Below are 123898 nucleotides of genomic sequence, written 5' to 3'. Positions count from 1 at the left end.
GACCACCTTGTTATTGTTCTTATTGCTGTCATAGAGAAATTGAGAGAGGACAGGAAGACAGAGAGGCGGAAAGAAAGACAGACCTGCCTCACTGCTTGTGAAGCAACCCCTCTGCTGGTGGTGAGTCGGGGGCTTGAGCCCGGGTCCTTAGCTGGTCCTTGCGCTTCACTCCATGTGCATTTAACCTGCTGCGCTACCGCCCACCCCTACATTTTATTTTTTAAATTTTATTATTTATTGGACAGATACGAAAGAAATTTAGAGGGGAGGAGGAGATAGAGATGGAGACAGAGAGACACCTGCAGCCCTGCTCTACCACCTGTGATGCTTCGCCCAGCAGATAGGACTTAAACCTGGGTTCTTGCTCATGTTAACATGTGTGCTCAATCAGGTGTGCCACTGCCTAGTCCCTAGAGTTTATTTTTTTATTTTTATTTTTTTTTTCCTCCAGGGTTATTGCTGGGCTCGGTGCCTGCACCATGAATCCACCGCTCCTGGAGGCCATTTTTCCCCCTTTTTGTTGCCCTAGTTGTTGCAGCCTCGTTGCGGTTATTATTGCCATTGTTGACGTTGCTTTGTTGTTGGATAGGACAGAGGGAAATGGAGAGAGGAGGGGAAGACAGAGAGAGAGGGGAGAGAAAGATAGACACCTGCAGACCTGCTTCACCGCCCGTGAAGCGACTCCCCTGCAGGTGGGGAGCCGGGGGCTCGAACCGGGATTCTTAGCCGGTCCCTGCGCTTTGCGCCACGTGCGCTTAACCCACTGCGCCACCGCCCGACTCCCCCTAGAGTTTATTTTTACAAAGAGAATTCCCTTATCCCCTTAGGAAAAATTTCTACAGTGAGCACAAAAGTACTTCATAGATGTACATTTTTTAAAAAGATTTTATTTATTATTATTTTTTTTATCCAGAGTACTGCTCAACTCTGGTCTATGGTGGTGCAGGGGATTTAACCTGGGACTTTGGTGCCTCAGGAATGAGAGTCCCTTGCATAACCTTTATGTCATCCATCCCTGCCGTATTCATTTCATTTTAATGGGAGAGATAGATAGACAGAGACACCACAGCGTTGCTCAGTTCTGGTTTATAGTGGTGCTGGGAATTGAACCTGGGACTTCAAAACCTCAGGCACGAGTCTTTTGAATACCTATTATGGTGCCTCCCAGCCCTAGATGTACACTCAATGAATATCTACCGGATTAATAAACGTATGAGAGTATAACTTGACCACCATAAAGTTATTATTATTATTTTTTTAACTAGAGCACTGCTCAGCTCTGCCTTATGATGGTGGTGGGGATTGAACCTGGGACTCTGGAGCCTCAGGGAAAACATTTTTTTAAAGATAGAAACACACAGTCTGAGAGGTAGAGAGTAGAGCAGCGAACCGACATTTCCTTCCATTCAGTGGGGGCTGTGTTTAAACTTGGGCTGTGAACATGGCAAAGCAGCACACTAACCAGTTGACTATTTCACTAGCCCCTGAAAGTTAAATCTTTAATCTGTACTTTTAAATAAATTTTATTCAATGATGAAACTGTTCTGTACCTTTCGTTTGACAAATCAGTAATCTATGCTTGGGAGTCCAACACTTTATCCGTTGCACCACTGACCCGGTGGATTATGAAGCATTGGAAAAGTGGTTAGTGTGACTAAAGAATTAAATTTAATTGCTCTTTAAATTAAATTAATTTTATTTTTCTTTTATGTTTATTTATTTGTTGGATAGAGAGAGAAACTGAGAGGGAAGGGGGAGACAGAGACACCTGGAGCATTGCTTTCAGGGTAAACCCCTCTGCAGGTGGGGTTTATACGTTTAACTTTAAATAACCACGTGTGGCCAGTGGAGTGCATCACAGCGCAGTCCTGGTTGTAATACAGGCGAAAGTCTCTGTCTGTATAGCATATCATAATGGTTATGCAAAGAGGCTCTCATGCCTGAGGCTCCAAAGTACCAGGTTCAATACCCTGCAACACTATAAGGCAGAGCTGAGCAGTGCTCTATTAAAAAAAAAAAAAAAAAAAGGTTTCCAGTGTCTTGTTTAAAAATGGTAATTTAAAATGAATGGCTTTAAAATGACTAAATTCTGGGCTGGTGAACGCTTCCTACAGCAATAAATATTTGTACACAGTGGCAAACTATAATTAGCAAATCAGTCACTTAACACTAATAAAACTTGCATCCTGGCATCCTGATAGACACCCATCCCAACTTCACAAGGCGAATAATTCAAAGGCGGGTTAAGTCCGCCTGAGTCAGGTGTGCCGGCAGTAGTTTGAGGTCCCGATCTGCATCATGGACTATGTAGTTCAACATTCCAATGACCGTCACTAAAGTGAATGGTTCTTAGGACAAGACTTCCGGTATTTCGTTGTCTTCTGGGAATTGTAGTCAATAAATGCCTTTTGGACGTAACTCTAGTGGCCTAGGAACTACAATTCCCAGTAGGCTCGGAGATGCCCCCGGAGGTAGTTGTCCCTGAGCCGGAGATTGCCTCAGCAGATGTGAAGTGTGAGCTTTAACCATCGTTGGAGGCCTGACTACCCAGAGGAGGGAGGGTTAGACGTTGTAATCACGACTCTGAAGGGGATCGCTTAGGTCACGGTAGTGGGTTTGCAAAATCGGTTGGGCGGCGCCATGGCGGTAAGTTTTGGCGGGAATAAAGTCTAATTGAGAGGCTCTAGAGCCCCCTGTTTTTGCAAGAATGTTACGGCTTGCCATATGGCAGCCGTTGTCCTGAAGGGAAAGAAGCCTTTGCTAAAGTAGAAAAGTGTGTGTGTGTGTGTGTGTGTGTGTGTGTGTGTGTGTGTGTGTGTTTTCTTGTCTTTTGCTAACTGATGAGCCAGGAACTATCTGTATTAACAGATAGGTTAATGTGATTTGTCAACTTTCTCTGAAATTTCTAAAACCGATTTGGAGTGAAAGGTATGTCCCATTGATTCCTCCTTTCAGTTAAAAACTGTCACCCTTTAAAGCAGACAAAAACCTCTCTTTCCAGGGTGTTTGACGAATATGTGGGTAATTAATGGAAAACTACTGTAAAATACTATGTGAGATACCGGAACGTGCCGTGGGAGCAAGCAGAGCAGGAAGGGATGACGACAAAATGTGGGGTGGGGGTAGTGTTGTTGTTTCAAGGAGGGTGATGGGTGATCGAGGGCGGGGGAGACAGCATCATGATTATGGAAGAGACTCCAAAGCTCTTGGTTTACTTCCTTTTAAAGATTTTTAAAAATATTATCTTTATTTACTTATTTATTAGATAGAGACAACCAGAAATCGAGAGGGGAGGAAGATAGAGAGGGAGAGAGACACCTGCAGCCCTGCTTCACCACTCATGAAGCTTTCCCCCTGCAGGTGGGGACCAGGGGGAACCTGGATCCTTGTGCACCGTAACATGTGCTCTCAACCAGGTGCGCCACCACCTGGCCCCTTTCAGGTTTATTTCCTAACCTCCACCATAAGCCAGTGCTCTGGTTAGGGGAAAAAGTTTAAAAAAAAAGTGGAAACAAAAACGAGACTGCTGAGAAGGTGGCATTGTGAAATAAAGTTTAGGGAGCTGGCCATACAACTTAATGGATGAAGAGCTATCCAGGCAGAGGCAACACTGTGAGAGGAAAGCGAGGAGTGGTGGGTATATGTAACAAACACAGTCATCCAGGGGAGATGGTGTGAAGGTTGCGGTAGGGTGGGGGTTGTATGTGTAGGAAGGTTGATCATAGGTGGGTGTAGGTCACAGAAGACCTTGCAGGTTGCTGATTGAAGAGTGGTTTCAAGAAGGAATGGGGGAAGGGAAAGGAAATCTATTTTTAGTTCATAGAATCTTTTTTTTTTTAAGACTTATTTACTATAAATGAGAGAGAAAAACATCACAAGACACAGAGATACTAGAGCATCTTCAGTATATGCGCTGCTGGGGGTCAAACTGGGAACCACAGGCAAACAAGTCCAGTGCTCTCTACTGGGTGAGCCATTTCCCCAGGCTCTCAGATCATAGAAATTTTTTTTTTTGATATTTATTCATTTTCCCTTTTGTTGCCCTTGTTGTATAACATTGTTGTGGTTATTGATGTCTTTGTTGTTGGATAGGACAGAGAGAAATGGAGAAAGGAGGGGAAGACAGAGAGAGGGAAAGAAAGATAGACACCTGCAGACTGCCTGTGAAGCGACTCCCCTGTAGGTGGGGAGCTGGGGACTTGAACCAGGATCCTTACACTGGTCCTTGTGCTTTGCACCACGTGTGCTTAACCCGCTGCGCCATCGCTCGACTCCCATAGAATTTTTTAAAAAATATTTTATTTATTTATTTATTTATTTATTTACTAATGAGAAATATAGGAGGAGAGAGAAAGAGCCAGACATCATTCTGGTACATGTGCTGCTGGGGACTGAACTTAGGACCTTATGCTAGAGAGTCCGATGCTTTATCTACTGCGCAACCTCCCGGACCACAGATCATAGAATTTTATACCAGAAAATAAGATTCTAAAAGCTATAATTAAGTTTTTTAATTCATGTATGATTCACTGGTGCTATTTTCACACCTGTCTGTCATATGTGATTGCTGGGTTTCTTTCATTCTAGCTTCCATACATCTAATATCTAACCATTCTTTTTTATGCTGTTAGAAACTGGGAATGGGGGCCAGGAGGTGGCGCACCTTGTTAAGTGCTCATATCACAGTGTGCAAGGACCCGGGTTCGAGCCACTGGTCCCTACCGGTAGGGGGAAAGCTTCACGAATGGTGAAGCAGGGCTGCAGGTGTCTCTCTGTCTCTTGACCTCTCTATCTCCCCATCCCTCTCAATTTCTCTCTGTTTCTAATAATAAATAAATAAAAATATTAAAAAAATAAACTGCAAATGAAGCTGTAGGTCATTTATTTACTTAAGAATTAGAGTTGTCATGAAACTCTTTCACTGTCATCTGAGTACTGTTTAAGAGGTAATGAGATTGTTGCGAGGTACACCCAAAATGAAGAGGTTTACTTGCCACTTTGTTTCTTCATATATATTTCTTTTGTTATTAGTTTTTCCCCATTTTTGTTGCCCTTGTTATTGCAATTATTGTTGTTGCATGGGACAGAGAGAAATTGAGAGAGGAGGGGAAGGCAGAGTAGGAGAGAAAGACAGACACTTGCAAACCTATTTCACTGCTTGTGAAGTGACCCACCGGCAGGTGGGGAGCCGGGGGCTCGAACCCAGATCCTTATTATACCGTACCTTGCTTGTGCACTTAACCCAGTGGGCTACCTCCTGGACCCCCTTGCCACTTTGTTTCATTTGAATTTCATCTTGACAGTTTGTTAACCATTTTGGAGATAAATTCTTCATTCATTTCTTTGAGGAAAGTCCAGACAGATGATTGGGGTCCAGCCTTTACCCACAGAGCCTTTAGGTCGCACTGCTCCACTTCTTCTTCTAGCGTTTGCCCTTCTTCCGTAGCCAGTCAACAGTGTCAGGTTGAGCCTGATGTAAAGTTTCAAGACCTCCTTTGAATCTGGAGAGGTGGCAGTCGTTGACTATGTGGGTCATAGTCTGTCTGGAGCCGCAGGGCAGTTCGGGTCGTCTCTGGCTCCCCAACGATGGAACATAGCGGCGCACCGGCCATGGCCTGTTCGATAGTGATTGAGGAGGACCCAATCATAACGTGCTAGGTCAAAGCCGGGTTGACGCTTGCAGGGGTCTGTGATGAGGTGTTTGTTCTTTACCTCAGCTGACTGCCAACTCTGTTTCCAAGAGTCTGGAACAGAGAAGTTCAGTGTAGGCGTAGGGGACCAGATTGGGTGACGAGACATCAAGCGTTGGACAGGGTGGGCGAAGATATCCTCGTATATTGGCAGGTCCGGTCGAGCGTAGACGTGGGAAATGAACTTAGATGATGCCGCATCCCGATGAATATCTGGCAGGGCGATGTTGCTAAGAACTGGCAGCCATGGAACTGGGGTGGAATGGATGGTTCCAGAAATACTGCTCCACTGATACTCTTCTAAGGATTCATATATATATATGATATTTATTCATATATATATGATATTTATTAATTTTCCCTTTTGTTGCCCTCGTTTTTTCTTTATTGTTGTTATTTTTAAAAATATTTATTTATTTTCCTTTTTGTTGCCCTTGTTGTTTTTACTGTTGTAGTTATTATTTTTGTTGATGTCATCGTTGTTGGATAGGACAGTGAGAAATGGAGAGAGGAGGGTAAGACAGAGATGGGGAGAGAAGGACAGACACCTGCAGACCTGCCTCACGGCGGGTGAAGCGACTCCCGGGCAGGTGGGGAGCGGGAGGCTGGAACTGAGATCCTTGCGCGGGTCCTTGCGCTTTGCGCCACATGTGCTTAACCCGCTGCGCTAACACCCGACTCCGGATTCATATATATTAACTAAATAGGAATGTTTGATATTGTAGTGTCTAATGATAAAAAAAAAAAAGGTACTACTAGTGGCTGGGTATGGCTGACCTGGTAGAGTGCACACTTGGTCATGCATGAAGACTTGGGAACACATGGGAGCATCTGGGTGGGGGAGACTTCATCATCAGTGGAGTGGTGCTGTATTCTCTCTCTCTGTCTCTCCTCCTATGTCTAGAAAAGGAAGGGGGAGGCTGTGTCTGCAGAGAGGGGAGAATTACACAGCCACCGGATCCTAGCTATAACCCTGGTGGCAAATAAATGAGTAAATTAAGTTTTTAAAAAATGCATCTCAGTGTGTGTGCATATATTTTAATAAGCATTCACGTGTCCCCTTGAGGTTTGCAGTGGACAGGTTGTGCTAGCTGTAATTTTTAATTTGGCTCATTTAAATTTTAAAATAACCATAAAAATTGATCTTTCAGTTAATAACAATTTTGAATGAACCCAGTTGTGGTTTTTTTTTGCCTCCAGCATTATCACTGGGGCTCCATGCCTGCACTAGGAATCCACTGCTCCTGGAGGCTATTTTTTTCCTTTTGTTGCCCTTGTTATTGCTGTCATTGTTGTTGGATAAAACAGAGAGAAATTGAGCGGGAAGGAGGAGATAGAGAAGGGGAGACAAAGATAGACACCTGCAGATTGCTTCACCGCTTGTGATGCGACCCCCCTGCAGGTGGGGAGCTGGGGACTTGAACCGGGATTCTTAGGCTGGTCCTTGAGCTTCAAACCATGTGCGCTTAACCTACTGCGCTACTGCCCAGCCTCCATGGTGTTTTAAAATTTTTTTTTTATTTTTGTAAATTAAAAAATTTTTTTTTTTATTATCTTTATTTATCGGATAGAGACAGCCAGAAATTGAGAGGGAAAGGAGTGATAGAGAGGGAAAGAGACAAGAGACACCTGCAACACTGCTTCACCATTTGCAAAGATTTACCCCCCTGTAGGTGGTGACCGGGGGCTTGGACCTGGATCCTTGCGCTTGGTAACGTGAACTCGACTAGGTATGCCACCACCCAGCCCCTTTTGTAAACTTTTTAAGGGTAAAACTGCTTTAAAAACAAAACTGAATGGGGCTGGGCATACCTGCTAGAGCCTACACATTACAGTGTGCAAAGACCCAAGTTCAAGCCCCAGACCCCGACCTGTAGGAAGGAAGCTTCACAAGTAGTGAAATAGTGCTGCAGGTGTTTTCTCTCTTTCTTCCATCCCTCTCAATTTCTCTCTTTCTATCCAAAATTAATAAGTAAAAAAAAAAAGAGCAAAAACAAGCCTGCTGAAGAATGGAGTGGGTTATGCTGTCTTTTTTTTGTCCAATAGGAGCGAAAAGGAACAGCCAAAGTGGACTTTTTGAAGAAGATTGAGAAAGAAATCCAACAGAAATGGGATAAGGAGAAAGTGTTTGAGGTGAATGCATCTGATTTTGAGAAGCAAGCTAGGTGAGTAATATACTTGTTTCTAAAATCATTCACTTTATAGAACAGAAATGTCCTATGGATAAGATTAAGGAAGATTGTGTTCACAAAAATAGGCTAGGCAAGAAAGTGATGTCCATTTTCTCCCTTTCTTTAATATTTTATTTTAATGAGATAGATACAGAGAAAAGATACAGAGAGCAAGACCAGAGCACTGTTCAGCTCTGGGTTATGGTGGTGCTGGTGATTGAACCTGGGACTTCAGAGTCACAGGCTTCTGTAAGTTTTTCGAAGTCCCCCCCCTTCAATTTTTAGTGTGTTTGTGTGTGTGTGTGTCTATGCTTTAAAATATTTTAATGAAAGTGATATAGAGTGAGATCAGAGCATTGCTCAGCTTTGGCTTATGGTGGTGATAAGGATTGGATCTGGGACATTAGAGCCTCAGGTTTTGCATAACTATTATGCTGTTTTTCCAGCCCTTGACTGGACTGTTCTGAGCATTAGTGGGAGTTTAAAAGAGTCTGGTGCTTTACAAGTGCCCAGTAGACATCAGCTAGTGCCATTATATCTTTTTTCTTTTCCTTTTTTTGATTGCCAGAGGGTTATTGATGAACTCAGTGTTGACACTATGAATCCACTGCTCCTAGCAGCTGTTTCTTCCTTTCCTTTTCTTTCTCTATTTCTTTCTCCCTTCCTTCCTTCCTTCTTTCCTCCTTCCCTCCCTCCCTTTCTTTCCTTCTCTTTCTTTCTTTCTTTCTCTCTTCCTTTTAACTTTTTCTTTCTATAGGATAAAGAGAAATTGAGAGAGGAGGAGGAGATAGAGAAAGAGAGATACCTCTAGCACTGATTCACTGTTCATGAAGCCTCTTCCCACTGTAACCACTATGCTACCTCTCCAGCCTATGATTTCCATTTTCTGTCTAGCACATTAGGATATTCTAAGCTCAGGATGTAGCTCAGTACATTAGAGCACAGGATTTGGATTTTTTTTTTTTCCCGCCAGGGTTATTGCTGGGACTCGTTGCCTGCACTATGAATCCACTACTCCTGGAGGCTTATTTTTTCCCTTTTGTTGCCCTTGTTGTTTATTATTATTGTTGTTATTATTATTACTGTTGTTATTGCTATGATTGTTGTTGGATAGGACAGAGAGAAATCAAGAGAGGAGGGGAAGATAGAGAGGGGGAGAGAAAGATAGATACCTGCAGACCTGCTTCACTGCTTATGAAACAGCCCCCCTGCAGGTAGGGAGCTGGGCCTCGAACCAGGATCCCAATGCTGGTCCTTGAGCTTTGTGCCATGTGCACTTAACCTGCTATGCTACCGCCCAACCCCCAAGAGGTTCTTTTTTTTTTAAGCTTAACATCATTCTTATTTTTTTCCTTTTTTAAGTTTTTTTTTTTTAATCTTTATTTACTGACTTGATACAGCCAGAAATGGAGAGGGTAGGTGGAGATAGAGAGGGAGAAAGAGAGAGAGACCAGCAACACTGCTTGACCACTCACAAAGCTTTCCCCCTGCAGGTGGGGACCAGAGCTCGAGCCTGGGTGCTTGCACATTGTAACATGCGCTTAACCAGCTGCACCACCACTTGGACTCTTTCCCTTTTTTAAAAAATTTCTTTATTGGGGGGTTAATAGTTTACAGTCAGCAGTAAAATACAGTAGTATACATGCGTAACATTTCCCAGTTTTCCACATGACAGTTCAACCCCCAGGTCCTCCTCTGCCATCACGTTCGAGGATCTAATTCCCGCCCACCCCCCAGAGTCCTTTACTTTGGTGTAATACACCAATCCACTTATTTATTTATTTATTTATTATTTTGGGGGGGGGACAACACATAAGAGTTTCAAGTTAAACTTTCAATACTTATATATTCATATTGAGCACAGGAACCTGTGAAACCTGAACCCCTGTGAATCTGAATTTGCAGCCCATGGTCACAGCTAGGAACATTCTAGACTGCACTTATTTCAGGACCAGTCTTTCTCGAGTGGCATAGTAGGTTGACCCAACCTTCTTCAGAGTGTGGGGCAGTCCCTACCATTGCTGTTCTACATTGAGGGCAAGGTCCTGTAGAGGCCCACAAGAGGACTTTGATGTTCCTGATGGAAGTGACCAGTACTGGTGGAGAGAGGGATCTGTTAGAGCTTTAGGCCCATTCTATTTATGTGGGAATCTAAGGATTCCTTGACTAGAGTCCCAGATGATGGGATGGCCTGGTATTGACCAAAAAGACCATCATTAAAGTGTGCCAGTCTCTTGCTCTTATCCAGCTTTTGTAGTTCTTATTTTATCTGATGAGGTTAGACTTAAAATGATTGAGGGAAGTGAAGTGGGTCTAGGAGAGGAGAGCATCTAGTCCTAAGTAGTAAATATTTGATTAGGTAATTTATAGTGTCTTCTTTAGGTCTTTCTACTTGCTTGCTGAAATTATTGAGTGTAAGTATTCAGTTCAGACTATTGAGCATTTTTCTTTGAGGTATATATTTTCCCTAAATTTCTGAACATGTGCGCGTGTACCCTGTTCCTTAGGCCGTGATCTATATCTAGGTTTTGTAACTATGTTAGGAAATGCACCATTTGAAAGGGAACTAGGGAGTACCATGTGTTAGGAAAGGTCTCACCCGATTATTAGAGTGGGAGGGTTGACATCTCAGGCTTGGCGTCTCTGGATACAGTCCAAAGTGAAACATGGCGTGGTAGCACTGGTTGAATTGCATTAGTTTAGTTGAGGTTAATACCTCTATATTGTTAAAGGAAATTAATGTTTTCTTTTCTTTTACATGGTTGTTTTACAGCAAGGACAAGTACTTCGTAACCTTCCCATATCCATATATGAATGGGCGTCTTCATTTGGGACACACCTTTTCTTTATCCAAATGTGAGGTAAAGTTTCTTCAGAGCTTAACACAGTGGTTTAGTGGGTTCTGTACTAAATACTGTTTTGAATAATTAACATGTACAGAATTTTTCTTATAAAAGAGAGAGAGAGAGAGAGATACTTGCAGCACTGTATCATGACTCCCCTGAAAGTGGGGACCAGGGCCTCAAACCTGGGTTCTTGCTCATGGTGACTGCTACACTCAATTGCGTGTACCACTGTCCAACACGAGAAATTATTTTCTCTTTTTAATATATACATATATTTTTAATTTTTATTTATTTATTTCCTTTTTTGTTGCCCTTGTTGTTTTTATTGTTGTTGTTATTGATGTTGTTGTCGTTGGATAGGACAGAGAGAAATGGAGAGAGGAGGGGAAGACAGAGAGGGGGAGAGAAAGACAGACACACCTGCAGACCTGCTTCACCGCTTGTAAAGCGACTCCCCTGTAGGTGGGGAGCCAGGGGCTCGAACCGGGATCCTCACGCAGGTCCTTGCGCTTTGTGCCACGTGTGCTTAACATGCTATGCTACCGCCTGACTCCCAAATTATTTTCTTTTAAGGAAACTTAGAATTCCTTAATCATAAGTGCACTTATGAATTTATTTTTCTCTTTCCTTCTCTCTTTCATTCTTTCTTCTCTCTCTCTCTCTCTCTCTACCAAAGCACTGCTCAGCTCTGGTTTATGTTGGTGCAGGGGATTGAATCTGGGAATTTGGAACCTCAGGCACAAAAAGTGTCTTTGTATAACTATTATGCTATCTATCCCTGCCCCCCTTAATAATTTTTATATTTAGTTTCCACATATTTGTGTATGTGTGCAGAAGTCTAATGGGTATATGGATACTGGTACGTATTAACTGGACAAATAAAAACAAAAGAGTGGCTTAGAATTTTAGAATGATTCTAAAATCTCTCTCTTTCTCTCTCTCTTTTTTCCAGAGCATTGTTCAGCTCTGGTTTATGATGGTGCAGGGGATTAAACCTGGGACTTTGGAGCCTCAGGCATGAGAGTCTCTTTGCACGACCATTATGCTACCTACTCCCGTACTTTAAAATCTCTTCTAAAGATGTCAAGAAGAAATCTGAATAGACTTTTTTTTTTCTGTGAAAAGTCAGCATTTTGTGTTCATTTATCATTTCAATTTGTAATTTAAATTTAATTTTGTTTCCTTAGTTTGCAGTAGGTTACCAAAGATTGAAAGGAAAAAAATGCCTGTTTCCTTTTGGTCTACACTGTACTGGGATGCCTATTAAGGTAAGATTGCTTTTGAAATTAGTTTCTACTTTTTAGCTTACAGCAAACTGTAAGATCCACTTCAACAACTTGAAAAAGAATTTTCTTTTTCATAAAAAAAAGAAAGAAAAGAAAAGAAAATGATTTATTTATGTATTAATGAGAAAGAAGAAGAAGGAGGAGTGGTTTGGCATATGTGATGCAGGGAATGGATTTCAGAACTTCATGCTTGAGGGTCCAACACCTTATCCACTGCACCACTTCCCAATGGCTGCTTGAAACAGAATTTTGAGATACTGTTAACTTATGTTAAAGTGTTTTTTGAAATGAGTTAATTTAAAAAATTGAAGTTTTAATAAAGGGCACATTATTTTATTTATTTATTGGATAAAGATAGAGAAAGAGGAACTAGGAAGTTAAGGAGAGGAGAGACACTTGTAGCACTACTTCACCATCCTTGAAAATCTTTCCTGCAGGTGGAGATAGGGGAATTGAACCTGGGTCATTCATTGCACACACGGTAACATGTGCACACTAAACCAGATGTGCTACCACCTGGCCTCTTAAGGGTCACATTTTCTTTTTTTCTTTTTTTTTTTTTTTAAAACTGTAACCTGAGAAGTAAATGAATAGAGTGTTTTCTATCCAGTCATCTTCACTAGCCTCTGTTTCAATGCCCCAAAGTTTAATTAACAGAACAGGGAAGAGGGTCACATTTTTTTTTACCAGAGCACTGCTCAGCTCTGGCTATGGTGGTACGAGGGATTGAACCTGGGACTTAGGAGACTGAGGCATGAGAATCTGTTTGCATGACCATTATGCTGTCTCCCCCACCTGTGGGTCACATATTTTAAAAACTTTTTTTTTTTTTTGCCTCCAGGGTTATCAGGTGCCGGCACTATGAATCCATTGCGCCTGTGGCCATTTTTTTCTATTTGTTTTTTAGTAGTTATTTATTTCATTTTGTTGCCCTTATTGCTTTATTGTTGTTGTTGATATTGTCATTGTTGGATAGGACAGAGAGAAATGGAGAGAGGAGGGGAAGACAGACAGAGAGAGAAAGATAGACACCTGCAGTCCTGCTTCACCACCTGTGAAGCGACTCCCTTGCAGGTGGGAAGCCAGGGGCTCAAACTGGCATCCTTATGCCTGTCCTTCCGCTTGGCGCCATGTGCGCTTAACCTGCTGTGCTACTGCTCAACTCCCTATTTTTTTTTTTTTTTATTTTAAACAGGATAGGATAGAGAGAAATTGAGAGAGGAGGGAAAGATATAGAGGGGGAGAGAAACATACCTGCAGACTCATTGCTTCACTGCTTGTGAAGCGACTCCCCCCCCCCCCCCCCCCCCCCCCCCGTAGGTGGGAAGGCGGGGCCTCCAATTGGGATCCTTGAGCAGGTCTTTGCACTTAGCACTATGTGCATTTAACCTGGTGCACTACCAGCCCCCCATCCTTTAAAGATTTATTTTATGAGCTTGAGGCAGCAAGACCAAGTAAAAAGCACAGTATTTTGTTCATTTGTGATATATATGGGAATGTTGGCATATAGCAATAAACAGATTATATTTTGATCATTTTTGTAAGAATCATGTTGGAGGCCTGGAAAGAGAATACAATGCTTATGCAGAGTAACTCTTCCATGCCTGAGGTTCTGAGGTATCAGATTCAGTCACCAGCATCACAAGCCAGAGCTGAGTAATGCTCTGGTAGAAAAAGAAACAAAAACAAAACTAATAATAATACTAAAAAGTAAATAAGACCTATCATATTAAAAATAATTCTCAATGAAGAAGATGCCTATAAATAAGTTGAAAGGTTTCTCTGAGTGTAATAGTCTTAGGAATACTACCTCCTAGGTGGGGGAGATGGCATAATGGTTATGCAAAAAGACTCATGCCTTTGATTCTGAAGTCTCAGGTTCAGTCCCCTGAACCATCATAAGTCAGAGCTGAGTAGTGCTGTGGTTAGAAAGAAAAAAAAGAAAGAATATTACCTCCTATTACTTATTTTTTAAAAAAATATTTTATTTATTTATTAGAAAGGTAGGAGGAGAGAAAAGAACCTGACATTTCTCTGGTGCATGAGCTGCCAGGGATTGAACTCAGGACCTCATGATTGAGAGTTCAGTGCTTTATCCACTGCGCCACCTCCCAGGCTACACATCCTATTACTTTTTATTTTCCAACTTTTTCTTTTGAGAAAAATATCAGACCAACAGAGTATACAATTGAATACCCATAATATTTACTACAATTGCCTTTGTTCAACAAACTTGTAATACTGCATTTTTTTAATGATTTATTTATTCTTTTGTTGCCCTTGTTGTTTTATTGTTGTTGTTGATGTCATCATTGTTGGATAGGACAGAGAGAAATGGAGAGGGGAGGGGAAGACAGGGGAAGAGAAAGACACCTGCAGATCTGCTTCAATGCTTGTGAAGCGACTTCCTTGCAGGTTGGGAGCCGGGAGTTCGAACCAGGATCCTTAAGCTGGCCCTTGCGCTTTGCACCACGTGTACTTAACCGCTGCGCTACCACCCAACTCCCAATACTGTATATGTATTTTTTAACCCTTTAAAAATACTTCAGTTTTATATTGACCTGGATGAGATAAGGACAGAGAGAATCAGAGTATCACTAGCACATGCAATGCTAAAGATTGAATCATAATTTTAAGTCCAAACTTCTAGCCACAGTGCCACCTCCCAGACGACATTTTTTTTTTAGTGAAAAAAATCTTTTTAAAATTTTTAAAATTATTTATTTATTTATTGGATAGAGACAGTCAGAAATCAAGAACAAAGGGAGGGATTGAGAGGGTGAGAGACTGAGACACCTGCAACACTGCTTCACCACTCACAAAGCTTTCACCCTGCAGGTGGAGACTGGGGGCTCGAACCTAGGTCCTTGTGCACTGTAATATGCGTGCTCAAGCAGGTGCGCCACCACCTGGCCCCATTCAGTGAATTTTCAATGAAACTGAAAGTAAAAGACTGGCTTCATGGCATGTCATCCCTAGCATATATTTTGTGAAACAAAAGCATTCTTCTAAATCACTGTAGTTTTCTCATCCTCTACAAATTTGACATTGATGTAATACTCTGTATCTAATCTATAGTTATATGTTACTAGTTTCTGATGCTCAGGAGGTGGTGCAGTGGATAAGGTGTTGAATTTTTTAAAAAAATATTTATTTCCTTTAGTTGCCCTTGTTTTATTGTTGTAGTTATTATTGATGTAGTTGTTGTTGGATAGGACAGAGAGAAATGGAGAGGGGAGGGGAAGACAGAGAGGGGGAGAGAAAGATAGACACCTGTAAACCTGTTTCACTGCTTGTGAAGCGGCTCCTCTGCAGGTGAGGAGCCGGGGCTCGAACCGGGATCCTTACACCAGTCCTTGTGCTTCATGCCACATGTGCTTAACCTGCTGTGCTAACGCCAGACTCCCCAAACTTTTTTTTTAAATCTATTTTTTCTTTATTAATGAGAAAGATAGTAGGAGAGAAAGAACCAGACATCACTCTAGTACATGTGCTGCTGGGGATTGAACTCAGGACCTCATGCTGGAGAGTCCAATGCCTTATCCACTGCACCACCTCCTGGACCACTAGGGTTTTTGTTTGTTTGGCTGTATATATATATATATGTATATGTATATGTATATGTATATGTATATACGTATACGTATACGTATACGTATACGTATATACGTATATATATATATATATACAGCCAAACAAACAAAAACCCTAGTATATATATTATATTTATGAGAGCACTGCTCAATTCTGGCTTGTGGTGGTGCTGTGGATTGAACCTGGGGGCTTTTTCCATAGCCATTGTACTATCTCCTCAGCCCCGACAGTAATCTTTACAATGGAAATTTCTTTTAATATTATTCTTTTAAAAAATTTTGATCTAGGGAGTTGGGCGGTAGCGCAGCGGGTTAAGCGCACATGGCACAAAGTGCAAGGACCGGCAGAAGGATCCCGGTTCAAACCCCTGGCTCCCTACCTGCAGGGGAGTCAATTCACAGGCGGTGAAGCAGGTGTCTTGCCTTTCTCTCCCCCTCTCTGTCTTCCCCCCCTCTTTTCATTTCTCTCTGTCCAACAACAATGACATCAATAACAACAATAAGAACTACAACAACAACAACACACACACAAAAAAACAAGGACAACAAAAGGAAATAAATAAATAAAAGAATCATGAAAAGAATTATGGTCTATACTCACATGGGGGGAGAAATGATATGGGGGAGATGACCAGCAGGTTTTGAATTCCAACTCCATCAGGACCTGGGGAGAGAAGAAGAAAAAGGGAGGGACATTTGGATATAGTAATAGGTGTTTGTGTGACTTGGAAAGGAAGAGAAGATGGAACAACAGGAAAAAAAAAAAAGGGCAAATATATACAAATATAGACAGACAGTTGAAGAAATAATAGCCCATATCTGCAACCTTAGAGCTGCTGTAGCTTACAATTGGAGGGAATGGGGATACAGAACTCTGGTAGTGGGAACAATATGGAGTTATACCCTTGTTATCCTGTAATTTTGTAAATCAATATTAAATCACTAATAAAATTAAAAATGTTCTTTTTAAATACTTTAATGAGAGATATATAGAGAGAAAGATACCAAGAGATAGTGGGTACAGTGTGTAAGATTACCCTGCAATCTTACAATCTTGTAACTCACTATTAATCACAAACAAAAAATGGAGAGGAAAGGGGGCCAGGCAAGCGCAGCAGGTTAAGCAAAGACCGGCATAGGATCTCAGCTCAAGCCTGCAGCTCCCACCTGCAGGGGGGTTGCTTCAGAAGTGGTGAAGCAGGTCTTCAGGTGTCTATCTTTCTCGCCCCCTCCTGTCTTCTCCTCCTTTCTCAATTTCTCTCTGTCCTATCCAACAACAATGACAGCAGCAACAACAATAATATTAACAACAACCATGATAAACAATAAGGACAACAAAAGGAAAAAATTGGAGAGGAAAAACAAAAAGATACCAAGAGAGAGACCAGATCACTGCTTAACTCTTTCTTATCATGGTGCTTGGGAGTGAATCTGAGAGCTGGGAGCCTTAGGTATGAAAGTCTTTGCTATCTCCAGACTGTTATTTAATTTTAGGGTGTATGGTTCACATCATTTGAGTTTTTATAATGACCTATATATGTAAATGTACCACAAAAAATTTAGTCAATCTTAATTGACTGTTGAAGCAACATACTCATTATTTACACCTTGAATTTTGTATTTCACTGTCTCTTTTATTTTATTTATTAAAGGCATGTGCTGATAAATTGAAAAGAGAAATAGAACTATATGGTTGTCCCCCTGATTTTCCTGATGAAGAAGAGGAAGAGGAAGAAGTCAATGTTAAAACAGAAGATTTAATAATTAAGGATAAAGCTAAAGGAAAAAAGGTTTGGTGATTCATCATATTTATCTTTTATTAATTTTTTATTAATCCTTTTTTTAAAAAAAATTTGTTTTATTTATTTTGGAGAAGTTTTAGAGGGTAGGGGGGAGAGAGAGGGAAAGAGAGATATAAAGAAATAATGCTTTACTGCCCATGAAGTTTCCCTTCTGTAGGTGGGGAATGGGGGCTTGAACCTGGATACTTGCACATTGTGATGTGTATACTCAACCAGGTGTGCCACCACCCAGCCCCCATCACATTTATCTTGGTTGAAGTTTTATGTATTTATTAAATTAAATTAAATTAATGAATTTATTTTTTGCCTCCAGGTTTATTGCTGGGGCTCAGTGCCTGCACCATGAATCCATTGCTCCTGGAGACCATTTTTGTTGCCCTTGTTGTTTACCATTGTTATTATTATTGTTTTTATTGATGTCTTTGTTGGATAGGATAGAGAAATGGAGAGAGGAGGGGAAGACAGAGAGGGGGGAGAGAAAGTCAACTGCAAACCTGCTTCACCGCCTGTGAAGTGACTCCCCTGCAGGTAGGGAGCAGGGGTTCGAACTGGGATTCTTAGGCCAGTCCTTGCGCTTTGTGCTATGTGCGCTTAGCCCACCGCACTGCTGCCTGAAACCCCCCCCCCCTTTTTAAAAAAGAATTTATTTATTCAAGAGAAAGATAGGAGAGAGAGGAGAGAGAGAAAGAACCAGACATCACTCTGGTACATATACTGCTGGGGATTGAACTTGGGACCTCATGGTTGAGAATCCAATGCATTATTAACTGCACCACCTCCTGGACCACTCTTATGGACCTTTTAAAAATAATTTAAAATTTCATTTTATGAGATGTGTACATGTGTGTGCACACACCATATTCTACTCTGCTTTAGCACATGCAGTTCAAATGATAAAAGCCAGGTCCTCACGTATGCAAGTTCTTAGCTCTGTCTTCTCAGCTATCTACCAGGTCACATATGGTTTGTTTTTTACTGGTTATTTTCAGAGTAAAGCTGTTGCTAAGTCTGGATCATCTAAATACCAGTGGGGCATTATGAAATCCCTTGGTCTGTCTGATGAAGAGATTGCCAAGTTTTCTGAAGCAGAACATTGGCTTGACTATTTCCCACCACTGGCTATCCAGGATCTGAAAAGAATGGGCTTGAAGGTATACCTATGATCTCAATATTTTAAGCAAATGTAAAGGATGCATCTCTTTCTCTACATAAACATATGATCAAATGAGAGTTGGACCACCTCTAATAGGGTAATGTATTCCATCTATGAATTGGTACTCTTATTGCCAGATTAGATTTTGAACTGCTTTGTGATCAGGGAAACATAATATTTGTTGTATTAGAGCATATGTTGATATATTAACAATTAGTGCAAAGAAAAATTCTGTTCAGGGAGTCAGGCTATAGTGCAGCGAGTTAAGCGCAGGTGGCGCAAAGCACAAAGATCAGTGTAAAGAACCCAGTTTGAGCCCTGGCTCCCCACCTGCAGGGGAGTCGCTTCACAAGTGGTGAAGCAGGTCTGCAGGAGTCTCTCTTTCTCTTCCCCTCTCTGTCTTCTTCTCCTCTCTCCATTTCTCTCTGTCCTGTCCAACAATGACGACATCAATAACAACAATAATAGCTACAACAATAAAAACAACAAGGGCAACAAAAGGGAATAAATAAAATAAATATTTAAAAAAAAAGAAATTCTGTTCAAAGAATATGGCAAAGCCAAAGGTTAACCTTGACAAATTAATTAATTTAATTAATTTACTTTTACCAGAACACAGCTCAGCTGTGACTTATGGTGGTCCTGGGACCGTTGGTATCTCAGGCGTAAAAGTCTTATTTGCATAACCTTTATGCTATCTTTCCAACCCCAAAGGTTAACTTGAATACTTAGGACTACATAAGAGAATTATTTCAGTATTTCTTACATTTCCTATGTTTTTTTTGTTTTTGTGATTTAGATTTGTTTAATGAGCTAGAGAGAGAGAGACTAGAGCACTGCAACATCACATGTGGAGCTTGTGTTTGAACATGGGCCTCAGACATGCAAGGGATATATATACTCTTCTTGCTAAACCATCTTTCCACTTGCTTTGTGTTTCAGTACATTAAATGAGTTTTTTATTTTGTTAATTTATTTTTAACTTAATTTTATTTAAAAAATTTTAATCTTTATTTTTTAAAGATTTAATTTATTTATTAATGAGAAAGATGGGAGGGGAGAGGAAGAACCAGACACCACTCTGGTACATGTGCTGTTAGGGGTTGAACTTGGGACCTCATGTTTGAGAGTCCAATGCTTTATTCACGGCACCATCTCCCAGACCACCAATCTTTATGTATTTATTGGTTAGAGACAGCCAAAAATCAAGAGGGAGGGTGAGGTAGAGAAACAGACACTTGAAGCACTGCTTCACCACTCACAAAGCTTTCCCTATGCAGGTGGGGGCTTGAACCCAGGTTTTTGCACATTGTAGCATGCATGCTCAACCAGGTGAGCACCACCCAGCACCTTTTAATTTTATTTTTAAACATGTATTTATGTATTTTATTTTTATTGCTACCAGGGCTATTGCTGGTGTTCAGTGCTACACTGTAGCTCTACTGTTCCTGGTAGACATTGCTCTTTTTTTTTTTTTAAATTATATAGGATAGAACAGAATTGAGAAAGGAGAGGGAGACAGAGATAGAGAAAGGGAGAGAGAGAGAGGCAGACAGAAATACCTGCAGACTTGCTTCATTGCTCATGAAGGTTCTCCCCTCCAGGTGGGGAGTTGCGACTCAAACCCCAGTCCTTGCACATAGTAACTGGGTGTGCCACTACCTGGCCCCCTTTAAGTTTGTCTTTTAACATGGAATTGAAGAATGAATACAAGATCTTGTGTATGTGTGATACTGCTGATACCGCTGTGATAACTCCCTGGTCTGGTATTTTAGTCTTTATTTTTCTGAGAGAGGAAGAGACAGAAAATGAGACCACAACACCCCCTACTGTCCATGGAACTCACTTGGTGCTGTTTGTGGTGCTCCCATGTTGTATAGGGACTTAGAACTCACACACAGCAAGATATATGTTCTTCCAGGTAAGCTATCTCTTTGCCTTTCAATATGTGTCTTAAAAACATACATTAAGCACCAGGTAATACTTTATGATGTATTATGTGTGTGTTTAATTGGCAGAGCTTGAACATTTTTTCTTTTAGTATTTGATAAATGCAAGTAGCCGGAAAATAAAAAGACAGGTAAATAATTGCTACATGGAAATTCTTGTTCATTAAGATTACTCAGTTCTCAAAAATTGCCTTTTCCTTTCTTTTTCTATAGGTTGACTGGCGTCGTTCCTTTATTACCACTGATGTTAATCCTTACTATGATTCATTTGTTAGGTGGCAGTTTTTAACATTAAGAGAAAGAAACAAAATCAAATTTGGGAAGCGGTGAGTCAGTATAACAAGGCAAAAATCATGTTATTTCTACACTGTGATTTAGTGCCCATAGCCTACACTTCCTGATTAACCTTTCTCTCTCTCTCTTTTTTCTTCCTTTCTTTTCTTTTCTTTTTTTTTAAAGATTTTATTTATTTATGAGAAAGATAGGAGGAGGGAGAGAGAGAAAGAAGCAGACATCACTCTGGTATATGTGCTGCCAGTGATCAAACTCAGGACCTCATGCCTGAGAGTCCAATGCTTTAACCACTGCGCCACCTCCCGGACCACTACCTTTTCTCTTTTTATATTTTTTCCTCTTGTTTTCTTTTGTGCCGTTTTTTTCACCTTTCTTGTCTTGCCAGTGTCTTTTTTCCCCCTTCATATTTCTTTTTTCTTTGGTTTGATTTGAAAGGAAAGAGAGAAATGGGGGGGGGCATTACCTTAATTTTTATAGATGTTTAGTGTCTGACAAAACCAGGGAGAATAGGGGCAGTTAACTTTCTTTTTTTTTACCAGAGCACTGATCAGCTCTGGTTTATGGTGGTGCAGGGGATTGAACCTGGGACTTTGGAGCCTCAGGCATGAGTCTCTTTGCATAACCATTATGCTATCTACCCCTGCCCTCTTTTTTTCTTTTTTTTGCTTCCAGGGTTATTGCTGGGACTCAGTGCCTGCACCATGAATCCACTGCTCTTGGAGGCCATTTTTTTCCCATTTTTTTGCTCCTGTTGTTGTAGCCTTGTGGTTATCATTGTTGTTGATGTTGTTCGTTGTTGGATAGGACAGAGAGAAACGGAGAGAAGAGGGGAAGACAGAGAGGGCGAGAGAAAGATAGACACCTGCAGACCTGCTTCACTGCCTGTGAAGCAACTTCCCTGCAGGTGGGGAACCCGGGGCTCGAACCGGGATCCTTACTCCGGTCCTTGCGCTTTGCGCCACGTGTGCTTAACCCGCTGTGCTACCGCCTGACCCCCAATTTACTTGCATTTAATTTTTTTGAGAAATTATTTTTCTTGATTATACTGACTAATTGTATGTATTAATTTGTTAGGGTATTCATTGATGTAATTTATTAAATGGATTAATTTCATTTTTGAAGCTTGTGTTTCATGAATGAATTTATTTCATGATCTTTTGCTCCATATCACAAAGCCACGTTCAGTGCAGATTTTTTAGTAGTTTTGTCTTTAATGAGGGCAGAAAGTTTTCATTACATAACTATGCTGGTACAGTGGGGAAGGTTTTAGTACTGTGGTATTTTTCTCTTTCTTTATCTCTGCTTCTCTGTTGGGAAAAGAAGTAGACCAGGCTGGGGAGACAGCATAATAGTTACGCAAAATCTTTCAAGCGTGAGGCTCTGAGGTCCCAGGTTCAATCCCCAGCCCCACCATAAGTCAGAACTGAGCAGTGTTCTTGTGTAAAATTGTAAAATTAAAAAAAAAAAAAGTTGACCCAGAGCAGTGACAGTAAAGTCCTGATAATGACAAACAAAAAACCCAATAGAATGACCTATTAAAGCATAAATTATAGGCATAGACATTTGCTTAGATGTTTTAATTAGAAATATATATATGGCTGGGGAGAAAACATAATGGCTATGCAAGAGACTTGCCTGAGGCTCCCCAAGGTCCCATGTTCAATCCCCAGCACCACCATAAGCCAGAGCTGAGCAGTGCTCTGATCTCTCTCTCTCTGTATCATATATATACATGATATGATATAAACAGTGTATGATATTTGTATATGTCAGGCCGGTGGTACATCTGCTTGAGTGCACATTACAGTGTGTAAGGACCTGGGTTCAAGTCTGCATTCTCTACCTGCATGGGGGAAGATTTAGGAGCAGTGAAATAGTACTGTAGATATCTTTCTCCTCTCTTATCTCCCTTTCCTCTCTTAACTTCTGTTTCTATCTAAAGTAAATAAATAAGATTAATTAAAGGAAAAAAGTATTTGCAAAGAGTCAATGCCATTTTATTAGGAGCAACACTAGCAAATATGTCAGTAAAATCTGTATATTTTATTATTTGTCATTTATGATTTACTTTTTAGGTATACCATTTATTCTCCAAAAGATGGGCAGCCTTGTATGGATCACGACAGACAAACTGGCGAGGTAATTATTTGTGATACAGAGTAGCTATGATGGTAGTTCTTAATATGGCCGTAAAGTTTCAGAAATAGTTTCAGAAGTCTAAAAATAACCTTATTCCACAGGTCTAAGTGGTGGCATATCTGGTACAATACACATGCTAATATGCCCAAGGACCCTGGTTCAAAGCTTGGGCCCCCACCTATATGGAGGAAGCTTCATGAGCAGTGAAGCTGCAGGTGTCTCTTTTCTCTCTCCCTCTCTTATCTCCCCTTCCCTCTCAATTTTTGTACATATCTGCAACTGATAAAAGGAAAAAAAATACACAGTATAAAAGAAAACTTAATTAAAATTTGTTATTCCAGTACTCATGTATATAGTTAAGTTACTCTCTGGTAACATGAAAGAAGCAGGCAGAATGTGCCTGTGTCTTATCTAGGACCTCTCTCCTCCAAGTGTAGGCTAGTTAGTACTAGGCTACCTGCATCAGCTTGTGATAAAAAAGCATATTCCTGAGCTACACCCCCAAACTGCTGAATCTGAAGCTTAGTGATGGGATTCAGCAATCTGTCCTCTAACAAGCCCTCATTATGATTCATGTGTATGCCAATACTTGAGAGGCACTGCCTTCTCTAAAGTACTAAGTGGGAAAGTAATATATGTGGCTGACTGAAGCAGTCAGTGTGTTTATGCCAACTTTAATAATGTTCTTACTTATTTCCAGAGTACTTTTTTCCCCCCCTGTTTCTTGTCCAGCCTTCACTGTCCTGGGATGACTTATTTTTTTTTCCCCAGATAGAAAGAGATAGAGAAAGAAAAGAGTGACTATAGTACGCAAACTTCCTCTAATGTGGAGGCACTAGGCTCCAACATTTCCCAAGTACTTCTAGCTATGCCCGGCATCACTTCACTCTATACTCCTGGTGGGCACATTAGTAACATTCTTCGTTATGATACTTAAGTAGAACAAGGATACATATTTTGCCTAAAACCTTGGCATACAGGTGTCTAAAATGATAAGAGGATTTTACTTTTTGGTCACCAGGGTTATTCTGGGGCTTGGTGCCTGAAGGATGAATCCAATACTACCAGTATTCCTTTCACCTGCCTTCCCCTTCCTTCCCCTTTATCTCCTTTTCCCTACATCCCTATACCCAAACTCTACAATTCCCCCTCCCCTCCTCCCTACAATTCTCCTCGTCTCTTATTTCCCCCCTACTTTTCCCTTCCTCTCCCTTCTATTCTTTCCTCTTCCTTCCCTTCCTCTCTCCCTTCCTTTACTTTTTTGGATAGAGGCAGAGAGAAATTAAGAGGGGAGTGGGAGATAGAAAAGTCAAGAAACAGACACCTGCAGCACTGCTGCCCCCTATAAGTGGGGACTGGAAGCTTGAACTTAGATGCTTTACTGTAATGTGTGTGCTCAACACCAGGTGTGCCACCATGTCTTTCTGTCTTTCCCTTCCTCTCCTTCCCTTCTCCCTTCCTCTCTTCCTTTCTCTCTCTCTCTTTTTCTCTTCTTTCTTTCTTAGACAAAGAGAAGTAGAGGGGCGGGGGGAGAGAGTGAGAGAGAAAGTGAAACATCTGCAGCATTCCACTATTCCACTGTTCATGAGTCTTCTCTCAGGTTGAGGCCCAGAATCCGCAAACATGGTAACATATTTACTTGACTGGCTATAGCACTACCTGACCCTGATACCAGGATCTTAAAAGCCTTTCTGTGTGCATTGTCCTTTGCTACTGTATTTGAAAACATCTGTAGTCTAGCCATTGCTCTTCAAAATTAACCTGTTAGACTGTAACTTGCCTGGTAGATAGATGTTTAAATTTCTTAATGATTTTTTAATGTAGTTTATTATTAAGGTTTTTGTTTGCTTGCTTATTTATTTACTTATGAGAGAGAACCAGAGTATCACTCTAGCAATTGTGATGCCAGGGACCAAGTTTAGAACCTACTGCTTTGAGTGTCTCACACCTTAGCCACTGTGCCACTTCCCAGGCAGCTAAGGTTTTTTTGTTTGTTTGTTTACTTATTTATTTATAGAGGAGAGAGAGAGAGAGAAAACCTGAACATTACCCTGACTTGTGATGTTGGGGATCAAACTCAAGACTTAATTGTTGGGAGTTCGACTCTAGACATTTTTCTTCCCTATTTTCTTATGTGTTCTAAGGACAGTCCTGTATGAAGATAGAACAGAGCTATTTTATAAATGAGAAAACAAAGGCTCAGGTAGTTTGTGACTCTTGGGCCAAATCATTAGTAAGGACCCAAGCTAGTTTAGAATACACGTCATCTGACTGGTGGTCCTGTGGTCCTGTGTATGTCTGTAATTATCATTCTGTAGGATTGGTGTTCATTATATCTTTTTTTTTTTTTTTTTTATAAATGTGTTCTGCCACTAAGTTTCTTTTCTTTCTTTTTTTAAATGTATTTATTTTTCCTTTTGTTGCCCTTGTTTTTTGTTATTGATGCCATCGTCATTGTTGTATATGACAGAGAGAAATTGAGAGAGGAGGGGAAGACAAGGGGAGAGAAAGATAGACACCTGCAGACCTGCTTCACTGCCTGTGAAGTGAAGTGACTGCCCTGCAGGTAGGGAGCCGGGGGCTTGAACTGGGATCCATATGCTGGTCCTTGTGCTTTGCGCCATGTGTGCTTTACCTGCTGCGCTGTTGCCCAATTCTCTCTTTCTTTCTTTTTTTTTTTTTAAGAATTTTTTTATTCACGAGGAAGATAGGAAGAGACAGAGAAAGAACCAGATATCACTCTGGTACATGTGCTGCCGGGAGTTGAACTCAGGACCTAATGCTTGAGAATCCAGTGCTTTATCTACTGCACCACCTCCCGGACCACTCCCACTAAATTTCTTTATTTTATTTTATTTATCAGTGAGAGGGATAGGAAGAAAGAACCAGACATCACTCTGGTACATGTGCTGCTGGGGATCGAACTCAGGACCTCATGCTTGAGAGTCCAGTGCTTTATCCACTGCGCTACCTCCTGGACCATGTGTTCATTATATCTTTAAACTCCTTGGTTGCTCTAATCACTGGCTTATGGTGGGATTGAATTTGGGACTTTGGAGTCTCAGTCATGCTAGTCTCTTTGCATAACCATTATGCTATCTGCCCCTGCCCCTCTAAGTCTTTTTTTTTTTTTCTTTTATTTTGGTCTGCTGTCTTCCAAGAGTTTATATCAAATTATACCATTAGCTCCTTAGTGAAATCTGTTTTCCCTTTACCAGTTCTCTGCTTATGGGGTGGGGGAGTAGTCACCCAGGTCACTCCTTACACATTAGACTTCCATGTGGACATGGCAGTCTCTTCATTGGAAAAAGGATCCTGGTAGGGACCAGGTGGTGGTGTACTTGGTTGCGTACACATGTTAGTATGTGTAAGAACCAGAGTTCAAGCCCCTGTTCCCTACCTGCAGGAAGAAAGCTTCACAAACAGTGAAGCTGTACTGCAAATGTCTTTCTCTCTTCCCTTCTGCCTCCCCCTCTCCTCTCAGTTTTCCTCTGTCTCTATCCATAAGTAAGTAAATAAATAAAGAACTCTTGAGTATGCAAGAATCCTCTTAGACATTTGATTCAGACCTTTTACATAATTAGTAGTTTTGATCTGAGGTGTTTTTTTTTTTTTTCCTCTCAATTTTTTTCAGGGTGTTGGACCTCAGGAATATACTTTAGTCAAGTTGAAAATACTTGAGCCATACCCGTCCAAATTAAGGTAGGCTTGCCTATGAGTTAATTGCTTCACTTTTTCTGTACCAGTGAATAATAGACTCCACAATGTTCTTTTACATAAATACATTTTTTTTTTTCTTAGTGGCCTGAAAGGAAAAAATGTCTTCTTGGTTGCTGCTACTCTTAGACCTGAGACCATGTTTGGACAAACAAACTGTTGGGTCCGCCCTGACATGAAGTACATAGGGTTTGAGACAGCGAATGGTGACATATTTGTCTGTACACAAAGAGCTGCCAGGAACATGTCATACCAGGGCTTTACCAAAGACAATGGAGTGGTGCCTGTTGTTAAGGAACTAATGGGAGAGGTAAGCTGACTATATATGTATTTATTCCTTTTGTTTTCCTTGTTGTTTTGTTGTTGTAGTTATTATTGTGGTTGTTGGTGTTGGATAGGACAGAGAGAAATGGAAAGAGAAGGGGAAGACAGAGAGGGGGAGAGAAAGATAAAACACCTGCAGACCTGCTTCACCGCCTGTGAAGGGACTCCCCTGCAGTTGGGGATCCTGGGGCTCAAACCAGTATCCTTACTCTGGTCCTTGCACTTTGCGCCACCTGCACTTAACCCGCTGCGCTACCGCCTGACTCCCCCCTGACTTTATATTTTAGGGTATACATTTAGAGGAGGAAAATGGTTGAATGAAGTTTGAGAAAAAGAAATAGAAAAAACAAACTTATCTTACCTTTTTTTTTTTTTTTTAACCACCAGAGCAGTGCTATGCTGGGGGATTGAACCTGGCACCTTTTGTGCTTCAGGCATGAAAGGCTTTTTACATAGCCATTGAGCTGTCTTCTCAGTCCATAAAACAAAAATAATTTTTAATTGAGCTGTACATGAAGTCAAATGTATAAATCATGATATCATATTTTGGTGCATTTTCATATGCATATACACTCATGCAAATACCACCTAAATCAAGACATAGAACAACTTAATTTTAAACATCTTATTTATATATGAAGATGGAAGGAGAGAGGGAGAGGGAGAGGAAGAGAGAAAGAGAGAAAGAAAGAACCAAACATCACTCTGGTACATGTGCTGCTGGGGATTGAACTCAGAACCTCAGGCTTGAGAATCCAACACTTTATCCACAGCACCACTGCCCGGACCTCAAGATAAAGCTCAACTTCAGCACCTTGGGAGGCTTTTCCATGTCTGTTTTGCATTCAGTACTGAACCCTTTCTTGCAAAGGGAACCTCTGTTCTGATTTCAGTCACTAAAAATGAGTTGCTGCTATTGGCCTTTACCTTGCGCTTTGTGCCATTTATGCTTAACCTGCTATGCTACCGCCCAGCTCCCTGTTGGCCTTTACCTAATGGGATTATACAGTCACACAATGTCTTGTGTCTGGGTTCTTTTGCTCAACATTCTATTTGTGAGATTTATATATGTCATATAAAGGAGTAATTGTTCTTTTCTAACCTAGTCACTAGATTTTCAACTCTTATGTTTCAGTTTAGTTAGCCCTTGGTTGAAAACAGACAGTCCTTCCCAAGAAATTTAATAACTTAATTAGATATTTTATTACTTTTTTAATATAATTGCCTGTGTTCCTGGTATGGAACTATACCTGTCTTTCTGAAAGTAAGTCTTGGTTAACATTAACTCAGTCTGGACTTAAAAAAAAGTTATTTAGGTAGTCGGGTGGTAGCACAGCAGGTTAAGCACACATGGCACAAAGCCCAAGGACCAGCATAAGGATCCCAGTTCGAGCCCCTGGCTCCCCACCTGCAGGGAAGTCGCTTCACAGGCGGTGAAGCAGGTCTGCAGGTGTCTATCTTTTCTCTCCCCCTCTTGGTCTTCCCCTCCTCTTTCCATTTCTCTCTGTCCTATCTAACAATGATGGCATCTATAATAACTACAACAACAATAAGAAACAACAAGGGCAACAAAAGGGTAAATAAATATATTATTTAAAAAAAAGTTATTTAAGTGGTCTGGGAGGTGGCACAGTGGATAAATCATTAGACTCTCAAGCATGAAGCCCTGAGTTCAATCCCCGGCAGCACATATATCAGAATGATGTCTGGTTCTTTCTCTCTCCTATCTTTCTCATGAATAAATAAATAAATAGAATCTTAAAAAACATTATTTAAGAGAAAAAAAGAGAAACAGAAAGGGGGGAAAACACCATACCACTGTGTAGCTTCTCCCAGTCATGGTGCTCTCTTGTGATACTGGCACATGAATGCTGCTAGAGCCTTCCACACTGATAAAGCCCAAAGGGTGAACTCTCTCTCAGTTCTCAGTTTCTCTTGTTCTTCTTCTTCTTCTTTTTTTTTTTTTTAATATTTATTTATTTCCTTTTTGTTGCTCTTTTTATTGTTGTTATTGTTGTTGGATAGAACAGAGAGAAATGGAGAGAGGAGGGAAAGAGAGAGGGAGAGAGAAAGACACCTACAGGCCTGCTTCACCACCTGTGAAGCGACCCCCCTGCAGGTGGGAAGTCAGGGGTTTGAGCCGGGGTCCTTATGCTGGTCCTTGTGCTTTGAGCTGCACGTGCTTAACCCACTGCACTACTGCCCGATTCCCTTGTTCTTATTTTTTATAATTATATTTTAGCTCTTTAAAAATATGAATGTCAAAATTTATTTTAATTATCTTTACTTATTTATTGGATAGAGACAGCCAGAAATCAAGACGGATGGGTGTGATAGAGAGGGACAGAGACACCTGTAGCACTGCTTCACCATTCGCAAAGCTTTCTTCCTGCAGGTTTTGAACCCCGGTCCTTGTGCACTGTAATTTGTGCTCACCAAGTGAGCCATCACCCAGCCCAACTTCTTTTTTTTTTTTTTTGCTACCTAGATTGTTGGAGCTTGGTGCTAGCACTATGAATCCACTGCTCCCCGTGGCCCCCCCCCCGATTTTTAATAGATAGGGCAAAGAGAATTTGAGAGAGGTTGGGGAGATAGAGAATGGGAGAGAAAGATACCTACAGACCTACTTCCCACCTCATGAAGTGCCCCCCCTGCAGGTGGGGATTAAAATCTATATACAGTATTCTATCTTGCTGATAATCATAATAAGTACCTTTTCTGTGATTTACAGGATTAGTTGTTTCCGGTTTTATTAGTGTAATTAGCATAGCATTGGACAGCTTTCTCAAAAGGAAAAGTTTATTTGCCATTGAGGAAAATTTCTAGGATTAGATGGTGTGAACATTTGTGTGGATCTCCCTATGAATGCCTGTGCTTTTCTTCTAAGAATACAATGTCTTAGCAATGTGTACTACTCTCACAACTTTATCAGCTTTGGTGATAGTATCTTTTTACAATTATTTTCAGTCTAGTAGGTTTGACATAATTCCTATTTTATTTATCTTTTTAGTTAATATATTTTTTATTACTGCCTGCTTGGGGCTTAAAATATTAACATTGTTTTTAATTTTAATGGTTAAAGTAAGTCTCTCCACCTTTTTTCACTGATCTTTTTCTTGCATAGGAAATTCTTGGTACATCACTCTCTGCACCTTTAACATCTTATAAGGTCATCTATGTTCTGCCAATGCTTACCATTAAGGAGGATAAAGGTAAAGAATTTCTTTATTTCTAAGAATTCTCCAGTGTCTAGCACATTGGGGCTGTACTGATCCACTCCACGCTTTCTTTTACAAGGCACTGGTGTGGTCACAAGTGTTCCTTCAGACTCCCCTGATGATCTTGCTGCCCTCAGAGATTTGAAGAAAAAGCCAGTGAGTATCTGAGCTTCATGTTCTTATTTTCTCTTTATTGACACATTAGTTATATATTGCTGAACTAACTATGGAGTTGGGCTAAAAAGCTATGAATTGAACTGCTCTATCTTAACTGTTTCTTGATTGTTTTTCTTTGATTTTTTTTTTTTTTTTTTTTTTACCAGAGCACTGCTCAGCTCTGGCCTATGGTGGTGTAGGGGATTGAACCTGGAATTTTGGAGCTTCATGCATAAGTTTCTTTGCATACCCATCCCCAATTAGAATTTTTAATGTGATATTTTATATGTATTTCATAGAATCTTTTTATTTTTCAAAGGCTTATTTGTTAATGAGGAAAAATAGCACCATTGGCATATGAGGTATTAGGGATCATGTTTGGGACCTGGTGCTTATAAGTTTGAGATTTTTCTGTACCACCTTCCTAAACCCTGTCCCCACCTCCACCAAGGTTATAGTTGGGGCTTTGTACCTACATAATGAATCCATAGCTCCTAGTGGCCATTTTTTCTTTTAAATTTTTTTCCATTCTCTCCTTTTATTTGATAGGATGGAGAGAAATTAAGAGGGAAGTGGGAGACAGCGAGGAAGAGAAAGAGAAACTTGTAGCCTTGTTTCACCACTTAGAAAGCTTCTTTCCTGCAGCCTGAGACCGGGTCCTTGTTCATAGTCACTGCCAGGCCCCAAAGCTAATTTTTTTTTTTTTTTTTTTTTGCATTGCTTGGGCTTCACTGCTGTGGGCTATTTTTTTCCTTTTTCCTTTTTTTTTTTTTTTTTTTTTTTTTTAAGATAGATTTAGACAGAGAGGTAGGGAGAGACATTATGGCACCAACACTTCTGTAAGTGCTATAGTCACTGGGGTTGTGTGCATGGCAAAGTTGAGCCATCTTGTTGACCCCTTTTTTTTTTTTTATTTCCATTTTTTTATTTGGTAGGACAGAGAGAAATTAGGATGGGGGAAACAGAAGGAGGAGAGAAGGATAAATACTTGTAGACCTGCTTCTCTGCTTTTGAAGCTTCCCCCCTTCAGGTGGGGAGTGGGGACTCAAAACTCTGGTCTTGCCCTTGGTCATGTGTGCACTCATCTGAGTATGCCACCACCTGGCCCTCTATCACTATTTAAAAAATATATATATTTTTAAAAGTTTAAAAAATTTTATTTATTTATTCCCTTTTGTTGCCCTTGTTTTATTGTTGTAGTTATTATTGTTGTCATCATTGTTGGATAGGACAGAGAGAAATGGAGAGAGGAAGGGAAGACAGAGAGGGGGAGAGAAAGATAGATTTGCTTCACCACTTGTGAAGCGACTCCCCTGCAGATGGGGAGGTGGGGGCTTGAGCCAGGGTCCTTATGCCTGTCCTTAAGCTTTGCACCATGTGCACTTAACCCGCTGTTCTACCGCCTGACTCCTATTTTTTTTTTTTAAAGCAGCTTTAGGTTAACAGTAAAATGACACTAGGAGTTTTACATATACACTAAACCCCCCCCCCCCAATGCATAAGACTATTCCCGACATATTTCATTATCAGCTTGATTCATCAGAATGGCATTTTTTTTTTTTAATCAATGATGAACCTACAGTAACACATTACAGTCACCCAAAGGGTTCACCCTCGACATGGGTTTGGAAAATGTGTGAAGACACATAATCTGGCATTATAGTGTTATGAAGAATAGTTTCACTGCCTTAAAATCCTCTGTCTTCTTCCTGTTCATCTCTCTTCTCTGCTATTGCTGGCAGTTACTTATCTCTGTAGTTTTACCTTTTTCAAAATGTCATAGTTGGAATCAAACTGTATATATATATATATATATATATAGCCTTATCAGATTGACTTCTTTGACATAGGATTCATCTTTTTATTTTTTTATCATAGCTTGATAGCTCATATCTTTCTATTACTGAATACTTGGCAGTATAGATATTCCACAGTTTATCTTTTCATCTACTGAAATACAAACTGGTTACTAACAGTTGTTGGCTCTTTCTTTTGATTTATTTATTACCAGAGAGAAAGAGAGATAGAGATAAATAGCTAGATATATATAGAGAGAGTGAAGAGAGAACCAGAGTATCACCCTGGAATATGTGACTCCAGGGATTGAACGTTGAACTTCCTTGCAGGTCCTGTGTTCTGGCCACTGCAGAACTCCCCAGGATGCCACTTTTCTTGTTTGGTTGATATATTAGTGTGAGGTTTTGTTTTTTTTTTTACCCTTTAAACTATTTATTTATTAGTTACCATTTATTTATTACTTGAGAGGACAGAGGAATTGAGAGGGTAATGGGAGATAGAGAAGGAAAGAGACACCTGTAGCATTGCTTCATGACTTTTGAAGCTTTCCTCCTATAGTTGGAGGTCTGGGGAATTCAATATGCCGCTGACTGGTTACCCCCCCTTTTTTTTCCTTCCAATTTTTAATCTCTATATGATTACAGTTTGACAATCCTTTGCAAGAGACTTCTGTTATTCACATTTTCATTGCAAACAAGAATATGAAAAATGTGACCATGTGTTTGTGAAATATTTCTTTTGACAGTACAGTTTTGTTACTTTAAGATATGCTCTAAAAAACAAAAAAAGACATTCTCTAGAACTTAAATTATTAAATTTTTAAAGTGGATAAGTCCCTCCTTGAAATACTTGGTACAATTAATTAACCTGTATGGAGAGGAGAAAAGAATAATCAGAAGTCTGGAGGTTGCCTCTGTCAATACCATATCATTAGTTCTGACTTGCAATTTTCTTTGTAGGCCTTGCGAACAAAGTATGGGATTAGAGATGACATGGTCTTGCCATTTGAGCCGGTGAGTACATTGATGGTTCACAATATTCACAGTCATTAATTAATTAATTAATTTATTTTTACCAGAGCACTATTCAGCTCTGGCTTATGGTGGTATGGGGGATTGAACCTGGGACTTTGGAGCCTCAGGCATGAGAGTCTGTTTGCATAACCATTATGCTATCTACCCTCGGCCCTCATTTCTTTGAGCAAAGACAGTGCTAATATTTTCCCTGTAACAAAATGAAGTGATTGGAGAAGTATGAAAACTAGAGGGGTTAGCTGAAGATATGCTAATTTAATTTGATGTATGCTGTGCAGACAAAAGAGACTAACAGTAAACATTATCTTGGCACCTGCAGTTTTGGAAGAGCTAACTTGTTAGCATCACCATATTTAAAGAAGTTTATTTTTGCTAGTTTGGGCACATTCTAGGGCTCTTTTACATTTTTTCTCTAAATAGTGTATTTTAATGAAAGAGGTAGAGAGACAGACAGACAAGAACACTGCTCAGCTCTGATTTAATGTAGTACAGTGTGACCTTGAAGCCTCAGACATGGAAGCCTTTTGCATAATCACTATACTATTTCCCGACCATTAAATTCCAGGTTTCTTTTTAAAAAAAAAAATTTTTTTTTTTAAATTCCAGGATTCTTAAAGACAAGATTTTGCTATCTTACTTAAGAGTGTTTCTGTATATAGATGCCTATATAAGAAAAATCTTGGGAGTCGGATGGTAGCACAGCGGGTTAAGTGCAGGTGGCACAAAGTGCAAGGACTAGTGTAAGGATCCCGGTTCGAGCCCCTGGCTCCCCACCTGCAGGGGAGTCGCTTCAAAAGTGGTGAAGCAGGTCTGCAGGTGTCTATCTTTCTCCCCCCCTCTTTGTCTTCCTCTCCTCTCTCCATTTCTCTCTGTCCTATCCAACAACAACATCAATAACAACAATAATAATAACTACAACAATAAAAAAACAAGAGCAACGAAAGGGAATAAATAAATAAATATTTATTGAAAAATCTATACTTTCAAATATCTGTGATGAAGAATCTAGAAAACTTACTATAAACCAAAAACACTGCCATTTTTTTTTTGGTCTGCTTACATCATTTTTCTAGTTTTAACATTAAGTTTTCTGTTGATTATGTGTCAGTACAGGGTGGTGAGCTGGGAAAATGTGTATATTATAAGGGAGGGACAGTGTGGGGCTTGATGTGCAGAATTTATGTGTTTTCTTGTGAAGCGGAGGAAGACAGATTAACATCTGATTGTTAGTCCATTCTGTGATTGCCCAATATGTGGCACTACTAAAATGAAAGCTGATAGACAGCAGAGGCAAAAGGACTAATTCCTATATGGCTGTTTTTGTGCTCATTCCTTGTCAATAAGTTTGGGTGTTGATGTTCTTTACAGGTGCCAGTCATTGAAGTCCCAGATTTTGGAAATCTCTCTGCTGTAACCATTTGTGATGAGTTGAAAATTCAGAGCCAGAATGACCGAGAGAAGCTTGCAGAAGCAAAGGAAAAGTTATATCTAAAAGGGTTTTATGATGGTGTGAGTCATATTTTTTATTGTTTATTTGATTTACTCTGTAATCATCTTAATGATTCAGAAAAATATAGAGACTTCAGTATAGTTTTGGCTGTATACTGAGATTAATATGAGGTGATCTTCTGTTTCCTATATCCTTTTTAAACATCTGTTTTTTACACTTTTGTGTAAAAATATATTTGTAAATATTGCAGTTTGTGTCCTCTATGAATGTGAAGGAATGAATTTCAAAGATAAATTTTAAGTTCATATTACACAGTAAACTCAGGTTTACTGCATTTATAATACCTGCTCCTTTCTTTTGGTCTTTTAATTAGTGAGCTCATTAGCTTAGTGCTGTAGTCTTTCACTCACATACAACAAAAAAGGGAAAAACCTGGAATAAACAATTTTTTGGGAATAAACAATATTAATTCAATTTATTAATCACAAACTTCTGGAATTTTCTTTTTTTCCATAACTATGCATATGTTAATATGACCTGTTACCATTTCCAGGGAAGAAAACTAAGATAGAGAAAGCAAGAATCTAACCAAATTGTTAGTAACTACAGCCTGTAATAAAATTTAAGGACATAAATGAGAATGCTCTTTATTTTTATTACTCTGGATAATTAAGAATTGGCTATATGTTTATTTCACTGGCCTGCCCATATTGGTTGATAAAAAACGAGATTCATATATAATGCTAACATACTAACTTATTTAAATGTCAAAGTAACTTTTTTTAATGAGAGCAATAACTTAAAAAATTTTATTACCTTTATTTTTTGGATAGAGACAGCCAGAAATCAAGAGGGGAGAGGATGATAGAGAGGAAGAGAAACAGAGACACCTGCAGCCCTGCTTCACCAATTGTGAAGCTTTCCACCTGTAGGTGGGGACTAGGGGCTTGAACCCAGTTGTTGTGCCTTATAACATGTGCACTCAACCAGATGTGCCACCGCCTGGCTCCTTAAAGTAACTTTCTGATGGGGGTATTTTTATTCCATTTCATAGATATGGAAGTTGAGGCACTAAGAAATTAAAAAAAAAAAATCAGCTAATATCAATCAGATATCCACTCAGCAACAGCATTGGCATTTACACTAGCCAACTTGGCTCTAGAATTTATGTTCTTAACTATTGCACCATAATAATCAAGAAGTTTAATTTCCTAATGATGAGCTAAATAATCATGAATCCTGTTAGTATTTTAGGAAATTAAAAGTCAAAAGAAGAAAAAGTACTTTTTAAAATTAAGACAGAAGCTATTTGAAAGAAATGCAGGAATTAGATCTAAGTCAGAACATCAGCTGGGAAGGGATTGTGGTTTAGCTCTGTGACAATAATGGGCAAACTACTCCTCTGTCCTAGAATTAAATTTCTCCACTAAGTAAAAGGCAAAAATTAAAAAACACTAGACCTTCCTATAAGAGACATATTTATTACATGGCTAAACAAAAGAAAATGCTTCGCAGTAGCAGGTGGAGTTGAAAAGACAAGCCTAAGGGCAGAGGTAGGTTGCTAATGGTTATGAAAACAGAATCATGCTTGTGGCGCAAATATCCCAGGTTCAGTCCCCTGCATCACCATAAGCCCGAGCTGGGCAGTGCTCTGGTTAAAAAAAAAAAATCTAGTTGTCCAACTTCTTTAAAAATAACTGTGCTTATAAAGACAGTGAAGTTCATACTGGAAATAGGTTGGTGGAATTTAAATTTTGTTAAGGGAAAAATTTCAAATGAATCTCAAAGCAAATGTTAATTGTTTTACATGTGTTTTTTCCTCTATTTCTTATCCTCATAGATAATGCTGGCAGATGAATTTAAAGGACAGAAGGTTCAAGACGTGAAAAAGACTATTCAGAAGAAGATGATTGACTCTGTATGTCATAAACTGCCCCCTGGTAGGGTGTTTTGGGAGAATAGAAGTAGACTAGGGTAGACTTTTTTTTTTTATAATTTATTTCTTTATTGGGGAATTAATGTTTTACATTCAACAGTAAATACAATAGTTTGTACATGCATAACATTCCCCAGATTCCCATTTAACAATACAAACCACACTATGTCATTCATCATCTTTCATGGACCTGTATTCTCCCCACCCACCCACCCACCCCAGAGTCTTTTACTTTGGTGCGATATGCCAATTCCATTTCAGGTTCTACTTGTGTTTTCTTTTCTGATCTTGTTTTTCAACTTCTGCCTGAGAGTGAGATCATCCCATATTCATCCTTCTGTTTCTGACTTATTTCACTCAACATGATTTTTTCAAGGTCCATCCAAGATCGGCTGAAAACGGTGAAGTCACCATTTTTTACAGCTGAGTAGTATTCCACTGTGTATATATACCACAACTTGCTCAGCCACTCATCTGTTGTTGGACAACTGGGTTGCTGCCAGGTTTTGGCTATTACAAATTGTGCTGCCAAAAACATATGTGTACACAGATCTTTTTGGATGGATGTGTTGGGTTCCTTAGGATATATCCCCAGGAGGGGAATTGCAGGGTCATAGGGTAGGTCCATTTCTAGCCTTCTGAGAGTTCTCCAGACTGTTCTCCACAGAGGTTGGACCAATTTACATTGCCACCAGCAGTGCAGGAGGGTTCCTTTGACCCCCATACCCTCTCCAGCATTTGCTGCTGTTACCTTTTCTGATGTATGACATTCTCACAGGAGTGAAGTGATATCTCATTGTTGTCTTGATTTGCATTTCTCTGACAATCAGAGACTTGGAGCATTTTTTCATGTGTTTCTCGGCCTTTTGGGTCTCTTCTGTGGTGAATATTCTGTCCAAGTCCTTCCCCCATTTTTGGATGGGGTTATTTGTTGTCTTGTTGTTGAGTCTGGCAAGCTCTTTATATATGTTGGTTATTAAACTCTTATCTGATGTATGGCATGTAAAGATCTTCTCCCATTCTGTGAGGGGTCTCTTGGTTTGGGTAGTGGTTTCTTTTGCTGTGCAGAAGCTTTTTAATTTGATGTAGTCCCATAGGTTTATACTTGCCTTAGTCTTCCTTGTAATTGGATTCGTTTCATTGAAAATGTCTTTAAAATTTATGCGGAAAAAAGTTCTGCCAATATTTTCCTCTAAGTATCTGATAGTTTCTGGTCTAACATCCAAGTCCTTGATCCACTTGGAATTTACTTTTGTATTTGGCGAAATACAGTGATTCAGTTTCATTCTTCTGCATGTTTCAACCCAGTGTTTCCAACACCATTTGTTGAAGAGACTCTGCTTTCCCCATGTAATAGTCTGGGCCCCTTTGTCAAAGATTAGATGTCCATAGGTGTGGGGCCTCATTTCTGGGCTCTCAATTCTATTCCACTGGTCAGTGTGTCTGTTCATGTTCCAGTACCAAGCAGTTTTGATGACAATGGCCCTATAATACAGTTTGAGATCTGGGAGTGTGATGCCTCCGGTTCTGTTCTTTTTTCTCAAGATTGTTTTGGCAATTCTAGGTCTTTTCTGGTTCCAGATAAACATTTGTAGCATTTGTTCTATTCTCCTAAAAAGTGTGCTTGGGATCTTGATGGGGATAGCATTAAATTTGTAGATGGCTTTGGGTAATATATTCATTTTGATGATGTTAATTCTTCCAACCCATGAACATGGAATATCTTTCCACTTCTTTGTGTCTTTTTCAATTTCTTTGAGTAGTGACTCATAATTTTCAGTATACAAGTCTTTCACTTCTTTGATTAGGTTTACTCCTAGATATTTTATTGTTTTTGTTGCTATAGTAAAAGGAATTGATTTTGGATTTCAATTTCTTCTAACTTAGTGTTTGCATAGAGGAATGCCACTGACTTTTGAATGTTAATTTTGTAGCCTGACACCTTACTGTATTGCCTGATGATTTCCAAAAGCTTCTTGCTGGATTCCTTAGGTTTTTCCATGTATACTATCATGTCATCTGCAAATAAGGAGAGTTTGACTTCTTCTCTTCCAATCTGTATGCCTTTAATTCCTTGCTCCTGCCTGATTGCTATGGCAAGAACTTCCAACACTATGTTGAATAGTAATGGTGATAGTGGGCAGCCCTGTCTCGTACCTGATCTGAGTGGAAATGCTTCCAGTTTTTCACCATTGAGTATGATGTTGGCTGTAGGTTTGCTATATATAGACTCCACTATCTTCAGGAATTTTCCATCTATTCCCATTTTTTGTAGTGTTTTGATCATAAAGGGATGTTGTATTTTGTCAAAGGCTTTCTCTGCATCTATTGATATGACCATGTGGTTTTTGGTCTTGCTTTTGTTGATGTGGTGGATCACATTGATTGATTTACGTATATTAAACCAACCTTGCATGCCTGGGATAAACCCCACTTGGTCATGATGAACAATCTTTTTGATATACAATGAACAATCTTTTTGATATCCGGTTGGCTAGAATTTTGTTCAATATTTTTGCATCTATGTTCATCAGAGATATTGGTCTGTAGTTTTCTTTTTTGGTTGTATCCCTGTCTGCTGTTGGTATCAGGGTGATGTTGGCTTCATAGAAGCTGTCAGGGAGTATTCCAGTGTCTTCAATCTTCTGGAAGACTTTTAAAAATAGAGGTATTAGTTCTTCTTTGAAGGTTTTGTAGAATTCATTTGTAAAACCATCTGGTCCAGGACTTTTATTTTTGGGGAGATTTTTGATAACTGTTTCAATTTCCTTAGCTGTGATGGGCCTGTTCATGTTATCCACTTCCTCTTTACTTAGTTTTGGAAGTTGGTAGGTATCTAGGAAATGGTCCATTTCTTCCAGGTTCTCTAGCTTGGTGGCATATAGTTGTACATAGATGCCTTGCATGATATGTTGAATTTCTGCGGTGTCTGTGGTAATAGCTCCTCTTTCATTTACTATCCGATTTATTTGGGTCTTCTCCCTTTTTTGTTTTGTGAGTCTGGCTAAAGGTTTGTCGATTTTGTTTACTCTTTTGAAGAACCAACATTTACTTTCGTTGATCTTTTGTATGGTTTTCCTATTCTCAATGTTATTTATTTCTGCCCTAACTTTAGTCATTTCTGTCCTTCTGGTTGCTTTAGGGTTCCTTTGTTCTTCTTCTTCTAGGTCTTTAAGATGTGCAATCAGGCTGTTTATTTGTGCTTTTTCTTGTTTCCTAATGTGTGCTTCTATAGCTATGAACTTCCCTCTTAGGACTGCTTTAGCTGTGTCCCAAATATTTTGATAGCTTGTGTCTTCATTTTCATTGAACTCTTGAAACATTTTGATTTCTTCCTTGATTTCCTCTTTGACCCAGAAGTTGTTTAGAAGTGTACTGTTGAGCTTCCACATTTTGGGACTTTTACTAATCTTTTGTTGATTGTTAAGTGTTAGTTTAATTCCACTGTGGTCTGAGAAGATGCATGGGATGATTTCAGTGCTCTTGAATTGGCTGATGCTGTCTTTGTGGCCTAACATATGGTCTATCCTTGAGAATGACCCATGTGGATTTGAGTAAAATGTGTATTCCAGTTTCTTGGGATGAATGACTCTGAAAATGTCCAATAGTTCTAGTTTATCTATCTCTTCATTTAGCTCCCTTATGTCTTTACTGATTTTCTTCCTGCATGATCTGTCAAGTTGAGATAGTGGGGTGTTGAAGTCCCCTACTATGATTGTGTTACTGTTAATATATTGCTGTAGCTCTTTCAGTAGAAGTTTGATGTATTTAGATGGCTTCTCATTGGGTGCATAGATATTAATAATTGTTAAGTCCTCTTGATTGACTGATCCTCTGAGCATTAAGTAGTGTCCATTCCTATCTTTTCTAATCTTATCTATTTTAAAGTCTATCATGTCAGATATGAGAATAGCTGTTCCTGCCCTTTTTTGTGGCCATTGGCTTGTATGATAGTTTTCCATCCTTTCACTTTAAGTCTGTGTTTGTCTTGTTGAGTTAGGTGAGTTTCCTGTAGACAACATATTGTTGGGTTGTGTTTTCTGATCCATCTTCCTACTCTGTGTCTTTTAATAGGTGAATTCAGGCCATTTATTGATATCAAAGATTGAAGATATTTTAACGCCATTCTTGAAGAGTTTTAGAGTGTTTTGATATATGTCCTGTTTGTGGTGGTCTGGTTGTTTATAGGAGACCTTTCAGAACTTCTTTCAGGGCAGGCTTGGTGATGGTTGCTTCCTTCAACTGTTGCTTGTCTGAGAAGGTTTTGATGTTTCCATCTAGTCTGAATGACAGTCTAACAGGATATAGTATTCTTGGTTGAAAGCCTTTCTCATTGAGCACTCGATAGATATCTTGCCATTCTCTTCTGGCCTGTAGTGTTTGTATGGAGAAGTCTGCTGCTAATCTTATGGGTTTTCCTTTGTAGGTGACTCTTTGTTTTTCTCTTGCAGCCTTGAGGATCCTTTCTTTATCCTTATTCCTTTCCATTCTAAGTATGACATGTCTTGGTGTCTTTAGGTCTGGGTTAATTCTGTTTGGGACCCTCTGGGCTTCTTGAATCTTTATGTCTTTGGTGTTGTCTAGACTAGAGAAATTTTCAGCTATTATGGCCTGGAGAATGCTTTCTTCCTCTCCTTCTCTCTCTTCCTCTGGTAAGCCAATAATGCGTATATTGTTTCTTTTGAAGTCATCCCATAGGACTCTGTTGTTGTTTTCAGCATCTCTTAATCTCTTTTTGAGATCTCTTACTTCTTTTTTAGTTGTATCTAATTCATCCTCAATCTTGCTAATTCTGTCTTCAGCCTCATAGATTCTATTCTCTCTGCCCTCTACTGCTTTCTGGAGTTCATCTATTTTGTTGCCCTGCTCTGATACTGTTTTAGCTTGTTCAGCTAGTTGCCTTCTTAGCTCAGCGATTTCAGCTTTCAGCTCTCTAATAACCATGAGATAATTAGAATTTTCTTCCATATTCTCATTTGTTCTTCCTGCATTTTTGATTACAATTTTTTCAAATTCTTTACTCACTCCTGTTATTATTTCCTTAGCTAATGTTTGGATGTTGAACTCGTTGTCTTGTGCTTCACCCTCTGGAGGACTTTTAGCTGGACTCTTGTCCTGGTTCGAGTCTCCAATATTTTTTCTTGTTGTTTTAACCATTTTATATATTATGTTATGATTTCCCTTTATCAGTACTTTTCAAATTATTGTCTGGATTGACTTGTGTCTAAATAATTTAATTAAAGGTTTTACCGTGGTGGAAGTTAACAGTTTTTTCAATTGCTGAGTTGGAGCTCAGTGATGTAAAAAGCCTCTTTTTTTTTTCCCTGTAGGCTATGGGAGCCTGAGGGCTTTTAAACTATCAATAGGCTTCTTAGCTTAATCACTGACTCCTGACCAAGAGATAAAGCAGGGTGTGGCAGAGATAATCCAGTGGTTATGCAAAGAGACTTTCACAGCCCCTCAGCTATGCCACCGAGGTATAGGTCTTCTCCTGAGTTTCCTGGTTAGATCTCTGTCCCCTGGTGTCCCTCCCTGTTGCTGCTCCAGATTCTGAGGGTAGTAGCAATGGAGACTCAGAGTTGCACTTGGTGAATCTCTGGGGAGTCCTTTCCTCCCTTTAGCTGTCCCCTTGTTGTGGAGCAGACTGGAGGTGGTGTCTCCACTGATAAACTGTTGAACTATTAGCAGTCACTTAATTTCTCCTTAGGCCCCTCTCTCCTCTCTGTCACCAGCCACATGTGTTTGTACTCACGGGTGATTTACTGGGTTCCTGTGGTCATTCTAGTCCTGTCTTGTTTCGGTCTGGGTGGTCTCCTTTGGTATTCCTGCAGGGGCAAAGCTTTGCAAGTGGTGAAGCAGTATTGCAGATTCTATTTCTCCCTTCCCTCTCAATTTCAGGCTGTCTCTATCTAAAATGGCTCCTGCAGCAGCCAAAATACAAACAGCTATTATTTGGTCTAGGATACTTTTTAATGGAGTATTTTTATTATCCTTGAGTGAGGAATCGAGGTTGACTTGACATAATATTTGATGTTTTTGCACAAGGATGGGCGTAAGGATCCCAGGTCGAGCCCCCAGCTCCCCACCTGCAGGGGAGTCGCTTCACAGGCAGTGAAGCAGGTCTGCAGGTGTCTTTCTCTCCCCCTCTCTGTCTTCCCCTCCTCTCTCCATTTCTCTCTGTGCTATCTAACAATAACGACATCTATAACAACAATAATAAGTACAACAACAGTGAAAAAACAAGGGTAACAAGGGAAAATAAATAAATATAAAAAACATTAAAAATATTTGATATGTTTTTATTTATATTCATTTAGAAAGACGCATTCATTTACATGGAACCAGAGAAACAAGTCATGTCCAGGTCTGCAGATGAATGTGTTGTTGCCCTGTGTGACCAATGGTTAGTCTTTTTTAGCAAGAAGACTTTTTTTCAAATCACTTTGCCTCTTTTTTTTTTTAACTCATTTAAAATCAAAATTGTCATTCTCAGGTACTTGGATTATGGAGAAGACAACTGGAAAAAACAAACCTCTCAGTCCTTGAAGATCCTAGAAACGTAAGAAGGGAGAAAGTGAGGAGGGGAGATTTAGGGGATATGAATGTGGAGAAAACAAACAAGAATGAGAAGAGAGACATCATATCTTTTACTCTCCTCAGATTCTGTGAGGAGACCAGGAGAAATTTTGAAGCTACTTTAGGTTGGCTACAAGAGCATGCTTGCTCAAGAACATATGGTTTAGGTAAGCAAATCTCAAATTTCTTTCTGACGAGCTTCTCAAATTGTACCAAAATAAATGCTTTTGTCATGTCCCCCCTGCTCCTACCTTTTTTAGTGGAAGGAGCCAGGCATGCTCCTATATGTGTGATTTCATTTCTCACATGTCCAACCCCCCTGCCCCCCCCACCATTTTTTTTTTCTTTTTTTTTAAGATTCATTTGTTTCATGAGATAGAAGCCATAGCAACACTCTTGCATATATGGTGCCTGTGAATCAAATTCAGAGCTTTATGCTTAAAAGTTGAGAGCTCTACCAATGTGCCACCTCCAGGGCCATTCAAGGCCAACTTTTTCATTCAAATAGAGAAGGTGAGACATTATAGTACTAGAATATTCCCCAGTGCTGTGGCAGGGCTCAAACCTGGGCTGCATGCATAGCAAGACAATTGCCCTACCTGGTGAGCAAATTCAGGCCTCCTCTTTTAGTGTGTTTTATTTTGACTTGGAAGTGAAGTCTTGCTTAAATATTTATTTATTCCCTTTTGTTGCCCTTGTTTTATTGTTGTAGTTATTATTGTTGTAGTTGTTGGATAAGACAGAGAGAAATGGAGAGAGAAGGGGAAGATAGAGAGGGGAAAGAAAGATAGATACCTGCAGACTTGCTTCACCACTTGTGAAGCAACTCCCCTGCAGGTGGGGAGCTGGGGGCTCGAATCAGGAGCCTTATGCCAGTCCTTGCGCTTTGCGCCACATGCACTTAACCCGCTGTGCTACCGCCTGACTCCCCAGTTATTTTTTTTAATTTTTATTTATAAAATGAAAATATTGACAGGACTGTAGGATAAGAGGAGTACATTTCCACACTCCCAGAACTCCGTATCCAATCTCCTCCCTTGATAGTCTCCCTATTCTTTATCCCTCTGGAGGTATGGACCCACGATCATTCTGGGATGCAGAAGGTGGAAGGTCTGGCTTCTATAATTGCTTCTGCACTGAACATGGGCATTGGCAGGTCGATCCATACTCCCCGCCTGTCTCTCTCTATCCCTAGTGGGGCACAGGTCTGGGAAGATGGGGCTCCACGTGGGGTCATCTGCCCAGGGAAGTCAGGTTGGCATAATGGTAGCATCTGGAACCTGGTGGCTAAAAAAGAGTTAATATATAAAGCAGAACAAATTATTTATTATTAAAAATTGTTTTAAAGTATTTATTCCCTTTTGTTGCCCTTGTTGTTTTTTATTGTTGTATTTATTGTTGTCACCATTGTTGGGTAGGACAGAGAGAAATGGAGAGAGGAGGATAAGACAGAGGAGGAGAGAAAGATTGACACCTGCAGACCTGCTTCTCTACTTATGTAGCGACTCCCCTGCAGGTGGGGAGCTAGGGGCTTAAACCGAGATCCTTACTCCAGTCCTTTTGTTTCACACCACGTGTGCTTATCCCACCGCGCTACTGCCCGACTCCCTAGAGCAAAACAAATTATTGACTAATCATGAACCTAAAGGCTGGAATATTACAGGTGAAGATTTGGGGTCTCCGTTTTGGAAAAAGCTAGTAGTTCTATTTCAGGTATATTCCAAGGGGCTCATGACTTTACTAGTTTTTGGCTGCACCTGACATCTAATATGCAGGTGGACCCAAGTTATTGTCTGGGAAGATGGTGTCATAGTTGGAAAAAGGATTAGAAAGCTGGATCAGGGAAGGGAGTAGTTCCCAAATATGGGAAAAGTATATAAATATTGTTAATTGTAACCCCATCGATTTGATCTGGGGTCCATAGTCAGCTTAGGAGCCTATGTAACCTCTGCATTCCTGTAGGTCTGTGCTCACATTCTGTGGTGACGGCTAGGAATATTCCAGGCTGCACTAATTTCAGGACTCATCTTCCTCTGGTAGTAGATGGAGTATGTTGTTCAGCTTCCCTTCAGAGAATGGAACATTCCCTACCATTGTTGATCTACATTGAGGGCAAGGTCTTATAGGGGCCAACAAAGATGACCAGTGGCAGTGGAGATGACCAGTGGCATTGGAGACAGGGATCTGTTAGAGGTCTAGATCCATTATGTCTGTGTGGGAGTCCTAGAACTCCCTGACTAGGGCACCAGGTGACGGGGTGGCCTGGTAATGACTAAAGAGTCCTCATTAAAGTATGCTAGTCTCTTGCTCTTATTCAGCTTTTGTAGTTCTTACTTTGTCTGACAAGGTTAGCTTTGAAGTGATTGAGAGACATATAAATAGGAGGTAGGTGAGGAGGATATCTAGGTCTAAGTAGAAACTGTTTCATTAGCTACTTTAAGGTGTCTTTTTAGGTCTTCGTACTTGCTTGCTTAATTTATTGACTCACTGCAAGCTATTGTGCACTTTTGTTTTGAGGTGTATATTTTCCCCTAACTTACGGATACATGTTCATATACCCTATCTCATAGGTCCTGGTCTATAGCTACAGTTATTTTTGAAGATGTGGATTTTATAAATGAAATGTCTCAGGGTTCCTCATGTATTAATTTTATTTTTAATTTTGCAGGCACTCGTCTACCTTGGGATGAGCAGTGGTTGATTGAATCACTCTCTGATTCCACTATCTACATGGCATTTTATACAGTTGCACACCTTTTACAGGGGGGCCACTTACGTGGACAGGCAGAGTCTCCTTTGGGCATCAGGTTGGTAAATGATTAAAGAGAAGAAATTGTTTTTTGTTGGCGATGGTTGTGATTAATACATTTAGAAACACTTACTTTGCTTTTACAGTGGGGATGTAGTGTAATGGATAAAACAGTGAACTCACATGCCTGACATCCTGAGTTTGATTCCAGGCATTGAATGTGCCAAAGTAATGCTCTGGTTCTTTCTTTCTAATAGATTAATTTTTTAAAGATTTATTTTATGTGTCAATGAGGGACAAAGTGGGGGTGGGGAGAGGGAGAAGATAAGCAGAACTGTATCATCATTTTGGTCAGTGCAGTACTAGGAATCAAATTCAGAACCCATGCTTGTGAATTCTGCTCTGTCCCCTCTGCACAACTAACCACTCACCACAAGAAATGTGATTGAGATTTTTAATATAATTTAATTTTTTATAGAGACAGAAATTGAGAGGGTAGCGTGGTAGAGAGGGAGATAGAGAGAAGCACCTACAGCACTGATTCACAGCTCATGAAGCTTTCCACCTACAGGGTGGGGCTGGGCACTTGACCTCATGTGTCAGTGACAAGTGCACTCTACCTAGTGTACCACTGCCAGAACTTGAGATGTGATCTTTTGATTTATGTATTGAATATTCCTTTTATTAGCATCTAGTTTTCATTTAGCAGAATTTTGTCATGATTTTACTTTTTTTTGTTGTACTAAGGAGAAGTAATGTTTTTTCCTTTATTACTAATCTATTCTTCACTCTTCTGTGAATTGACTTTGTTATGTTTCTACTTTAGTAAGAGATTCCTGGACTAGGGAGGTGGCTCAGTGTTGGAATACATACACCATGTGTGTGCTGCTTTGGGTTCAATCCCTAGCACTGTTGTTCTTTACTCCCTTCATTATTTCTTTCTCCTCCTCTACCTCCTCCTCCTCCCCTTCTTTTACAAAGATTTCTTTCCTAGTTCATATATAGGCTAAAATATTGGCTCTTTTGAAGAAACTATATGTGTATTTTGCAGTTGTTTGTCTGTCTTAATGCAGACCCCAACAGATGACCACGGAAGTTTGGGATTATATTTTCTTCAAGAAGGCTCCATTTCCAAAGACTCAGATTCCAAAGGAAAAGCTAGACCAGTTAAAACAAGAATTTGAGTTCTGGTATCCTGTGGATCTCCGAGTCTCTGGCAAGGATCTTGTGCCAAATCACCTTTCGTATTATCTTTATAATCACGTGGCTATGTGGCCAGAACAGAGGTGAGTGCTAAGAAAGATTTCTTATCAGTGTGTCTTGTGATCTCGTGTACATAAGAAGTTACTGTGTAGGATGTAGTAGATTTGCTGAGTACCTTCTCCACCTCCCCGAATCTTTTTTTTTGACCAGAGCACCTCTGAGCTCTGGCTACTGCTGGTGTGGGGGATCTAACCTGGCACCTCTTTCATGCAAACCCTATGCACCACCACTGTATCTCCCTGTAAACATCCCCACACCCACCTCCCATTTTAAAATTTAAAAAATATTATTTTACTTGAGAGCGAGAAGTCAAAGTACTCAGGTACTTGCTATCCTGGGATCAAATGGGGAGCCCCAGATGTGGAAGTCTCTCTCATGTTTTACCAGTTGTGCTATTTCCCTTGCTGCCTTAAATTCTTTTTCATTTTTATTTATTTATTAAAATATTTTTATTGGGGGTTAGGCAGTAGTGCAGCAGGTTAAGCACACATGGCAAAAAGCACAAGGACATAAAGATCCCGGTTTGAGCCCCTGGCTCCCCACCTTCAAGGGGGTTGCTTCACAGGCGGTGAAGCAGGTCTGCAGGTGTCTATCTTTCTCTCTCCCTCTCTGCCCTTTCTTTCTCAATTTCTCTCTGTCCTATCCAACAGCGGTAATAATAACTACAACAATGATAAAACAACCAGGGCAACAAAAGGGAAAAAATAGCCTCCGGGAGCAATGGATTCGTGGTGGAGGCACTGAGCCCCAGCAGTAACCATGAGGGCAAAAATAAAAAAGAAAAGAAAAAAAATTATTTATTTATTTATTACTGTATAGAGACAGAGAGAAATTGAGAGGAGAAGAGGAGATAGAGAGGGAGAGAGACAGAGAGACACTTGCAGGCCTGCTTCATCACTCATGAATCTTTCCCCTTGCAGGTAGGAGCCAGGACCTCGAACCTAGGTTCTTGTATAGTGTGAGTGTGCACTTAACTAGGTGTACCACTGCCTAGCCCCTCCTACATCTTTTTTTTTAAATTTTTATTTTTTATATTTAGTTTCCCTTTTGTTGCCCTTGTTGTTTTTCATTGTTGCTGTAGTTATTATTATTGTTGATGTTGTCATTGTTAGATAGGACACAGAGAGAAATGGAGAGAGGAGGGGAAGACAGAGAGGTGGGGAGAAAGACAGACACCTGCAGACCTGCTTCACTGCCTGTGAAGCGACTCCCCTGCAGGTGTGGAATTGGGGCTTCAAACCGGGTTCCTTACGCCAGTCCGTGTGCTTTGCCCACTGCACTACCGCACCGACTCCCCTCTTAAATGCTTTTTGATATTAAGTGTCCAGTAAAGCCAAACAAACACAAAAAAGTCATGACAAAAAGTCATTTCCATTGTGTCCAGAAATCCTCCTACCTACTTTTGCCACCAAACCTTATCATGTTTCAGGGTTATCAGTGGTTTATAAGTGATTCTTTTGAGGTCTAACATGATTTAAGACTGAATCTAGAACATTAGGATGAGGTGGAAACAACCCTTGAGAGCTTAGAGTCCCAAAGTTATAACACCTGTTGGTAGCGATGCTCTGAGTACAGTCTGGATCTGAGGCATTTTGCATACACTGTATGTGTGCAAGAGTAATCTTTCTACCTTCTTCCCTCTTGACCTAGACATACATTTGTATTGTTCCCTCCATTTCCACAAGTAGCTAAAGAAAAAAAAAATTCTTCCACCTGCTCAAATTGTGTTTTATAAAACTTAATTTCATATAACTTTTCATATTTAGTATACAGTTGCCTTTGCTTAAGACTCAGAGGGAAAAAATTGAAGTAGAGGAATAAAATAAGTGCAGCGTGGGTCTCACCTAATTATTTCCTCTCAATTGTGTAGAATATATATTTTTGAGAAATTGAGTATTCCATAAGTACTTGTGAGTAACATGGTTGAGCTCATGCTTTTGCCTAAAGTTTATTAGGTTTTAAAAAATTGCTTATAAACAGTGACAGCAAGTTTTTTTTTTTTGAGAGAGAGGGATAGAGACCAAGACCCCATTGCTACAAATTATTTTATTTTATTGGGGGAATTAATGATTTATAGTTGACAGTAAAATACAATAGTTTACACATGTATAACATTTCCACATAACAATACAACTCCCGCTAGGTCCTCATGTTCCAGGACCTGAATCCTTCCCCTGACTCCGGAGTCTTTGGTGCAATAATACACCAGCTCCAGTCCAAGTTCTGCTTATTGTTTTCCCTTCTGATCTAGAGCTACGAATTTTTATGTGAGGCACTGTTCTAATTACTTTTAGTAACTCATCTAATTTTCTTTTTTTTTAGGGATTTTATTTATTTATCAATGAGAAGGATAGGAGGAGAGAGAGAAAGTACCAAACATCACTGTGGTACATGTGCTGCCAGGGATTGAACTTGGGACCTTCTACTTGAGAGTCTAGTGCTTTATGCACTGCACCATCTCCCAGACCACGTAGCTCATCTAACTTTTAAATTAATTAACTAATTAATTTGTAGGATAGAAATCAAGAGGGAAGGGGAATTTAGAGGGAAAGAGGGATATCTAAAGCACTGCTTCGGTACTTGCAAAGCTACAGCTTGCAGGTGGGGATTTGAACTCAGGCCCTAGTGTATTATATAACAGATGCACTAAACTAAGTACTCCACCACCCGGCCCCTTATTTAATTTTCATTCAACTTTTTGAGGAAGGTCTGTAGTAATAATCTTGTTTTTCAGATAAAGAATCTTGCTAAGACAAGCTCAAATAAGTTATACAGAGTTACCCAGCAGTGACAGAATCAGGATGTAAACCCTGACTCCAGAATTCTTACTCTAAACCACTATGCTCCTTATGACTTAGTTTCTGGAATGGATAGTTTGTGTATAGTTTGAAGGTTCAAACATTTCATAAAGGTCAAAGTGAGCTTTCACCCTTGCCTTTATACTACTCTACATTCCAAAGCCCATTACTGCTAACTGCTTTCATTTGACTATTTCTGGAAGATCTATTATGTATATACCAACATCAGATATCTGTACTTAACTGTTTCTGTCTTTATACATTTACCTGTAAAGTGACAAATGGCCTAAAGCTGTGAGAGCAAATGGACATCTTCTCCTCAACTCTGAGAAGGTAAGGCGCATTACCTCTTTCAATAATTTTAAAGTTCTCCAGATTGACTTCCATAATTAGGGAATTTCATTAAGAAGAAATGCCATGAGAAGATTATGAAAAGCAAAATGTTTCCTTAGATGTGCTGCTCTGAGATAGAGTACAATATGAACAATTATTGTGAGGCATTCAACTCATATCTGAAAGATTTGAAAACAAAAATGCCTATCCAAGAAGATCTGTGCACACCAGTTTTTTTTTTTTTTTTTTTTTTAAAGAATTTATTTACTTATGAGAAAGAAAGGAGAAGAGAGAGAAAGAACCAGACATCAATCTGGTCCATGTGCTGTTGGGGATTGAACTCGGGACCTTATGCTTGAGAACCTAATGCTTTATCCACTTCTCTACCTCCCAGACCACCACCAATGCTTTTTTATAAGAATTTTTTTTTTGTTACCTTTATTTATTTATTACATAGAGACAGAAATTGAGAGGGGAAGGGAGATAGGAAGATAAGACAGACACATACTATACTTCTTCACCACTCACAAAGCTTTCCCCCTGCAGGTGGGGACTGGGAGCTTGAATCTAGGTCCTTGCGCATTGTAACCTGCGCTCAATCAGGTGCACCACTGCCTACCCTCCACATCAGTGTTCACAGCACAGTCTAGTTGGAAATAACCCAGGTGTCCAACAACTGATGAAAGCTAGGGAAGTCGTGGTACAAATACACAATACACAATGCACTATGCAGATGTTAAAAATGATGAACTCATCTCATTTACAATAGTATAAAGAACTCAAAGCCATCATGTTGAGTAAGAGAAGCCAGAAAACAAAAGACCGATACCAAGTGATCTCACTTACAGGTTGAACTTAAGAACAAAGAACAGTAAAGGAAAATATAAGGTGAAACTTGGACTGGATGTGTTGTATTGCACCAAAGCAGAGGACTCTAGGGAAGGAGGGTAAGGGACAGGGTGAAGTCAAGAGGAGATGAGATGAGAGGCTGTGCCTATGCAATAAAGACTGTACTATAAACCATTCATCCCTCAATTAAAAAAACACAAACTCTTCTTTATAGGCACCTGATATGTTCCAGTGTCAGAGTAGAGTCATTCCATGTGTATGTCAAAACCACTTCCCAGTGTCAATGTAGGCTAAAGGAGAAAGCAGTAAATTAAACAGCAGATTGGAGTTCCTGTCCTAGGTCTGACAACGACTTTGAGTGACCCAGACACAAGTCATTGTATTGAGGCTTCAGTTTTCATCTCTGTAAGATTAGTTTCAAATATCTTTTACTTTCCAAGTTTTATTTATTTTTTTGTCTTCATCATGGCAACTTACTTAATTTGATTTAACTGTTTTACTTTATTTTACTAACATGCTCTCACTAATGCCAGCTAATTGCCTTTCTATTTTTAGATGTCAAAATCTACAGGCAACTTCCTCACTCTGACCCAAGCTATTGAAAAATATTCAGCTGATGGTGAGTATGCTTTTCTTTCTTTCTCATATGTATATATACTATTTAATAAGAGAGGGAGAAAGAGAGATGGTGGTGCTTGGGATTGATCCTGGGACCTTGGAGCCTCAGGCATGAAAGTTTATTTGCATAACTATTATGCTTGTCTCCCCAGAGTGTGCTTTTCTTAACTAATGCTATTACATAGAGTCTGATTCTCCTTTTAGAAGGAAATTTAAAATGTTTTTAATTTTTTAAAAATATTAGTTTATTATTTATTCCCTTTTGTTGCCCTTGTTGTTTTATTGTTGTAGTTATGATTGATGTCGTTGTTGTTGGATAGGACAGAGAGAAATTGAAGAGAGGAGGGGAAGACAGAGGGGGGGAGAGAAAGATAGACATGTGCAGACCTGCTTCACTGCTTGTGAAGCAACCCCTGCAGATGGGGAGCCGGGGGTTCGAACTGGGATCCTTATGCTGGTCCTTGAGCTTAACACCATATGCGCTTAACCCGCTGCGCTACCGCCTGACTCCCCAAAATGGTTTTAATATTAACAGTGGTTTTAATTTGATCATTTTCACCCCAGATTTAGAATATTTATATTTTCCATACATACAAGCAACATAATACTTAAAACATAGGAACCACTGATGCCAACTCTAGGGATAAATTCAAGCTGAGGTTACTAGAGTTGTATTTTAGGAGAGCCACTGTAATTGCTACTTGTTTATTATTTTTTTTCTCTGTGTGATTTCTATGTCTTTCTTCCTTTTTTTTTTTTTTTAAAGAATTTATTTGTTTATTTATGAGAAAGATAGGAGGAGAAGAGAAAGAACCAGACATCACTTTGGCAAATGTGCTGCCGAGGCTTCGACTCAGGACCTCATAGTTAAGAATCCAGTGCTCTATCCACTGCCCCACCTCTCAGACAACGTGTTTTCTATTTCTAAGGTAGTTTGCTGAGTTTGTAGAAAGCTTTTCCAATGCGTTTCCTCCATACTTATTATAACTTAAGTGACTTGAATCTGGGCACATTTAATAGTAAAATATTTAGCACTGAGTTTATTACTTTTCCATTTGATTGTTACTTTATCTTTTAGTAATAGTAGTTGTTGGCATTTCACTGCTCTGGCTGACCTCTTCAGATAGAAAGGGAGAGACAGATAGGGAGAGAGGGAAAGATACAACAGCACCAAAGCTTTCTCTGGTGTGGTAGGGCCTGTTCTTGAATCTGGTTCACTTGGCACGACAAAGCAGACACACTCTCTAGATGAGCTATTTTTCCAGTTACTTTCTCAAGAGAAAAATGTCTAACCTGAAGGAGCCATTTCTTTATTTATGGAAAGGCTTACTACGGAAAGAGAATGACAGAACCAGAGAATCACTTGGCTATATTGGATAGAGACAGATAAATCATAAGAAAAGGGGGGAATAGGGAGAGAGGAGCTCTCCCCTCCCACAGGGGGTTTGAGGGCTTGAACCTGGGTCCTTAACCAGGCATACTACTGTTCAGCCTTACAGTAAGTAGTAATTGTTATAGACAAAATCCACCTGTGGTTGCCAAAATCCAAATGGATCAGTTTCATTAAAAAAATGGGAAATAGGATACTTTATTTTCAGAGTTTCTCTCTCTAGATATTTCTTAGTCACTAAGGGAAAAATAATAACATGAGAATTATTTAGAATATAGTGAATGTTCACAGCAACAGTAATTAATACTGTCTGCATCATGTGCTGACAACGTTACTTTTTTTTTCTTTTTCTTTTTGCTTCCAGGGTTATTGCTGGGGCTCAGTGCCTGCACTATGAAGCCACTGATCCTGGGAAGTCATTTTTTTCCCATTTTGTTGCCCATGTTGTCGTTATTGTTGCCATTGATGTTGCTGTATAGGACAGAGAGAAATGGAAAGAGGAAGGGAGACGGGGGAGAGAAAGATAGACACCTGCAGACCTGCTTCACCACCTGTGAAGCGACTCCCCTGCAGCTGGGGAGCCAGGGTCTTGAGCTGCGAACTTGCGCTTAACCTGCTGCGCCTGGCCCCCGACAACGTTACTTTTTTTTTTGCCCCCAGGGTTATTGCTGGGGTTCTGTGCCAGCACCATGAATCTACTGCTCCCGGAGGCCATTTTTTCCCCCTTTTGTTGCCCTTGTTGTTGTAGCCTTGTTGCGGTTATTACTGGTATTACTGTTATTGTTGATGTCATTCGTTGTTGGATAGGAGAGGAAGACAGGGGGAGAGAAAGGCAGACACCTGCAGACCTGTTTCACCGTCTGTGAAGTGACTCCCCTTCAGTTGGGGAGCCGGAGGTTCGAACCCGGTTCCTTAAGCCAGACCCTGCGCTTTGTGCCACGTGCGCTTAACCCACTGTACTACCGCCCTGCTGCCGACGTTACTTTTTTTTTAATATTTATTTTATTATTACTTATTTATTCTCTTTTGTTGCCCTTGTTATTTTATTGTTGTCATCGTTGTTGGATAGGACAAAGAGAAATGGAGAGAGGAGGGGTAAGACAGACAGGGAGAGAGAAAGATAGACACCTACAGACCTGCTTCACCACTTGTGAAGCGACTCCCCTGCAGGTGGGGAGCCAGGGCTCGAACCGGGATTCTTTTTTTTTTTTTTTTTTTTTTAAATTTTTTATTTAAGAAAGGATTAGTGAACAAAAGCATAAGGTAGGAGGGGTACAACTCCACACAATTCCCAACACCCAATCCCTATAACCCACCCCCTCCCCTGATAGCTTTCCCATTCTCTATCCCTCTGGGAGCATGGACCCAGGGTCGTTGAGGGTTGCAGAAGGTAGAAGGTCTGGCTTCTGTAATTGCTTCCCCGCTGAACAAGGGCGTTGACTGGTCGGTCCATACCCCCAGTCTGCCTCTCTCTTTCCCTAGTAGGGTGTGACTCTGGGGAAGCTGAGCTTCAGGACACGGGTCCTTGTGCTTTGCGCCACGTGTGCTTAACTTGCAGCGCTACAGCCCGACTCCGGACGTTACTTTTAAGCTATTCTCTTTAAAGGTTCGTAACCCCGGTGTTATTATGAGAAAACATGAGACAAGCCCAAGTTAGGAGATATATCGAAAGAGTCAAGGTCAGAAAATACTAAGAAACTGTCTCAGATTTGGATTGTCAAGAGAGCTCACCTGGTAATGTGTGTACTCTACCAGGTTCCCCACACCCACGGTACCTCACCCGGGAAGGCTCGGCATTTGCCACACAACCCAGGTTTGAACCACTCCCCACAGTGCCAAGGGAAGTTTCAGTTCTGTGTTCTCTCTGTCTTTCTGTGTGAAAGTTGGCCTAGGGTAGTGGAACTCTGAGGACTAAAAGAAAGAGAAACTGTCTTAGATTTGAGGGGAACAAGGAGTACAGCAGTTAAATGCAATGTGGGATTTTGGTTTGGATAGTGAACCAGAAAAAGGATGTGAGAGGAAATTGTGATGAAATCTGAGTAGGATCTATAATTAATGTATTGTACTCATGTTAGCTTCCTGGTTTTGAAATTGGTTATGTAAGTTGTTAAATTAGGGCAGCTGAGTACCTGGTGTATATTTAGCCTTTATACTATCTTTTGCAGCTTTTAAGTTTAAAATTATTTCAAAAGAAAGGATTCAAATTTAATTATTCTTGTGTATAATGAAAGTTATTTAACACATATATAACTTAATGTTACATGTTCTCATTACCCCCTTTTAAGGTGCAGATAGAATGTGTTTTGCACACAGTGGTTTAGACAGACCACTCGTCTTTTTTTTTTTTTTTTTTGCCAGAGCACTACTCAGCTCTGGTTTATGGTGGTGTGGGGGGATTGAACCTGGGACTTCAGAGCCTCAGACATGAGAGTCTCTTTGCATAGCCATTATGCTATCAACCCCCGCCCCCTGCCCAAAATATCTTTTTTTTCCCAAGACCACTCTTCATTGGCATATAAAGAGTTATTTTATTATTATTGTTTTGAAATCTCCCTCCTCCCTGCATATAAAAAGTTTTCCCACAGTTTTTTTCAGTGACTCGTGTCCCACTGCAAGGATAGTATATAATTTATCCAATTAGGATATTATATGTATTCTTTTCATTATCTTAATGAAGTATTTTGGTTGAAAGATAATTTTGTTAGAAAACTTAAAATCAGGGGTTGGGCGGTGTAAGTTAAGTGCACTTAGTGTTAAACACACACAAGGATCTGGGTTGGAGCCCCTGGCTCCCTACCTGCAGAGGGGAGTTGGGGGGGTCCCTTCACATGTGGTGAAGCAGCAGATCTGCAGGTGTCTATCTTTCCTTTCTCCTCTGTTCTATCCAATTAAAAAAAAAAAGCTGCCAGTAACAGTGAATTAATAGACCAGGCATCCGGCCCCAGTGATAACCTTGGAGACCAAAAAAGAAAAAAAACAAAACAAAACCAAAAAAAAAAACCTTAAAAGTACCTACTTTTGGACTAAGCAATTATTCCACTAATTGTGGAGCTTCCTCTGGTATTGTGATGCTCTCAGGTGCTTCAGGCCTGGGGCCTCATGCATGGTAAGGCATGTGCTCTATTGGGTGAGCTATCTCCTGGCTTCTAGGAATAATGGAGTTATACACATAAAAGACCAATATGTGCTCTCATGCACTAAAATATGTTTTGCTGCATCTGAATGAAGCTGAGATGTATTAAAGATTCTATTAAGAATCTTTCTTCCATTTATCATTTTGTTCTTCTACTTCATTAACGATCACTTTATATCATTAATGCAGCATGCCTAAGAAGAAATACATACTTATGCTAAATGTGTGCATATCAATGCAGCTAGTTAAAATACTTTAACACTATTAGGAATCCTACTTCTTGTGTTCAGTTTTTTTTTTTTTTAATTCTCTTGTTGATCTGCAGCACCAACAGGGAAAGCAGCCTTTTAAAGTATTTATTTCTTGTCCTCTGTAGGCTTCACAGCATATCCACTGGACACAAAGTTGATATTCAGTAACCACACTCTCCCCCCACCCCCCACCTCTTCTTCCAGGGATGCGCTTAGCTCTGGCTGATGCTGGCGACACTGTTGAAGATGCTAATTTTGTGGAAGCCATGGCAGATGCAGGTGTTCTCCGTCTGTACACCTGGGTGGAGTGGGTGAAAGAAATGGTTGCCAACTGGGACAGCCTAAGAAGTGGCCCTGCCAGTACCTTCAATGATAGAGTTTTTGCCAGGTAATCTATGCCCACCCCCCCCACCAGTCACTTTGTACTCTAGTTACTTAATTCGAGTGCATCCACCCCCACCCCTGTTCAATGAATTAGGTGACAATGGTGTTTACTCTTCATTCAAAGTTTATTTGTGCCATGTTCTTTTCTAAATACTGGCATCTGTTACCTGATTTTAGTTTCATGACAACTTTATATGTTAAACATAGTTTTAGTTCTAGTTTATACTTAAAGAAATTGAGATCTAGAAAAATTTAGGTATTTTTTAAAATGCCTTAAAGCTAGTAATCTTCAGCTTGGGATATGAATTTACTTTTATCTCCAAAGCCTAGTCTCATGGGGTTTTACATTAGGACATAGTGAAATGGTTAAAGGAAAAGTAGATTAAAAAAAAAAAAAAAAGTGAAGAGTTGTCCTCTCTTTAAAAGACTCTGTCAATCTGTATCAGGAATCATCCTAAGCACTATGGTTAGCAAGATGAGTAAGACTTTATCCTTCCTTGCTGTCAGTCAGGAGAAAACACCCAAGTATGATAACAAAGTAGAGGGAGTTCCGAGGAGATATGTGTGAGTTCTGAAATTTTGAAAAATAAACAAGATTTTTGCAATAAGAGGAGAAAGTCACGAGAAGAGTCTGAGTTTATTTGTATGATAGAAGTAGGAGGTAAAACAAGTTTAAAATGTAGCAATTAAACCTGACCACAAAATATGATTTAACCAACTATTTTCATACTGGTATTAGGAGATTTTCACCAAGGGTACCAGGCAGTGGTGCATGTGGCTAAGCACATAACAGTGCAAAAAGACCCAGGTTCAAGCCCCTGGCCCCCACCTGCCAGAGGGAAAGCTTCATGAGTGGTGAAGCAGGGCTGCAGGTATCTCTGCCTCTTTCCCCTCTGTATTTCCCCCTCTCCTCTCTGTTTCTTTATCTAGTAAATAAATAAAATATTTAAAAAGAAAAGAATTTTCATCAATAAATCTTTATAGAACAGTTGGGAGGCTGCAATAGGCAGTTTTAAGGAACACAAAGGTTGAGTTGTTTTGAGTATTTCAGGCATTGTTTTAATTTTGATGGCTAGCACGTGTAGTTTTTTTTTTAGGGGATAAATGTTTTACAGTTGACAGTAAAGACAATAGTAAATACATGCATAACATTTCTCAGTTTTCCATATAACAGTACAACTCCCACTAGGTCCTCTGCCATCATGCTCCAGGACCTGAACACCCCCCAACTCTGGGGTGGTTAAGGGTGTATTAATTTTTTTTTTAAGTTAATAAGTACTGGTTTTTAAACTTGTTAACCTTTCTTCCCATATTCACTAGTGAAATGAATGCAGGAATTATAAAAACAGACCAAAACTATGAAAAGATGATGTTTAAAGAAGCTTTGAAAACAGGATTTTTTGAGTTTCAGGTAAGCTATTCTTTTAGCATGTCTGTATGAATATGATGTATTCTTTACTTTTCCCCCCTTCAAATATAATGTAATTTGTCTAGAGATTGAGACTATTAATAAGAAAGCTTAAATATTAAAATCATTTTCTCTGGTGCTTTTTTATTGTGAATTTAAGTATTTTTTATTCTACCTGAGCTGTGAACACTAATAAAGAAATTAAATGCAAAAGTTAGTTGTTTTTCCCTAGAAAACACCTCAAATAAATAAATAAATAAAAGACAGAATTGAAACTAATAAAATATTTTCTAAAAATTTCCACAAGGTGTCAGTATTTCCTCATGTTTGGCAGTTTAGATACTTAAAATAAAAATGTAGCTTTACTCAGTTTTTATAAAATACCATTAGGATTTATGTAACTTGTTTTTCAGAGATATGGTTTAAATAAAGATAAGTATTGAGCATAGCAATGTGTCTTATTTATAGCCTTTTTTGAAGTTTAATATTTTCCCTGGTGCTGTCAGCATTTGTCATTGACACACAGTTTAAATTGTTCAACTTTGTCTTCTGTGTTATAAAATGTCTTAGAAAAAGTTTTGAGAATCATTAGTGTAAAACTGCAGTACATTAGACAAGGACTGATTTACATTTACGTGAAAGTTGCTAAAAATAAAATGTTGCAGATACTCAAAAAATTTTAAAAGACTAAACACTTGAAATGCATTACAAAGAACTGATTTTTTTAAAGACTTTAGTTTTACTCAAAAGCAGTAGTAAATAATTTTAAATTTTTTAGGCCTCAAAAGATAAATACCGTGAATTAGCTATTGAAGGAATGCACAGAGACCTCGTCTTCCGGTTTATTGAAGTTCAGACACTTCTCTTGGCTCCATTCTGTCCACATTTGTGTGAGCACATCTGGACACTCCTGGGAAAGGTACTTTTATGCATCTAAGATATTATGGGTTTTGATTTTGGTGGCACTTAATAAATGTTATGATTATATTGCTATTTGAAAGAAAGAATGAATCTGAACTCCCTCCCACAGCCAACTTTGCTTTTCTATTTTCCTTTTATCACTTATGTTAATAGTTTACAGTACGGCTGTTGACATAGGGCTGCAGATTCTCATCTTCCTGTGAGAGGTGTCTGCAAAACACTTTTTCACTCCCAACTTGGGTCCATTTCCAGCATCATGCACCAGGACCCTCACAGCTGCCCTATCCCCATGTCCCCTTCCACCCATCCTGTCACATTGCTCCCAGGCTCCACCCCTCCCCCCCCTTTTCCTTATAGTTCTTTGCTTTGGTGGAGTACACTAAACCCAGACCAAATTTTACTTTGTGTTTTCCCTTTCTGCCCTTCCTACCTAAGGTTATTTTAATTATTAAAAAAAAAATTATTAATGAGAAAGAGGGACTGAGGAGAGAACCAGAGTCTCACTCTAGCATATGTGATGCTGGGGAACAAACTCAGGCCTGAGAGTCACAATGCCTTATTAATTGCACAAGCTCCCAGGCCACTGAACATGAATATTTTAGAATTACTTTGGGGAGGGGGCTGGGAGATACTTCACCCAAAGGAACTTGAGGATAGTTCACTCGGTAGGGCATGTGCTTCAAACTATGTATGAAACCCTGGATTCAAACTTCAACCCCATGGACCAGGCTCAAGGACCCAGGTTTAAGCCCCTGCAGGGAGAAAAGCTTCACAAGTGCTGAGGTAGAACTGCAGGTGTCTTTCTATCTCCCCTCTCAGTTTCTCACTATCTGTATCCAATTATAAATTTAAAAATTTTGTTTCGAGCCCCTGGCTCCCAACCTCCAGGGGAGTCGCTTCACAGGCAGTGAAGCAGGTCTGCAGGTGTCTATCTTTCTCTCCCCCTCTCTGGCTTCCCCTCCTCTCTCCATTTCTCCCTGTCCTATCTAACAATGATGACATCAACAACAACAACAATAATAATAACAACAATTAAAAAACCCCAAGGACAACAAAAAGAAAATAAATATATATTAAAAATTTTTTAAAAATGGTCTAGGAGGTGCACAGTGGCAAAGCATCAAATTCTCAAGCATGAGGTCCTGAGTTTAATCCCTGGCAGCACATGTACTAGAGTGATGTCTGGTTCTTTCTCCTCCTATCTTTCTCATTAATAAATAAATACATTTAAATTTTTTTAAAAAAAATTAAAAAAAAAATTCCAAAAATAAAAATATCAAACTCCAACCCCACATGGGAGTGCCATGGCCCCAGAAGAAGCTGTGTGGATGGTGGAATGTTGCTGTGCACTATCTTTCTCTTTCTCTCCCTCTCTTCTGTATCTCTCTGAAATGAATGGGGAAAAAAATCAGTCTGGGATAGTGGAATTATGCATGTGTGAGGCCCCAATGCCTCAGTAAAGAAAAAAAAAAAAAGAGAGAGGAAGAATATTGGATCCATCATAATAATGACACCAATTAATCTGAAGCTACTTCCCATGTATATATAATGTTAGGTCTATGTCTTTATGTATACCTGGTACATTATAGTTTAGGAATATGATTTGTGCATGTAACTTTTATCATTTAGTTCCTATTAGAAAATGTTATATATTTGAACATATACAGGCATACATTTGAATATCTGTATAACTAAGGTGTGTTTTTTTTTTGAACAGTTTATTGTAAACGTGAAAATATTGAAAGCGATAGGAATAACTGTTATGAGCTGCTAAAAGATAAAGATAGTATGTATTTGCATAAGTATTCTTGTTTTGTATAAAATTCTTGGCATATATAAGGCTGCATATTTAGAGATATTACATTGGCATTCTTACTGTGAAGATAAATTTAATTATTTCTTCCAGGCTTGCAGATAAACAGATTGAGTGGTTTAATAACTCCTTCCCAACTTTATTAGCCAGGCTCTTTTGTATTTTTTAGTGCCTGAACAATGCAAAAATGTACCCAGGATGTATATACCAAAGAACTATATATGCTTAGTTCTGAATGTATTAATAGGAGAAAAACTGAGAATATGCATAATTTATATAATAATGATTCAATTTAGGGAAATTAGCATTACATAATTTTCTTTGAAAGTGAGCATATGTGTGTGGGTATTAATATGCTGTACAAATGGATGCTAATTAAGAATGTAGAGTCAGACTTCACAGCTTGAATTCTAGGGAACATTAGATCAGGGGCTGTGGAAGTGTGCTATGTGTAGTCAGGTTTGAACTTTTAGCACATAATTACAGATGGTAGCCTTGGTATGAAACTCTAATCAAATTTTATAAAATAGATGTGTTGTCTAATCTCATTGACCCCTCTCCTTGTATTTTTAAAGTCTGATTCACTTATGAATGCTTCTTGGCCTGTGGCTGGTCCTGTGGATGAAGCCTTGATCCGTTCTTCACAGTATCTTATGGAAGTAGCACATGATCTTAGACTGCGACTCAAGAACTATATGATGCCAGCAAAAGGGAAGGTAAAGTCCTCCCATCCCCAACCAGGTGGTGCACCTAGTTGAGTGCATAGGCTATCATGCACAAGGACCCAGACTCAAGCCCCTGATCCTCAGCTGCAAGGAGATGCTTTGTGGGTGGTGAAGCAGCTCTCCCTCTCTCCTCTCCCTTTTCATCTCAATCTCTCTCTATCCTAACCATAAGTAAACAGTATCCAGTGAAAAGTTATTGGCCCACGGGTCTGGGAAGTGGTGCACCTGGCTAAGTGCACTATTACAATACGGACCCAGGTTCAAGCTGTTGGCTCCCACCTGCAGGGATGGGGAAGCTTTACCAGCAGTGAAGTAGTGCTGTAGGTTGGTGTCTGTGTCACCCCCCACCCCCTCTCTATCCAAAAAAAAGTAGGATGTCTTTATGGCCAATGGGAACCTTATTGGGAGTAGGTTCTTTTTGACTTTTAAGAAAGCCATTAAATTCCCCCTTTTTTTTCTCTCTATAGAAGACTGATAAGCAACCACTGCAGAAGCCTTCACATTGCACCATCTATGTGGCAAAGAACTATCCACCCTGGCAACATATCACCCTGTCATTTCTACGGAATCACTTTGAGGTGATGCTCTCAGTAGAACTCTCCTGCACAGTTGTGTACTGTCTAGCTGGTTTTGTTTTTAGGATGTTGGCAATATTTGGGAAAAGGAAGGCAGGAAGTTTTGCTTAATTACCTCTTGCATGGAATGTATATATATATATATATATATATATATATATATATCATTAGCTTTTTAAAAATTTAAAAAAATTTTTTATTTATTTATTCCCTTTTGTTGCCCTTGTTTTTTATTTATTTATTTATTTATTTATTTTTTATTTAAGAAAGGATTAATCAACAAAACCATAGGGTAGGAGGGGCACAACTCCACACAATTCCCACCACCCAATCTCCACAACCCACCCCCTCCCCTGATAGCTTTCCCATTCTCCATCTCTCTGGGAGCATGGACCCAGGGTCATTGAGGGTTGCAGAAGGTAGAAGGTCTGGCTTCTGTAATTGCTTCCCCGCTGAACATGGGCGTTGACTGGTCGGTCCATACTCCCAGTCCGCCTCTCTCTTTCCCTAGTAGGGTGTGTCTCTGGGGAAGCTGAGCTCCAGGACATATTGGTGGGGTCTTCAATCCAGGGAAGCCTGGCCAGCATCCTGATGGCATCTGGAACCTGGTGACTGAAAAGAGAGTTAACATACGAAGCCAAACAAATTGTTGAGCAGCCCTTGTTGTTTTATTGTTGTAGTTATTATTGTTGTTGTCGTTGTTGGATAGGACAGAGAGAAATGGAGAGAGGAGGGGAAGACAGAGAGGAGGAGAGAAAGATAGACACCTGCAGACCTGCTTCACCGCCTGTGAAGCAACTCCCCTGCAGGTGGGGAGCCGGGGTTCGAACCGGGATCCTTATGCCGGTCCTTGTGCTTTGTGCCACCTGTGCTTAACCCGCTGCGCTACAGCCCGACTCCCGTATATATATTTTTTAATGAGATACAGAGAAAGAGAGAGAGAAGAGTCTTGCTCAGCTCTGGCTTATGGTGGTGCTGGGGATTAACCTGGTACCTCATAGCCCTAGGTAGGAAAGTCTTTTTGTAGAACCACTATGCTGTCTCCTCATCACTGATTTTTTTTTAATTTGTAGTAGGTTACAAGGGTATAAGATTAAAGTGTATAGCTGTACACCACACCCACCACCAAAGTTCTGTATCCCCACCCTCCAAACCCCCAAAGATAACCACCATAGTTCTCACAAGTCTAAGAAATAGCTTGCTTGTGAAGCTTAACTTCTGAATAATTTAAAAGAAAATGTTCAGCTTAATAATTATCTGTAACAGTGGAGAGCTCATTGTTATTTTTGACTGTGTCAAAAACTGTTAAATGTGATAGTTGCACTTAAGGAAAACTGAATACTTAAACTTAGTTTGAGGTTTTCCTAAAGAAAAAAAATCTACTACCTATTTCCTATCATATTCAAAATATGGAGGCAGAGTAGTCATTGTGGGATTTCCGTTCAATTTATTAAGAACAGGTATTAGTACACACAAACCACTAATAAGAACTTTAAAAGAGAAACAAAGTAGGATTTAATCAAAGCATCACGTGATAACTTGAAGGAAAGGTCCTTAGTTTGGATTTTCTAGGCCTTTATTGGAATTTTATGTCACTATTTTTCATAGTTCATTAGTATACATTCAGGAAAATCTTATATTTTTAATGTTGATGAAAAGAGACGAATGTGTTTCTGTATCCCTTGTGAATTCATTTTTTATGAAGAGCTAGCTTTTGTGTCTAACAGAAGTAGAAGATAGCTTTTAGAATCTTAAGAATTTGACTTTGAATCTGAGCACGCTGAAGCTGCTATGGTAGGCAAACACATGAAATTTTGTCTTATGGGTAACACAATCATGCTACCATTTAAAAGGAGATAGTGGAAGAACCAAGTAGAGCAGGTAAGGTCTCAGGTGTTAAAAATTATATCCTCACTATTCTTTTAGAAGTTATTATTTTTTACTTAGTATTCACTGTTTACATGTTACATAGCCTTATTTTTATTTTCAAAGATTAAAAAAAAAAAAAAAAGAAGGAAAGGTTTATTTACTTATGAGGTAGCGTGAGAGAGGAGAGAGAATGAGAGTGACCAACCAAAGCACTGCTCAACTCTGGAATAAGGTGTGCCAGGGATTGAACTGCAGCCTCTAGGGCCACAGACATGTAAGTGCTTTGCTCTAGTAAGTTCTGAGCTATCTCCCTGACATTATGTAATTTTAAAACATCATCTTTTGTCTTTATTTATAGTGATCAGCTTCCTCTGCAATTTTTGTTTTCATTCAGGGAACTAAAAGAATATTTGCTGATTTTTTTTTTTGTTGTTGTTGAACATGGCACCTTTTGGTCTATTTTCCACTGTTTTTATGTATTTCAGATCAATGCATTGACAACTGGAGAAAAAAAATCTCATTATTTTAATCAAGGTTAGGATTGAGATACTAAGTTATTAGGAACTTACTAAATGTTACATTTAAAGTCATTCTCAACCCTTGACGTTTATGTTATTCATTTATTTTTTTTGCAAGGGTTAACTTCTTATTTTATTTTTACCAGAGCATTGATCAGCTCATGGTGGTGTGGGGGACTGAACATGGGACTTACGAGCCTTAGGTATGAGAGTCTCTTTGCAAAACCTTTATGCTCTCTGCCCCCCACCAATGTTATTTTTACAGCATGAAGAAAATAATTCCCCCACAACTCTGAAAAGACTGCTTGCTCTGTGGAAGAAATTAATTTAATTCAGTCAGCACATTTGGGACTATATGCCAATTAGCAATACATGGTAAAGGCATTTATTTTGAGTGGATAGGAATGGAAACATTTTTAACAGGTTGGTAGCTATGCATTCTTTTTTTCCCCCCACATTTGTAGTAATAGTTTGTAAGGAACAGTGTTCAAGAGGAGACATTTTGAAACTCTCAGGGTAGTTTAGTTTTTCATTTTGTTATGACTAGAAGTTTGAAAACAAGTTAAGTTCTTAATAAAACAACTTAGTTTTTGTTGTTGTTTGTTTTTTAACTGGAGCACCAATCAGCTCTGGTTTATGGTGGTACAGGGGATTTTGGGAGTTTGAAACGCCAGGCATGAGAATCTCTTTGCATAAACCATATGCTGTCTCTAAGGTTAAAAATCCTTGAGGCTCTATTATTGTAAGGGGAAACTGAGGTGTTTGCTTTTGTCCTTTACCCTAAAGTGTGTGTCCTCCGAATTTAGAGAGAGAAGGGGATTCCCTTTATTTTATCTGATCCCCCCATCACGTCCCTTATGTCGTTAGGGTTTGCACGCTTTCTGCTGCTGTCTGTCAGACTGGCTGGGGCCACGTTCTATGGCTAGTCAACTCTCCTGTATCATCTGTAAAAACATTTGTCTCTAATTCATCCCTGGCTCTCTCTCTCTCTCTTTTTCTTTTTTTTTTTTTTTTAGACAAACAGTGGAAAATTGCCTGATAACAAAGTCATTGCCAATGAACTAGGCAATTTACCAGAATTGAAGAAACATATGAAGAAAGTGATGCCATTTGTTGCCATGATCAAGGTAATCTTGGACTTTGTGCAGCCCTGAGCATCCCTGACTACATGAGCAGTGGTTAGATGGCACAACAGAAGGAAGGGGAAACATTAAAAAAAAAATTTTTTTTTTAATCTTTTATTTATTGGATAGAGACAGCCAGAAGTTGAGAGGGAAAGGAGTGATAGAGAGGAAGAGAGACAGAGTAACACCTGCAGCATTTCTTTGCCACTTGCAAAGCTTTCCCCCTACAAGTGGAGACCGGGGGCTCGAACCTGGATCCTTGCACACTATAACACGTATGCTTAACCAGGTGCGCCACCACCCGGCCCCGGGAAACATTTTTTAATACAGTCCCCCCATCTCCTCCCTGAAGTTGCTGAAATAGCTCCTTTCAGTCATTAGCTATGGGAAATGAGCTATCAGATTTGGGGTTCATTTATGGAATTGCTGAGTACGTGAAAATACTATTTTGGAAAGGATGTGTTATGGAAGTCATTGCACTGATTCTGTTTATGTTCTACCTTCTTTTCAGTTGGGGAGGAAGTATATTCTTTTGCTTACATTAGAATGTTTTTACTAGATTTTGTTACAGGAACCAAGAGTCTGTGTTTGTATAGGTTTAGCTTAATGGGATAAGCATTGTTTATAGTGGTTAGACTAGGATTTCTTGACTGGAACTCTACTGATGTTTTGGGTTGGATGGTTCTTTCTTGTGGGAGACAGTTGTATGTGCTGTGGGAGATTGTTAAAGTCTCCTTTGGCTTCTAGCCACTAGATGTCAGTAGAACTTCTTCCCTCACTTTCAAAATGTGACAATCAAAAATGTTTCCAGATATTGTCAAATGTTTCTTGATTTGAAGTTACCGCAACCCTCACACCAATCTCATTCAGAGTCATCAGTCAGACTCTTAGTTTTCTTCATATTGTTGTCCCCCCTTATCTGTGGCTTTGCTTTCCAGTGTTAAGTCATCCAACATCTAAAAATATTATGAACAATAAACATTTTTTAAAAATAAACTTTCATGGAATGATCTCAGCCTTGTATGCACAATACTTCTGAGATCTCCTGCCCCCACATCTCAATTTTCTATTCTTTTTTTTTTTTTTTGAGCAAGAGGGAAAGAGGAAAAGTAGAGAGAGGGAGAGACAGAAAGAGGAGAGAGAACATAGCATTGCTTCACTTTCCATGGAGCTGCCTAGTGCTGTCTGTGGTGCTCCCACATGGTACTGAGGTTCCAACCCAGGACCTAGAACACAGGAAGATATTTTGAGAGAGGGGCATATTATACTCACATAACTGTTATTCTACTATATTGCTGTAGTTGTTCCATTTTATTGTTAGCTATTATTAATCCTTTATTATGTCTAATTTATAAATAAAAATAAAACTTTAACATAGGCAGGCATATATAGGGAAAAAAAATACAGGGTTCCATACCATCCACAGTTTTAGCCATCCATTAGGAATTGGAAAGTATGCCCTGTAAATAAGGGGTGATATTTGTGCAGAATTGACTTACTGGATTTCTTAATAAGGAGAAATGGGAGATTGTATGTTGCTTAAAATGTAAGAGTCTGAAGTCAGGCAAATTTGGTCCAAATCCTATTTATTCTTCCTCAGTTTTGAGGACATAGACAAATCACTTAAATTATCTGGGCCACAGTTTCCTCTTCTGTAGAATGAGGGATTTCTTTTTCTTTTCTTTTTTTATAAAATATAATTTTGTGGGGGCTGGGCAGTAAGGCATCAGGTTAAACACAAAAATGGCACAAAGTGCAACCCTGCAGGGGCATCATTTCACAAGCGGTGAAGCAGGTCTGCAGGTGTCTTTCTCCCTCTCTGTCTTCCCCATCTCTCTCAATTTCCTAGCCAGCAACAATAACAACAGTAACAACAACAAAATGGGGAAAATGGCCACCAGGAGCAGTGGATTCTTAGTATGGGAACCAAGCCCCAGTGATAATCCTGGAGGCAAAAAAAAAAAAAAATACATACATATATATATATATATATATATATATATATATGGTTTATTTTTATTGTTGTTGTCACTGTTCCTGGCTGCCTTCTTCAAGTGGACAGAAAGACACCACTGCACTGAAATTTCCCTCAGTGTGGTGGGTGCCAGGTTTGAGCCTAGGTTGTGCCCATGGCAAAGCAAGCATTCCATCCAAGCTATCTTGCCTAGGATGAGGAAATTCTGCCTTTTATGAATGCTGTAAGTAACAAATGAAATAATAGGCTAAACACCAGAAATGCTACTTGTCAAGAAGTAGGTTTAGTAAATATGACTTTCTTAAAAATCTAAATGAGGGGGTTAGGGAGTGGCTCTTCAGTTTGAGTGTATAAATATTATGATGACTCAGGAACCCTGTTCCAGGCCCCATTCCCAACTGCAGGGGGAAGCTTCATGAGCAGTGAGGCAGTTCTGCAGATGCTTTTCTCTCTCCCTCTCTGTCTCCCCTTCCCATTTCAATTTCTTTCTGTCCTATCACATAAAATAAGTAACTAAAATGTAAATTGAAACCTTTAATTTGCTAAATTCATAGAGATTATCTTGTCTTTTGGATTATTTCCCAAATCCTTGATTTTGATAGCATCATCTGATAGAATCTAGTGAAACTAATTTGGGAAATAGCTATATATTAGACTCAAGAATCAGCTTTAAAAAGAAACAAGGCTTTAAAAAGGAAGCTTCACAAGTGGTGTAACAGGGTTGCAAGTGTCTCTGTCTTTTTCCCTCTCTACCTCTCCCTGCCATCTCAATTTCTTTCTGTCTCTGTCCCATAATAAATAAAAACATTTTAAAAAACTTGAATCTCAAAGTTTATATTTTGAGTTGAAATTATTTCCTGTATTCAAGAAAATTAAGAATAAGAAATTTTTTATATCATCTTTTTTTTTTTTTTTTTTTAATCAGAGCACTACTCAGCTCTGGCTTATGGTGGTGTAGGGGATTGAACCTGGGCTTGAGAGCCTCAGGTGTGTAAATCTCTTTGCATAACCATTATGCTATACCCCACCTCATTTTTTATATTATCATAATGCTACTTGACTGTCCATACTAGGACTTTTTTTTTTTTTTGCCTCCAGGGTTATTGTTGGGGCTCAGTGCTTGCACCACAAGTCCTGGAGGCTATTTTTTCCCTTTTGTTGCACTGATTGTTTTATTGTTGTAGTGGATATTATTGTTGTTGAATAGGACAGAGAGAAATTGAGAGGGGAGGGGAAGACGGGGAGAGAAAACTAGATACCTGCAGACCTGCTTTACCACTTGTGAAATGACCTCCCTGAAGATGGGGAGCCAGGGGCTCAAACTGGGATTTTTATGCTGATAATAGAACATTTATAAAAAGTTTACATTTGCAAGGATATCTTTAGAATTTTCTATATTAATAATGTCTTGTTCTATTTGATAGCTTTTAAATTTTCACTAATTTTTTAATTTTTATTTTTAATTTTAAGAAGGAAACATTGACTAAACCATAGGATAAGAGGGGTACAACTTTGCACAATTCCCACCACCAGATCTCCATATCCCACCCCCTCCCCTGATAGCTTTCCTATTCTTTAACTCTCAGGGAGTATGGACCCAAGGTCATTGTGGGATGCAGAAGGTAGAAGGTCTGGCTTCTGTAATTGCTTCCCTGCTGAACATGGGCGTTGACAGGTCGATTCATACTCCCAGCCTGTCTCTCTCTTTCCCTAGTGGGGGCAGGTAGGACTCTTCTTCTTCTTCTAGCGTTTGCCCAGGCAGGACTCTGAGGAAGCAGAGCTTCAGGACACATTGGTGGGGTTGTCTGTCCAGGGAATTCTGGTCAGCATCATGTTAGCATCTGGAACCTGGTGGCTGAAAAGAGAGTTTACATACAAAACCAAACAAATTGTTGACCAATCATGAACCTAAAGGCTGGAATAGTGCAGATGAAGAGTTGGAGGGGGGTCCTTCATTTTGTAGATAGTTAGTAGGCATATTTTAGTTATATTCCAAAGGGCCTATGGTTATACTAGTTGTTGTTGTTGTTGTTTTCTTTTCCCCCCTAAGCCTGAGATCTGATCTGATATGCAGGTGGATCCAAGTTATTGTCTGGGGAGATGATGTCATAGCTGGAGAAGGAACAGAAAGCTGGATCAGGGAAGAGAGTAGCTCCCTAATATGGGAAAGGGGTATAAATATTGTTGACTGTAAACCCCAACGATTTGATGTGGTCTGGGGCCCATATTCAGTTTAGGAGCCTGTGTGACCTCTGCATCCCTGTAGATCTGAGCTCACATTCTGTGGTCATGAGTAGGAACATTCCAGACTGCCCCAATATTGACTCATCTTCCTCAGCTGTAGCATAGAGTATGTTGTTCATCCTCCCTTCGGAGGATGGAACATTCTCTACGGTTGTTGATCCAGGTTGAGGGCAAGGTCCTATGGGGGCCCACAAAGGGGTCTATTGTGTTGTTCCTGATAGAGATGACCGGTAACAATGGAGAGAGGGATTTATTCGAGGTCTAGGCCCTTCAAGTCTGTTTGGGAATCTCAAGACTCCCCGAATAGGGCCCCAGTTTTTTGTTTGTTCGTTTGTTTTTGTAAGAAGTTGTTTATTTGAGATAAAGAGCCAGAGCATCACTTTAGCACATATGTTGCCAGTGATTGAACTCAGGACCTCATGCTCAAGATTCCAACACTTTACACACTGTGTCACCTCTCAAACCACACACTGTTTTAAAGATATGCTATCTGGGAGGAATATTTTCACACCTTTGTTTGATTCCTTATCAAAGGAATTATTTGTATTTGCATCCTTTTTTTTTTTAAATATTTATTCCCTTTTGTTGCCCTTGTTTTATTGTTGTAGATATTGATGTCGTCATTGTTGGGTAGGACAGAGAGAAACGGAGAGAGGAGGGGAAGACAGAGAGGGGGAGAGAAAGATAGACACCTGCAGACCTGCTTCACTGCCTGTGAAACTACTCCCCTGCAGGTGGGGAGCCGGAGGCTTGAACCGGGATCCTTATGCAGGTCCTTCCGCTTTGCGCCACGCGTGCTTAACCCATTTCGCTACCGCCCAACTCCCTTGTGTTTGCATCCTTAATCAGTTTAAGTAAATAGTGACTAAAACTTTTTTTTTATATATCTGAAAAATGTTTTTTCCCCCAGTCTTTATCGTGTTATATACTTTTTCATATTTTATTTATTTTGGATAGAGACAAATTGATAGGGAGGGAGGAAAGGGCCCAGAGAGAGAGAGAGAGAGAGAGACCTGCAGCACAATTTCGCAACACATTAAGCTTCTGCTCTGTAGGTGGGGTTCAGCGGCTTGAACCTGGGTTCTTGTACACTGTAATTTGTGCTCTCTACCAAGTGCACCACCAACTAGCCACCCCCAGTGTTGTAGTAATCTTAGACTTCAACAGATAGTTGATCTGATTTAGTAGTTTTTCATAAGCAAGCAAATAGAGTTGTATTTAAGACTTCAAATTGGAAGATTTTGTCAATTGAGAGAAGAATGATTATTTTAGAGAAAATACAGTGCACAGACATACTTTTTGTGGTTATTAGGACCTCATGAATGTTCTATCCTGTGGTTTCTGGGTCTGCTGATTTTTTTTTTCCCCTTTCCTTTTCTTCTCCCCTCCTCTCCTCTCCACAGAATGAGAATCCGTAATACTCCTCCTCCACTTGTGGAGCATCTTCTGTTTTTCTGCTGCTGTAGTGCTTCCATGGGGTGTCAGGACTCAAAGTTGGAGCCTCACTCGTGGTTAGGCTCTAACTCTACTAGATGAGCTATCTTTTGGATATATCTGTATATATCTCTGTATCTCTATATCTGTCTATCTATCTATCTATCTATCTATCTATCTATCTATCTATCTCCACTAGGGTTATTGCTAGGATTTGGTGCCTGCACTATGAATCTGCTTCTCCAAGTGGCCTTCCTCCCCTCTTTTTTTTCTTTTTCTTTTTCTTTGTAAAAAGGAAGCATTGATAAAACCATAGGATAAGAGGGTTACAACTCCACACAATTCCCACCACCAGATCTCCACAACCCATTCCCTCCCCTGATAGCTTTCCTATTCTTTAACCCTCTGGGAGTATGGACCCAAGGTCATTATGGGATACAGAAGGTTGAAGGTCTGGTTTCTGTAATTGTTTCACCGCTGAACATGGGCATTGACAGGTTGATCCCAGCCTGCCCCTCTCTTTCCCTAGTAGAGTGGGGCTCTGGGGAAGGGGAGCTCCCGGACACATTGGTGGGGGTGTCTGTCCAGGGAAATCTGGTCAGCATCATGCTATCTAGCATCTGGAACCTGGTGGCTGAAAAGAGAGTAAACATACAAAGCCAAACAAATTGTTGACCAATCATGGACCTAAGGGCTGGAATAGTGCAGATGAAGAGTTGGGGCATCCTCCATTTTGTAGATAGCTAGTAGGCATATTTTAGTTATATTCCAAAGGGTCTATGGCTATACTATTTTTTTCCCCCCTGAGCCTGAAATCTGATACGCAGGTAGATCCAAGTTATTGTCTGGGGAGATGATGTCCTGGCTGGAAAAGGACTAGAAGGCTGGATCAGGGAAGAGAATAGCTCCCTAATATGGGAAAAGGGTATAAATATTGTTGACTGTAAACCCCATCGATTTGATGTGGTCTGGGGCCCATATTCAGTTTAGGATCCTGTGTGACCTCTGCATCCCTGTAGATCTGAGCTCACATTCTGTGGTCCAGAGTAGGAACATTCCAAGCTGCCCCAATATTGACCCATCTTCCTCAGGTGTAGCATAGAGAATGCTGATCCAAGTTGAGGGCAAGGTCCTATGGGGGGCCCACAAAAGGATCTATTTTGTTGTTCCTGATAATGATGACTGGTAACAATGGAGAGAGGGATTTAGTTGAGGTCTATGCACATCATGTCTGTTTGGGAATCTCAGGACTCCCTGAATAGAGCCCCAGCCCTTTTTTCTTTTTATAGGACAGAGAGAAATTAAAAGGGGAGAGGGAGATAGAGAAGAAGAGATATACTTGCAGCCTTGCTTCCCCACTCATGAAGCTGCCCCCTTGTAGGTGGGGACTAGAGGCTTGAGCCCAGGTCCTTGTAGATAGTAATATGTGCACTCAGCTTGGTGCACCACTGCCTAGCCCCTGTCATTAACATATCCATAGTGTGATTTTGTTTTCCAAACCATTTTGACTCTTAGGAAAATCTGGAGAAGATGGGACCTCGTGTTCTGGATTTGCAGTCAGAATTTGATGAACAGGTGGTGCTTATGGAGAATATAGTTTACCTGACCAATTCTCTTGAGGTAAGTAGGACCAAGGATTATATTAACTGTAGTAGACATAATTCATGTTTTGTTTTATTTTATCTTTTTTTAAATTGCCACCAGGGTTGTCACTAGGGCTTGGTGCTGGCACCGCTCCCAGATGCCATTTCTTCCTTTCTCTCCCTTTGCCTCTCCCTTGCCACCCCCCTACATTCTTTTCTATTTTTAGTTGATAGGACAGAGAGAAATTGAAGAGGAAAGGGATAGGTAGAGAGGAAGAAAGATAGACACCTACAGACCTCCTTCACTAATTGTGAAGCATTCTTCCTACAAGTGAGGAGCAGGGGTTCAAACCTGAGTCCTTAAACATGGTACTGTGTTTGTTTAACTGGGTATGCGACTGCCCATTCCCAGTTCTTTCTGTTTTATCATACATCTATTTAATAAGCTTCATCTTCTCTGTTTGGTCCCTTTACTAAGTACAGTAGTCATACATATTTTTTGGAGATTATGAGGAGTGGATATAGAAGTTATTAAAAGAAAAAAGTAATCTTTCATCTTGCTTCACTTATTCTGTACATAAAATACTAACTTGGGGCCAGGTGATGGTGCACTTGGTTGAGCAAACATGTTACAGTGCACAAGGACCCAGGTTTGAGCCCCTGGTCCCCCACCTGTGGGGGAGGAAGCTTTGTGAGTGGTGAAGCCCCGTGCTGCAGGTGTCTGTCTCTCTCCCTCTCTATCTTCCCTCTTCTCTCTCTATGTCTAACTGTCTTTATCCAACAAAGAAATAAAGATAATTAAAAAAAAAAGTTTAAGAAATACTAACTGTATATGCCTGGATAACCCCCCATTCCCAATTTGTTCTTTTATGAGACAGTCCAGAGCATCTCCTTGTCATGTATGGGGCTGAGAATGAAACTCATGCATAGAAAGCATGTACTCTGCCCACCGAGCCACCTCCTGGTCCCTCCAGACTTTCTTTAACTATCTGAGGTGAGCCAGGGAGGTGGCACAGTGCTAGAACTCTGAACTTGCAAATTTGAGGTCTGAACTTTGATTCCTGGTACTGGATATGGCAAAGCCTTTCTACCTCTGCAGTCTCTCTCATGAAGTAAGTAAATTATTTTTTAAAAAAATTGGAGAATCAGGCGGTAGCGCAGTGGGTTAAGCACACGTGACTCGAAGCGCAAGGACTGTCTAAGGATCCCAGTTTGAGTCCCCGGCTCCCCACCAGCAGGGGAGTCGCTTCACAGGTGGTGAAGCAGGTCTGCAGGTGTCTATCTTTCTTTCCCTCTCTGTTTTCCCCTCCTCTCTCCATTTCTCTCTGTCCTATCCAACAACTATGACATCAATAACTACAACAACAACAAAAAAAAACAAGGGCAACAAAAGGGAAAATTAAAAAAAAAATTGGAGGAGACATCTTATTTATTTATTTATTTTTATTTAAGAAAGGATTAATTAACAAAACCATAGGGTAGGAGGGGTACAAGTCCACACAGTTCCCACCACCCAATCTCCATATATGCCACCCCCTCCCCTGATAGCTTTCCCACTCTATCCCTCTGGGAGCATGGACCCAGGGTCATTGTGGGTTGCAGAAGGTGGAAGGTCTGGCTTCTGAGACATCTTATTTTAATATGCTTTCAAAATATATTTTGGGGGGTACTCTGAATTGCTTCCTTTTTTCTCTCCTCTTGAGCTTTACATTCACAGAACTGGATTATTTAAAATCTTTAGCTTATGATATGTTGTCATTGGTCCTGCTGTTAAAAAACAATCAGTCTCATAATAAACACCCATGAATGTACGTCCCTAGCCAAGAACTAGAGCATTGCCAATAGTGTTCACATTATTTGTGAGTGTCTTCCTCTTCCAACTTTTTGCCTTAGCCACAACCTCATTTTTAGATTCTAAAAAAAAAAAAAAAAAAAAAAAAAAACCAAAAAAAGAACTTCTCAGACAAGTTAAAGGAAAGATAATTTTCGTTAGAAAACTTTCTTTGGAGGACTCAAAAGATACTGTGCAAACATGCAGGCTTAGGGATTGAATAAAGTTGGGATGAAGGAAAGCTATCTCTAAATTCATACTATGTCATGTAATTATAAATTAGTCAGTAGTTGAAGCAGAAAATTACATATTAGTGAATGTATTTTTATAAAAAGATATGTTTATTAATGATAGAGAAAGAAAACTAGAATATCACTCTAGTACATGTATACCAGGAATTGAACTCAGGACCTAATGCTAGAGAGCTCAGTGAGCTCTGGCCAATGAGAGTCAAGGAGGGCAAGCTGGCAGTATCTCCAGTCTCTGGTCATTTTGAGGGCTGGCCCTGGGGAATCCAGCCTCCTCATGATGGATGGCAGCAGGGTGCTGGGAAGAGTCTCAGTGACTGGCAATGCTTCCATTCCTGTTCTAGCTTTGAGACTGAAAGGCTGGAATTTCTTTCCCCCCATGCATTTTGCTGTGTGTCCCTAAGAAGGCCGCAAAACAACACAATTTTGGCAGCTGTTTCTAAGCATTTGTTGGACAATAGGGGGTACAGAATTCCTCCACAATGCATTTGAACATGTGACTTGCACAGATTCAGTAAACATTACTTACACTGATGATGTGCCAGGGACTCCCTGGGGTGGGCAGAAGGCGACAAAGAACTGAGGGTCTGGCACCGGCACTGTACCAGCAAGCAGGTCCCAAGATCCACCATCAGTGCTAGTATAAACCAGAGCTGAGCTCAGCTCGGCTCAAAATGAATTGGAAAGAGACAGAGAGAGAGATAGGAAAGGAGGGAGGAAGTGGTTGGGGGAGAGAATATGAATATAAGCAAGAGCGATTGAGAGATAAGGAGAAAAGGGCTGAGGTAGAAGCTTAAAGTTTATGCAAAGATACTCTCATGCCTGAGGCTCCAAAGTCCCAGGTTCATTTCCCAGCAGCACCATAGCTAGAGCTGAGCAGTACTCTGGTAATATAAGTAAGTAAATAAATAAATACAGAAAAAGGGAGAACACTTGCAGAAGAGCATGGGAATTATCTTTCCCTTTTATTTTATTATCATTATTACTTTGTTTTTGTGAGATGAGTTTATTTACTAGGGGGATTGAGGTGGGGAGACAAAGCCAGTGCATCATTCTGGTACATGCCTTGCAGATGCAATGACAGAGATTAAACTGAGGGCATCCTGTTTCTGGATCTCACACTCATGTGCTTGTATGCTTGTTTCATTTAAATTAGCTATCATTGTGGCCCTGTGCCTGAAGAAAAAAAAAGAAAAGAAAAGAAAAAGAGAGTTCAGTATTTTATCTACTGCACTACTTCCCAGGTCACCAGGTGAAAATATTTTTATGCACTTCCATTATTTTTTTTCCTCTTCTTGTAGAACTGTGGCCTTGTACTTGTGCAATTTCACTATTCAGGCCACTTTTCTTATTTGAATAGAGAGGCAGAAAGATTGGGAGTTACCATAGCACTAAAAATTCCTTCATTGGATAAGATAGATGGCACTTAAAGTACAAATTTCTTACAATAATCAACAAATCAGGGACCAGGCAGTGGCACACCTGATAGAGCAGAAATGTTACCATGCATAAGGACCCAGGTTCAAGTCCCAGGTCTCAACCTACAGGTGGCAAACTTAAGAACAGTGAAGTAATGTTGAAGGTATCTTTTTCTATGCCTGTCCCCCCCTAATTTCTTTCTATATTCACAGATAAATAAAATAGTTAAATAAGTGGGCCAGGCAGTGGCGCACCTGGCTAAGCACACGTAGTACTAAGCACAAGAACCCTCTTAAGGATCTAGGTTCAAGCTCCCAGCTCCCCACCTGCAGGGAGGATGCTTCACAAGTGGTGAAGCAGGTCTGTAGGTATCTCTCTTTCTCTCTCCCTCTACCTCTTCTTCCTCTCAGTTACTTTCTGTCTTATCCAATAAAATGGAAAAATAAAAAAGACCACCAGGAACAGTGGGCTCGTAGTTCTGGCACCAAGCCCCAAGCAATAACCCTGGTAATAATAATAATATAAAATAGATAAATAAATATTTTTTTAAAAAATCCTCCATTGCTGTAGCATTACCCATGTGGTGCTAGATCTTGAACCTAGGTCATGCTTATGGCAAAGTGGGTATCCTTGGAGAACTATCTTAATGACCCTTTGTATTAAAATATGTCTGTGTGTGTGTGTGTGTGTGTGTGTGTGTGTGTGTGTGTGTGTGTGTAAAAAACACTTTTCTTCACTAGGGCAACAAAAACTCTTTAGGGTCATTCTATAATTAGGCATATGCTGTATGTTTACGAGTTTTTCTACTTCTTTGGAAGTATTTTTATTCTCAAATGCATTTTTGGACTTTAAGTGAAAGCCTTTTACGATGATTTTCATCTTCTCTTATACAGTGGACAGATATCAGATTTCATTTTAGAAAATGACAAACATGGCTATATAAATAATACTGTGAAACATCTAAAATGAGTGTTGCGTAATTGATTACAGATTTCACTTAATATTTATGTGGAAAATAATAAAATTGCAAGACCATTTCATGTTAAGTGGAGAACCTAGTTTTGTTTTTTGGTGAGATGATACAGTGGTTAATCTCAATCATATTAAGTGTTACTAATAACTTCCATTTTTTTTGTCTCCCCTCCCCCCCTTTAGCTAGAACACATAGAAGTCAAGTTTGCCTCTGAAGCAGAAGATAAAATCAGGGAAGAATGCTGTCCTGGAAAACCACTTAATGTTTTCAGAACAGAAGTAAGTTGAAAGAATCTCACAGAATCATTGCATTTTAGAGGTAGGAAAAAAAAAACCCAAAACCCCCCCAGAGATCGTTACATCTAAGTCCATCTAAATCCATCATTCTTAAGATGGAAGGAAGAAAGGCCTGAGAAGTTAAGTGGCTGGTTTGGTTCTGACCATGTAATTTGATAGAAATCTTTCTGGATCTGAGGTCTTCCAGTTTTCCACTTGGTCCAATATTTACTTTTCCTTACCACCATGGATTGCATCCGTTATTATTGTGGGATTTAAAAATAAAGATATGATTTTTCAGAGCCTGGTTTTTGTGAAAGTACACTGGACATTGAAATGTAAGACTTAAAACAGTGAAAAAGACCTTCCATTACCTCAGATGTGTGTTAGTTTAATAATGCTGTCCAAAAATTTTGGTTTCTGGCATGAGATAGACTCACGTCTCGTTCTAAGTCTTGCTAGGGTTGCTATTTTATTTTATTTTATTTTTTATCTTTGTTGTGGTTATTATTATTGTTGTTGTTGTTGTCATTGGATAGGACAGAGAGAAATGGAGAGAGGAGGGGGAGATAGAGAGGGGGAGAGAAAGACACCTGCAGATCTGCTTCACCGCCTGTGAAGTGACTCCCCTACAGGTGGGGAGCTGGGGGCTCGAACCGGGATCCTTATGCCGGTCCTTGCGCTTGGCGCCACGTGCGCTTAACCCGCTGCGCTACCGCCTGACTCCCCGCTATTTAATTTTTTTCTCATTTCTTGGCCATAATAAAGACAAACAGGTTTTGAAGTTGGGGGAGATTATATTTATTCACTCTGAAAAAAAAAAAAAAACCTTTCAGATGGCAGCATTTGATAAAAATCTGGTGGACTGTAATTGTGAGAGATCATAAAAATAATTAGTGTCTTTGACTATATATTTTATAAAATGTAGAGAGAATATAGCACAGAATTGTGTTTGGTACTGACTCTGTATTTTGTTGGCTAGGTGACCTAGAACAACTATGTTCATCTTTCTAGTTTTTAGCTTCTTATCTCTGAAAAGGGCTGTTAAGGAGATATCTTTATGAAATAAATAAAACAAAAATGAACTTTTGGACTGTAAGACCAGTTGGTGGTAACCAGATGGACAAAGTGTGGGTAAATTAAAACAAAAATGACAAAGGAGGGGCTGAGTGATAGCACACCTGGTTGAGTGCGCATGTTACATTATGCAAGCCCTTGGTTCCCCCCCTGTAAGGGGAAAGTTTCATGAGTGGTGAAGCTGTGTTTCAGGTCTCTCTCTCTCTATCACCCACTTCCCTCTTGATTTCTGGCTGTCTTTATACAATAAATAAAGAAAATAAAAATTAAAAAAAAGGGAAACGAATATCTAAGTATAGAATTGTACTTTTAGGGGGCTGGGGGTTGGTGCACCTGGTTGAACACACATATTATAGTGCCCGTGGACCTGGGTTCAAGTCCCTGGTCCCTACCCACAGGGGGAAGGCTTCATGAATGGTGAAAAGATGCTACAGATCTCATCTCTTTTCCTTCTTTCCTTCCTTCCTTTCTTCTTTCCTTCCTTCCTTCCTTCCTTCCTTCCTTCCTTCCTTCCTTCCTTCCTTCCTTCCATCTTCCCTCCCTCACTGCCTCTTTCCTCTCCTTTTCTTACCCCTGCCTTACCTTATTTCCCTCTTCCCTCTCATCTTCTCTCTCCAAAAGTAATTAAATAAAAAAGGAATTAAACTTGCAGTGGTGAACTTAATGTAATATTTGCACTCATTGATTTTTAATTATGTATACATGTAGCTTATATAATGCTAAAATGTAAGGTTAGTTCAATTAAAAAAACTCAGAATATAGGAATAATTTCTAATAAAGTGCTTAGTCCAATGCCTGGTTGATAATAGATATTTAGTAATTTGTGTTGGCTATAAAATAAAGTATTATCATAAATATCTAGGATATATATCATAATGTATATGTCCTGTCTATCTATATCATAGTAATATATATATAGTAGTATATATCATAGTAAGTTTTACCTAGGCAATGCTCTGTGTGAGCATGAGCCATGCACATCTTTCCTATTTGAGTATTCCTTAGGCTTAAACTAAATCTTGCCAGAGTTAAGAGCATATTTGGTTCCTGTGTGATTCCATGGCACTCCTGACAGACTCTTTGTTTCCTTTTTTTTTTTTTTTTTTTAATAATTTTTTATTTATATAAAGGAAACATTGTCTAAACCATAGGATAAGAGGGATACAACTTTGCACAATTCCCATCACCAGAACTCTATATCCCATCCCCTCCCCTGATAGCTTTCCTATTCTTTAACCCTCTGGGAGTATGGACCCAAGGTCATTGTGGGTTGCAGAAGGTGGAAGGTCTGGCTTCTGTAATTGCTTCCCTGCTGAACATGGGCGTTGACTGGTCTATCCATACTCCTAGACAGCCTCTCTCTTTCCCTAGTGGGGAAGGGCTCTAGGGAAGCAGAGCTTCAGGACACATTAGGGGGGTGTCTGTTCAGGGAATTCTGGTCAGCATCATACTAGCATCTGGAACCTGGTGGCTGAAAAGAGGGTTTATATACAAAGCCAAACAAATTGTTGACCAGTCATGGAACTAAGGGCTGGAATAGTGCAGATGAAGAGTTGGGGCATTCTCCATTTTGTAGATAGCTAGTAGGCATATTTTAGTTAAATTCCAAAGGGCCTGTGGCTATACTAGTTTTTTTTTTTTTTTTTCCTTTTTCTTTTTTCCCCTGAACCTGAAACCTAATATACAGGTGGATCCAAGTTATTGTCTGGGGAGATGATGTCATGGCTAGAAAAGGACCGGAAAGCTGGGTCAGGGAACAGAGTAGTTCCCTAATATGGGAAAGGGGTATAAATATTGTTGACTGTAAACCCTAATGATTTGATGTGATCTGGGGCCTATAATCAGCTTAGGAGCCTGTGTGACTTCTGCATGCCCCAATATTGACCAATCTTCCTCAGGTGTAGCATAGAGTATGTTGTCCATCCTCCTTTTGGAGGATGGAACATTCTCTACCATTGTTGATCCAAGTTGAGGGCAAGGTCCTATGGGGACCCACAAAGAGATCTGTTTTGTTGTTCCTGATAGAGATGACTGGTAACAATGGAGAGAGGAATTTATTTGATGTCTAGGGCCATCATGTCTGTTTGGGAATCTCAGGACTCCCCAATTAGGGCCCCAGCTGGTGGAATGGCCTGATAGTGACTAAAGAGTCATCGTTAAAGTATGCCAGTCTCTTGCCCTTATTCAGCTTTTGCAGTCCTTGCTTTGATAAGGTTAGCTTTGGAGTGAGTGAGAGAACTGTAATAGGAAGTAGGAGGGTATCTAAGTCTAAGTAGACACTATTTCATTATGAACTTGATACTGACTCACTACAGACTATTGTGTATTTTTGCTTTCAGGTATATATTTTGCCCTAATTTATGGATACATGTGAACATATGCTCTGTCTTACGGATATTGGTCTATATCTAGGTTTGGGACTTTGTTAGGAAGTGAACCTCCTGGAATGGAATTAGAGAATACTATGAAAGCAAAGGTCTCACCCTACGAGTAATGAGGGTGAGCGGTTGACATTTCCATGCCTGATGTCTCTGAACATTGTCTGAAGTGAAGCATGCTGAGGTGGTACTTGTTGCATTGATTAGGTTGGGATCAGCAGATGCAATATCATTTGGCCTGACTTGAGAGAAGCATGCAGGAAAGTGAGCCCCACCCCAGAGGTTCCAGGACTGGGGGAATATTGGCTCTATAGAGGAAGTGGGAGGTTCCTATTGTCTTAGTGTTTAAGAAGACAATAGATAGTTATTGCTATAATCACATTATGTGGCAATTGGGTTGATAGTTATTGCTATAATCACATTATTTGGTAAATCCCTTTGTTAGGATTTGCTGTATCATACACAACATCACCATATTTTATGTCCTTTGACATTATTTGTATATAGCTATGCTACCGGTTACTTCTGTTCTCCCTGGACTAAGCTTTTAAGAGAGTCAATATATCAAAGACTCAGCCTGTGTATTAAGAAGACTCAGTCTGTGCTTTAAAAAGTTTGAGACATCCTATCAGTTTTTATTGGATAAATAAAAACTCTCTTATTACTTAAATAGTGATTTATATGACTACAAACTAATAGGAGTGTACATAAACAACATTCTCACCACCAAAAGACTGTCCCATTCCACTACCACCTCCCATGAAGCTGAACATCCACTGTCATCCTCAACCCAGGGTTTTTACTTTGGTGCCCTACTCTGATTTTTTTTTTTTTTCATGTAGAGACAGAAAGGAAGAGCTAGACAGAGACACCACAATATCACGTCACCACTTGCAAAAGTTCCTCTTTGCGCAGTGCTCTCATAGGGTGGCTGGGGCTCAGGCCTGGGTCCTCATACATGGTAAAGTATGCGCTCTGCTGGGTGATCTGTCTCCTGGCCCCCTGTGCTTTTTTTTTTTCTTTCCCTTTTTCTTTCCCTTGGGGAGTTGGGTTATGGGGATCAAATCCAGGACCTCATGCATAGAAAACATGGACAATGTCCCCAGCTCAAAATTAAATCTGTCTTTCATTGGTTTAAAAACAAAACAAAACAAAACAGAGAAAGGAGGAGAGAAAAGGGACACGTGTATATAGTAATAATAATAAAAGTAAAGAAAATAGAGTGAAAAACCCTAACAGTCTGCTGCTGGACTGTTCTGCATTGGCTGCAGGTAGCCTGAGCAAAGACTGCCAATTATAAAAAGTATCCAACAAGAAAAGAAAAGAAACCTCTAGGTAGACTTTCCCAGACAGGGCTGAGGCTCTGATGGGTCAGATATTTTGTCACTCAAACAGAGCTCCAGCCACCTAAAAAGAAAGGGGAAAAGAAAGAGAAAAAGGTTTGGAATGACACTGTGGTGAGCCAGGAATCTTGGTAAAGAAAATAGCTCAGCGGGAAGCCTGTTATAAGGGGCTTCCCAGCCCCTGGAGGCTGTTTCTGGGGTGGGGGTGGGGTGAGTTCGATAATAAAGCCAAAAAGATTTTCCTTTGTTTGTCCTTTTGGCCTCTGTTTGTCAGCCCAAGAGTGAGTTATGGGACTCTATTTTGGTGTCACCCTGACTAGCCCGTGTTCATTGTCCTACAGACAGCCCAGTATCCTACCCTATCCAGAGAATCCCAGGTACTAAGCTGCTTTTGTTTGGAGCTCACGGCAGCTTCAAATCGCCATCTTGAGACACCCCTCCCCCCTCAACTCTTCATCTGCACTACTCTAGTCTTTAGGTTCATGATTAGTCAACAACTTGTTTGGCTTTATATGTTAACTCTCTTTTCAGCCACCAGGTTCCAGATGCTAGTTAGCATGATGCTAACCAGACTTCCCTGGACAGACAGCCCCACCAATGTGTCCTGGAGCTCGATTCCCCAAAGCCCCACCCTACTAGGGAAAGAGAGAGGCAGGCTGGGAGTATGGATCAACCTGTTAATGCCCATGTTCATCGGGGAAGCAATTACAGCAGCCAGACCTTCCACCTTCTACACCCCACAATGACCCTGGGTCCGTATTCCCAGAGGGTTAAAGAATAGGAAAGCTATCAGGGGAGGGGATGGGATACAGAGTCCTGGTGGTGGGAATTGTATGGAGTTGTATCCCTCTTATCCCATAGTTTTGTCAGTGTTTCCTTTTTATAAATAAAAAATTAAAAAAGAAAAAAAGTAGCAGTTTCCCTCTCCCTCAGCAGTATTAAAATCATATTTCTCTTTATTTTCTAGCCTGGTGTGTCAGTGTCCTTAGTGAATCCCCAGCCGTCCAATGGCCACTTCTCCACCAAAATTGAAATCAGGCAAGGAGATAATCGAGACTCTATAATCAGACGTTTAATGAAAATGGACCGAGGAATCAAAGGTGAATGGCTTCCCTAAAATATTTGACAGTGTCTGTGGATTTGGTGAGTTGTAAGCAGGAAGGAGAAATAAAAGTAGCTGGTTTGCTTAGAGACAGCTGTGTAATGTCTGGAGACTATTGGGTCCAGAATCAGGAAACTTGTATTCTCTTTGAAATAATGTGACTAGGTAGTTTGGTGACCTGGTCTTGTCACTTAAGCTTTAAACAAGTAGTTTTTTTTGTTGTTGTTTTTTACCAGAACACTGCTCAACTCTGGCTTATGGTGGAGCAGGGATTGAACCTGAGATTTAGGAGCCTCAGGCATGAGAGTCTCTTTGCATAACCATTATGATATCTACCCTCCTCACCCCCCCTTTTTTTTTTCAATAAGACAAGGAAATAGATATTTTTCCCAGGGCTTCTAGCTTTAAAATAGTAACTGCTCTTTCAAGTCTTACGGATTAAAGAACACATACCCGGAATATTCCTTTATTTTTTATTACTTTATTGAGGGTATTTATCCTTTATTACTTTGTTGATTTATAAGGCTTTTGTCACAAGTCCTTGGATTCATATCTCCCCACAATAGGTGTCAACACACCACACCCTCCACACAACTTGTCCTCTTCATCATAGGATACTGAGCTCCACCCCTGCTTCAACTCTCTTTCTCCTTCACTCTTCAGAATTCTTGGGTCTGTTGCTATAGACACAGCAAATTAATACTTGACCCTGCATTTTCTCTTTCTTTGTTTCTCAAGTCCCACCTGTGAGTGACATCATCTGGTGTTCATCTTTCTCCTTCCTGGCTTTTTTCACTTAACATGCTTCCTTCAGGTTCCATCCAGATTGTAGCAAAAGAAAATACCACAACTTCCATAAACACTCATCTGTCATGCCCTCAGTATTCCAGACTAGCCTGGCCAACTGAGGTTGTTCCTGACAAAGGAAAGGAAACAGTAAAAGTTAATTGATTATTTGCTGCGTATTACCAAATAATCCTTTTATGACCCTATCATGAAGAGGGTATTACTATCATGACCTTACTTTTAGAATTATTTATTTATTATTTTTATCACCCTCCTTTAACAATTGATAAAAGGGGGCAGTTGGATGGTAGCACATTGGGTTAAGCGCATGTGGCACGAAGCACAAGGACCGGTGTAAGGATCTTGGTTTGAGCCCCCAGCAGGGGCGTTGCTTCACAAGTGGTGAAGTAGGTCTGCAAGTGTCTATCTTTATCTGTCCCTCTCTGTCTTCTTCTCCTCTCTCCATTTCTCTCTGTCCTGTCTAACAACGACGATATCAGTAACAACAATAACTACAACAACAACAAAAAACAACAAGGGCAACAAAAGGGAAAATAAATAAATTTTTAAAAATTGATAAAAGGGAGGCCAAAGAAGTCCAAATAATTTGCAAGTATTATTCAGCTAACAAATCCTGGAGCAGGACTTCAAGTTCAGCTTTATATGACTCCAGAACTTACTTTTTAAAAATATTTTATTTATTTATTAATGAGAAACATAGGAGGAGAGAGAAAGAGCTAGGCATCACTCTGGTACATGTGCTACTGGGGATTGAACTCAGGACATCATGCTTGAGAGTCTGATGTTTTATCCACTGCACCACCTCCCGGACCACCTTACTTTCTTTTAAACAGTATGCTCCCAGGTTAAATATGCACATGACTTTTTTTTAAAATCAAGATTAGATCAAGATCTTCTTTGATTAGATTTCATATAATTTATAGCTTTTTTTTTCCTTTACACTCATCCAGGTCTTAGACTGAGCAGAGTGTTAAGGGCATTAGTGTATCTCTGTATTATTTTTCTTCCAAATTATGAAGACAAATTAATATTGAGATCCTCTGTTTTGCATCACCTTTTAATTCTCTGGCAATCAAGAATTGATTAGGCCACATTCCATCAGCATACTGTTTTTCAGGAAAGATCTACAAATTTCAGACAAGTACCTAATTTATGAAACCTATATTCAGGGTAACAATATTTTGCAGTCGTAGGAGACTTAAAATAGTTCTTTGGAATTCTTCCTGCCATATACATTTTGCTTTTTTGAACTTACTTTCAGCAGACATTTGTTGAAGCACTATCATATGCAGTATGTGTGTAGAGGTGGATATTAATACAGAGACTCCTGTGTCAATACTGTATATTCTAGGGAGTTTAAGAGCTGTTCATTTGCAGGTTGCATCTAGTAAAAGCAATTAAGCTATTAAGTATGTAGTCACAATGTAAGGAGAAACTGCTGACTGCAGTAAGAGAGATACTAAAACTTTCAACACAGAAAAAAGGTGAGATTATTTCCAGCTGTTGGTGATCAGAGTTGACTTGACAGAGAAACTTACTGTTTGTATCTGTCCTTGAAATTATACCTGTGAAGCATGGAGGGAAGAGTGTACTAGCAGGAGCAACACAAATATTTGTTTCAGTATATACTGTTTATTGGGACTGGAGAGTTTCCTGTTTGTAGACATTTTAAAAATTGTGATAAAATATACATTACTTGACATTGATCACTGTAACTATATTTCATTGTTACTGGTACAGTCACATTGTTATACAGCACTCACACTTTCTCTTGTCTACAGTTTTTTCATCCTTCCAAACTGAAGCACTATACCTGTTAAATAACAGTTCCCCATTCTATCTCCCTCTGCTTTCTGGTGTCAGTTCTTCTCCTTTCTGCTTCTGTGTATTTAAGAATTTGAGATATATTTATATAAGTGATAACATATGATATTTGCCCTTTTGTATCTGGTTTCACTTTGCAGAAATCTCCAGGATGTATTCATGCTGTTACAGTCATGTTCTCCTAGTAATGTAGAGAGCAGGGGCAACCTTAGGACTTGGATACCACAAATATCAGAATTTGAAAATTTCAAAATCTGAGCCTATAGAAAATAATCTTGTGGCCTTTCACTGGCTGTTCTATAGCCTATATTCTGAAGTCGTAAGATTGATTTTGCTGTGTGAGTAACTGAACTTAGAAGAACATTGTGATGACTTTTAAAGAAAATGGATATTTGTGTGGATCCCTGGACAGGATTGTTTATTTATTTACTTTAAAAAATTTTATTATATTTATTTACTTATTGGATAGAGACAGCAAGAAATTGGAGACTGGGCGGTGGCACAACAGGTGAAGTGCGCATGGTGTGAAGTGCAAGGACTGGCGTAAGGATCCCGGTTCGAGGCACCGAGCTGCTGGCTCTCCACCTACAGGGGGGTTGCTTCACAGGTGGTGAAGCAGGTCTACAGGTGTCTTATCTTTCTCTCCCTCTCTCTGTCTTCTCTTCCTCTCTCAATTTCTCTATCCTCTCCAACAATAACGATAGCAATAACAACAACATTAAGAACAACAACAAGGGCAACAAAAGGGAAAAAATGGCCTCCAGGAGCAGTGGATTCATAGTGCAGGCACTGAGCTCCAGTGATAACCCTGGAGGCAGAAAAAAAAAAAAAGCAGCAAGAAATTGAGAGGAAGGGGGGAGAGAGGGAGAGAGACACCTGCAGCACTGCTTCACCACTTGTGAAGTTTCCCCCCTGCAGATAGGGATCAGGGGCTTGAACCTGGGCCCTTGCTCTTTGTAACATGTTCTCTCAACCAGGTGAGCCACCACCTGGCCCCCACTGAATAGGATTATTATGAGATTATAGCACACTAGAAAATATATCTCCTGTATTGAAAATTTATTATATAAAGTTAAACTTGCCTCTTTTTAAAATATTTATTTATTCCCCTTGTTTTTATTGTTATTATAGTTATTATTGTTGTTGTTATTGATGTCATCATTGTTGGATAGGACAGAAAGAAATGGAGAGAGGAGGGGAAGACAGAGGGGGAGAGAAAGATAGACACCTGCAGACCTGCTTCACTGTCTGTGAAGCGACTCCCCTGCTGGTGGGGAGCCAGGGGCTTGAACCGGGATCCTCCCGCTGGCCCTTGCTTTGCACCACGTGCGCTTAACGCGCTGTGCTACTGCCCAACTCACAAACTTTCCTCTCTTAAATATACTCAGATACAGCACCAACTTCTTCTAAATTGTACTGAAATGTGTTTTCCATCTCTTGTCATTTCTCCCTCAGCCTCTGGCATAATTTTTACATCCTTTTTCATACTAGCTGTGAATGATATTACCCACAATGTGCTCCAAGTTTGGTGTGAATTTTTCAAGCTACTATGAGTTTTAGAAAATAGAATTGTTGGGGAAAGTTGGAAATTGATATTCCTCCAAGGATCTACAGAAGAACTCTAACCTTGAAACTGTTCCAAAAGCCCTCAGGATGCTTTGATATCTAAGGGGGTTGAGTGTATTGAGTCTATGAGATGGGGAAGGAGTGAAATTCAGTCACTTACTTCTTAGTCTGCCTGCTGCAATGGCTGGCAAGTCATCCAATTAGTGCCAATTGTATTCAGGGTGATTATGATCTAAGTCCAGGAGGAACTGGACTACAATCATCATTTCACTCCACAAAGGCCACTGAGCTTCTGTTTGATGATAATGACTTTAAATCACTCACAACCCATGCCACATATGAACTAATCACTTGGAGGTGAAAGGCTCCATTTCACATTATCAATCCTTGGAGACTTTCAATCACTCTCATCTTTTCTCTAAGTGCCTTAAATCTTATGTAGTTGCAGACTTAAATTTCAACATTTTCATTAATAAGAGAGGTCTGGGATAAGAAAAGATAGCAAAAGCACTCAGACTGCGCCGCGAATTTATTGGCAGTAATGAACTACACAGTGAAACATCAAAGCCAGTGTGTTTTGTCACTTAGAAGCCTGATTGTTAGAACTTCTTTGAAATAATTTGATTCAGAATCTCTTGCAGTACTCAGGAAGATCTGTTGTAGAGAGAGACAGAGGCCACTTAGTAAAAAATAATAAAACATCTTGTCACATAAAATCTACCAGCAGGACTAGTCACTGCTTTCGTTGTAAAATATTTGGTATCACCTGTGTACATGTTGAATTTCAGTTGCTGTTCAAATGAACTGTATAGTCCCCCTCCATACCCCCAATAAGATCACAGCTGTCAGAAAGGCTGTACCTGCTCCTTTCCCATTTTAATGTTCAGGCCTTGTACTATGTATGCTATATCTGGGAATAGATTGGCAGTCTCTGCAGATACTCTCTAGAGAATCTTGGGGCAGGTTTTGCTTTTATGGTAGTAGCAGGTAATTGCTCTATAAGCCCTAAGATCCCTACTGTAAACTTGCAGTTCTTCAATCTTTGTTTCCCAAAGAAACCAGAATGCCTGGATAACTTGTTCTCCTGGCATAGCCTCTAGCTGCATTAATGTCTCCTTTTATCTTTTATCCCTCTCATGCTAAGATTCATACTCGTGAGGGAACACGAGGAAGTATATAGCTCACAGACCACCCAGTGATCTGCTTTAAAAAGGGGTGGAAAGTGATTTTGAAAATAGCCTCTGAGTCAGTGGATCAGGTAGAGCATAACTAGCCATGCCACACTTTAGTGTTAGCTGTAACCCAGATCGGCATTTATAGTCATTGATTACCATTCTAAAAATAAATAAATATCACCATCATATAAAACAAAACCATGTTGGGAGGTCTCAGAATTGCTGAAATTTCATTTCTTTCATGCTTAGTTGTTGGCAGGATTGGCTAGATTATAAATTTGTCCAAGGGACAAGTGCTTTCTTTGCCAGGATCCATTTTACCAGCTTGCACAGGAGTAGATCAGGAAAATCTCAAGTAGGGAAGGGAGAGTTGGAGCTCATCCAGAGGCTTAAAACTCTGAAAGGCCGACTTTCCCCTGTCCTTCCTCTTCTCTCCTAATTTCTTGTTGTCTTGCAACACAGATACTTTCTTCTTTGAGCAAAACCAAGAAGCTGTTGATACGTTTTTTTTTTTTTCCTCTCTTAGTTAAGGTAATTCCTGTTCCAAAAGTATCTTCCAAAGTAAGCTGCAATGCGTACAGAACGATTTATTCATTACTACCAGAACTAGATCTGCGGCTCAGTACTTGTATGGCTGTACCACTTCTGATGGCCACCCCCTTCCTTTTTGATAGAAGATGAGAGATAGGGGTGTGTGTGTGTGTGTGTGTGTGTGTGTGTGTGTGTGTGTGTGTGTGTATGTGTGTAGGTGTATGTATGTGTGTGTGTGTGTGTGAGTGTGTGTGAGTGTGTGTGAGAGAGAGAGAGATATCTACAGAGCTCCACTGCTCATAAAGTACACCTGCACCTCCAACCGCCACCAGCACATGCACACACACACATAGGTACTGGGGCTTTGAACTCAGGTCCTTAAGTATGGTAATGTGTGTGCCAGCTGGGTATGCCACCACCTGGGCCCTCTTGGTTTTTACATATTCCAAGAAGCAAGATAAGAAGGATAAATATGTTTCAGACTATCTGATATTCTGAAAAATGATTCATTTTTGTATTTAAAAATTATTTGAAAGATCATATTGAGTATTACCTTTACTCAAAAATGTACTCAGTCATTCCTCTTGGTTTATAATTCCAGGAGATGTCTTATATATGAGTCTTTCACAATTTTTTGATCTGGGCAAAAACTGACAAGAGAATGAAGAGTTATTAGATTTATCTTGCTTTCTGAAATTGTGCCGTATGGAATAATCTGATGAAAATAAAATACCAATGACTAAGGAGGTGATTCCATGGGTTGGTTACAGGGTTTGCATGTGTGAAACCCTGGGTTGATCCCCAGCACTGCAGGTAGCCGAACAGTGCTCTGGTGTTTTCCTCTCCGTCTCTCTGCCTCATAAAATTAAGTAAATCTTTTAGAAAAGAGTAATGTGCTTCAGTCATGAATTATACTACCCGGGCATGCTTTTGAGTCAGTTACTGTAAACAAATGCTCATATCAATAAATTATTCTCTTGCTTTAGACCTTTCCAAAGTGAAACTGATGAGATTTGATGACCCACTGTTGGGGCCCCGGCGAGTTCCGGTCCTGGGAAAAGAGTATGCTGAGAAGACCCCCATTTCTGAGCATGCTGTGTTTCACGTGGACCTCATGAGCAAGAAAATCCATCTCACTGAAAATGGGCTACAAGCAGATATTGGTGATACAATCATCTACCTGGTTCATTGAACTCATGCAGCTTGGAGATTGATCCTGGTTTCTGGAGATAACAGCCATTCTGATTTTGTCTGCAAGTAGCCAGCTTCTACGACTGGGCATTTGGACTGACTAAATAGCTCTCATTTTTTAACCATCAAACTCTGCATGTAATCATAATTATACCAAATAGTCTTGGATTTCTAGACCTAATAAATTTTTTTTTTTTGCCCTTTTTGGGGATCGTTAAGAGAAATGTAGTTTGTACCATATTTTATTTTTTTCTTTGGGAAAGTTATTTCTGTTTCTCACTCTTTCAGATTAAAAGAAAAGTGTCTAACGACAAAGAGTATCAAATAACTTTTAAAAAGTCATATCCACTGTGGAGCTAAAGTTTTCTTTAACAAAAACAAACAGCTAATTTTGTTTTTTAAAAGAAAGATCACTCATTTTTTTTAAAAGAACAAATGGGACTATTTCGACTCAACTGTATTCACACAGACATGTGTACACACAACATATACATACCAAATATATAAATTATGCACAAAAATCACTAAGTAATTTGTAAAAGAAGAAATAGGTCTTGTATTTATAAGAGTGTTTAAAGCTTTTATGCATTCCTTTAACCGCCCGTAATGCTTTTATCAAGCTTGTTACTTAATAGTTCATTTATCTACACTAAAGTTGGGCACTCTAAAAGTTGATTTATTAAAATTGACTTATAGTGTTATAAGGCTTTAGTAGTATAGTTTTGTGCCAATGTGTGTATATAACTCACTGTTCTGCCACCAAAAGTTTCTGTGCCACTACACCAAAGAGAGCCCTCTACCTCTCCCCTCTACCTGCCCCTCCACACCTGTTTCCTCCAATAGCCACTATAGTTTTCACAGTCCACGAGTCAGCTTGGTAATTATTTTTGGGAGATCCTTTGTTTTTGTTATCTATATTCTACATATTTGTCTTTTTACTTCTTATTTAACTTCAAATAGTCACCTTAAAGTTGGACATTGAGAGGCTCTTTTCCCTGACAAATCCACATTTGTTAAATTTGTTTTGAGTTCAACTGTGTTTAAAGGTCATGGTGACTCTATTACAGTATATTCTTCCAGTCTTTCTGGAATGTCTTTTGATATTGTTTGTGCCATCTGTTTTTATATAAGGGGGAAAAATTAGGTGTTGTCTGGCAGAGGAAAAGAAGCATGTTCATTTTTTGAAGACCTCAATAGGGGGAAAGACCAACACTGCTGTCAGTGAAATGAATCCTGCATTCCAACTTTCAGGTCATAAAAAGAGAAGAAGAAATCTATAAATCAGTCCCATTCACTATAGCAGCAACCACAATAAAATATCTAGGAATAAACCTAACGAAAGTGAAAGATCTGTCTAGAAAAAGATACAAAGAGATGGAAAGATACCTTATATTCATGGATTAGAAGAATTAACATCAGCAAAATAACTATTCTACCCAGATACATCTATTTTCTATGCCTGTTACAAGGTTTTTAGATGAAACAATCTAGGAGAATAATGTGTGTGTGTATATATATACACACACATTATGTATGTATATATATAATATATATGTATATATTATATATACATATATATATGTTTGGCAAGTGGTAGCCTTTAGTGAATGTTACTAGTGAGGTTCTTGATATCTATAATATGCCAGGCATATGATTACTATAGTCATATATATATATGTATATATGTATATATTAATATTAGATTTTTATTTATAAAATGGAAACACTGACAAGATCATAGGATAAGAAGGTCACAATTCCACAAATTCCCACCACCAGAACTCTGTATCCTATCCCTTCCCCTGATAGCTTTCCTATTTAACCCTCTGGGAGTATGGACCCAGGGTCATTATGGGGTGCAGAAGGTGGAAGGTCTGGCTTCAGTAATTGCTTCCCCGCTGAACATGGGCATTGACAGTTCGATCCATACTCTCAGCCTGTCTTTCTCTTTCCTTAGTGGGGCAGAGCTCTGGGGAAGTGGGGCTCCAGGACATACATGGTGGGGTCATTTGCCCAGGGAAGTCCAGTTGGCATCATGGTAGCATCTGGAACCTGGTGGCTGAAAAAAAGAGTTAATATATAAATAAAGCCAAACAAATTGTTGACTAATCAGACATATTTTATACTGGTTCTCCGAAGAGCAACTGTTTTTTTTGCCCTTCTTTAGATTCTGCTAAAAAATTTCCTCCTCTGCATAGCATATATTTCCCAAATCAAGTAATCCTCCCCAGTATCTAAACACAAACATGTTTGTGTTTAATTCTGGAAAATTAAACTATAAAAAGCAAACTAGTTCAAAATAATAACAAAAATAATTTTAATGCTGCAAGTGATTTGGCCTGTTTTGTTAAGTAAGCCTGTAAATCTGTGCTCTGTTGGACTTAGTGTGAGTTGGGGTTCATGGATCCTTTATTCCCTCATTTCAGTTCTTATGCGTCGCTCTTAGAGCATCTTGCTAGACTGAACACGCTTGTTGTGCTTAATGACACTTAATTTTTGTACGACAAAGCCTCTAAGCATAAGCCCATTATTTCATTTGGTACTTAACTGAAGAAACAGCAGTTAATTGAAATGCTGAAGAAAATTTTGCCATACTGAGTTTATTGTATTGACAGGAGATTGGCATCTTCCTAAAGGCCTTTAAGATGTGAAATACAATGCACTTGCTCAAAAAGTGAATAACAGCAAGAAATAGGTAATAGATACACAAAATTGTATATAAACAATAAATCTCTTAACAAAGCAAGGACCTATGTAATCACCCAGTCATTGGAGAGCAGTGTCGACAGCCTCAGAAGTCTTCCACTGGATAAGCTGGTGGTCTAGTATATGATGAGTTTTATTTATTTAAATTTTTCTTTTTTAAAATTTATTTTCCCTTTTTGTTGCCCTTGTTTTTCATTGTTTTTGTAGTTATTGTTGATGATGTTGTCGTTGTTAGGACAGAGAGAAATGGAGAGAGGAGGGGAAGACGGGGAGAGAAAGATAGACATCTGTAGACCTGCTTCACCACTTGTGAAGCGACTCCCCTGCAGGTGGGGAGCTGGGGGCTCGAGCTGGGATCCTTCCGCCGGTCCTTGCGTTTTGTGCCATGTGCGCTTAACCCACTGCGCTACCTCCAGACTCCCATAAATTTTTATTAGTGACTTAAGATTGTAGGATAAGAGTGGTACAATTCCATGTAATTCCCACCACCAGAGTTCCATATCCCACCCCCTCCATCGGAAGTTTCCCTATTCTTTACCCCTCTAGTAGTATGGACCAAAGATCATTATGGGGTACAAAAGGTGGAAAGCCTGGCTTTGTCATAGCTTCTCTGCAGAGCATATTTTCTCTTTTGTTGACCTTGTCTTTTTGTTTCTGTAGTTATTATTGTTATTGATGTTGTTGTTAGATAGGACAGAGAAATGGAGGAGGGGGAGAGAAAGACACATGCAGACCTGCTTCACCGCTTGTGAAGTGACTCCCCTGCAGATGGGGAGCCGGGGACTCGAACCGGGATCCTTCCGAAGGTCCTTGGCTTTGCGCCACGTGCGCTTAACCCGCTGTGCTACTGCCTGACTCCCAGCATATTTAAGTTTTTTAATTAACATTTGTTTAAATATAAGATTTTGAGTATAGTCATAGCTTTTCTGCAGAGCATGGTCATTGGAGGGCCGACACATACCCCCATATTAAAGTTTTTAAATTAACATTTGTTTAAATATAAGATTTTGAGTATAGTTTCACACCTATTGGGTCTTCAGAAAAGTCATGATGCGTCTTTCTTTTTAAATTATCTTTATTTATTTGATAGAGACAGCCAGAAATCGAGAGGGAAGGGGAAGGTAGAGAGGAAGAGAGATGGACATTTGCAGCACTGCTTCACCACTCGCAAACGTTCCCCCTGCAGGTGAGAACCAGGGGCTTGAACCTGAGTCCTTGTGTTTTTCTATGCAAAAGTGCACCAGTTGACTTTTCCAAAAACCCAAAATATATGTGTATACAATTTACTGCACCCACCACCAGAGTGCCTGTGTCATCACAGAATATAGACCTCCCCACCTCTTTCACCTCTTGTTCCCCAATATCTCTAAAGTTTTTTTTATTATGTTTATTTATTTATTTGATAGAGACAGTCAGAAATTGAGAGGATGGGGGAGTAGAGAAAGCAAGAGACAGACACGTGCAGCACTTCACTCGTGAAGCTTCCCCCTCTGCAGGTGGGGATCAGGGGCTTGAACCCAGGTCCTTGGGCCTTGTAGCTACTGCATTCAACCAGGTGCTCCACCACCCAGCCCCCCCCCCCCATATCTCAACAGTTTTAAAAGTATTTTTTTTTTAAAGTGATGCTGGACAATTAATTCAGGGGTTCATACATGCTGCTGAATGACCTTTCCAGCCCAATCTCTCCTCCTCTCCTCACTCCTTGGGACCTCACTACCTCAGGCATTAAAATATGACCATTATGCTATCTTCCCAGCTGCCTTCTCGAATTTCATTCTTTATGTTGAGAAGAAAAGGGAGAAATAGGGTAAAGATACCACAGCGCCTCTGGTGCTGTTCATGGTGCTCCCTTACACTGGCACTCAAACCCAGGGCCTCACACACAGCAGGGTGTACATTCTAGCAGGGGAAACAACTGGCCTTCTTTACTTTTTTTTATCTTCATCTACTGAAATAACTTACTTGGATAATGCTCTGCTTTGCTGTGTGCCTTGTCCATGTTTGAGCCTGGCCTCCACCATAGTGAAGGAAGCTTGACTGCTGTGGTCTCTTTCACTCTCTTCCTCTCTATCTCTTCTCCCCTCTCAATTTCTCTCTGCCTGTCAAATAAAAACAAAAGGGGAAAAATGGCTGCTGCTAGTGGTAGATTTATAGTGCCGGCACTCAGTCCCAGCGATAACCCCGATGGCAATAAAAATAATAATAATAAAAGAGAGGGGAGAGAAAGACACCTGCAAACCTGCTTCACTGTTCATTTAATCTTCCCCTGTAGGTGGGGAGCGGGGACTTGAACCTGGGTCCTTTCGCAAGGTGATATGTGCATTTAGCCAGGTTCATCATAGCCTGGCCCCTGCTTTGAGTTTCCTTTCTTCCCTTCCTGTCTCTTCCACTTGTGTTAAGACTATTGTAAAGGCATACTATAGGTTTTAATTTAAATATTTAAATTTTATCCCAGAGCACTATTCAGCTCTGGCTTATGGTGGTGCTGGGACCTTGGAACCTCAGACAGGAGAGTCTTTTGTATGATCATTATGCTTTTTCCCCAGCCTAGTACTATAGTTTCTAAGTTCTCCATATTTTATAGAACCTGTACTGAATTCTATAATGAGTAACTTTGCATATGTGAATATTTGAATATTTATATTTGAATATTTGTAGAGTTGAATCTCATGTCTAGATGTGTATTTGCAGGTCCATGGGTAAATGTTTATGTAGTTTTGTTAGTGGATAGTCTGGGGGAAAAGCATTTTAGGGAGGAGGATCTGGAACAGAGGTATGTAGACGATATGCTAAAGGAATAGCAGAGAGAGAGGCCATGTGAAGACAAGCCTGGAGACCAAGTGTTTCAAATCCCACATGCTAGCAGCAGAACTGAATTGGAGCGGTAGTCTCTCCAGGTCTGGTTAATTGCAGCAACGCTTACTCAGTAGAAATGCATATGAATTCAGAAATACATCCATAGAAAACAGAAGTGTGTTTGACTAAAGCCAGTTTTCTCAGGTCTGTTAGGTCCCAAGAGGCAGGAGTTCACAATGCCAGGTGGGAAGTGAGGGATGAACAGGGTTACAGAAGCAGTCGAAGGAGAACAGGACCACATTCCTATCTTTTAGACAAGTGTGGATAATGGGTTCAGAGGTGAAATGATTGTACGGCGAATTTGGGAGAGACACCAGAAATGGAATGTTTTTTATTGGAGGAGCAAGGGAAAAACCAAAGAGGCAAGTAAACGGGCTATAATATCATGAAAATTCTTGCATTCAGATCTGAGAGACAGCCAATAGCTGGAATGTCGAACCTAAGAGCATGAGGTCTCAAGCTGAACCCCTGGAATTGCTACCCCGGTCCTATCTATATACATGTGATTATTAAATTTTTTTCATTAAATCTTTTAAAAATTCTTGGATCAGGGTAGGGCTGTAGTGTAGCAGGTTAAGTGCACATGGCACAAAGTGCCAGGATGGGTGTAAGGATCCCGGTTCCAGTCCCCCCCCCACCTGCAGGAGCGTTGCTTCACAGGCAGTGAAGCAGGTCTGCAGGCATCTCTCTTTCCTCCTCTCTGTCTTCCCCTCCTCTTTCCATTTCTCTCTGTGCTATCCAACAATGACGACATCATCAGCAACAGTAATAACTACAACAACAATAAAAAACAAGGGCAACAACAAGGGAAATAAAATAATAAAAAAATTCTTGGATCGCGAGTGGGGTGGTAGCTCAGTGGGTTAAGCGCATGTGGTGCAAAACGCAAGGACCTGCGTAAGGGTCACGGTTTGTCAGGGGAGTCGCTTCACAAGCAGTGAAACAGGTCTGCAGGTGTCTGTCTCTCCCTTTGTCTTCCCCTCCTCTTTCCATTTCTCTCTGTCCTATCCAACACAACGGCATCAATAACTACAACAATAAAACAAGGGCAACAAAAGGGAATAAATAAATATTTAAAAAAAATCTTGGGGGAGTCTGGCAGTAGCGCAGCAGGTTAAGCTCAAGTGGTGCAAAGCACAAGGACCCGTGGAAGTATCCCAGTTGGAGCCCCGGCTCCCTACCTGCAGAGGAGTTGCTTCATAGGCGGTGAAGCAGGTCTGCAGGTGTATCTTTCTCTCCCCCTCTCTGTTTTCCCCTCCTCTCTCCATTTCTCTCTGTCCTAACAATGACGACATCAATAACAACAATAATAACTACAACAACAATAAAAAAGACAAGGGCTACAAAAGGGAAAATAAATAAATAAAATTTAAAAAAATCTTGGGAGTCGGGCGGTAGTAGTGACAAAATAGTGTGCTGCTTTACTGTGTGTGCAGCCCAGGTCTGAGTCTGGCCCCTAACTCATAGAAGGAAGCTTTGGTGTTGTGAACTCATTCACTCTCTCTGCCTCTCTGTATCTATTTTACAATAATGATAATAATATATTGCTTCTCGGCCTTCTGGCTAAGATCAAGTGTAATAATAATAATAATAGTTATTATTAGAATCTAGGAGCATATTTGGCATATTCTCATATCCTCTACACATTGTGGTGGTCATGTCCATCTACTTTTGAAAAAGAATTTATTTAGTCATGCTAGTGTTCGCTAGTTATTTATGTATCTGACTCTGGTAGGTTTTCAGTGTTAGCTGATCCTTTGTTAAAATGTTTCCTTTTGGGGGCTGGGTGGTGGCACACCAGGTTAAGGGCACATAGCAGGAAGCTCAAGGACCTATGCAAGTATCCAGGTTCGAGCCTCCAGCTCCCTACCTGCCGTGTGTTTAGGGGGTCGCTTCACAAGCAGTGAAGCAGATCTGCAGGTGTCTGTCTTTTTCTCTCCCTCTCTATTTCTCCCTGCCCTCTCAATTTCTCTCTGTTCTGTCAAAAAAAAAAAATCAAAAGAATGGGAACAGGAACAGTGGATTCATAGTGCAGGCACTGAGCCCTAGTGCTAACCCTGGAGGCTATGTGTGTGTGTATATATATTTTAACATATTTAGATATAACTTTATAAATGTACTAGAAAATTAAACTTGCCACCCAAGACTTGCACATCAATTAAGTTTTCTAAGTGCCCACAGCTATGCTTAGAGCTTAATTGTCAGAAAGTAGGGCTGGGGAAGAACCCCACACAGATGAAACACAAAAAGCAAGATAGGGCATGATCTTCACTCCTAAGAGCCGCAGGAATGTGACAAAGGAATACTGACTGCATTTTTACTTTGGAGAAGTGGGTGGTAATTTGTTCTTCTAGTCCTTGTTTTCTTTATGCTTGAGTTAGATAGATATAGAGCTGTGCTATCCAGGAATTTAACCTTTCACTACTTGTATCTGTAGAACACTTGAAATGTGACTAGTGTGAATTGAGGTGTGCTCAAAATGTAAAATGTCCTTCAGATTTGAAAGACTTAGTATCACAAAGAGAATAGAAAATAGCTCATTTCTCTTATTTCATATACTAGAATATTTGAATACATTGGGTAAATAAAATACATTAAACAAGTTCCACTCACTTTTCATTTTTTAAAAACATGGTTACTAGAAAATTAAAAATTATGTATATTGTGGCTCTTATATTTCTGTTGGACAGTGTGGTCTAGAGATTTATTGACATCTAGGTTACTTCCTATTGCATTGTATCAAGAGGTACAGAATATCAGTTTGCTGCAGTGATACTTAATTTGATGAATATTAAAACTCCATTTAAAATATTTTAAGTGATTTAATAGTGTTTTATAAGATTACAAGAATGTAGGGGCATAGTCTCATACTGCAGCCACCATTAAAGTTCTCACTCCACCCTATAACCTCCCTAGATAGTTCTCATAAAGTCTTATATGCAGTTTGGTTATTTAACATGTTTTTCTCTTAACAAGTTTGCAAACAAAATTGCAAAAACAAACAAACGTTTAAACAAAAGCCATTTGCTAATTATTTATCTCTTATTTCACTTAGCTTAATAATAGCCTCCAGTTTCATCCAGTTTGTTCCAAAAGGTACAATATCATCCTTTTAAATTTTAGCGTAGTACTTCATTGAATATATATCATAACTTTTTTACTCAGTCATCTCTCAATGGGCACTTAGGTTAGTTACTTCCATTCTTTGACAATAGTACAGCTATGATTCCTTTGGAATTAGTGTTCAACTCTACATTTTAAAGATATATTTTTGGGAGTCAGGCAGTAGTGCAGTGGGTTAAGCACAGGTGGTGCAAAGTGCAAGTCCTGGCAGAAGGATCCTGGTTTGGGCCCCTGGCTCCCCACCTGCAGGGGAGTCGCTTCACAGGTGGTGAAGCAGGTCTGCAGGTGTCTGTTTTTCTCTCCCCCTCTCTGTCTTCCCCTCCTCTATTTCTCTCTGTCCTATCCAACAACGATGACAACAGTAATAACTACAACAATAAAATAACAAAGGCAACAAAAGATAATAAATAAATATTAAAAAAGAAAGAAAAAAGATACATTTTCATCACTTCCAGAAGTGCCATTATAGATACACCAATATATCTTCTAAGTTTTGTTGAAAATACACTTAACAAAATACACTCAGACATTCTTATTATAAAAATACATTTCTATAATATATTTATAGAATTGTCTAGAGTTAAGATAAATAATTTCTTTTGTAGGTGGGGGTGGATAGCATAATGGTTAAACAGACCCTCTTGCCTGAGGCTCCAAAGTCAGGCTCAACCTCCACCCTCCCCACCACCATAAGCCAGAGCTTATAAGTGCTTTTTGTAAAAAAACAAAAACAAAAAATAATAATTTCTTTTGCAATTAGAAATCTGTCGTATTTTGGCACTGGGAGTATCCAATTCCCAGTCTTTTTTTTTTTTTGACCTGTTAATTCTAGTAAGGCCCTTTCTCTGCATAAATTATGTTAGGAGGTATATAAAATGATGACTTTTAAAAAGCATGCAGTCATTTATTTTGTATAAATAGTTGTCATTCTTCTGTAAGGAACATTTCTCTCTATTTTTAGGTGAAAGGATTGTGTGGCATGCAGATTAGTCGTTTCATGCAATAGGTGTTTGATTAGATAAGTTTGGTACAAATGAGATTTCAAATTGTGGACTTAGGTAGAGTCTCAGTGGGACATGATGTGCTTTGCATGTGTGAAGCCCAACATTTCATCTGCAGCATCACCACTATCTGGAACAACAAAAAATTGTGGCATCAGCTTTTACATGTCTAATGGAGGTTCACTCTCCAGAGGAATCTTACAGTAAATCTTTTGCAAAGCTATAATCATCTCTTAATGTATGTTTCTATTATTAAGTTGTTTAATAAAATACTGAATGCTTGTGTTTTAAAAACTGTAAAGCAATTGGGATAGAGTGGTAAGCAAATGAAAGATCATAGTCTCCCTGTATGATGACCCTAATAGGAAGAATGAGTCACCCAGAACCCATCAAGCTTAGGCAATTATGAAGCTATCTTTAGAAAAATGTTTATTTATTATTGGATAGAGACAGAAATTGATAGGGGAGAGCGTGATAGAGAAGGAGAGAGACAGAGAGATACCTGCAGCCCTGCTTTACCACTGAGGAAACTTTACCCCTGCAAATGGACACCAGGGGCTTGAACTTGGGTCCTTGGCACTGTAATGTGAGTGCTTAACTAGATGTGCCATCACCTGACCCCTATGAAGCTGTCTTTGGAGAGTCTTCATTTGAAAAGCTTTTGCTAGTGCTGCTTTAGTCAATGCTTTGATGTTCAGGACATTAAACAATCATTGTCTATGAGTCTGGTGAGGAGAATGTACAGTATACTTGATAGTTGTCTCCTGTTTTCTTTCTAATGAAATGCTGAGTTGTGATTGCAGATTCCTTTCCTGTATGTGAAATTTTCTTTCCATTATTTTTCCCCTAAGAACATCTTCCCTTAGTCTTTCTGGGGTTCACATCTAGAAACATGCTACAAAAACTAAGAACCTGAAAATTCAGAGCAGCAGGTATGAAATCACCAGCCAAAGCCTGCTCTGTTCACTAGGTTCCAACTGAGCTGGATAGGGAAGTAACAGAACTTTCCTGCCATAATCAATGAATTTGATGGAATTATAGGGGCCTTCTAGATGTTCTGAAAAGTCCTAGAGATTTGGGATAACCAGAACTCCAACTTTGGCAAACCATCTTTCATGAGATGGACTGAAGTATCATGTCCGGGCTGAAAGACCTTCCCACTCCTGCTTTCAGATTAGCTATAGAACCAAATCATATCACTGAATTGGACCACTGGTCCTGAGACTGACAAGAAGCCTCTACTGTCTTTTTTTTTCATGGCATGACAGAAATCTGTAGCCTTTTGAGTTCCCTAAGGAAAACATTAAGTTCCACTTTACTAGATAAATGTTTACTAGAGGTATTTCTCAAAGCAAAGGACTCCTCTGCCAGATAAGTTTTTACCCCTTTTAGTTTAATAATATCTTTCCCAGTACTTCCTTCCAGATTAGTAAACTAATCTCCCTTAAGTGTTTCTTTGTCTTTAAAGAAACAAGGTAGTCTGTCAGTTACAGTGCTGTGACCTCAGGTTCCAGAAGACCAAGGCAACATTCTTTAGAGGACTGATGCTTCACTTTGAATCAAAGTTTAGAATCAGCTTGTTGTCAAGGGGAAAAGATAACCCAAGAGGCAAGACCTCTATGAATTGGTTTGGAAATTACTTCTCTAGATTTCCGGAGGATGTTTCTTTACTTGATATGCACTCACCTCTGTTGCTTTCACTCATATCTGAAGATGAGCAGCATTTCCTTTCCAACAGGAGGTATGGAGTGGGGGACCCCTCAGTTATTCCTAACATCACTGCCCTGACTTTTGGGAGTGCAAGCCAGCACTTCTCTCTGTCTGTCTCTGTCTCTCTCAGAGCACAGGTAAAGAAAAGGGGACTTGGAATGAAAGTGCTGGCTTTCATTTTCTGTGTGTACTTGAAAAGGGGCAACTGATTAGTTGCTTCTGACCTTGCTTGGTCAGTGAAAAGAGAAAGGCCAGTGTGGATGAAAGGGTGTCTATTTATTCTTAAAACTTAGAAATGTTGAACCTGACCAGCTGAGATTTTTTTTTTTTTCTGCTGGCAGTCAGTAATTTTCATCCTTTTGATATAAAAACTCAAGGGGTTTGACTTTGGTTAAGAGTCTGAGATAATCAAGGGAGCCTGAGTGAATGAAGGCAGAATGTATTGTGAATTACACTAAGGAAGAGACTGACATGAAACCCCAGGTAGAAATGCCAGGTGTGTGGGGACATGCAACGGGAATATACTTGCTGCTGGGAGGGGAAGGGCGACCTTAAAAAAAAAGGAGAAGAATGGGCAGACAACCTCACCAATATGTCCTGGAACCTCACCTCTCCAGAGCCCTACCCCACTAGAAAGATGGAAACAGGTGAGGGGCATTGGAGCTGCCAATGCCCATGCTCAGCAGAGAAGCAATTACAGAAGCCAGAACTCCCACCTTCTACACCCCATAAAGATCTTTGGTCCATACTCTCAAAGGGGGAGAAATGTTAGGAGAAGATGACTAGAGGGCTCTGAAACCTAATTCCATCAGAACCAGAGAGAGAAGAGGGAAAAAAAGGATAGACATTTGGAAGTAGCCCTAGGTGTAGGTGTGACTTAAAAAGGGGGGTGTCGGGTGGTAGTATATCTGGTTAAGTGTACATGTTATAATCCTCAAAGACCCAGGTTCGAGTCCCCAGTCCCCACCTGTCAGAAGAAAGTTTTGCAAGTTGTGAAGCACTGCTATAGGTTGGGGTCTCTCTCTTTCTCTCTCACCCCCTTCCCTCTCAATTTCTTGCTGTTTCTATCAAATAAATAAAGATAGTTATTTTAAAAGGAAGAGTAGGTAGATATCTGGGTGGAGGTAGATAGCATAATGGTTAAGCAAAGAGACTCTCATGCCTGAGGCTCCAAAGTCCCAGGTTTAATCCCCTGTACCACCATAAGCTTGACTGAGCAGTGCTCTGGTAACAAAACAAACAAACAAAAAAAAAATAGGAAGAGCAGGCAAGACCATAGGGAAAAAAAAGGGGATATATATATATATATATATATATATATATATATATATATATATATATACCTGTATCTGTAACCTTTAGAGAACCACTGCACTTCCCAATGGAGGGAGCAGGGCCACAGAACTCTAGTAGTGGAAATGGTGTGGTTCCCCTGTTTCGTAATTTTCTAAGTCATAAATAAATAATAAAAAAAAAAGTGGTTGTGGTCGAGGAAGAAGAATGTGTCTCATCTCCCAACACTGTTTTTGCATAGGAACAGACAACTAGGATGACTGGAGTCAATCTCCTGCCTCCTGTCAGTTGAAGTTTCTATCTGGTTCTGTCTGTGAGGGTGATCAGCCTGCTTGGTTTCCGGGGACTGCCCAGATTTTATGCAACTTCTCTATCCTGGAAGCCTTAACGTCCTGGGTGTGCTGGGGTGTTTGATCACTTTAACGGGATTTTAAGGTGTTTTGGGTCACACATATGATAACTGAGAAATTGCCCTGATCTCCTTTCTGCCATTCTCTGTTTCTCAGACAAGTGTACAGAAAGCTCTGGGCTATGTGCAGGATCTTAAGTCACAGTAGTAGTCATCTACCAGCTACCCCATGCCTACCAGGCATGATCTTGTTTCATTCATTTTCAGGGCATCTGCAGAGGTGGGAGATATATCTATGTCTTTTTTTTTTTTTTTTTTTAACCAAAGCACTTATCAGCTCTGGCTTATGGTAGGGCTGGGAATTAAACCTGGGACTCCTGAGCCTCAGGAATGAAAGGCTCTTTGCATAACCGTTATGCTATCAACTCTATCCTATCTATGTCCTTATTAAGATCTATCTACCTATCTGCCTGTATTAACCCAATTAAGCTATATTAAGATAGAGACTATAGCACTGAAGTTTCCTTCAATGTGGTGGGGGCCAGATTTGAACCTGGCAAAGCAACACACTATCCAAATGAGTTGTTTTGCTGGCCCTCAGAGATAAGATATTATAGATGCAATTTTATGGAATTGGAGACCAGAGCAGGGGTTTCCCAAGGTCAAAAATCTAAACTGCAGCTGAACTTTACTGTGACTAAATCTCCAATCTGCCCCCTTTCCACTACATGTAGACCTTTCTGTATTGGCTGGCATCTAGGTAGCTGCTCCAGTTTAGCAATGCTCTGTGACAATCAGCTTTATCCACTGTTTTCATACTTCTCTTCTTTAAAAAAATACATATACGGGTGGAGGGCAGATAGCATAATGGTTATGTAAACAGACTTTCATGCCTGAGGCTCCAAAGTCCCAGGTTTAATCCCCCACACTACTATAAGCCAGAGCTAAACAGAGCTCTGGTAAAAACACACACACACACACACACACACACACACACACACACACACACACACACACACACACATATATGGTAGTTACAGAGAGAAACTGAGATGGAAGGGGGGTTCAGAGAGAGGGATATCTGAAGCATTGCTCATGAAGCTACCTCCCTATAGGTGGGGACTGGGGACTTGAACCCTGAACCTTGTGCATTGTAACATGAGCACTCAACTGAGTTTATCACCAACCAACCACCCTCTTTTTTTTTTTGTTTGTTTGTAATGCAGCACCTGTGATCAAACAAATTTGAGACATGCAATTTTCCGCTGTATTATCTACCCTGCTCACTTTTAGTTGTATTGTGAGTTACGCTAAGGAAGATGTTGTTGTTGTTGCTAGCAATTTGACAGTGTTTTGCAAAATTATGAGATTTTGGGGTTATACTTTTTTCACTCACACGTGGTGCATGTGAGTCACTGCACACTCCACCAAAGTTCTGTTACACACACCCCCCTCCATAGCCATAGTTCTTATAAAATCCAAAAGAGTTGGCTACCTTTTCTTTTCTCTCTTTTTTTTAAAAGATTTTATTTATTTATTAATGGGAAAGATAGGAGGAGAGACAGAGAGAGAAAGAGCCAGATATCACTCTGGTACATGTGCTGCCAGGGACTGAACTTGGGACCCCCTGCTTGAGAGTCCAGTTCTTTATCCATTGCGCCACCTCCTGGACCACTACCTTTTCTTTTCTTTTCTTTTTTTTTTTTTTCAAGTTTGTTTTAGCCATCTGTAATTCACATATGAACAAAACTATCCTGAAATTGTAATTGTTATTTCACTAAGCATAATTACCTTCAGCTCCATCCATTTTGTTCCAAGATATAATAAAAATATAATCTCAATATAATCCAAATATAATCTTTTTTTTTTTTTTTTTTTTTTTTACTGTAGAGTAGTGTTCCACTGACTATATAGTTCGTCACTTCTGTATCCAGTCATCTGCTGTTGTGCATTTGGCTTGCTTCCATGTTTTGACTATTGTGTGTAATGCAGCTACAAACATGGGAGTTACCCAATTTGACTTTTTTTTTCTTTGCAGTGCTTAAACCTTGTACATGTATGATGCCAATGCTCAGTGGCTTTTCCAGGGTCAAACTTTATCATTCATGTATTTTAGGAGAGGGAGTGAGAGAAATGGGATCAGGGAAGAGAGACAGAGAGAACACTATAACATCTCTCCATCATCCATAGTGCTCCTTCAGTGTTCCCACATGCTGGGGCTCCAAACCAGGGCTCCTTACAGGGTAAGACTCATACCCTATCAGGTAAGCTATCTGGTAACAAAAAAAAAAAAAAAAAAAAGGAAGAGCAGGCAGGACCATAGGATCCTTATATTTGAATTTTATTTATTTATTTTTAACAAATCAGTTTTTAAAAAAATCTTTTTAAAAAGTTTACTTATTTATTATTGGTTAGAGACAGAAATGGAGAGGGGAGGGGGAGGTAGGTAGAAAGAGAGACACCAGTAGTTCTACTTCACCACTCGTGAAGCTTTCTCCCTGCAGGTGAGGATCAGGGGCTTGAACCCAGGTCTTTGAACATAGTAATGTGTGCATTTAAGCAGGTGCACCACTGCTTGGCCCCCAATATTTAAATTTTATTTAAGAGAAAGAGAGCACACAAAGCTCTGCTATGCCACCCATGGTTGCTTTACTTATTTATTTATTTATTTATTTATTTATGTTGGCATCACTGAAGCTTCACTGCTCTGGACTGACTTTTTCACATAGAGAGAGACAGACAGGGACAAACAGCAAAAGAGAGAAGGAGAGGGAGAGGGGGAGAGAGAGAGAGGGAGAAAAGGGAGACGGGGGAGAACAGCACGGAAGCTTCCTTTTAAATGCTGTGGAGACTGGACTTGAATCTGGGTCAAGCACATGGCAAGCAACACACTATCCAAATAAACTATTTTGCCCTCCCATCCATGGAGTTTCGCTCACTTTGTCTTTGTTGTTTTCAGGTGTCAAGTACTGAGCCCAAGCCCTCATCCATGTAAGGCACAGGAGCCACCTCTTCCTACCCATCCCCCTTTATTTTTGGCCTCCAGGGTTATCGCTGGTGCTCACTGCCAGCACTATGAAGCCTTACTCTCCTTTTCTTGATAGTGTAAGACTCTTTGGTGTAAGCCACATAGTTGAAAGCACAAGAAGCAATAGCAGCTATTTTAGTGTGATATCTGTGATAGACTCTGAATAAGCATTTAGTTCTTTAAGTAACTACTAAGTGCTTGGCATGTACATAGAAGGTGCTCAGTGATGGGAAGTTATGCTTGTTTTTATTAGAGCTCATAAACTATATTTCCTTGAATTGAAATGTAGTAGCTAGTGTATGTCGATTAAAACATTTTAATATAAAAATCACCATGATGATGCATATGGTGGGGCTATAACCCTATAGTTTATAATTTTGTAAATCATTACTAAGACACTAATTAAAAAAAGAAGAAGAAAACAAAGTTTGCAAGGAGATTCAGAATAGTAAGGAAGGAAAACCAGAAATATCTTTCTTTCTCTCTCTCTCTCTCTCTTTCTTTCTTTCTTTCTTTCTTTCTTTCTTTCTTTCTTTCTTTCTTTCTTTCTTTCTTTCTTTCTTTCTTTCTTTCTTTTTTGCCTCTGGGGCTGGGTGCAGTCACTACAAATCCACTGCTCCTGGAGGACATTCTTTCCATTTTTGTTGCCATCGTTGTTATTGTTGTTGGTGGTGTTGGATAGGATATAGAGAAATGGAGGGAGGAGGGGAAGACAGAGAGGGGGAGAGAAAGACACCTGCAGACCTGCTTCTCCGCTTGTGACGTTCTCCCCCCTCCCCCGCAGTTGGGGAGGGGGAGTGGGCTCGAACTGTGATTCTTACACAGGTCCTTGCGCTTTGCACCATGTGTGCTTAACCTGCTGCACTACCGTCTGGTCCCCTAGTAATATATTTCTTTTAATAATATTTACTTAATGTGAGATTCATATGAAAGAGAGAGGAGAGTGAGATGAAAAAGATCGGATCAGAAGCCTCAGCCATGCAAGTCCTGCTCTAAGCCAGCTGAACAATTAATATATTTCTTAAAAAGTTAAGCACACCAGAGAGATAAAGCAGTATTTGTGCTGACCTTCATGCCGGAGACCTAGGCATCCCAGGTTCAATTCCTGGCACCATTAAAAGTCAGAGCTCCGCAAAAGGCACGGGCCGGCTTAAGGATCCCCTTTCGAGCCTTGGGTTCCCCACCTGCTGCGGGGTCGCTTCACAAGCAATGAAGCAAATCTGCATGTATCTCTCTCTCTCTCTCTCTCTCTGTCTTCCCCTCCTCTCTCGATTTCTTTCTGTCCTATCCAACAACTGCAATGACAACAATAACAATAAATACGACAACAAGGGCAACAAAAATGGGGGGGAAAAGTCAGAGCTGAGGAGTGCTCTGGTCTCTGCCTCTTTCTTTCTCACATTAAAATTATTATTTTTTTTCTAAAAGGGGAGTTGGGCGGTAGCGCAGCTTAACGCACAGGTGGCACAAAAACACAAGGACCGGTGTAAAGGTCCGGGTTCTAGTACCCCAGCTCCCCAGCTGCAGGGGAGTTGCTTCACAAACAGTGAAGCAGGTCTGCAAGTGTCTCTCTCTCTCTCTGTTCTATCCAACAAGGGTAACAAAAGGAATAAATAAATAAATATTAAAAAATTCTTCTAAAAGATACTGAAAGGGGCTAGGTGGTGATGCACCTAATAGGGTACACATGTTACAATGCACAAAGACCCAACTTCAAGCTCCTGGTCCCTACCTGCAGGGGGAACGCTTCATAAGTATTGAGACAGTGCTTCAAGTCTCTATCTCTCTCTCCCTCATTCTCCCTCCCTTTCCCTCTGCTTCTCTCCAATCAATTTAAACAACATATAAAAGATATGGGAGAGCTGGAGACACAGCTCACTTGGATAGTGCATTGCTTTAGCATGTGTGTGACCCAGGTTTGAGACTGGTCCCCCAGTCACTGCACTGGAAGAAGCTTCAGTGCTGTGATCTTTTCCACTCTCTGCCTGTCTATCTTAAAAAAAAAAAAATTAAATGTTCATTCTTTGAAAAATTAGGCAAACACAAGAACTTTTTCCCCATTGAGGAAATCTAACCTCCTGGTTTTGTTTGTTTTTACTATGGTTTCACAGGTCCAACTTTTTTTTTCAGATACAGAGACAGAGGGGGAAATATACTGTGGCATAGAAACTTCCTTCATTGTGGCAGAGGCTCAGTTTGAACATGGGCCACATGCATAGTATTATCCAGCTGGGGATCTACAACTCCCCAGCCCTATCTACTTCCTCTAGATTTAAATCTGGGGCAGATAGAGGTGAGGATTTTGTGTTATAATAAGAGGTGATGCATCTCTATGTTCACAGTGCATTATTCATAATAGCCAGAGAGGGGAAGCAGACTAAATGCCCATTATCAGATGACTGGCTAAAGATGTTATGGGATATATATGGCACAAGGACCAGCCTAAAGATCCTGGTTCAAGCTCCCGGCTCCCCACCTGCAGGGGAGTTTCTTCACAGGCAATGAAGCAGGTCTGCAGGTGTCTATCTTTCTCTCCCCCTGTCTTCCCCTCCTCTCTCCACTTCTCTGTCCTATCCAACAATGACAACATCAATAACAATAATAACAACAATAATGACTACAACAATAAAAAACAAGGGCAAAAAAAGGGAATAAATATTTTTTAAAAAGACTTATCTGTATTCCCATGGAATACTATTCTGCAATCAAAAAAGATGATATCTGTTGGGTAGTTGCCATCTCCCCCTGGCTTCTGCTTAACCATATGCCTATATAGGGATTTTACTGATCCAAAGCTTTGGTCTATTTACATAAATCACTTTTACATAAAGCACTCCAGGGCATTGGTGGTTCTATGATAGGATTCTCTCCTGCTCCACCCCCTCCTTGTCACACACTGATCCCTTCTTTGTCACACTCTGATTTTCACCAGTCACTTTTCTCTCCACCCTCTCTATATCACATCCTGTTTCCACCCTACTTGGAGAGTATAAAAACAGCTGCTCTTCTGATTAAAGACACTTGGAAATTGCTTTCCGGCTCCGAGAGTTCCAGAGTGTATCTCCTGCGGAAGTTGGTGCAGCACGAGTTCCTGATCCTTCTCCCACACAGCAGCCTAGATCAGCTCCAGTTGAGTTCTCTCCAACCCAGAGAGCACTAGCTCGGGAAGAAGTACCCTCAGGCTATCCCAGCAGATATCATGTCCTTTGGGACAAAATGGATGGAACTGTAGGTGATCATGCAAAATAAAGAAAGGAAAGGCTATTAACAGGTGGTTTCATTCATATGTGGAATCTAGAGAACAAATACACATGAACTTGAAAGAGAGAGAGAAAGAGAGAAGCAGCCAAACAGTTTTAAAGACTTAGAACTGTGGTGGTTATCTTTGAGAGGTGGGGGTGTGGGTGGGTGTGATATGGAACTATACATTATAATATTATAATATTACAATTTTCTAACTACTATTATCACACACACACACACACACACACACACACACACACACACACACACACACACACGGTGCTGCAAAAGAATGCTGGGATAGAGGCAGATAGTTTTGCCCTGGAGCTACAAGCTGTAAAATGGTCCATTCTGGGGGTGGGGGGAATCTAGTCCAAAGGCTCAACCCTAAGGAATCTCTCTCCTAAAATCTGAGATAATTGAATGCTCTCAGTGTAATGGTGGAAGCCCCCACGTATGGGCATCATAATGAGACATAAATGTTTAGGATTGTGTGGCAGTAGGCAAGAGTTTTTAGGCCACTCTACTTTTATTTCATCAGTTCATATCTGAGAGGTGTGCCTTTACGAGAGAGTGAAGCAGCTAAGGTTATATGATTCATGGCCAGATTGAGAAGCATTCAAACAGACAAGACATGCATTCAATTTAATCCAATTTAACAAACATCACCCTCACCAGGTTTCAAGGTGGTGTCCTGGATTCCAGGATAAAAAGAAAGCAGCATGTGCCCACTGACTTCAAGGTGCTCACAAAGAAGTCAAGGGAATGAGATTTATATTTCCATTTGCGCTGAGAAATAAGGAAATAAAAATAAGTTCCTTTAGGACCAAAATGAAATCTTCATTTGTGTCTCAGTCAGCCTTGGCTTCCACAGTAAAATGCCAGGCTGTTGGTTTAAAGAACACATTAGTTTCCTCATAGTTCTAGAGACAACATCAGGATGTAAGGAAGGTCGGGTTCTGGTGAGAACTGTTCCTGGCTTGAAGTTTCACTGTGTGCTGTACCATACGTACTTATATAGCTTTTCTTCTCCTTCTCCTTCTCCTTCTCCTTCTCCTTCTCCTTCTTCTCCTTCTCCTTCTCCTTCTCCTTCTCCTTCTCCTTCTCCTCCTCCTCCTCCTCTTTTCCTCTACTTCAAAGGTTAGCAATCCTACTGAACTAGAATTCCACTTTCTTTTCCTTCAAAGTCAGGGTATCATGCATATGTTCACTGATCCCAGGTTGCTTTTTCATTCAATCATTCAGAGAGAGTTTTTTCATTCAGAAAGAGAGTGATGTAAGGTTTGTTAACATAAATCATTCTCTCAAAGGTGAGATGGTATCTTGGTGTAGTTTTATTTTGCATTACTCTAATGTCAAGAAAAGCAGAGCATTTATTATTACTTTTTTATATTTATGATTAATAGTAAGTTACAAAATTGTAAGATCACAGTGTATATTTCCACACTACACCCAGCACCAGAGTTTTGTATCTCCCTCCCAAAGATAACCATAAAGTAACTAAGGGGCAGGTGGTGGTGAACCTGGAAGAACATGCACTTTACCATGTGCAAGGATCTGGGTTCAAGTCCCTGGTACCCATCTGCAGTGGGGAAACTTCATGAGCAGTGAAGCAATGGTGTGGGCATCTTTCTTTTCTATCTCTCTCCTCTTCCCCTCTCAACTTTACTCTGTCTCTATTGAAAATAAACAAATCTTTTTTAAAAAGTAGTTTTAAAAAAGCAACTAAAGCTTCCACAATGTGCATGTTGATTAAAAAAAAGTCAGATGAAGATTTGGGGGGGGTTTCTCCATTTTGTAGATAGCTAGTAGGCCTATTTGGGAAAGGTGTACGAATATTGTTGACTGTAAACCCCATCGATTTGATCTGGGGTCCATGCTCAGCTTAGGAGCCTATGTGACCTCTGCTTCTCTGTAAATCTGAGCTCGCATTCTGTGGTCATGAGTAGGAATGTTCCAAGTTGCCCCAATTTCAGGAGCCATCTTCTTCAGGTGGTAGACAGAGTATGTTATCCAGCCTCCCTTCGGATAATGGAACATTCTCTACCATTGTTGATCCACATTAAGGGCAAGGTCACCAATATGTCCTGGAGCCCCGCTTCCCCAGAGCCCTGCCCCACTAGGGAAAGAGAGACAGGCTGGGTATATTTATGGACCTTCCAATGTCCATGTTCAGCAGGGAAGCAATTATAGAAGCCAGACCTTCCACCTTCTGCACCTCACAATGACCTTGATTCCTTACTCCCAGAGGGATAAAGAATAGGAAAGCTATCAGGGGAGGGGACAGGATATGAAGTTCTGGTGGTGGGAATTGTATGGAGTTGTAACCCCTCTTATCCTATGTTTTTTTGTTAGTGTTTCCTTCTTATAAATAAAAATTAAAAAGAAAATGTCAGAGGAGAAGGCCTGATTTGAAGAAGGAAGGGAGAGAGGGAGATCAGCTTCATCTGTGAATTACGAGTCAAGGGACTGGGGTTGGGGGGTTGGAGATAGCATTATGGTTATGCAAATGGATTTCATGCTTGAGGCTCTAAAGTCCCAGGTTCAATCCCCAGTATCACCATAAACCAGAGCTGAGCAGAGATCTGGAAAGAAAGGAAGAAAGGAAGAAAGGAAGGAAGGAAGGAAGGAAGGAAGGAAGGAAGAAAGAAAGAAAGAAAGAAAGAAAGAGAGAAAGAGAGAAAGGAAGAAAGAGAAAGAGAGTCACTGGGAAGGGCTGTCCCTGAGCACGTCCCTGTCACTCTGCTTAGCTGAATGGTGATCCTTCTGAACAGTCTTCATTTTTTCCATGTTCACCACCACCCTTAACTCTCCAGGAACCACACAGCATCCCAGGCTGTGGTAAAGCAGCCTGTCCAAGGAGCCAACGGCAGGTCCACCATCACTGCTGTCATCCAGACTGGTGGGGACTGGAGCACCGGCCTCTTCAGTGTCTGCAGAGACAAGAGAATCTGTATGTTTTACTCTTTCATCTGTGCTCTTCTTTCCATTTTTTTTTCTTCTCTAGGATATCAGTGGGTGGAAAAAAACAAACATCAATCACAGGATGAAAATTAAATGGCTTTAGATCATCTGGACTAGGGGCTGGGCAGTGGCACACCAAGTTGAGTGTGCATATTATCCTGTTTAAGGACTTGGGCTCAAGCCCCTGGTCTCTACCTGCAGTGGGAAGCCTCACAAGTCATAAAGCAATGCTTTGGTATCTCTCTGTCTCTCTCTTTCTCTAGCTCCCCCTCCCCTCTCAATTTCTTTCTGTCCTATCAAATTAAAAAATTAATAATCAAGGGCACAATGGCTGTTCAGAGTGGTGCATTTGTCATGTAGGCACCAAGCCCTAGAAATAACCCTGGTAGCAACTAACATAAAATGAAATAAAGTAAGGTGAAATAAAAGAGTTAATAACTGGGCTTATCTTCTGGTGGCTTGAAAGCAGTCCTTGGCAAGAAAAAAAAATGCTTTTCAGGGATGAGGATGCTTTTATAGAATAACTGGTGACTTAAACATTTTTTATCAAATGCCAAAACCCATCATTTGGCAAGGTCTCACAAAAGGACCTTCCTTACCTGCTGCTTGTTGGCCTAAAATTGGTGCAAGTTTTCTGGTGGGTGGCTCAGCAGTGCATAGAAAAAAGCCTTCAGTGTTACATGGCTACGGAAGCTGTAATTCCATTTTTAGGCATTTAGCCTAAGGAGATAAATTATGTGCAAAGGCTTAGCAGTAACATTAAATTTTGCAGCATTTGTTATTACAGCAGCAACCTTAGACAGCCTCGTTGTTCAATGGGGGCATCACACAATGAATTACTATACACTAGGAAGAGCCATGATGTTGAATGGCATTTAGTGGGATGAGAAGATGGTTTGGATACATTTTTGAGTTAAGTAGATTGTAAAATTGCACATTAGATACCATTTATTTTTTTTGTGGGGGGGATATTTAGAAACATGTCTGGGAGGATACAAATACAAATGTTTGCAAATTTCTCTAGGTGGGCTAAGGAATCATTTAAATAGTCTTTTTGCGGGGGTTGGGTGGTAGCTCAGCGGGTTAAGCGCACGTGGTGCAAAGCGCAAAGACCGGGGAAAGAATCCTGGTTCATGCCCGGCTCCCCACCTGCAGGGAGGTCTCTTCACAGATGGTGAAGCAGGTCTGCAGGTATTTATCTTTCTCTTTCCTCTCTGTCTTCCCTTCCTCTCTCAATTTCTCTCTGTCCTATCCAACAAAAACAGCAACAACAACAACAACGATAAACAACAAGGGCATCAAAAGGGGGAAAATGCAAATTAAAAAACAACTTCTGGGGGTCGGGCGGTAGTACAGCGGGTTAATAACAACAATAATAACTACAACAATAAAAAGGGCAACAAAAGGGTAAATACACAAATATATATATATGTGTGTGTGTGTTTTCTTTTTGCTTATCCATTTTTGGTACTTCCATGAGGCATGTGTAGCACTTCTTATTTTTAAATTAAAAATTTTTTTTATTTATATAAAGGAAACATTGATAAGACTATAGGATAAGAGGGGTACAGCTTTGCACAGTTCCCACCCCAGACCTCCATATACCATCCTCTCCACTGATAGCTTGACTTTTCTTTAACCCTCTGGGAGTATGGACCCAAGATCATTGTGGGATGTAGAAGGTTAAGGTCTGGCTTCTGTAATTGCTTCCAGGCTGAACATGGGCGTTGACAGGTCGATCCATACTCCCAGCCTGTCTCTCTCTTTCCCTAGTGGGGAAGGGCTCTGGGGAGGCAGAGCTCCAAGGCACATTGGTGGGATTGTCTGTCCAGGGGAGTCTGGTTGGCATCCTGCTAACATCTGGAACCTGGTGGCTGAAAAGAGTTAACATACAAAGCCAAACAAATTGTTGACCAATCATGGATCTAAAGGCTGGAATAGTGCAGATGAAGTGTTGGGGGTCCTCCATTTTTGTAGATAGCTAGTAGGCATATTTTAGTTATATTTCAAAGGGCCTGTAGCTATACTTTTTTTTTCTGAGCCTGAAATCTGATATGCAGGTGGATCCTAATTATTGTTCAGGGAGATGATGCCATGGCTGGAAAAAGGACCAGAAAGCTGGATTAGGGAACAGGGTAGCTCCATAATATGGGAAAGGGATATAAATATTGTTGACTGTAAACCCTAATGATTTGATATGATCTGGGGCCCATAATCAGCTTAGGAGCCTATGTGACATCTGCATGCCCAATATGGACCCATCTTCCTCAGGTGTAGCAGAGTATGTTGTCCATCCTTCTTTCGGAGGATGGAACATTCATCTACATTCTTGTTGATCCAAGTTGAGGGCAAGGTCACATGTGGACCCACAAAGGGGTCTATTTTGCTGTTCCTGATAGAAATGACCAGTAACAATGGGGAGAGGGATTTATTTGAGGTCTAGGGCCATCATGTCTGTTTGGGAATCTCAGGACTCCCCAATTAGGGCCCCAGCTGGTGGAATGGCCTGATAGTGACTAAAGAGTCATCGTTAAAGTATGCCAGTCTCTTGCCCTTTTTAAGCTTTTGCAGTCCTTGCTTTGATAAGGTTAGCTTTGGAGTGAGTGAGAGAACTGTAATAGGAAGTAGGTGAGGAGGGTATCTAAGTCTAAGTAGACACTATTTCATTATGAACTTGATACTGACTCACTACAGACTATTGTGTATTTTTGGCAATTGGGTTAACTTTGAAAAAATACCTTTGTTAGGATTTGCTGTATCATACACACCATCACCATATTTTTTCTTTCTTTCTTTCTTTTTTTTTAATTTAAGAAAGGATTAATTAACAAAACCATAGGGTAGGAGGGGTACAACTCCACACAATTCCCACCACCCAATCTCCATATCCCACCCCCTCCCCTGATAGCTTTCCCATTCTCTATCCCTCTGGGAGCATGGACCCAGGGTCATTGTGGGTTGCAGAAGGTAGAAGGTCTGGCTTCTGTACTTGCTTCCCTGTTGAACATGGGCGTTGACTGGTTGGTCCATACTCCCAGTCTGCCTCTCTCTTTCCCTAGTAGGGTGTGTCTCTGGGGAAGCTGAGCTCCAGGACACATTGGTGGGGTCTTCAATCCAGGGAAGCCTGGCCAGCATCCTGATGGCATCTGGAACCTGGTGACTGAAAAGAGAGTTAACATACGAAGCCAAACAAATTGTTGAGCAATCATGGAACCAAAGCTTGGAATAGTGGAGAGGAAGTGTTAGGGAGGTACTCACTGCAAACTCTAGTGTACTTCTGCTTTCAGGTATATATTTTGCAGTAGTTTATTGTCGGGCTGAGCTTCACTGACAGGAGACAGATGAACAGGGACTCATGGTTGAGCTGTAGGCAGTATCTCTTTATTCATGCAGGACGCAGCACAATTTAAGCCGAGCTAAGCTAAACTAAAGGTACTCTAAAACTCACAATGCTGTCTTTATATATACTTGCCAAGTAGGGTGGAAACAGGATGTGACATAGAGAGGGTGGAGAGAAAAGTGACTCGTGAAAATCAGAGTGTGACAAGGAGGGGGCGGAGCAGGCGAGAATCCTATCACTGAACCACCAATGCCCTGGAGGGAGGGTGCTTGTTAACAGTGGTTATGTAAATAGAATGCAGTGGTTATGTAAATAGAATAGTGTTAAGCAGGGGGGATTTAAACCAAATGAAACAGAAGGGGTCTCATGCATACCAACAGTTTATGGATACGTGTGAACATATGCTCTCTCTCATAGAAACTGGTGTATATCTAGGTTTTGGGACTTTGTTAGAAAGTGAACCACCTGAGACGAAATTAGAGTATACTATGAAAGGAAAGGTCTCACCCGAGTAATGAAGCTGAAGGGTTGTCATTCACACGTGAAGTCTCTGGACACAGTCTGAAGTGAAGCATGTTGAGGTGGCAATCGTTGCATTGGTTAGGTTGTGATCGGCGGATGCAATATTGTTTGATATGGATTGGGAGAGGCATATGGGAAAGTGGGCCCTATCCAAGGGTTCCAGGACTGGGGGAAGTAGGGGCTCTATAGTGGAGATGTGAGGTTCCTGCTGTCTTAGGGTTCAAAAAGACAATCGATAGTTAATGTTATCGTCACATTATTTGGTAATTGGGTTAACTTTGAAAAGTCCTTTTGTTATGGTTTGTTGTACAGTACCCAGTATCTTGTATATAGCTGTGCTATTGGATGCTTCTGATCTACTTGGTCTAGGCTTTTGAGAGAGTCCGCATATCAAATACACAGCCTATATATTAAAAAGATTCAGTTTGTGTTTTGAAAAACTTTGAGACATACAATTGATTTTCTCCCTCTCATATTAATTAACTAGTGATTGATATGTCTACATTTTGCTAGGAGTGTACATAAACACCATTCCCACCACCAAAAGACTGACCATCACCATATTTTATGTCCTTTGACATTATTTGCATATAGCTCTGCCACCGGTTGCTTTTGTTCTCCCTGGACTAAGCTTTTAAGAGTCAACATATCAAAGACTCAGCCTACGTATCAAAAAGACTCAGTCTAGCACTTCTTATTTTTTATGAAGCTAGGACTTTTACTACTCCTGGGCTGCTGATTTTTTTTTTTTCCCATTTAGATAGAGACAGACAAATATAGAGAGGGAGAAATCCCACAGCACTAAGGCTTCTTCTAGTGTTGTGATACTCTCCTGTGGTGCTGGGGTCTTAACTATGGCAAAGCAAAGCACATATACTTCCTGGTGAGCTATCTCTCTGGCCTTGTTGTACTTTCCCCCTTTATTTATTATATATATTATTTTAAAATTTATGTATTCTTTATTTATTTTTACCCCAGCACTGATCAGCTATGGCTGATGGTGGTGTGGGGGGTTGAACCTGGGACTTCAGAGTGTAAGGCATGAAAGTCTGTTTGCATGACTATTATGCTACCTCTTTATCTCAGATAGAAAGACAGAGCAGGCAAAGAGAATGAAAGAGACTGTAGCATGGAAACTTGATTCAAAGTGGTGGGTACCAGGCTTGATCCTGGGTTATGCACATGGCAAAGCAGCGCACTATCCAAGTGAACTATATCACTGGCCCTATCAAATTTATTTTGCCTTGAGAAAATAAATCCCTCATCTGAAGTGTCACAAATCACAGCCCCTTTCCAGGACCTGATATTGTTGCCCCAGCTTGCTTCATGCTTCCCTGTCTTCACTGTAAATCACAGCTGCGGTAGAAGTGCTATGTATGAATGCTGAGTTTCTTTCCTTTCTATTTTTTTATTTTATGTACTTATTAATGAGAAAGATAGGAGGAGAGAGAGAAAGAACCAGACATCACTCTGGTACATGTGCTGCTGGGGATTGAACTCAGGACCTCATGCTTGAGAGTCCGATGCTTTATCCACTGCACCACCTCCTGGACCACACTCCTTTCTATTTTTTTTTATGCAAAAAAGATTAATTGAGGGATTAATGGTTTACAGTCAACAGTAAAATACAATAGTTTGTATATGCATAACATTTCCACATACTACAACCCCCACTAGGTCCTCCTCTGCCATCAGAGGACCTGAACCCTCCTCCTCACCCCAGAGTCTTTTACTTTGGTGCAATACATCAAATCTAGTCCAAGTTCTGCTTAAAGTTTTCCCTTCTGATCTTGCTTTTCAACTTTTGTCTATGAGCGACATCATCTCATATTCATCCTTCTTTCCTTTCTATTTTAATTAATTAATCAGTTGTTATTTTACCAGAGCACTGCTCGGCTCTAGTCTATGGTGGTGCTGGGGATTGAACTTGGGACCTTTGGTGCCTCAGGCATGAAACTCTTTTTTTGCATAACTATTGTTATCTCCCCAGCCCTCTTTTTAATGTTTTAAAATAGCTTGCTTTATTTCATGAAAAAGAGAGAGTGGGGTGGGGGGGAGAGGGAAAGAGAGAGAGAAACAAGAATGACATTCTTGTACTTGGGGCAGTGGGGATTGAACTGAATGCCTCAGACATACAAGTCCAGTTTTGCTATTCCCCAACCTCCTACCTTGTTTAACAGCACTATTTCACTCACAAAGTTTCATTTCAAGCAAATCGCCATGACAATTTTTGTTGTGACAAACTTGGGAACTGAAAAGAGAATTTCTTTCCATGACTTCCTTCCATGCCAGATTCTTATTCTGGGACAGTTTCTCATTAAATATTGAGAATTATTGCTGCAATTTGTCATCCATTAAGCAAAGGGTACATTATGAGCCATGATGATTTCTATTTATTTCTGACATTGTGTGTCTTCGTTTTATTGTAATGGTATATTTTTAAACTGCCTCCCTCTCCCCACCACTGTGCTTTTATCATTTCATTCTGCAACTGGGATCAGCAAATGGGTGATTCTGTGTCCTTAGGCAATCTAGTTGCTGAAAGCTCAGATATAAAGATGAAGTCAAGGTGAAAACAGTGGCTGCTAAATGGCATCATGGGTAAAAGGCTCCGTCTTCCAGTTTGGAGGGAATGTGTGTGATGTTGCCCCAGAGAAGGCTGATGTGGCAGGTGTAATCAACATCGGTTTGTAACACAACCAATATTTCCCTGAGTCCCTACCTCTGAGTGGACTTGTGAGAGGTGTTACAGACACGAAGGCAGATGGTTTCCTCGAGGCTGTCGACACCAAGCAAATAAACAAATCAATAATATAAAATAATTGTGACTGTGGTAAGTGCCATGAAGGAAAGAGACAGGGTGTTAAAAAAGAAACTGTAGGAGAGTGGAATGAAGGATGGCCTTTGCAAGGAACCTGAAATATGCTTGAGAGGTGGGAAAGAACCAGGCTTCTCACAGACCCTTCTCTGTGGAGGATGCCAGAAAGTAGAGAGCTGTGGACTAGGAGCCATCCAATGGCCAAATGGGCAGAATGCAGAATAAAGTAGGCATTCTGATGAGCAGGCCAGGGTTTTCTTCCTTTTTTTTTTTTTTTTCTGGAAAAGAGATATCAAAACAAACAGACAGACAAACAAACAAAAACAGCAGCAGCAGCAACAACAACAACAACACAAAAACCCTTCAGCTGGGACCCTCTTTTTTTTTTTTTTTTTGGCACCACTGGGGTTTCACAGCTCCAACTTTACTTTTTTCAGATGGAAAGAGAGACAGAGACAAAGGGCGAGAGGGAAAGACACCACAGTCCTGAAGCTCCCTCCAATGTGGTTGGTAAGGGACTGGGCTCAAACTTGGGTTGTGTGCTTAACAAAGCAGGTGCTCTACCCAAATAATCTATCTTGCCAGCTTTTGGACTGGGGCTTTGTGGTCCTAAGCTGTACTTTAGGGAAACTATACTCCCTGGATCACAGCTGTCTTTGTTCACTATTCTGGTGTCTGACCCATAGGAGGAGGAGCTATAGAATATTTCCTGTCTATGGCCCCTGCATTCAAGGAGTGTAAAGCCCTAGTGAGTATCATGATTCCATTCTGACTTCCCTGGGCACATGACCTCACCAATCAATGTGTCTTGGAACTTCACTGCTTCAGAGACCGGCACCCACCAGGGAAAGATAGAAACAGGCTAGGGGTATGGATCAACTTGCCAGTGCCCATGAGCCAGAACCCCCACCTTTTGCACCCCCAAAATAATTTTAGTTCTTACTCCCAGTGAGGGAGAAATGATAGGGGGAAGATGACCAGAGGGCTCTGAACTCTAACTCCATTAGGAACCAGAGAGAGAAGAGGAGAAAGGGAAGGACGTTCATATGTAATAATAGGTGTATATGTGACTTGGAAAGGAAGAGGAGATGGTACCTTAAAAAAAAAAAGGCCAAATATATACAGATATAGACAGATGGTTGTAGAAATAATACTTGACCCATATCTGCAACCTCAGGAGAACTGCTATAGCTTACAAAGGAGGGATAGGGCATCCAGAACTCTGGTGGTGGGAATGGTGCGGAGTTGTACTCCTGTTACCTTGTATTTTTGTAAATCAGTATTAAATCACTAATAATAAAAAAGCAAAGCTGAAAACAAAAACCTTAGTGTGGAGGAAAATGTTTAAATGTTTTCTTTTTATATTTTTTATATTTATTTTTTCCTTTTTGTTGCCCTTGTCGTTTAACATTGTTGTGGTTATTGATGTCACTGTTGTTGGATAGGACAGAGAGAAGTGGAGAGAGGAGGGGAAGACAGAGAGGGGGAGAGAAAGACAGACACTGCAGACCTGCTTCACCGCCTGTGAAGTGACTCCCCTGGCATGCCAAGGGGAGACTGACAGATGAACTTCCAGGGGGGTCAGCCATCCATGCTCAAGCACACATCAGATCCACATTTCACCTGAGCCTGAAATCTGATATACAGGTGGATTCTAGTTCTTGTTTGGGGAGATGATGTCATGGCTGGCAAAAGGACCAGGAAGCTGGATCAGGGTTTTTCATGTCCCCAGGGTCTTGTACATACATGGTTTTACCACTTGGGTTCAACTTTTTCATTCAGATAGACAGAAAGGAAGAGACACAATAGCATCTGAGCTTCCCCCAGAGCTATTTGACACTCCCCATGTAGAACCAGGGCTTGAACATGGGCTGTACACATACTCAGGCAAGTGCTTTTCCCAGTAAGTTATTTCTCTGGCTCCAGTGAACAACATTCCATGTTCCTTCCCCTCCCTCCATTTATATTTACTCTTTGTAAATTACTTGTTCAAGTCTTATGCCCAGTCTCTTCTTTTGTTTCAATTACATATTGATTCATAGTTATTTATATATTCTGAATATTTACCTTTGAACTATGATATGTGTCACAAAATTTTCTCCTATACGATCTTTACACAATGGGTCCCAGAGCTAGTTGTTGGCTTGTCCAACAGAGCATACAATTTTCCTTCCTTCCTCCCTCCCTTCCTTCCTTCTTTCCTTCCTTCCTTCCTTCCTTCCTTCTTTCTTTTTTCTTTCTTTCTTTCTTCCACATTTAAAAAAATTGGGGGGCCAGGTGGTGGCACACCTGGTTGGGCACATACGTTACAATGCACAAGGACCCAGGTTCGAGCCCCTGGTTCCCATCTGCAAGGGAAAAGCTTTGCTAGTGGTGAAGCGGTGCTGCAGGTGTCTCTCTGTCTCTCTTCCTCTCTATCACCCCTTCCCTCTCAATTTATGAAATAAAAATATTATTTATTTATTTATTTGATAGAAAGAGAAATTGAGAAAGGCGGGGGAGGGGAGAAGGAAAGAGACAGACACCTGCAGCCCTACTTCACCACTCGTGAAGCTTTCCCCCTGCAGGTGGGGATCAGGGGCTTGAACCTGGTCCTTGTGCACTGTAATGTGTGTGCTTAACCAAGTGTGCTGCAGCCTGGCCAGAGCATACATATTCTATGCATGAGGATTGAATTCAGGACTTCATGACTGCAAGTACAATGTTTTTTCTACTGAACCACCTACTGGACTACAATGACCTAACATCTTAACTATATTTCAGGGACTCTTAACCTATGATCTACTGGTAGTTTTTAATGGACCCTTGGACCCTGTGAAATTGAATGTGCAACTCTGCATGTCTGTGTTCATATATTTTACTTTTCCCTTGAAGAGAAAGTTCATAGGTATGACCATATTCTCAAATGGATTTGTGACCCAAAACATATTTAAAACAGGACCTCTGTGCTAGATGATTTATGCAGAATGTGGATGGTATTGTAAAAAGGAAATGAGTGAATAAATGACAGGTTTTGTTCCTTGAACATCAATTGAAAACAGTCTATCAGTTTAGAGATTAAAACTGGCAGATGCCAGTGAGGTTATGAAACTAACAAAATGAGAGTAACCTTCTGGTCTGAGAAATAGAATAAAGTCCTGATAAGAATAACAAGCAGAATCAGTGTACCGTGAAAAAGCTTTTTTATCACATGCATAGAGAAAGATGTCTTTAATTCAAAAGTATCATATACTGTGTCCATTTTTAAATATTACAATTATATAGACGAATGCAGTAGAAGCAACAGTTATGATTCAACTGTAAAAATAATTTTTTAATGTTTTTCTCTTGACAGCAAAAAACAATTACCATAGTGAATGCTCATAGAATTATACCAGGTTCAGCTTTGCCAACATTTAACAAAAGGCAGTTTTGATGTGTCTCAGTTATGGCCATTTTCATATACCGAGTCTTGAGAATTGGTTCTTCATTCTCAGATCCTGATTTCAGGAAGACAATGCTACTCTAAATTGGTGATGTCACACTGTAAATGTTCTTTGACATGTAAGGTTGCTTCCAGAACATTTGAGAATCTTGGCTTTCTTTTATGTGTTCATTGATAGGTTTCTGTGGTCTGTTTTGTCCCCTGTGCCTGGAGTGTGACATTGCTAGGCATTATGGAGAGTGTTTTTGCTGGCCAATGCTACCTGGCTCCACTTTTGCACTGAGAATTGGTACCAGAGAGAGACATAAAATAAGGGTATGTATGTATGAACATAGAGGTGAATTTGGGTGTCTTTAAAAAGTGAAAAGAAATGTGGGCAGGATATTAGAAACACAGGTAGCCAGGGAAGTAGCTGAGTTGGTGGAGCACAAGACTTGCATGTCTGAAGCTCCCTGTTGAAGCCACACTCCCTCCCTCCCATAAATCTCTATTACTTATGATATAAAGGAAAATATATATTTTTCCCTAGTGGAGTAGGGCTACTAACAGGCTAGGGGTATGGATTGACCTGCCAATACCCATGTCCAGTAGAGAAGCAATTACAGAAGCCAAACCTTCAACTTCTGCACCCTTTAGAGATCTTTGATTCATACCCCCAGAGGGGTAAAGACTAGGGAATATTCCAATGGAGAT

The 123898-nt window shown here is 40.1% G+C and overlaps 2 protein-coding genes and 2 pseudogenes across 2 annotated transcripts in view; 3 read left to right on the top strand and 1 right to left on the bottom strand.

The window, feature by feature from the left end:
* Nucleotides 1-2478: 2478 nt before the first annotated feature.
* On the top strand, nt 2479-91143 carry LARS1 (leucyl-tRNA synthetase 1). The gene is made up of 32 exons (XM_007533962.3): nt 2479-2646; nt 7737-7855; nt 10635-10722; nt 11895-11975; nt 17239-17376; nt 18378-18539; nt 20704-20816; nt 22860-22923; nt 26558-26625; nt 26725-26950; nt 30089-30176; nt 30262-30338; nt 33095-33148; nt 34538-34678; nt 36460-36537; nt 42873-42958; nt 43049-43114; nt 43216-43298; nt 45800-45938; nt 46954-47166; nt 50217-50274; nt 51679-51742; nt 56720-56903; nt 58220-58310; nt 59086-59226; nt 61617-61757; nt 62234-62344; nt 65745-65855; nt 73021-73125; nt 77742-77837; nt 83600-83732; nt 90624-91143. The coding sequence occupies exons 1-32, from the start codon at nt 2641-2643 to the stop codon at nt 90827-90829; spliced, it is 3531 nt and encodes a 1176-aa protein (XP_007534024.1). The 5' UTR covers nt 2479-2640; the 3' UTR covers nt 90830-91143.
* LOC132537370 (small nucleolar RNA SNORA36 family) lies at nt 12560-12709 on the bottom strand (annotated as a pseudogene).
* Nucleotides 91144-97933: 6790 nt separating the features above from the next.
* On the top strand, nt 97934-98078 carry LOC132537110 (U2 spliceosomal RNA; annotated as a pseudogene).
* A 4023-nt stretch (nt 98079-102101) lies between these two features.
* The window catches only part of PLAC8L1 (PLAC8 like 1), a 25017-nt gene continuing 3220 nt past the window's right edge, over nt 102102-123898 (top strand). The window contains exons 1-3 of the mRNA XM_007533959.2: nt 102102-102255; nt 112954-113090; nt 123384-123520. Of these exons, the coding sequence (XP_007534021.1) occupies nt 102134-102255; nt 112954-113090; nt 123384-123520 (396 nt within the window). The 5' untranslated portion in view covers nt 102102-102133. The remainder of the gene's footprint in view (nt 102256-112953; nt 113091-123383; nt 123521-123898) is intronic.

Source organism: Erinaceus europaeus, chromosome 2 (assembly GCF_950295315.1).
Source record: "Erinaceus europaeus chromosome 2, mEriEur2.1, whole genome shotgun sequence".
Classification (NCBI taxonomy): Eukaryota; Metazoa; Chordata; class Mammalia; order Eulipotyphla; family Erinaceidae; genus Erinaceus; species Erinaceus europaeus.
This window is presented reverse-complemented; position numbering and strand designations above follow the sequence as displayed.

What these genes read in the sequence shown, in the direction of transcription:
- LARS1 (XM_007533962.3), top strand. An exon ending in ATAAAGCTAAAGGAAAAAAG is followed by an intron (nt 17,377 to 18,377) that starts GTTTGGTGATTC and finishes GGTTATTTTCAG; the next exon opens with AGTAAAGCTGTTGCTAAGTC. An exon ending in GAGTCTCCTTTGGGCATCAG is followed by an intron (nt 45,939 to 46,953) that starts GTTGGTAAATGA and finishes GTCTTAATGCAG; the next exon opens with ACCCCAACAGATGACCACGG.